This window comes from Struthio camelus, chromosome W (assembly GCF_040807025.1).
Source record: "Struthio camelus isolate bStrCam1 chromosome W, bStrCam1.hap1, whole genome shotgun sequence".
NCBI lineage: Eukaryota > Metazoa > Chordata > Aves > Struthioniformes > Struthionidae > Struthio > Struthio camelus.
The window spans coordinates 2,891,156-3,021,027 of record NC_090981.1 but is presented as its reverse complement, the minus strand read 5'-3'; the positions used below and the strand labels follow the sequence as shown (position 1 = coordinate 3,021,027).

At 42.6% G+C, this 129,872-nt stretch overlaps 1 protein-coding gene across 11 annotated transcripts; it reads left to right on the top strand.

Moving 5' to 3' along the window:
- Positions 1–39,478: 39,478 nt before the first annotated feature.
- LOC104144434 (polycomb group RING finger protein 3) lies at positions 39,479–117,889 on the top strand. 11 transcript variants are annotated; one of them, XM_068924682.1, is made up of 12 exons: positions 39,479–39,562; positions 39,695–39,754; positions 48,753–48,849; positions 56,846–56,888; positions 68,887–69,004; positions 76,480–76,576; positions 79,158–79,213; positions 80,193–80,303; positions 81,246–81,334; positions 83,117–83,254; positions 87,072–87,152; positions 106,083–110,008. In XM_068924682.1, the coding sequence occupies exons 5-12, from the start codon at positions 68,896–68,898 to the stop codon at positions 106,128–106,130; spliced, it is 729 nt and encodes a 242-aa protein (XP_068780783.1). In that variant the 5' UTR covers positions 39,479–39,562; positions 39,695–39,754; positions 48,753–48,849; positions 56,846–56,888; positions 68,887–68,895; the 3' UTR covers positions 106,131–110,008. The 11 variants fall into 11 exon arrangements, with proteins under 11 accessions (XP_068780783.1, XP_068780786.1, XP_068780787.1 ...); XM_068924685.1 differs by adding an exon at positions 59,607–59,661 and having other exon boundaries at positions 39,506–39,754; XM_068924686.1 differs by lacking the exon at positions 106,083–110,008 and adding an exon at positions 114,788–117,889 and having other exon boundaries at positions 39,506–39,754.
- Positions 117,890–129,872: the final 11,983 nt, after the last annotated feature.

Sequence of the window (129,872 nt, the reverse complement as noted above, 5' to 3'; positions counted from 1 at the left end):
GGGAAATAATCTAATTACAAATGCATGAGGAAATATAATTTTACTACTTAAAGTTCAATTTCTACTACACCTTTCAAGCACCCCCGCTTTACAAAGAGACCAACCTACAAAATGAGTTATAGACATTATTATTGCAAATTAACAGTTACTTAAAATGTAATTTCTTACAAAAATATGCATTTGTATAATACAGTTCATGTAATGGAATATTTTTACTGAAAATTGACAGTTAAAAAGTAGAATTTATTTTATCTGCCTATTAACAATAGCTAGTAATAAAGGAAGACACTATTAATTTCTTCATTAACTAGCAGTACTAGCCCCTCCTCCACAAATTAGCAATTCCTGACCAATTTCAACCTCCAACACTGAACAAATTTATAACTAAAGGATCTACAGAGAGGCAGGAGTTTCCATGAATTCAGGGAATAGAAGCAATGCAAATGAAAAACATTGCCAAATGTTAATTCTAACAGTGTAAAAAATATATATAAATATGAAAGGCCAATAAACAACACCAACATACAGTGCTGCCATGCAGACAATTTCTATATTTACATTTGCTCAAGACTGAGCTGTAACTGGAGAATATGTAAGATCATTTAAGTACCCAGATTTAGTGCTCCAAAGTTCTAGTGAAACATATTCCATGTAACCAGAACATCCAAAAAAGCAAGAGGAAAAACTTAAAAATCTGACAATGCAAATGAAATTCCTACTGTGATGTCAGCACATTATCTCTTGGGAGTAAAAGTGATAGTCCTATTGAAAATAATAGGAACACTTATCCCAAAATCACCCAGCTTGCATTTAAATCAAAAATTTGCAACTCCAGGCTTTTAGATAAATTCTCAGACACATCAATGACATCTTTCTTTTACTGATCCTATAAATTTCCAAACGTATGTTAGACTTAATTCTAGTTTTACCTTAAGTTTAGTTGGCATTCTTGTTTGAATGTTACTTATGCAACAGGAGGCATTTTCTTACCTCACTATGGAGGCCTAGATGTCTTCAAAACGTAACACCTAGTCTACTAAGGTTCCAGTAGAATTCAGATGTTTCCATCTTACAATTCAGCCAAGACGACAAGCAGTTAAGTAAGGCCATCCCTTTGGTAAAAGCTCTTGCCCCTGGACCAGGGTTATTCTACAATTCAGACACCTTACATTTTATTTAAAAAAAAAGAAAAAGAAAAAAACAAATCAATGATCTTTTCTCCTTCTGCTGAACTGGGCCTCAATGAAATTCAGATTAAACATCAACATTATAAAAGTTTGTACTCACCTTATCAGCTTGCCCTATAAAAGAAGGTTTTTCAGCCAGTCCCAGGCAGATAGCACAAACAATGCTTGATTTTCCTGTTCCATTAGCATCTATGATCATGTTCAAGTTGGGTCCTGGATGTACTTCACAGCTGTCATATGTTCTGGAAAATGCAATAAATTTACTTATCAAACCTTATAAACACTATGTAACATTTGTAACATTAAAAAAGTTTAAGTTGCTTAAAACCACCTTAAGATTACATTAAATACAACAAATTATATTTTTAATCAAGTCTACATTAAGTTAGACTCATTCCTCAAATATTATTTTATAAGAAATCCTCACAGTGAAAGAAATGATACTACATTAAAACAACATGGAATAAAATCCTACTTGCCACACAAGTCTTCACAAGAAAAGATCATAAAGAATGAAATGGTAGATCCAGCCAAAAAATACCAAAGTTCCTACTGACTTAACTAAGGCTTCGTATTATTTTATACCAAAAAAAAAAAAAAGAGAGAGAGAGAGAGAGAGAGAGAAGGAAACCAGACAGAAGGAATTTAGCTAAGTTTGTTGCATTTGAATCCAGTTGCCTCCTGCACTGCAGTCACAGAAGGAGATTTCAGTCAAGTCCAACCCATATGATGTATATAGGCCTTATGTTCTGCAAGAAGTCTGTGGATTCTGTAGTATTCCAAATTGATGGATTGGATATTGTACAGTAGCTTTCTTTAGTTACAAGAACTTAAAATGTTAGCCTATCTTTTTTTTTTTTAAACTTATATTGGATACTATCTTTCATCATGTGCATGCAGCAGGCCTACTACAATAGCAACATAGCAACTACAGGAAAAGACTGAGCACTAGCATACAAATTCAAGACAAACTAATAATGTTAGTATGATCAGTAACACCCCACATTTATAATGAAGTTCATCATTTGCTGTTCTGTTCCCACACAATACCAGACACTGGACACAGAGAGGAACCGAGGCACTGACACCAAAGAAGAAACAGGAGGCAGTTAATGATAATTCAATGACATAACCTAAGCACTTCTGGAAAATAAGGTGATAGTTAAATGCTTCATGCTGAGGCTTAAAATACAATGTTTTAGGCTTCATTTGTAATCTGTAGTATGATCCATGATTTATGCTACTCAGAACTGTTTTCAAGGCTGGCCTGGAGCTATCAGCATATCAGCCATAAGAAACTGAGCTGAAGGCTTCTGCTCGTAACTGTAATAGCTCCAAATAGAATGGTTTTCCCAATGAGCAGAAACCTGAAAAAGAATGTGCAAAAGATAATGCCACAGATACTTTATCCCAGTGGTTCTCAAGCCCTGTTCCCACTGCCCCAAGAATATGTTCTGCAATCCTCTCTCTTCCACTGCTTGATAATCACCTAACTGGGTGAAAGGAAGGAAGCAGAAACAAAGACAACAAGACACACCACACAAACACACCTTAGGGGAAAAAGGGTTCGCATGAGCACGACTGGAGCTATGTGCCACAGAAGTGATGCTGCACTACGAGCCTATGGGTTCCCATAGCCTGCACAGCAGGTGCTCTCCTCCTACTGAGCACGGCTTTCAGGTAACTGATGGAGGCACTACTCATTACTCAGCACACCACCCTGGAGAACAGCTGCCGCGAGCACTTCGCCAGCTTGCAAACCCACTACTCTAGGTTTGGCCCTTCGGACTTAACAGCCAGCTCATAAACCTCGCATCCACTTTAAAACAAAGTAAGGAGGAAGAAAAGGAAAACTGAGAGCACCCAAGCCGGCCAGCGACTTCCATCCTGACTGTGTCGCGACAAGCAGACCGCGCAACAACGCTCGAAGGCGCCCCGCGGCCAACGCCAGCCACTCAGCTGTCATCACCTGGGGAAAAAAACACCCGTCCTCCACTCAGGAAGTTCTCCATGAAGATCCAGACGATAGAGCCCTCGACGAACCGGGCGCGCGGTTCGGGGGCCCTCACTGCCTGCTGGGTGCGCTCATGCCGAGCTGAGAGGCACCCAGACTCCATTTGCTCGGCGTCGCCATCTTCATCCCCTCCCCTTCACCCCACCCGCCTCCCCTCAGCGCACGCAAACCCGGTCAGACAGGCAGCCCACACCGTTGACGGGCAGAAAATCGAGATGGAGCATCCGCGCTGTGGTAAAAGCTGCATTCATTGGCTGAAGGGGAGCGACCAAGCCGTGGTGAAGCTGCTCATTAGCTCGCAGAGTGCCACTCTGGTGCCTATTGGCTGGAGGCGTGTAGGTGCATGCTGGCAGGCAGGCAGGCAGGCAGGCAGGGTGTTTTTGCATTGCTTTTGGTTTCAGAAAACAAGATGGCAGGCGGTGCAAGGCTTGCCGGTCAGTTGAGGCACGCGAGGCTGCCCGTACACTCCCCTGTTTGTAACGAGGTTCGGGGCAAGGTCCTCTCCGCTCAGGCAGCCGCCTGACCTAACTGACATAAGGCGCGGCTTCGGCTCGCTTCTGCCCGGCGGAAGAAATCCCTTCCCGCCTCACCAGACTACATCTCCCAGCGGGCACTGCGTCGAGGATGACTATGTCTCCCAGCGTACTTTGCGGAGGGGGGAGGGAGAGGGTGGTGCAGTGCACGTCGGGACCGGCGCACTGTGCGGAAAAGGATGCGCCTCCGCCTGGGTTGTTGGGATGTGATATGGTGTTGTTTGGTCTTTTTCTTTATCTTGGTCAGGTCTTGTCGTGCGAGGCTGCTTCCTCCCTTTCTCCAGTGGCTGCCCTTCAGAAGAGGTGCGAATGGTGTCGGGGTCCCCCGTTAGGGTGCCGAAACGCGGGGCTGGCTGTGGAAGCGATAAGGGCCGGGGGGCTCTTAGCGGCCCTGTCTGCAGTGGGCAGGACGAGGTCGGGAGGCTGCGGGGTTTGCGGCGTTGGCCGGTCCCGGCGCCGTGGCTGGTTCCGAGCCCCGCAGTGCCGGGTGCTACTGCCGACGGTCCCCTCCAGGTTCGTGCCGGGCGCGGCTCCCTGCGAGGTGGCAGCGCGGTGCGAGCAGGGTGGCCGGAGGAAGGCGCACAGCCACTGCTCTGCGAGAGTTGGTTCCTCAGGGGCCTGTGGGAACATTCCTACTTGTTAATGGGAAAAGGCTCCTCTTGTTTCTAGGTTCCAGGATCTTTCTGGGCTTGTTTACTTTTTTTTTTTTTTGATAATATCAGGAAACAAAATATTTCATACATGTGTTACTCTGGGGATCTGGAAGTCTATAGGAAGGATGGATGTCCTTTTGAAAGGATCCTAGAGAAATGTGTATTTGTGGGATTTTTTTGGTACCTGGGCTGCAGGATTGCTACCAGTGTTACCAAGAGTCCTGCAGATGCCTTTCCTTTCCTAGGTGTTGTTTTTTGGGTTTTTTTTTTCTTCCTCTTTGAGCAAGAGATTCTGCTGGAGCACAGGGCCTTGTAATTAGCCAAGGCCTCTGCAAGGAACTTGGAGGCTGATTAAAACTATTGAAGGCCAAAGATAAGAGACTGCTTGTGTTTAATTGATTTCTCTACCTCATTTTAATGATTAACTAGACTGATTTGTATTAGAGAGTTTGCAAGGAAAAATAATGTGTCACCAGTATGAACCAGATAATTGTAAGGAAGACTTGGTATTCAGGGCCTTTCAAGGCCACTGGTACCTAGATAGTATTAGTAATACCATAAAAGGCCAAGATTGCCTTGGTAATGATATCAGCAACACCATATTACAGTGTACCTATCCATTAGGGTATGGGTGTAGCAGAATTGTGACCAATGAGGAAAAAGTAATTTAGGGCAGGTTGTTTCCTTGGGAGGAGTTTTTTGTGGAGAAAGGGAGGTACAAGGGCAGTGGAAAAAGGTTGTTCTGGATGTAGGTAAAAGAATGAAGGGATGTGTGTCAGGGGAAATCTCCCAACAGTGGGAATACAGATGTCTACAGAACAGTAATGAAGCTGACAGGCAAGCCCACCAGGATATTTTGGACAACCTACAAGACTCTCCATCAACTCTGTGTCTGAAAAACTTGGTGTGGGAGAGTGGTCTAAAGAGGGATAGATATGCACCCTTGTTCTAGGTGGTGTGGGGAGGGAAGGATTTAAAAAAAAAAAAAAAAACAAACTGTAATTAAATAGTAGCTCTGTGTTGCTCATAAGATTTGTGATAATTAATAGCTTTGTGATTCTGTGTAATAAATTCACAATTATATCATTTTGCACATTAAGTGTTGTGTTTATTAAGCAAAACATTATTGATAAAATAATTGTAGTGTCTCAAATCACTTCAGTCTCAAACTTGCAGTCTAAAAGGGGAGAGTTGGATTCATGAAGTAATAGTGACTTGCAGCCAAAAGAGAAGTTAGATTAACCATTTCTACATTTTACTGCTAGAGACTGCTGAAGAAATCTGCTTTTTTGCAGAATTTGTCAGGGAGGATTCTCTGGGGCCTGGTGAGCATGAATGCTAGTAAGAGCTGGAAAAAAAGACATTGATGCAAGGTGGATGGTGCTTGGATCAAGAGGAGTTCTTGAAAGAAGATGATGAGGATTTGAAAGCTAATACAGAACATAAAAGCAGCTGGATGGAGCACACTGCTTAGCAATGTAAAAATGAACATAACAGAATATGCATGGGGCTAGGAAAGAGACCAAAAATGACAGGTAGAAATGCTGGTCTTCAGAGAAACCATAAACAGGTGGGGAAGAAAAATGGGGTGGGAGGAGGGAGAGAGAGTCAAGAAAACAACAGATGAAGGATAGGGAGAAAACAGCATAGAGATGAATACAGACTAAAATAATATAAAAGAGTATTGAAAGATTATCTATTTACTTCTAAGCAACTAAGAAATTTGAAATGACAAATGGAAATACTTTCACTTCATTTTAACCCTTCCTTCAGGAATGTTACATTTGATGTTTAGTGTTTGTTTGAGGGAACAAGAGGTGGATGTTTGCTCCTTAAAGTGTGAGGGGTATTTGACTTGGTGTGTCAGGGTGGAGGAAAAGTGTACTTTCTTTGGCCCTCTACCTTACATGGTAGTAGTTTTAGAGCAGTGGGTCCCTTGAGTGCTGGAAGTAGCAATTTTAAGCTGGTTTCAAATCCAGATAGATAAATGCCAGGTTTTTCAGTGCTCAGCTTGAGTTGTCTTAGGGAAGTTTCGTGGTTGTAAACTTGGAGCTGTGTTAGGTTTAGTTTGGTCTAATACAATATTGGACCAGAATGTGGTTTCATTACACTTGTGGAAAGCTAGAATAACAATGATGTTTTATATAGTTATTTTGGATTTCCATTGGTGTAACTGAGATCAGAATCTGGCCCTCTTAGGAGGTAATAAAGATATGACAAAATGTCAACCAATTGAAATAAAATGAGCATTAAACAAAATAGCAGTAAAAGGGTTTTTTCCCCTGCTTTCAGGATAAATTCAGTTCTGCTGCAGCACAAGACTATGTTTACAGCAGTCAAATACAAGCCTTCTAGTGTTTGGGATGTTACAGTAGCTTTTGAAGCTTTCTTTTTTATAGCCCTTCTGTGGACTGTGCTATAACCAGGCTCAAAGCAATTACTTGTGGGTTCTTTCATATTTACAGCTTTTGAAGAAATCTGACAGTAAACATACCCAATACAGCACAGTCTCAGAACTGTTCTTTGTCCTGCTGTGGTCCCTGAAATGAAAAAGGATCCAAGGCAGAAATTAGTTGCATAGGGAGTTTCTGAATTGGACAGAGCTGATGGAATGCTGCTTACCTCCTCACAGGATTGAGGTTTGCCAGTGGAGCAACCTTTAATGCATTTGTCTCTTTTTCAGATGTTTTGCAGCCTTTCTTTTTCAGTAGTCTGGGAATTTGCCTATTCTATAGACTGAAATTCAGCAGGTGTTTAACTTAAAAATCCTTTAAAGCCACCTTTCAAAATCTCCCTCTGCTCTTCAATTCATGCAGAGGCCATAACAGACAGAAAGGGGCTGCTGTTTTCTGGTGAAGGGAGGATTTAGGCTTTTTCTTTGCAGTCAGGATAGTGCCTCACACCCTAGGAATAAATACCACCTTCAGTGATACTAACAAAGCCATCATATCAGCAAGGTCCCTATAAATAAGATAACCAATTGCTCTATTCTACTCAGTTATTTTATATCAGCCTAAATCTGAGTAATTTGATGGAATGAAGCAGAGTTGCATAACAGGGTTAGAGACAGAAATTCAATGGTTACACTTTGTGTTTTATTTCATTTACAGAAAAGTCCCCTTAGAAGTATGCAGAAACACCAAGCCTAGTGATTTTTAACTATTTCATTTTTATTTGTTTTCTGCTTATATAATTTGATCTAAATGTTGGTGCTAAAGCAACAGCTCTAAAACAACTGCAAATATCTTATGGAAAAAGTCCATTATTTCTGGCTGTTCTTTTCATTTTCAGAATGTAATAGCAAGAATGATGCATTGGTAACCAGCTGCCAACAGGGACTGTGGATAGTTAGGACAGGCAGTTAAAATGTCAGTTCTTTCGATTTCTCCTCAGTCTCTAGGAAATAATACCCTGTGCTTCAGCCTGTGTGGTCCAATAAACATGTATGTTATTGAATGTATTTAATTGTACAACCTTTTTAATTGTTTGTCTCACCAAAATGGAAAAAAAAAAAAGGATTAGAGATGTTGGAGGCTAGATCTTCAGTTTTTGTCTCAAAAATGCTCTGTACACCTCAATACAACAGATTTTGAATGGGGAGAATCTATTCTGTAATAGAACAATCTGAAATCTGATCTAATGTGTCCTAAGTGCTAGTGTTGCTGAAGGCCAATTAGAAAACCCTATACTTTGTGCTGAAAGGAGCAAAGGCTATTCTCATTTTTCAGGTATTATGGAAACAGTTCGACCCTAGGTTTCTGAGGAGCAGAGTGTCACATCCAGTGAATTTTAATGACGATACTGCAGTTTCTAGCAGTCCTCCCTTTGTTTTTAGGAGCATACCTGCTAGATATACATGTAAGTGATTAAATTGAGGCCAAGTTTTTGCATCTTTTAAGTTATGTGCATAGTTATTTACTACCTAGAGGAGAATGTGAAGCGCTTTTTCTTTTTTAAAGTTTATCTATCTCAGACTAAGCACTAGTTTTTACCTTTGTCGGTGGAGTGAGAGGGACCTTTCAACTTTAAGAGATGCCCCAACTCGAGGGGAGATCCCGGGGTACAGGCTCGCTGTTCCTCAGGAGAGTTCAAATGGCTGTCCCGAGCGAGGTCCGTTTATACTCCGTCGATGATTTGTGCCATTAGCCAAATCAGGGGTGATCTAGCCACGGTGCATGTTTGGGAGTCAGGTACCTTTCGAATGTTAGGAGGAAGTTCCTCGTTTGCTCTCAAGCGAGGCCTTCTCACCCGGGCCTTTTGCTAGCGACTTACTATCAGTCCTTTGTATGTGTCGAGGTCATCGCCGATCACTTGGGAAAGCGGAGGGCGAAGGTCCTGCCACCTTCCCCCTCCGACTATAGTCAAACCATCAACCTCACAAAGTGGCCGTACAGGTGCCTCTTGCCTTCATGGTATAAATAGACCTCAGAGTTTACTACTCAGAATGTTATATACTGAATTAGTGCAGCAGGCCTGGTGTTTTTCACAATAACCACCACGCACGGAGGTATAGGATGATTGTAAGCAGTAAACATAACAATGTCAAAGTGCATAATATTTCTACAGGGTGAAGCGTAAGATTAAAAATTCCCATTGCCGTTGGCGACCCTGAACGGCGGCTAGGGTTTTTTTTGTCCATTGTTTCAGATGCGCTTCAGCAGTTGTCACAGGTCGTCATGTTGTAGCAGGTTTTTTTTTTTTTTCTTTTTTCACCAATGTGAGATTCATGCCGATGGGGATAGGCAATAAATCTAGAATTAGTGTATAACTAGATTGTTGCAATTGATGAGACGTAACAGGAGCTGAATAATTGAAGTCGCACCCCATAATTCCAGTAAAGTTGCAAACACAAATATTTGAGTGATTGCTAGCATCTACAGTTATGTTATCTACAAATACACAATCACAGAGGGGTCTCAAACACAAACACATCCTTTTCCAATATACGCAAGCACAGTTTCAGGGGTTTCATCGGGAGGTATTTCCAGATGACAAACGTTTTGTTCAGTGTCAAGACAAATGTCTTGGGCTTTGATAGTATTACTTTCACAAATAAATCCTTGTTGTTCCCGTACAACACATACATTGACAGTTTGCCATTTGTTTCCGTTTCGTCGGGCCCATGCTCTGTGCTCCAACGGATAGAGTATAGCTCCATTGCGATTTAATCCTAGCGCAATGATAGGGTAGATGGTGTATACCGAAGCATTGCGTATTGTTAAGACAAAAGCTGTCGCCTAGGTTTTGATGTAGCCATTCTCCCAACCAACACCACTCGGGATTTAAAGGTGATTTTCCTAATTTTAGTTAACTCTTCCACCTTCACCTTTTAATTCCACTTCGTGGCGGGTTGACTATCCTTGGTATGAGCTTTCACCCATCCCATCTTGAATGATGTTTTTCAGGCTATATTTAGTAATAATTGCCAATCTTGTTTTCCCCAAACTGGAGATCTATTTATTTCCCAGTTCAAGGTTCCCCACTGACAGAGCCGTTATGTGGCACTGGCCCACACAGCATAAGAGTCTACCCATATGATTTTTGCTCCATTCTGTGCTGCCAAAACAACTCTTCTTAATTCTACTTGTGCACTGCCTTCACCTTCTTCTATTGCTTGTTTGCCAGTGGTAATATCTAACGCAGCGGCCTTGTATTGCCATTTACCATTTATCCTTTTTGCTGAGGCACCAGTGAACCAAATATTTTCTGTTGGTGTATCCTCAGTGAGGGGCAGTGCATTCAGAATTGGTGAAGGTTTAAAAGGTTGTTGTAATGCTAAGGGGTCTGTATCTACGGGCATCTGTAATTTGGAAACCTTAGCATGTCCTTCAGTTAATTGCATGTTTTCTGCACTCCTGTTAGGTAGGCATACCGTTGTCTGATAGTGGGTTTTTGTGCAACTCCTTCTGGGGGAGCAGTCCCCTTTAGGATTGCTTCTAGCAAATTAAATGGTCCCCTAGTTTGCACAGGTTGTCCCTGGTGAATTTCTCAACTTGTTTAACTGCTCGGACTAAAGATAAAAGTCCTTTTCCCCATTCAGAATATCGTTGTTCTGTTTCTTTAAATGCAGTAGAGCTAAATAATAAAGGTCTTTTTGGTCGATCGGGGCCAGTTTGGAACAGGTTACGGTAAGTAGCGTGTTCAGCGAAACCCCATTCGGCTCTAGTAGGGTCGCAGGGGTGTACTGGTCCCAATGACTCATATGTCTTTAATTTCTTCAGTTCGAGTTTTGACCGCCTCTTTGTGTTCTAATTTCCACTCCCAGGGTTTGCCTTTCTGTAAGAGTGAATATAATGGGCGAGCACTAATAGAAAATCCAGGTACATGCTTCCTCCAATATCCTAAAGTTCCCATTAACTGTTGTAACTCCTTCCTTGATTGGGGCATTCGCAGCTCTTGGATTTTTCTTGAACTGTCTGGAGAAGTCACTGCACTGCTTGCTCTCCACCAAGCACCTAAAATTTTTACTTCCCTACTTGGTCCCTGACAATTTTCAGGTAGAACCTCAACTTCTGCTTTCTGTAGTGCTTGCCACACTGCTGCTGCCGCTTCCCCCACTTCCTCCGGGGAAGGTCCTCCGATCAGCATATCATCTATATATTGGTGCAGTTTCACATCTGGAGGGAGTGGGACTGTCTGTGAAAGTTCAGCAAGTGCGGCACGAGCAATCGTGGGTGAATGTTTGTCCCCCTCCTTGTGGGGGTCTGTTAAAGGTATATTGTATTCCCTCCCAAGTGAAAGCGAACTTCTCTTTATCCTCCTCCTGCAAGGGGACCATAAGGAACATACATATCTTTCACGTCTAGCGCCGCCATCCATGGGTGTGCAGCTGCTTGTAATATAGCTGTTAAGTTTGCAATAGTTGGTACAGCAGCTGTTAATGGGGCTGTATTCGCATTCAGGTGCTGATAACTAATTCTCGAACGCCACTTCCCGTCTGGTTTCCGAACTGGCCAGATAGGTGGGTTATATGGGGAGTGGGTTCTGGAGATGATTTGTCGTTTCTCCAAATCAGCTCTGACTTCAGAAGTTCCATTCCGTGCCGCAGCAGAGATCGGCTATTGCCGTCCGTTAGTAACTTTTGAATCAGGGAGCGCAGGGGCTGTGCAAAGGACACGCACTAGAGCCTCCCTATTCCTACCGGGGTTGGGGTCGACGTTTGAGCCGAAGGACCACACGCTGCCATCCAGCAGGCGCCAGGTTCGTCCGTTTAAAACATCGAAACCTAAAATATTTTCATAGTGATCTTTCTTTAACTGCAAAGCGAGCAGTCGACATGCACCTCTCGCCCGGGAGCCATGAATTAACCCCTGGCAGTTTGGCACACAACGCTCACTCCGTTCACACCAGTAATTTTAACTCTCTGCCGTCCGGGTCACACACTCAGCTTCTCGGCATCTTGTTGTGTTAGTATTGAAATTTGTGCTCCCGTATCTATTAAAACTTCACCCATTGTCGGTGAGGACCAACTGGGATCAAGGTATATGGGCCATTATCACTTATCCGCTGATAAGCCTCCCCTTGCCCGACAGGCAGACCCAATTGCCTTCCGGGCATTACTCGTTTTGGTTTTTTTTCCTCCTTCATGCCCTGCAATTCCTCCCTAAGGGGGAGGAAGGGGTTGTCTCTCTCTCTCTGGGAGCTGGCACCGGAGGAGTCAAAGTACGCTCCCTCCTTTCACCGTTATCTCGTTTCTGGGATGCTTCAATCAGACTTGAGATAACGCCAGTAGGCCGACCTCGGATCACGGCTCGGGGAATGCCTAGGGCTAAGGCTTTCCTCCACAATCCATCTCTCAGTTCTCGAGAATCTGTTCACAGGGCTTGAGGCTTATTTCCCTTTGACTTAGTTCCTATTCCCTGGGGGGGGGGGGCGGCTGTATCACTGGTCTCGCCCTATGATCTCTTCCCCAGGGCTTCAGGTTTGGTTTTTCAGCTGTTGGGTCATCCCAGCCCATTTCACGGCTGTGGTTAATGATGCCATGCATGAATTCTGCCCATGCAGGGAGTTGCCCGGGGGGGGGGTTATCACCTAGTCTGTCATTGTATTCTGCAGCTGTTCAGTGTTCAAAGACAATAACAACTCAGTTGCCTTTCTACCTTCTATTTCTGTCTTTAGGTCCTGCTCCTTTCTATTCCTATTCTCCCTTTCTTGATATGCAGCTTCTAAACAGGTACCTGGCACCTTGCAGATAATGCCTTTCCCTTTTCTATCTGCTGTGTGGCCCCTAGTTACCTTTAGGTATTCTTCAACAGCTTCCCAAGTGTGCTAATTGCCACGAGCCCATTCTTCTGAGAAGGGACTGGGGTTCACTCCATGCCTCCGTAAAGAATTGGTGACACCACTACCCGGTGCATATATTAGAAAATAGCTGAGCACACCTTTCCACATCTTCCCTCAACCTGGGCATTTTGCTTCCCCACAATGCTGAATCACTCAGGCTCCAGCCTTGGTTAGCAAATACAGGCAGCACTGGAAGGGGTGGGTGAGCTCCCCCTGCTACGCCCGGCTGCAATGCTGCCGGCTTAGGTAAAACATTAGAAGTCATAGGAGAGAGTCCAGCAGCTGGTAGAGTGGAAGTAGGAGAAAGAGGGAGAGCGAGTGACAGATAAACCTTCAGGAGGTGAGAGCGAAGGGTGGAGCGGTTGCTGCGGGTGCGTTACACGGGGTACTCGCGTCTGCTACGGCGAGAGTCACTCTTTGCAGGGTTCCCCTCTTCTTTTTACTCAGGTGCTGGCGGTCCCATGCCCGATTGTCCCACACATACCAATGCTCCATTTGGTGAGGCTTTTCATCTTCCAACATAATTCGTAGCGTAGTTAATTTCTCAGACTCAAAGGATCCTTCTTCCGGCCAGCCCCCTGAACCAGTCCAACGTGGCCAATCTTCCTGGCATAAGGTAATTGTGCGCTTTCTGGATAATCCTACTGTACCGTCTATCTTTTCCTGATTTTCCAAAACCTTGGCCAAGGGCGTCCCCTTTTTTATGCCGGGTACATTTCCCATAGTCAATTGGTTATGTGCGCCTTACGCTCCTCAGGCTGCACGCTCTGCTGCGCGGTCGCAACAAGAGAGGGACTCAAACCCACCCTGAGGTCGGGACTCGAACCCGTCTTATAGAATCTGCTCAAGGAAGTTTAACACTCACCCGTCGGCGCCTCTCGCTCCAAAGGTTCCCAGGTGAACTCACCCGCTGCCAGCAGCTGGACGTTTGGAGATGAGAGGGTCTGACGGTGGTTGCCTAGGGTCCCACCTGGGGTGCCAAACTGTTATGGAAACAGTCCGACCCTAGGTTTCTGAGGAGCAGAGTCTCACGTACGTCTAGCAGCGAATTTAATTATTTATTTAAATGACGGTACAGCAAAGTAACAGCTTGAGCTGGGTGCCTCCGGGGAGGGACCCCAAACAAAGAAATTTTGGGGCAATTATACTCCTTACAGTGAAATTTCCCCACCTGCCCGTGACAGTCTCTCCCAATCTTCTTTACTGAGTCGGTGGTCTCTTTCCTCTGGATTGGTTCACGTCTACATCCCGGGACGGTTGCTGTGTTCCTGCTTCACGGTGCCTTCTCTTATCCCAAGGTTGACGGTTACCTCTGGCCGTTGTGTGCTGTGTCCTTGAGGGCTGGTTCTAGCTGGGTTTGCAGTCGCATCCTCAGCGATGTCCCTCGAGCTCATTTACAACTCACTCCTGCGGCCTGCAGGCTTCGTCTACTTTAGGCGCTAGTGCTAAGCTGGGCGAGAGCTAAATTAAATCCCTTTTCTAACACCTCCTTCTCTTCATTTTCCTATGCTTGTACTTCCCCCCCCGTCTACCTTGATCCTCCCTTTCTCCACACTTGTCTCCTCTGAAACAACCCACCCCCAATTACTTTTTCCCATTGGTTCCAGTTTTGCTACATTCATACATTCAATGTTCCATAAACTAGCTTCCTCTTCTCCGAGGAGGGCAGATTCCTCATAGCATGTTTCAAGACAAAATGGTGTTGACATGGAATTAAGGCATGGTCTACAACACCAGGGCACGTGGTAAGAAGATTTTAAGTCTCTGATTTTTGGAGGTGGGGACAGTGGAGATGAGTTAGGGAATTAGATCTTGTTTAGAGAAAAACGTGACTTAGAGAGCTCCCCTAGGCTTCAGACAATGGAAAATTCCTGCTACAATCCCATGTATCTTATTCAGCAGTTGACAAGCCCTTGATAAAGCAATGGACTGCAAACCTTTTCCACATCCCTTGGCTGTATGATTGTCTTTAACCATACTGTGCTGATTGTATGTCTGTTCTTTGGTTGTAGTTCCCATGTAAACCTCCAGAGCTCTCTTGTTCTCAAATCTGTTGTCCTTTGAGAAATGAGCTGCTCAGCTGCCTTTTGTCAGTGCCTCAGAACCCATTTTAGGACATGGTTTCTATTCCTTTCCAACCTCATACTTGGCTTAGCAGCTGCTTCTGTCGAACTTCAACCTGCCCCCACATCCTAGCTCTGGTTATCTTTCTATGGTCTTACTGATTAGTGCTATTGCCCTTTATTTCCCCAGAGAAGCTCCTCACAGCTGTCACTGGGAACACTGACACTTATCTGCAAAACCAGTTTTAACAGTTTTCTGTCATCAAAGCAAGAGTTCTTGTGGTTGCGGCAGCTTGTCTGGGTTGTGTATAGTACATTGTGGAAGCTCTTGGCTTCATTTCCTTGATGGGCTGAAGCTTTAGGGAGACGTGCATCAACAGGTACAGCTCTTGCTGATCAGCACTGGAGCTATATCACTTGGGGTAATATTTTGTCTGCTCCTGCATTGCCTGAAATCTCATTCAGTGTTGAGCCATTACATTGTATTAGTTTGTCTCCCTGTCCTGAGGATAATAACCCAACCAGTCTTGAGAGAAGCACACCTGTCAGAGTCCAGTACTCTCTGACCAGGTTCTTTTAGATATTCCACATATGGAGAGTTTAAAGTATAATACAAAATTTACTTATTTGAAGTTACACAGGATTTTGATTTAGCAGAGTGATACAACAAACACACTTAAATCACAATATAAGTACAAATTACACTTAACAGAGTATAGCAATTGCAATATACAGTTGAATCACAATATAAACATGAGTCTCATAACCAGTCTCTAGAATATGCTCATTGTCATGACACCAGATGTTTCTAGTCACCAGGAAGGAAGATGTGAGTTGAAACCAGCTCAAGCCCACTGTTCTCTTGAAAGTTCTTTTGTTTGTTATTTGTTGTTTTATACTTTATGTTGGGCTGAGCCATGTATACATTCCCCATGCTGCTCTGGCTGAGTTATTTATAGCTGTGGGGTCTCCAGGGCTGAGTCTGTGCCCCATCTCTTATCATCTTATGCCTATATTCCTCCACACCACATCCTGTGTCTTCACTTCTCAAGGCCCCTGGTATCATACCAGGCCTCTATTTCATTATGTTATAGTTGTAAATAATCTCATTCTACATAGAATAACTGGTCATTATTGCTATGTACATGAACTATGGTCATATTATGCAAAGATAAACAAAAGTAAAACAAATTAGTCATAGACACTTGGTCAATTAGAGAAATTGCTGTCACAGCTAAACCAAGTAAAACAAAGTTGCAGGCAGGTCCAGAAAAGTTCAGGCAGAGCAAGCCTGACAAGCCTCAGTCCTGAGGCCTTGCAAACTCAGTACAAAGCCGAGTCATTACTTGGTTTGTTAAGTGCTCCACATAATTCATATAAGCACAAAACTGTTATCATTGCAAAATTACTATTATAATGCATAGAGCCAAGTTCAGAATTCTTGTAAGTGAAGAAAACTATCCAACAAGCTCCGTGACAAAGAACATGTTTGTTCCTTCATCATCCTCTGAGTCTGAGAGAGTGAGCCATACACACCTGTAGGTCAAGGCTAGCAACCACTGCTGAGTGAGGTTCTTCTGGCAGGCTGTGTATCTCAAACTCTTCCAGCTTGCCTCAGAGTTTGTTCTTTGCATCACAACTTCTTCAACTGCTAGTTGTCACAGCAGGCAAAATCACTTGCTTAAAGAATGACTGGGCTCTACAGAAAAGTATAGAGCAATAAGCTAAATACCTATTATAGTTACATGAGTAAAATATATTATTGATTAGTCATAGGATCATAGTATGTAAGCAAATCTAATATATACACAAGCTATGTTACTTTAACAATAAGCATACCCCTAAAACTACTTATCTCCTACTCTAGGTCTGCCTTTTTAAAGTCAGGGACAGACAGTTATACAACTGGTTGTTACACTTGACTTGACTTTGGTATTGAGATGAGTTTGGCTTCCTTTGCAACAGCTGTGATCAATTACTCCATCATTCTCCCCTGAGCCTCAAGGGCATGGAGCCTCTGCTTATCTGATTGTCACAACCTGTGGTCTCTAAAGGTAATTCTTTTCCTCTCCAAACCCTTCTCTACTTGCAGAGCTGCAAAGACCTTGGGTCTTGAAGTATATTAACTCAGGAAAACAGACCTGTTCTTTCAGCCTGAAATTCAGTCATTGAAACAGATTTGTCCAAGAGACAATGGAGCTGAAAAACTTATTTAAATCCAGTTTGTATTCTGGCCTGGAATATTTCAAAGGTTTTTTGCCTTGAAGCAGATACCTAATCTAGCATCTGACCTGTGACCTAACGTATTTGCTGGCAAGCAAGAAGGTCAAGAGGGGATACCTGTGCACAACTTCCTTTGAACCTGAAGTATCTTGAGGACCATATATTTGATGTGCTACATTTGGGGCTTTAGTAAATTCTGCTTGCCACTGCATCCAACTTTGATCAAATAAATAAAAAACCTAACTCCTTATGGTCTAGAGAGCTTGTACATCCTGAAGTAAGTGTGTCATGGTGAGTAAAGAGCTGTCTCAAACCTCCTTTCAAAGCAGAGTTTAAGCATGAGGAAAATAAGGACAAGACAAGCAAAAATAAGTTGTTTGACATAGGCTTTCTGAAGAAGAATAAGTGTGATATTGGTTTTAAGGTACACATTACTTAACAAAACATTTAGCCTGGTTTATAAAACTGGCTCTTTGTGTTCATGGAAAGGCCCTCAGAAATACTATTTGTGAGCCAGGTGTGGAAGTCTATTCTTCCAGCAGTGCAGGTAGAAAAAAGGAACACCTTCCCAATAGTTTAAACAAACCTACATTGATTATCTTCCCCCGCAACATCTCTCTCTGTAAGGTTGACATAGGTGAACAGCCAGCTGAGGCAAGATCTTGAAAAGTAGTGTCAAACATGGCTTGTGGGTATAGTCAAATGAAACGGTGACAACCCCCCATTCCTCAGCTGCCTGCTCTGCTTCTCTGCCAGAGGCTACTGCCCCCACAGCAGAGATGGCTAAGCAGGAGGCATATTTATTTGTGAGCCTCAGCAGATTACTAACTGTATTGACTTAAACTATAATAGGAGCAGTCTACAGTAGTGTTTAAACTGTAAACTGCAGCAGTACAGGAGGTGAAGTGGGGACATTTTTATTGTTCCTTCAGGTTAACAGTAGGTACCCAGTGTTGGTATACTCAGAACACTCCTCTAGGAGAGGAGTTTTCTTTTTTTTTTTTTAAAAGAAGGAAAAGAAAGAAAAGAACTTGTGTAAGATGGTAAAAAACCTTGAGTCTTGTCTCCTAGACACAAACAGAACTACTCAAAATTCTTGTTGTGAATTTAAATGTTGGAAAGGAATACCATTAAATTAGAAAAACTGAGTGGGTTTAAACAGGAGCTAAAATGGTACCACCTTAAAAAACCCCAAACTTTCATCTAACATGTATTTACTATTGCTGGAAGTACCTTATTTGTCTTACACTTTTTTCCATTTTTTTTTATTTAGCTTTCTTCATGAATTAATTGATGCATTTCACAGAATCACAGGATAGTTGAATTTGGAAGGGACCTCTGGAGATCATCTAGTCCAACCTCCCTGCTCAAGCAGGGTCACCTAGAGCATATTGCCCAGGATCACATCCAGACGGGTTTTGAATATCTCCAGGGAAGGAGACTCCACTACCTCTCTGGGCAACCTGGTCCAGGGCTCTGTCACCCTCACAGTGAAGAAGTTTTTCCCTCATGTTCAGATGAACCTGCCTGTGCTTCAGTTTATGCCTGTTGCCTCTTGTCCTGTTGCTGGGCACCACGGAGAAGAGTCTGGCCCCAGCCTCTTGACACCCTCCCTTCAGATACTTGTACACATTGATGAGATCCCCCCTCAGTCTTCTCTTCTCCAGGCTGAAGAGCAACTCCCTCAGCCTTTCCTCATAGGAGAGATGCTCCAGTCCCCTAATCATCTTCATAGCCCTCCGCTGGACTCTCTCCAGGAGCTCCATGTCTCTCTTGTACTGGGGAGCCCAGCACTGGACACAGGACTCCAGGGGAGGCCTCCCCAGGGCTGAGTAGAGGGGCAGGATCACCTCCCTCCACCTGCTGGCAACACTCTGCCTAATGCAGCCCAGGATACCATTGGCCTTCTTGGCCCCAAGGGCACACTGCTGGCTCATGGTCAACTTGTTGTCCACCAGCACTCCCAGGCCCTTCTCTGCAGAGCTGCTCTCCAGCAGGTCAGCCCCCAGCCTGTCCTGGGGCATGGGGTTATTCCTCCCCAGGTGCAGGACCCTGCATTTGCCTCTGTTGGGTGGAGAGGAACCTCCTGAAGTTCAACTCTCCAGCCTGTCCAGGTCCCTCTGAATGGCAGCACAGCCCTCTGGTGTGTTAGCCTCTCCCCCCAGTTTAGTATCATCAGCAAACTTGCTGAGGGGGCACTCTGTCCCTTCCTCCAGGTCATTGATGAATATATTGAACAAAACTGGACCCAGCACTGACCCCTGGGGGACACCACTAGCTACAGGCCTCCAACTAGACTCTGCACCACTGACCACAACCCTCTGAGCTCGGCCATCCAGCCAGTTCTCAATCCACCTCACTGTCCACTCCTCCAACCCACACTTCCTGAGCTTACCTAGGAGGATGTGATGGGAGACAGTGTCAAAAGCCTTGCTGAAGTCCAGGGAGACAACGTCCACTGCTCTGCCCTCATCTACCCAGCCAGTCACTCCCATCATAGAAGGCTATCAGAGTGGTCAAGCATGATTTCCCTTTGGTGAATCCATGCTGACTACTCCTGATCACCTTCTTGTCCTCCAGATGCTTAGTGATGACCTCCAGGAGGAGCTGTTCCATCACTTTTCCAGGGATGGAGGGGAGGCTGACTGGCCTGTAGTTCCCTGGCTCCTCCTTCTTGCCCTTTTTGAAGACTGGAGTGACATTGGCTTTCTTCCAGTCCTCAGGCACCTCTCCTGATCTCCAGGACCTTTCCAAGATGATGGAGAGTGGCCTAGCAATAACATCCGCCAGCTCCCTCAGCACTTGTGGGTGCATCCCATCAGGGCCCATGGACTTGTGGATGTCTAGTTTGCTTAAGTGATCCCTAATCTGATCCTCCTCAACCAAGGGGGAGTCTTTCTCCAGACTTTCTCCCTGGTCTCAGCAGTAAAAACTGAAACAAAGGTGGCATTCAGTATCTGAACTTTTTCTGTATCCTTTGTCACCAGGGCCCCCACCCCATTCAACAGCAGGCCCATGTTTTCCCTAGTCTTCCTTTTGCTATTGATGTATTTGAAGAACCCCTTCTTGTTGTCCTTGACATCCCTTGCCAGATTTAACTCCAAATGGGCCTTTGCTTTCCTAGTCTCATCCCTGCATTTGACAGTCAGTATAACATTCCCTTGTAGTAATCAGCTATCTTCCACCCTTCCTTGTGGTGAGAAGCACTTTGAGTTATGAGGAAGTTGGGAAACCACTTTCTGGTATGTGAACATGAAACTGGTGTGGTTCCTGCCTCTACCCTGAGCTCGGGGCCGGGGGGGGGGGGGGGGGGCATTTCAGATGCTGTCAACCTTTCTTCTCAGAAGGGTCAATTACTCATTAAAATGCTTTAAAACCATTGCTGGACAGAGTTGTTGCTTACCTGCTCACCAGCCCTGTAGAATTTTAAAGGAGACCAGAGTGTGTTAAAAGAAAAGTTTTGCTGCATCATAAAATAGTTTATCACCTGCTAAGTATAGTATTTAGACCAAAATGAAAGGGTGGAGAGTGATGCTGATTTGACTAGCAGGATTAACCAGCCCTTTGAAGACTAGGCATCTCAAACCAGAACTCCCCTGGCTCCCTCTGTAGTTCAGAGGCTCTCAAGTTGTGTTACATGTCCTACCAGTGGTAGGCAACCTATTTTGGAGTAGTATATGGCCCAACAGGCAGCAGCCTCCTCCTTCATGCTATTTTACTGGTACCTCATGAACATTTGGGAAGCCTTGACCAAATCAGTGTGGTCTCTTCATGAGGAGAGTGAAAGAGTTCCTTCTCCTCAGTTCAGTCAGAGGAGGAGAAACAGATGAAGTAGCAGACCCAAAGTTACAGAGGACATCTGTGGCAATATTGAGGTTTCAACTTGAGCCTGTCTCAATTTCTGGTCTATTGTTTCCCTCCCTGGGACAGATTACCCTCTCTTCTTGTGCATGTTGCAACAGGGCTCTGACTCTCTGCAGCCAGACATTCCTGAAATACAAGCTCTCAAGCATAGCTACATCACTGCTGAGAGCACTGCAAGCTTCTCCTTGTTTGTGCTGGTGGAACAGATTTCTCTTTACATCCTGACAAACTCCCAAAGCCCATAGGGATTATGGGAAGGATCAAACTCAGCATGATTCTGGGTTGCAAATATGTACTTGTGAGGATTGGAACTGTGTCAATGCACAGCAAAGGCCAGCTGCTCCCTAAGGGACAGGAGCTGGGAACCAAGGGGGATAACAGCTGGCAGGGCAGGGACCTCACTGGCCAGGGCCCAGTCCCACAGTATCCAAGTGAGGCAAGCTGGCTACAACCTCTGGGTCTGCCCTGGTTCAACCAAGAGTTAAGATTGCCAGACAAGTTCATGGTGATGAGAAAAGTCTGAAGTCAAGCCAGGAAGTCAATCCACAGGTCAGGATCAGGTCCAGTGATTGCTGGACAGATCCATGATGACAAGGCAGTGAAGCCAAGCTGCAGATCAGGGTCTGGATCAACAGCATCTACAACCAGATAGGGGCACAGCTGTAGCTGAGCTAGAGATCAACACTCCTACAGCATAACTGAGTCCAACACTGAAGGCCCAGGGCTGAGCTTAGAGCTCTTAGACCCATAGGCTAGTGGGGGGGGGGGGGGGGAAGAAGGGAAAGGTGAGAAGTGGTGAAGCTCCAAGTGAGGCTGGTCAGAGCCAGCAAACACAAGGCTGCTTCCAGTTGTCTGTTGAAGGCCTTATCTACTTCCTGATCAGGGGGCCTGTAGCCAACACCCACAACAGTGTCACCCATGTTAGCCTGCCCCTTAATTCTTACCTATAAGCTCTCAACCAGCCTGTTGTCCACCCCTAGGCAGGGCTCCATGCATTGCAGTTCTCTCTCACATAAAGGGCAACTCCACCACCTTGCCTTCCTGGCCTGTCCTTCCTAGAGAGCCTGTAGCCATCCATGGCAGCATTCCAGTCAAGTGAGCTATCCCACCATGTCTAATTGCAATGAGATCATACCCCTGCATCTGCACATGTCTCCTTCCTCCTGTTTATTCCCCATGCTGCATGCATTTGTGTACAAGCACTTCAAAGAGGCCCCCAAGTGTGCCAATTTCCCAGGAGGGGTGCAAGAGGTTTCCCCATAGTCTTGGGTTGTAGGCACTTCCTTGGCTGCATGCAAATGCAGGAGGTATGCCCACCTAAGCCCTGTTTTGTCAGTTGTATAATCCCTATAACTCTCCCCTTCCCCCATCTTTCCTAGTTGAAAGCCCTCCTTACCAGGTTGGCCAGCCTGTTGGCAAAGACACACCTACCCCACTTAGTGAGGCAGGGCCCATCTCTCCCAAGCAGATGGGAATCTTCAGACAGGGTCCCACAGTCATAGAAACCAAAACCCTGTTGCCAACACCAGCAACACAGCCAATTGTTGACTCACAGTATCCATCTACTCCTCCTCACTAGGAAGATCAAGGAGAAAACCACCTGGCCCCCCATACCCCTGACCACTGCCCCCACAGCTCCAGTCACATTCAATGTCTCAAGTTGCCCTTGGCAGTATCATTGGTGCTCACATGGAAGAGCAGCAGGGGGTAACAGAGAAACAGACAGGCTTTGGCAATCTCTCCACAACATCCCAGATTTGAGCCCCCAGCAAGCAACAAACCTCTCTAGATGACAGGTCAGGTTGGCAGATGAGTGCCTCTGTCCTCCACAGCAGGAAAACCCTCACTACTATCACTCACTACTTCCTCTGTGTGCTCCTACACAGCTCAGAGTCCATCAGCCCAGATGCTTCATTCAGAAAGCACACTCAGTTCCTCCTCAGTTTTGAGGACAGTGAACCTGTTCAGTAGCTGCAAGCTGTCAGGTGGAGCAGGAGCCTTCCTTCTGATACAAGAAATCACCAGCCTTCACCTTCCTCAGTTACCACCTATTGTCCTGCAAGGCACAAACCCCACCTGTTTCCACTACAGTTTGGGGTTGTTGAAGCTGTAGGATCTTTGAGAAGATCCTATCTCTCTCACCCTCTTTGAGGCTGCACAGCCTACTGACTTCTTTCTGTAGTTCCTTTACCTGGTGATACAGCCCTTCAACAACAGCACACCTCTTATAGGAAATAGGACTGCTAGCCCCAGCCTCACAGAGAGGCCCAAAGCACTCCCCAGAACCCAAGACTCACAGAGCTGCATCATCCATCAGCAGATCCAAATGGGTCAAAGCCTCTGACACAGCAGGAACAGCAACCTCAACAGCTACTGGAAAATATGCCCTGTAGCATGTCACAACCATAACTAAGAATGTACATGCTACACTGAACAGAGACAAGGACCCTTTCTTTTTTCACCTTCTTGCACAAGCTGCTATATCTGCTCACTGCACCCCAAGAGCCATGCTCTAGGCCTGGCTCTTATATAGGCCTCGTCCTAGCACTGACTCACAGGGTGCTTGACCCACCCTAATCAAGGGCTGGCTGAAACAAAGGCCCTACCTCCCTCTGATCAGGGGTAATTAACAGAGCTTGTTAGCAACAGCCACACCTAGCTAGAGCTTCCCAGGAGAAGTTAAGGTCTCCTGTGGTTGTCCTTATCTAGTTCTTCCATATCAGCAGCAGGTACCCTCTAGTTTCTCAGATTTCCCAGAAATCCTCTATGGTCTCCAACAAGCTTCTCAGAAGATCTAAGCAGAGCCCAGAAACTGCAGCGCAAGCTGCTGCATCTGTTGGCTGTCTCTGTTAGTTGTGCTTCCAAGTGTTTTCAGGTAATTTTTTCTTAAAGAAAAATTTCAAAATGCTATTCCCATCTTCTAAACAATAGTGGGTGATGGGGAGATGGGGGAATTTGGCAGAGGTTTTACAGTTAGGTTCTGTCATGATGAATAGTGGTACAATCAGAACATCTTCAATGTTTATTTACAAATTATTTGTTTTGATTTGAGATGGCTGAGACTGCACTTGGGCAATTCTTCTGCAGAATCCTTAGCCTTCAGACATCAATATCATGTCACAGAGAAATAGCTCTTTTGACAACTTGTCCCTCACTGCTAAATGTTCTTCCTTCCCTTCAGCTTTCCCCCCCCCGCCCCTCTTGCCTGCAATCATGGTGTTTACCTTAGATGCATCCCATCTAGTCCCATGGACTTGTATGGGTCAAGTTTTCTCAACAGATTCCTGACTCAATCCTCCTCTGCTACTGGCAGTTCCTCTTCTCCTTGAACCCTGTCTCTAGGCACAAAGGCCTGGGAGACCTTGTTGGTGAAAACCAAGACAAAGGCAGCTGTCACTAAATTGTCTGTCCCATGCAGCAATGGGCCCACGTTTTCCTTGTTTATTCTTTTCCTGCTAATGTAGCAGTAGAAGTTCTTCTTGTTGCCCTTGATGTCCCTTGCCAGTTTCAACTCCAGCTGAGCTTTTGGCTTTCCTAACTAAATCCCTGCATACCCAGGCAATGTTTCTATATTCCTCCTTTGTAGCCTGTCCCCGCTTCCATCTCCTGTATACATCCTTTTTGCATTGGAGCTCAGTCACGAGCTCCCTGTTTAGCCAAGCTGGTCTCCTGATGTGTTTGCTCATTTTAATGAGTATTGGGATGGACTGTTCTTGTGCTTGGAGGAGGCTGTCCTTAAAGACCTGTCATCTCTCTTGAGCTTCTTTGCCCTTCAGAGCTGCCTCTCTCAGGATCCCACCCACCAGCTCTCTGAATAAGCAGAAGTCTCCTGAAGTCCAGGGTCTGTACCTTGCTACTTGATTTCCCCACTTCCTTCAGGATCTTCAACTCCGCTATATCATGGTTGCTACAGCCAAGGCTGCCGTTGATTATCATGTCCCCAAAAAGTTTTTCCTTGTTTGTGTAGTAGATCAAGGTGTGTATCGCCTCTGGTTGGCCCATCTAGCATCTGTGTTAAAGTTGTCCCCAACACCTTTCAGAAACCTCCTGGATTGCTTTTTTTTTGATTACAGCTTCACTTTTGTGTTTAAATTAACAATTCCACTGCAGCAGTCTCTGGTTTTACAACCTACTTGGCTCTTATTGAAATGTAAGAATGTTCATTCAGTAGTACTTGTGTTTCAGGAGTCCTGCCTGCACTCCCCTTCCTCCCTCCCCTTCCTTAAAGGGCACATGGCATTTTTGTGGAAACTGTGTTGGTGTTTCCAGTGAATAATATAGTTTTGGGAGGAAGGCCTTAAGGATGCGTACACTTGGTTGAATGCTATAGACAAATCCTGGTTTGAGTTAGCATGCACGTTCTTAGCTTTCTCAGGTTGTGGTAAAGCAATATTAGCATATGTTACTTTCATGGAGACTTACCCTTTCAATGCATGTCACCTTGCAGTTGAAGTAGGCTAAGATCATGTGCATGATCATTTATTGCAATTCAGCTGATGGTTGGTCACATGATCTCTCATTTGCTCATGTGTCCATACCCTTGCTGATTCCAATATCAAGATCTTCCAAAGCTGAGATAGAAAAGTAAAAACAACTATAAAGCGTATGTTTAAAAAAAAACACAAAAACAAACAAAAAAACACCCAAACACTGAGTAAGGTGTGGGGGGGGAATAATATTTTAAAAATGCATCTTCAAAGCAGAATGTCACCTGCTGGGTGCTCTGTAAATAATTTTCATAGCATGTCAAAGGACAAAGCTGTCTTTACATGAGAACTGTGAGTTCTGTTTCTTTGATCTTTTTATTGGGCCTTATCTAAGTGTATTGTTTCAGGGCCATGTTCTGTGTCTCAATGAATTAATTATTTCTTCTTTTTTCTTCAGCTGGATATATTATGCAATGAAGAGATCCTTGGCAAGGACCACACACTCAAGTTTGTAGTTGTTACTAGATGGAGATTTAAGGTATGACACAGCTGCTTTTCAGCAAAATTTTAATGTTCCATGTAAATCATTAGCTGACTAAAGAACAAAGTTCATAAAGCATCCATCATGCAGGCCTATACTGCAATAACGTCAAAATAGTTAAAATATATATTTAAAACATCTGATAAACTCTATTTAAAAATAGATATAGAAAACTCTATTTTTCTTGATCCAAATGAGAAAAAGGAGGCAAAATTTAAAATGTGTACCACTAAGGAAAAGGGGAAGTTTATGGCAGATGTCAAGTTGATAGTAATTAAAAATTTAGAAGGTAAAGGAGGCTGAAGCTATTGAGAGGGACTTTTTGCTTAGCCGTGTCAGTCATGCATCTAATATTACTTGTGTAGGCTGTGAAACTGGTTACGATGCAGAAGAGACAGAAATATCTAATACATTTTATTCTGTAGTTTGGAAGAGAGAGGCTGAATGTACTCATTAAAGGAGGAGGATGAATTAACTTTGCTCTCCAGTTCAAGAGACTTGTAGCAACATTTAGTAGGCATAAACAAGTGGTTGAGTGGGTCTCTGGGTTATTGATGTTAGTTTCTTAAAAAAAATAATAAAAAAAACACACAACAAAACTTAGAGCTGAATAGTAAATGATGGGGCATTCATAGTGAGCATAAATTATCACTGGTGATTTATGGCCACCCAAATAAAAAGGGTTTAAGTATTATGCAATGTCAAATTGAACATCCATTCCATGATGCAAGTCACACCCAGAGAATCAGGGTGTGTGCAGTTTGGGAGTGATAACTTTTGAAGAGGGGTTAGTGTTGATAATGGATATGCAACACAACACAAGCTCCCAGCATAATGCTATGGTAGAAAGATATAATAGCTTTGGATGCATAAATAGAAGGGATGAGTGAGAATAGGGAGTTGTGTCCCCCTTTGGACACAACCCCAATGAGATGCCATGACCAGTCCCATTTACATTTGCTTCATTTCAGGACACAATTCCTCAAACCGTTGGATACAGCTTACTCTTTCCTAAACGTGCTTGTGCACTTGTCACCTACACATCCATACATCCATCCTAGGCAGTATCATAATATAGCTGTTTTTCATACCTAACTATGACAATTTCTTCAGCATGAGGTAGCTATTTGCTTTCTGCACCTGATACTATGAGAATAGGCCTATCTGAGAATTAGGTATGGTAACAAGTTAAGCATGTGAGCATGTTGAGCACTCTTGATGACTTGAAGGTGGTAATTGATTTTCTTTGAGCTTCCTTTTGCGCCTCTCCCTTGGTTTCTAGCTTGACAGAATGCTTCACCTCAAAGGCTGCTGCAATAGCAGCATGAGATACCTACCTTCCTGATGTTGATATTGATTCAACGTGATTTAGGATGGATCTTCAGGGTGTCCTTAGTGCACTTGTATTGGTCTCAGAATTCTTCTGCCACAAGAAAGCTGACTGTAAAAGACCTGTTTATAAATCCTGAAGTCTTCCATCCTGAGCACATGAGCAGCCCAATGTGAATGAAACCTTATCTGGAGGGTTTAAATACTGGAGAGGTTGCTTTGAGATAGAATACTGAATATTGTGTGTAGTTCTGATTCCCCCCCCCCCAATCTTCAAAAAGGATATAGTAGAACTGGAAAAGTTTCAGAAAAGGGCAACACAGGCCATTAAAGGTCTAGAACTGCTCCTGTAAAGTCATGCATGACACAGAAAGGGTGAATAGGGATCATCTATTCACCATTTCTTCCAATACAAGAACAAGGGGGGTTTAGATGAAACTTTCAGGTGGCAGGTTCAGAGCAACAAAGTGAAGTGGTTCTTCACACAACATGCAGTTACCCTGTGGGATTCTTTGCCATATGGTGTGGTGGATGCTAAGTTGACATTGATTCAAGGGGAGATTGGGTGAGTTCATGGAAGAAAAAATAATTATCAAATATATAGAAGCATATTTCTTTTTTTTTTCATAAAGAAGTACATACTAAATATATGGAAACCACATCTACCTCAAGAAGTGCCTGAGCCACAAATGGTCAGAAGCCGAGAGAGTACTCGGGGAAAGTACTTTTGCTCTCATCTTATATGCTTCTATTGGCATCTGCTACTTGCCACTATCAAACAGGAGATAAGGCTAGATGGACCTTTGGTCTGACCAAGTATGTTTGGTTTTATGTTCTTAGAACTTTAACTTATTCTGTTCTCCTGTTATGCCAGGTTATAGCAAGAATCTAGCACAGACATTGTCTAAGCTGTTGGATATGGCAGTTATAGGGTCCAAAGCTCAGATAATTAGAATAGAGCAGAAATTGTAATAAGCTGATATGCAGTGATCTGGACTACAAGGTTATTCACCAACTCTGAGTATAATTTTGCAAATAATAAAAGTATTAGCTTGATTTGGAAAAACAGGAAGATTTCATCAGCTGCTGCTGCTATGAAGAAAGCGCTACTAGGACAGATAAACTTGTCAACCTCTAAGTCTAGCTCCAATAACTGACAATATGGGTTATTGAGCCAATCTGGGAAAGGTTGAAACATGACCTCTATCTCCTGAATTAAATCCTTGGATAATGTTTCAGAGCAGCTGAGGAGAACCTTTGTTGTTTATACAACCTCCCAATGTCTGCAAACAGAAGCTCTCAGGTGATGACTTCACTAAACTTGAATTTAGATTAATTTCTCATAGTTAAGCAGACAACTGTCAGTTCTGTGGTGGGTAGCACAGAACTTGCAGTCTAACTCCACGTTATCAGGCTTGCTATGGTGAGGCCTAATGACTAAACAAGATTGGGTCATCACTGTACAAACACAGAGCAGTCCATGTCCCAGAGAGCTTATGATCCTACTGGGAATACTTGTACAAGTATCTGAAGGGGGAGTGTCAAGAGGATGAGGCCAGCCTCTTCTCCGTGGTGCCCAGGGACAGGACAAGAGGCAACGGGCAGAAACTGAACCACAGGAAGTTCCATCTGGACCTGAGAAAAAACTTCTTCACTGTGAGGGTGACAGAGCATTGGAACAGGTTGCCCAGAGAGGTGGTGGTGGAGTCTCCTTCCCTGGAGATATTCAAAACCCGTCTGGATGTGATCCTGGGCAATATGCTCTAGGTGACCCTGCTTGAACAGGGAGGTTGGACTAGATGATCTCCAGAGGTCCCATCCAACCTAAACGATTCTGTGATTCTGTGATTCTGAATGACAGAGTGAGAAATGGCCTATGACATTCAGGAAACATTACTGATGCTTTGGTAGCCAAAGGCCCCGTTAATTTTTGGAGCTGCATTTTTGTTCACATCTCCTATTAAATCTCCCTGAAAGCTAAATATAACCATTAAAAGGGTCTGTGGGATGATAATTTGTCTTTAAAATGACTCTAAAAGATTAAGTTTCACTACATTAGCTTTGAAAAAGGCCTTTATTTCCACAGGACTAAGGACTTAAGGTCTTGGAAATCTTCAGTAAAGCAACTGAATTGGTTACACTGAGTTCACCTAGTGATGTTGGCCTATGAAGGCCCTTTTGAATTAGGACTAATTCCTGGAGGTTGTGTTGGTTGGCAGATTCCCATAAGTAAAAAATATGGCTGGAAGGAACTGCGAGAAGCCTCTTAGTCTGTCCTCATACCTTAAGGCAAGATCAACTGGATTTATGAGGAAGCTTGTAGTGAACTTTCAGTCACTGACAGATGTTTGTTTAGCCTGCTTTTAACCTTCCAGGATGGATACTACACACCTTCCCCAAACTGTTCCAGTGCTTCGCTATGTTGGACATTTGATGGGAAAATAAAAAACAACCCTCCCCACAGCTTTCTAACCTGAATTTCCCTTGATTCATTTTAACCTCTTTTCTCTGTGCCCACAGTGGGTACAAAGTTCAGTTCAGTCTCTTTTTGCAGCTACCTTAGATGTGTTAGAAAAGGGATTTAATTTAGCTCTCGCCCAGCTTAGCACTAGCACCTAAAGTAGATGAAGCCTGCAGGCCGCAGGAGTGAGTTGTAAATGAGCTCGAGGGACATCGCTGAGGATGCGACTGCAAACCCAGCTCGAACCAGCCCTCAAGGACACAGCACACAACGGCCAGAGGTAACCGTCAACCTTGGGATAAGAGAAGGCACCGTGAAGCAGGAACACAGCAACCGTCCCGGGATGTAGACGTGAACCAATCCAGAGGAAAGAGACCACCGACTCAGTAAAGAAGATTGGGAGAGACTGTCACGGGCAGGCAGGGAAATTTCACTGTAAGGAGTATAATTGCCCCAAAATTTCTTTGTTTGGGGTCCCTCCCCGGAGGCACCCAGCTCGAGCTGTTACTTTGCTGTACCGTCATTTAAATAAATAATTAAATTCGCTGCTAGACGTACGTGAGACTCTGCTCCTCAGAAACCTAGGGTCAGACTGTTTCCATAACAGATGTATTAGAAGATGGTTCTCTTGTCTCCTTCAGTCTTAGACTAAACCCCCACTCCTCCAATCTGTTCTCTTAGACCATGTTTTCTAGATCTGTTTGCTCTCATTCCTTTTATCTGGATTCTCTCCAATTGGTCTATGTCTCTCTTCTAGTATGGCACTAGACAAACAGTACCAAATAAAAATATATAATTGACTTGCAATGTATAAAAGGGATAGTTTGCAGTATGAGGCTTGCTCTTTTTGCAACAGCATGACACAGTATGTCCAGCTCCAAAATAAAATGTTACTTATCAGTAGCTGTAGTTTTGTGGGTGTCCCTTCCTTCTGCTATTGGGCTACCCATAAAACCCTGTCTGTGACCCAACTGCATCAGAGTTTTGCTTTCAGGACTCAGGACTCTTTTTACTGACTGAGGTAACTGATTGGTATTGCTTTGTTAATCTCATGCAGCCCTGACACTCATTGACTTTATAAAAGGTTCCAGAAGCGCAACAGGGCTGCTGAAGGGAGGCCCAATCTGAAAGGCAAGCATGTAGGGACAGCATTCCTGTGCTAATTACCATTGTGGCCCTGTTCTTCTCCCCTCTCCTTTTTTGTCAAAGAGGATTTCCATCATGCACGTGTCTGTTCTTGTAGTTAATGTTGAATAGAATTGAAGGATCTCTGTCAAGACAAGTATTCAAGTCACTCGGGACCTTACCAGGTGACTTTAGGCTTGATGTTCTGTCTGCTCTTTCATTTGTGACTGTTCATTCCAGCAGCTCTATTGCTAAAGAATGAAGTCTGAAATGTCTTCTAGTGTATACAATCATAATAAAATGTATTATACACTGCATGTCTGTTTGCACTCTACGTTTTCTGTAAAGTGGGACCTAATTAGGATCCTTGATATTCCCTTCTGAAAGAGAGAAAAGGTATTTTTAAGGGGATAACTACATGCTAGATATTTGAATATGCCTCTGGTTATTTAACCTGACTCCCTCCTGGATGGTGCAATCCTTTTAAGAGCACACTCCTGAAATTTCAGTCAGGATCCATGGTGATGTTAGTGATCAGTGAACAAGAAGTGATTGCTGTGTTTGACAGATTTTGCCCCAGAATAAAGAAATGCAAATAATAGAAATCAGTGAAGCTCTACCCTAGGTTATTTTTGGCCAACAGGGAGTGTCCAATATTCAGGGCAGAGGGACTAATGTATAGCTGGTTGAAGGAACCAGGATCAGAACTGAATGCTTATACAAAACCATCTGGGGAAGCAAGTGAACTGTGAACTTCACACTGTGCTATATTCAGTATTGTGGCTTGCAAAATATGCTGAGGGCTGAAGCTGTGTATGGGACAATGTAATGACAGATGAAATATGACTACAGTGAAAATGGTACACAAGGCTAGGTACATAGCTGGCATAAATGGGCTGAGTTGCATCCATTTAATTTGATTCCTAAGCTTGCCAGGTTTGAGCACTGGACTCACGGCAACCTCTTTGAAAATGAAGTCAGGAAAACTTGTGGTTAGCTAAAGAGGTGTGAGCCAAGTGTTCCTTTGTGTAAAGTGTGCCTTGGTTCACCAAAATGGATAGGCAGCATTCTGACAAGTTTCATTATGGTATCCTTACATCTGGCATCTCAGTTTCATATCAAATTTGTAATTTATATTAAAAGAAAAATTATAGGAAAAGGACACAAAGTACTGTATTCTACTACCCTGGGATTATCTTTTTAAAACCCCTCGCCCCTACAATTGAGCAGCAGTGCATATAGTTTTGTAGGTAATACAGGAGGAAAATTTTTAGAGCCCTTTTTCCCCGATGGCTTTACATTTCCCCTGTACAATCTTACCTGTGTTATGTATATACATATTCTGATATTTCAGTAGCTGAATGACAATTGATGGTCCTAGAGAACATAGACTCTCTAGCTGAATTGCACCAGTTAGGGAGGTAATTTCCTCCTTGGATTTAATGCAATATTTATAATTGTGGGTTGAAGGGTCAGCAGGTTTATGAGAGTAATGCAGTAAGTTGCAGACAGCTTTCTTCTTACTGGAATGGCTAAAAGTTCTGAGAAACAAATGTCCCAGATGCAGAACACGGGAACAAGTCAACCTAGTGCTGTTTTTTCAGCACAAATCTTATGAGCAGAGGTGCTAGTAAGGATATGGGTTGGGCTTTTCCCAAGGGAAGGGATATGAGCCCTGTCTATATGGGTGAATGTTGTTAGCAGATAAACCAGTTTCTCCATCTATAAAACAACACTCTCCTTTAAAGCACTATGATATTTTCTGATTACAAGGACTACATAAGGACAAGGGATTATTATTACTAGATATCAGTTGCTAACATGCCCTGCCAATAGTCTTTATCTTTCACTTACCAATGGGAATATTTGCAAGCATAGGGTTATTTTAAGTGGCTAGTACTTGCTAAAATAGCACATTTCATTTTTTTAAAATGATTACTAAATCAGCTCATACAGCTGAGTGGATTTGGCTACAGGGCTTGATGAACCTGATTTATTTGAGTTCAATATTAGAGAGAAGTGGGTGTTTTGTTTGTTTGGTTTTTTTTGATGGGGAATGGAGGGATTATAAGAGACAAATAGAAGAGAGAAATGAAGTGCTCAGGTTGGTTGTGATGACTGAGGGTACAGTTAAATACCTGTCTCTTAGAGTTAGTGAATAACCTTGTGGTACAGATCTCTCTGGGTATTGTGCTAGCCTTCTGTCAAGAAAAAGACTGTGAATCAGAATAGAGACTAAAATTGTTCATCTAGAGGCTGAGACAGCATGCCTTGTCAATTCTGTACTAGTAATGAGGAGAAAGATATCAACCTTTAGTAAGTCAAAGATTATCTAGAGAAATAGAAGATATTTTATGCTTTGCTGCAGAACCAACCCTACCTTCCTTCCCAGTTTTTAATATAATATAGCCATTAATTTCAAATTCACACACTAATGAGAGTTTGGATTTCTTTCATCAGAGATGTGATGCCAGCTTGATTATCAGGAAGTATTCAGGAGTGTTGTCTTGACCAGTATCCCCTTTCAAGTGTGTGTTAGCTATTAGGAGGAAATTCTCCCTCTAGATATCTGTGGAAATTCTCTGTATCTGTTGCTTGGAACTATTGTTTCTCTGAAATATTCTATTCTTAAGGAGTTTTTAATAGAAACTACATCAGTTTGTCAGCCTTGTAAAATGGCTTCACTAGTCTATTTAAGTCTCAATATTGGCCTTTCTAAAAGATAAGGTGCTGTGCACTACCTCTTCCACTGTTAACAAGTTTCTTCAGCAGGAAGCTGAAGGCTGATGGGAAAAGCACCACAAAGATAATGAGAAATGCCAACATTGCCTTTCCAAGTTTTTAAAAAAATACAAGCCCACCCCCAGAAAGTCATGATTGCTTTAATATGGAACAGGTCTCATATAGTTCTGTTGCTCTTAAAACACTTAGAGTGCAGTCAAATTTGCTAAGCATTTCTTTGAACATACAGGAGCTACAAGTTTGTAAAATAAACCCTGATAACCTTGCATGCTCAAATGTCTCTAAGAATAGGAACTTTAAGTGAAATGCATGTTAATGTTGCAAAAGTTGGTGAGTGTGTGATAAGAAGCTAGAATAACAAGCAGGATGTCCATGTTGTCAATCTCTCAAAGGACTAATAGATATCTACAGAAGAAACCTGGTAGTGTAGAAGGAAAATCTGTAGAATAGGAAAAGTCTAAATATGGCATTTAACATACATATGTATAATGTGTGCATTCTGAAGTGTGTGCATGGTGCTGCTAATGCCTGGATCTTGTATGTGCTTCCCCTATGAGAAAGTTACCCAAATAACTAGTGCATGACAGATTGTATTGGGCATAAATTGCAGGGTTTCAGTAGCAGGGGACTGCAAGGGTGACCTCTGTGGGAGGAGGTTATGAACTGCCCTGGGCCAGTCATAACCAGTTCCAGCCAGCTCTGAAACAGATGAAAACAACACATTGTGTGCCAAAACTTCAACCAGTCAGAAGAGCACATGATGCCTCTGCTCAAACATATTTAAGAAAGAGCATCAGCTGCTGTCAGGGCCCTGAGAGCACTAATAGGCCTTAATGGCCCTGACCAGTGTTGCCTGCCCCCAGCCCATGGACCCAGGAGCTCTATTTAAACTCAGCTCTGGGCCTTCACCCCCTGCCTGAGCTATATTGGAGGGGTACTGGTCCCTAGCTTAGGCACAGTCATGCCTATTCCTGGCCGTGGGTCCCATTGAGCCAGGCCCCAACCTGTGGACTGATTTCCTGGCTTGACCTTGGCCCTGCTTTGTTACTATGGACCTGCCTGGTGATCACTGGACCTGATCTTAACCCTGACCTGTGGATTGACTTCCTGGCCTGACCTTGGACTTGCCTCATCACCATGAAATTGCCTTATGATCTAGCTTCTTGGTTGGACCTAGCTACCACTTTTGGACCTGCCTTGCTTGCCTTACTTGGGTAGTGTGGGACTAGGTCCTGGACAGTGACTCCTCTTCCCTGCTGGCTGTGTTATTTCCCCCTTTGCTCTTAGCTTCCCTTCCCTTAGGGAGCAGCTGGCCCTTGCTGCTCCCTGACAGTTAGCTCAGGCCTTTTCGAGCCCTGAGCTGAGCATGATGGAGCCTGGTCTGTGGCCATGCAGGGCCTTGCCCCTACAAACCCCCTTGAGGGACTGGCTTTCCCCTGGGCTCTGACCTCCCCACTGCACTGACTTTACTCAACCCCAGGCTCCTAAGTGAATCCCTGTCAAGCCTGCTCGGCCTCTGGAGCTTGTCAGGGGCAGCCTGGATCTCCACCCACTCAGCCCTAAGTCTCTCATGCCATGTTCCTTTCCCATTTCCCTGTCCCTGCCCTGGCTCTGTGTCCCCTGAAATAGCCTGCTGACACTCCACAGCAATTAAAGCAGTCTACAGCAAGGCTCTTCTGACCTCAGATCTCTGTAAGGTGTGAGAATGCACCTTGCTGGGAGGGGAGGCTGCTGTCAGAGCCCTGGGATAGCCTAGATGAGCCTGAGTTGAGACTGCCCACAGCACAGATGCATCTAGAAGATGAAAACTGGTGCATGTTTGAGTTTTTGGATTCAGGCTGCTGGATATTTGGAACCCAGGTCTGTGCTGTTCATTTTTTAGTACAGTATTATGCTTGTTACTCACCATAACCCTAAATAAAGAAACACGAATGAACCCAGTGTTGAGTCCAGATTTGTGGCTGGGGAAAAAGGGTGATTAGAAACACTGAGCAGTCAATTGCAGCCAATAGATGAGCAGCTGCGCTCATAGTGCCAGCAGTTGGTGAGGGTCTGTGGAGCATTGATAGTAGCCAGGGAGAAAGATGAACCCTGGGAAGAACAGTCAACAGTTGTTTGTTAAGGTTTACTTGTCTAGAACAACATATTCACGCATGATCTAAAAAGGCAAAGCTCTTTTGGAATGTGGCAAAATCTATTGAATTTGTTATAATTGCAATATAAGGAAGAAACTCAAGTTTGCCCTATAGTTGCAATTGTGGTGTAGCTGGATATCAGGGCTGTGCTTGTGTGTATACCCAGTGGGCCTAGTCATCAATTCCTGGGTGGTTCAGGAACTCCCTAGCTAGTCTCTGCCTAGATGAGACAACTGGACTGATTTGAGACAAGGTGATTGCAAATCTGCCTAGAAGTTCAAGTCAACAAATCAACTAATGGCTACAGGACCTCTCTGGTTGGGTGGGATTCCAGACAGTCCAGGAGATTCCCCCAGGCAGCCCCTGCTGTGCATAGGCCAATTGATAGATGCTACTTATATGCTTCAATGTGTTGATTAACATCCTGGGTGGAGAATCTGGCTGTTCTAGTGACTCACCCAGGCAGTTCCTGCTGTAGGTAAAGGAATTGACTAAACTGCACATAGATAAGAATTTTAAGTAGTCATTAGAAACTGGTCCTGCACATGCAGGAATAGTCACATAGGTCTTTTGTACATCGTTGAGATAGATAGTTAAGGTGCGTTTTGTATATAGTTTAAGATAATCAAGAGAAACTGCTGGATTGGAAACTGCATATGCTGGAGTGCTCACATAGGACCATGAGTCAGCTGGAATATAAGAATTCACCAGAACAACAGTTCAGTGAGTCTCACCTGATCTAGCTGAAGACACTATTACAGGGATCCTTGTAACAGAGACTCCTGTCACCATCTGGATAGTGACCAGCCATTCTGTTTGAGAGATTTGATTCCCCACATGAGCATTACCCCAATAAAGCAAAGGATCCCAATAAATCAGATTTTTTTTTAAACTAACACTCTGTCTGTGAGTATCTGTGCAACAAGAGTAGAGAAAGCTGTTCTGTCTTCCTAGGATAATGATTTAGCTATTTCAGATATTCTTGCTTCTGCAAAGATGGATTATTTTGGCTTCTGTGCTTGGCAATCCTTTTATATTGCTTTGGATGTGATCTCAGCAGCTGCTGGTTTAAACCAGTTCCTGACTTTGGCTGTTTATAAATGTATCTTCCATAGCCATTTGTGCTCAATCCTATACTAGAATCATTATCTCATGTTTTTGTATGGGTTGTGCTTTAATATCACCCATAAAAATATTCTGCTTGGATATTTTTTGGTCATTTCTTGCCTAAGCCATTATTGCTAATATGTTATTGCTAATAACTTTTCACTGGTAGAGGGGACTCCCAAATGAAACAGTTAACTTCTTTCACCGTGAACTGTTTTTCCTATCATGAACACTGACATGGATTCTCTTATAGGGGTTACTTTTTTAACCAGAAATCACATGCCTCCAGAAGCTGGAGCTTGTACCTATTTCTCAATACTTCTTCAATTTCCCTATGTTCATATTATGCTTTGGTTTGTGTGGAAATTGTGAGGATTAAAGCTTGTAGAGCTTACTAAAGGAATTATTTAGATGCTAATTCTTGATTCATCCATATACTTCTTTAAAATGTTTTTAGTTTGAGTGCAGTGCTAGCAAGAAGTTTCAGTTCTCCTAGTCCCCAAGTCCTGCTGTTCACACAACTGCTTATATCCACTCAGTTATGATGTTAGATGCTCTAGTTACTCACCGACCTTGTCTTTCAGAAACATGTACAGGCTAACACACTCTTATATGGTGGTGTCAAAGGCAGCAGAACTGATGTTAGGGCAGAGTGGTTAAAGTGAGAGCAAACTATGGCCTCAACTCTTAAAGGGTCAGGACAGTCATTTCATAGACTTGTTATCAAGGGTTTTTTAAAGTAAAGTTTGAGGAGACATGGCTATGTCATATTGCTCTGGGCACCATCTTCTAAAAATATCTATAACAAGAGAAGCTATAGATTCTGATCTTAATCTTTTTTCCAGGTCTGCATTGTTTGGCTCTGGAAACATTAGGGCTGAAAAGAAACAGGTGTCCAGTTTCTAATTTCCACATATAGGCAAGTATATCTTGAACCCTAAGTCCAGAAGGTAGGCAGCAGGCCCCTCTTGCAATGTAGCATATGCCTCTGTAAGTAAAGATTTTTGCAGTCATTTGTGGACAAACTGAGAACAGAATTTTGATATTTGACAGACAGGACTCAGCCACTTAGATGCACAGCCCTTGAAGCTAAATACAGCAAATCTATAGTGTTAGCATATGTGTGTGTGTGTGTGTGTGTTTTTTCTTTAACCATACGACAGCCTTAGCCTCTGGATAACTTTGTTCTTAGCGCTGAGCACAGACCCTAAAGTCCCAATATACAATGCATGTAAGACTCAGTGGATGGTGAAACATCTTCTAAGGATGTGCCACACTGAACAGCCTGTTTCTAGTTACTTTCTTAGCCAAAGTAGATGACTATATTGAGGCTTAGTCTTTGTGTGTGTGTATGTGGGGGGGGGAAATGTACAGATATGTAACTAGATTACATAGAAAATATGCATAATAGGAAAGGTAGATTGCCCTGGAAAGGTTAATTTTTGAGTACTTGCCTTTGTAATCTCAGTGTTCAGCTATGTGGTGTGAACTCAACCTCAGTTTCTACTTTGCAAACTTGTCCTCATGCATTGTCTTTCAGCAGAGCTTTCAGTTGAAGCATTTGACTTATGCAACCTGATGAAAAATTGCAAATATCTTGTCACCAGCATTCTCAGCTTCTGTTTAAGTTTCACAGTAACTGGTGGACTTCTTAAAGCTCCAGCTTCTGGAAGCATGTGATTTTTTGGTTAAAACAACATGCTTCTGGAGAAAACCTTGAAATATGATATAGCTTTAAACACTGAAATCCGAAGTATATAAGCTGTCCAGAATGTAAATCTTATTTATAAATCTCATTATTTTGAAAAGTTCAACTCATCTTTACAGTCTGGGGGATATTGGTACTGTTGGGAATTGGACAACTGTTTTCTGAACTCTTAAAGTGTGAGTGTCTTGGAGTGGATGTGAGCCGTTTCTGAAGTCCACACATGTGGATGGAGGAGTATTTGGGTCCTGGAGAAGTTGTACAGAAGTACAGAAATTGGTGGGTTGCATATGCAAGTTTAATGTTGGGAGATTGTTCCAGTGCCTTTTTGTGCTGGGAATAGAGGACTAGAAGTGGTAAGTCCTGTGTATGAAGGTTGTTGGTGAAGGAAAGCTGTTGGTGGGTTGTGCAGAGTTTATTCCTGTGTAAAGAAGGGTGTTGGTAGGCTGTGGCAGGGAGATCTTGTATGTTGCAAGAGTGTCTCTCTGTATATGTGAGGAGGATGTTAGAAGGGTTGTGCAGAGAATGTCTGTCCCTGTTTATGACAATGGATTTGTGACAGTGATGAGTGTACCTGTATATGGAAAGGTGCAGGTTTGGGGAGGATTGTGCTGGGGTGCTTGTCTTTGCATGGGAAGGCACAGGTTTGGAGGAGCAGTGCCAGGGGTGCCTGTCCCTGCGTGTGAAGAAGGCTAAGTGGGGCAGGGGGAAAGCATGTATTGCACAAGGGCTGCAGGTAGTTATTTCTGGGTAAATTCACCCCTCATCCATTCACTCCCATCTTGACAAAAGAAGATAGCGTACAAGGGTGCAACTTGAAGAAAGCATGTGCATGATGGAGCAACACAGGGCTGGGAATCCCACAGGGAACACCCTAGGGAGGAATGTAGAGTGCAGCAGAGAGGCATCCTCCTCCCCGAGCCTAAGGGGCACCCGAGAAGACACTGCCCCCCCTTCACCACGTGCATAACGGAGTGGGATGGGAAGAATAGCTAACGCGAAACCAACCCCATATCTCGAGGGAGGGATGAATATAGAGCTGTGCATGTGAGTACGCGCAGTGCGCATGCGCTGTATGCATGACACTCTCGCTCGGCTTCATTCGGGCCGTGCTCGGCTATTTCCGTCTCTTTGTTTTAAACTCCGAGTCGGAACTTGGATGAGGGGGAGGTATTTTTTCCTCATTTTTTTCCGACAGGAGAAGGGAAAAAAAATAAAAGAGGAACTGTGAGGAAAAGCGGGGGGGGAGGAGGGGAAATCAACCTTCTCCTGAAGATAAAAGATCCCTGCCCTTCCTCCCAGCGGTTGGATATAGCGTTGCTCCTCCTCTCTTTTGCCGCTGTTGCTGTCGTTTGCCGACAGGTCAGTCTGCCGTCCTCCGGTACTGGGGGGGGGGGACGGCACCGGGCGTTTATTCCTCGGGTGTGGGTGTACCGGGGGGAAGGGCTGTGCTTGAACTTTTTGTGATGCAGAAAATGCTTGTTATTGTCTCGGTGGGTTCAGTGGTATTGTAATAGAGAATGGGGTTCCCTCCTTCCCCCTCCCCCCCCCCCCCCCGAACATGCGAGTCTTCTGCTGGCCGTCGGAGTTGGAAGGACTGTGTGCGCGCACCTCTGTGCGTCTTTTCCTTTTCCATCCTTAAGGATAGCTTTCCTTCCCCCCCCCCCCCCCCCCCGGGAAAAGGTCTCTTCCTTTGGGGGGGGGGAAATCCTTCTCCTCCTTCACTTTTTTTTTTTCCTCTCCCCTCTATTTCTACCCCTGCCTTTCCTTTTCAAACTGTTAAGTTTCTTGGCTTGTGGAGGAGTGGGATCGCTTTCTTCCTTCCCGGTGCCTGGTCAGTATCCCCCTGCACCCTGCCAAGAAAGAGGCTCCTGTCCTCAAGTTTGCAGGGAGAAGCTCCCTCCCCACTATTAATGGATTTGCACGGATTAAAACCCCACTGCGCGGGGGGGGAGGGGATCTGGCTCTAGCCAGTTCGAGACTGGAGTGGGCATATTCCTTGCTAAATGACCTCAGTTGTACGGATGTGGGGCTTCGGTACTGTGTATGGCTTATAGGTTTTAATGTCTTATGAGAAACGGGAACTGAAGTAACACTAGTAGATAAAACAAGGGATATTTATGGCTTGTGTTGGGTTCCCCCCCCCCCACCGAATGTTTGTTGAACCAGTGTAGTTTTCTTCTACTGCCAAGTTCTGGTTATTTTCTACAAATTTTGAGTTCACCAGTGAGTTGTGGTGCTATGGAATAATGTGGCAGTTGGTCTCTTGTCCAAGAGTAATTGGTGTCACTTCAGAGTGTTCTGTGAAGAAACTTTAGAAGGCTTAATACTGTAGTCGTGTAATACTTGGATGCTCTCTCCTAGTTCACATGTATCTTTGTTTCAGAAGTGTTGTATGTCCCATTACTCTGTATGTTTAGTCTCAGATCAGTTTAGCCATTTTTGTCCTCTGCATATGAAATATGGGTGACTGAGAAATCTAGATCTAGACATTCTGTTTGATTACCCATATGTGCTCTGGAATGTTCCTTTAGAAGTGTTTTGCTTTGGTATTTTTCAGGAGTCCTACACAGTTGTCTGCCTATGTTTCTTAGAGTTAAGGTTGTGGATGAGAAGGCTTAGCATTTTTTTTTTTTTAATTTATCTAAACACAGTGTTCATTCTAACATCTAAATCTCATGTACATAACTTCAATTGTATATTGGTTTACTCTATAAAGTGTGAACAATTTGGTATATGTTAAACAGCTTTTCTTATTGCCAGACAGCATGTGTGTTTATTGCTTGTTGTTGGTTAGGCTGTGAACTTTAAATTCTTTCTTCCAGTGGTAGGTTAGATAAGTATATGCATTGTGACGCTATCATGTCAGGTACTTGCCTAGAAATAGAAACCTTGTATGCTAACAGTAAAAATCTTTCAATTTAAGTGGTCCACTCATTTTAAAATATGTGTAAGGGAGTACAGTATCTGGGCAGAACTAGTGATATATAGTGTGATCTTGTATGATCAGTTAGAAAAAGGGCAGGTAACCTTTCTAAAGAGAACTATAGAAGAACTGCAGGAGAAAGTGTGGAAGGATTTAAACTTGTAAGGATTTAGATTTTTCTCAAATAATGGCTTAAAAAATACCTTATTTCTTTTATGTGGATTGGTCTAGCCAGTCTAATGACTGGCTTGTCTTATGATTCTATCACTGTTGAAAATCAAAGTTGAACAGTTGTGAAATGTCACTTTCACTTAAAGGCGACTTAGATTTTTGTTGCAATGCTGGCATAGTAGCCTAGGAAAAAAATTATACCATATTTTGAAAAATTTTTGCTACTAGAAAACTCTAAACCAGAACTTCTAGTTGCTGTAATCTCCAAACCTATATTTATATTTTGCTTGCTTACTCTGATTGCCTCTGATTATAGGCTCCCAGCTTTGTATTTCAGACAGGTAATTTCCCTTGCTAACAAGGGCTCTGTGTTCAATATTTTGTTCCCAAATGACTCTTTAATCCAGGTAACCTTTTGAGTTGATGATCTTTTTGGACTAAAGTAATTTTAGATCAAAATATTGGACTCTCCAGGAAGCTACTTCAAGGAATAAATTAAAAAACAAAAATTACATGGAAATGTAAAGCTAGATGTGATCTGTAAAGTGAATGCATGTTTTGAAAAATACTGTGTTTACAGTGTTTTACTCTTTCAGGTACTGTTTTTTTTAACAGGTGATGTGAGCTTATAAGAAAATGTAATGAGATCTTGCAAGAACGCATGTAGAATATTCGTGCTTGTGTATATGAATATATATTTTTTTCTTCATCCTTTTATATTGGGATAGTGGTCCAATTGGTACATAGTTTGAAATGGAAGCTTTTATCAGTAATCCAGCAGTATTTGGTGATACAATGGATTTAAAAATGTCCACATTCTTAAACGTAAAGTAGTTTAAACTGCTTCAGTTTTGACATTGTTGGTAAAAATGGTTGAGTAACAGTTCAAGCTACCCCACTGTGCTGGGGTAGGTATACTATCAGGTTTGAAGGGAGGCCAGAGAAAATTGACTTAGGACAGTCTGATTGGAATAAGTTAACAGCTAGGAAGACGCTGTCCAGGTCCAGAATATGTTACCTGGTATGGGACTTCTATTGGAGTCCTGGCTTAATTTTTTTCTTAAAAAATCTTTTTTTTTTTTTAAACCTTAAGGCGGGTGTTGGGAAGATGGAAGCCAAGGCTCACAGATTCTACATTTACTTGCTGTGCTGAAGTAGTGCAGTCGAAGGGAGGAGAGGATGGGGTTGCTTTGCATTAAAACCAATCCTTGCTATTGTGATATGTACTGTTGTGTTTTATTGTTGATTAAAACAGATACTATATACAATAGTTCTTATTGTAGTCAGCTCTCAAGAGCTGAGGAAAGACTTACTGCTTTTCTTCCAAATCAGGTTTTTGTCAAGTTAATCTTCTGAATAAATACTTCTGTACTTAAATTACCAGCATCTAAAATATTCACTGTGGTGGGAATCTAGGAGATGGAAAACCTTATTTGCTATTGAAGATTTGAATGAAGCTTATCATTGCAAAGATATCATGCATGACTTGATAGGTAATGCTATTTCCCTTTTTCTACCAGAGAGAACACTTCATTTAAGTTGAAAGTGAAATTGGTTCTGAGGGGAAATTCTTAGCCTGAAAGACATATTACTCTAAAAAAACAAGTTTTCTTTTAAAAAACAAAACAACTGATCACCAGCTTGTTGTGTGTGTGGGAGAATGTGTTGTGCAGTACTTGCTTAAGAGAGCTTTCTTTTTTTTTTTTTTTTTTTTTTTTCTCCCCAGGTTGTTTTAGCAACAAACATTATTTAATTGCTGATTTGTGAATGATTGTCTTGTCAACACATTTCTCAGTTTAATTTATTAACCATTTTTCACTCTTATGTGTAATGAGACAATGTAAGATATTCTGTCTTTAGTGGGTCATGTATCTATTGTAATATTACTGGGTATACTACAAATCTTGTGTGAATCATGACTAAGATTTTGATTCAATGTTTAAAAAGAACACTAGCCCTGTAATTATCTTGACATGTCTTCTCATGTCACATGCATGCAAACATCAATCTAAAAGTGTAAATGTAAATAGTACCTGCTTGTAAAAATATGTAAGCATGGTCATTGCAGTGTTTGCAGATTCTACTCCCCCCCCCCCCCCCCCCAGTGTTGTCCTTATACGATTTCTCCAACCCCATCCCCCATTTGGCACCTGAAAGAACAAGGTGAAAAGTACAAGCAATTTGGCTAACTTCAAACATTCTTTATTTAGGATGTAATAGCTTTTGTGCAGATCAGGCTTTGTGGTGACTGAGTGGCATTTACTGGTTTAAATACAGATTGATATAATGGAAGCTGTGAGTCAATTGATTAATTAGCTGAAGTGCATTGTATTGCCAAAATTATTCCAAATTACTAGACTGGAGAACTTTTTTTGCAGCATATAATTTTTATTGCACCAAGTTTATTTGTTGTACTTAACAGCGGTTATCTGCAGGCTTGACTTGGGGAATGGAAATTTTGGAACTTGATGGCATGTTTTGTTCATTTGGAATGACTTTGCCCCCAAAACGTTAAGGCATTCACGTGAACTGTCCTAGATGCAAGGAATCCAGTCTTGATTTGAGGATTTTAAGGATGCAGGATCTACAGGGGTTTTTGCTTGCTTGTTCCAATGGCTAATCATGCAAGCTACTGAAAGCATGTACCTATTTTCTAATGCAAATTAGCTTCTGATTCCAAACCCTAGCTCTTATCATGCCTTTATCTGCTAGCTAGTGCCTCTTAATACTTTGTGTATTTTCACCTTATGAAGGTGTTGACACACAGCAACTGACCTTCTTTTTTTAATAAGCTAAACTGATTATTCTCTTTCAGCCTCTCACTGTGAGGCATTCTGTTGAGTCCTTAACTCCTTTTCCCCTCTGAGTTGTTTATAAATAAAAAAAAAAAATACAAGTACACACTCGAGTTATTCAGTATCTGACTGAGCAATTCTGTCTGCACTGATAAGATTTCCCTCTTGACTTGCCATTTCCTTGATTTATACAGCCAATGATTACATTACTCCTTCTTGCTTCAGAATCACACTGGTTGGTGTGGAGAAAAGCAAATGTAACTGTGCCACTTGTTTTTCATCCTAGAACTCTAGAACTTCTTGTGTCTCCAAATGCAGATGTCTGCTGCTGCTGTGACATGTTTTCCCCCTTCCCCCCCCCCCCCCCGCCCCAACACACACCACAGCGTGTGTGTGTGTGTGTGTGTGTGTGTGTGTGTGTGTGTGTAGGCATGGGGTGGGGTGTGGGTGGAGGGTGTGTTTAGGGGGTGTGTGTGTGGGAGGTGTGTTTTAAGGGATTGCCTTGTTTTAAGGAATTTGGGGGAGTTTTGTAGAATAATTTAGATATAGAATATAGCTTCAGTCCATAAACTAATTGAAGATAAACTATTTAGAGGCTGGAGAGTACAGTTGCCATCATTGGTTGAGGAAGAATGGCTTGACTGCTCTGTTCTGTAAGGTTGTATATTTTGTTCTATTTGGATATTTCTAGAAAGTCAAATTTTTAGCATGTGATGAAATGATTATATGTAGAGCTGAGATGGGAAACTTCAGTTCACAAGGTAATATATTCTCATGATAGGTAGAATAAGCAAAGCTGGTGGTTAGTGCTGCATCTAATGCTGATCAAGGGGAACTGGTAACTGTTTACTTTCTCCAAGGTTGAATTAAGTGGTTGGTCATAGAAACAATGAAAAACATTTAGAAAACACTTTTCACTACTTCTGTCCATGTAAGTGCAAACACTGTTGAGGACTAAGTAGCAAGGGAAAATGCAGATGATAATTTTTGAGACCTTTAAGATCAAATATGTAATTGAAATATCTGGAGTAGGAGAACAGAACTGAGAATTAGGGCTGACAGGCAAGTTAGTGAATATAGTTCTCATTCCACCTGCCCCTTTTCTCAACAGGAGAGCAGAGTACATCTTAAAGCTATCCTAGGGTTTCAAGAGCAAAAGAGGAAAGGAGCTTTTGCAAGGCTCACTTTTTGTGTGACCATTTCAATTAAGGCTTCGAGTTTAGCTGGATTTGATTGACTGTAAAATGCTGTAGTCTTGGCTTTGTTAAATTTTACTGGGATGTTTAAAAACAAAAAATTGCAGATGTGCAATCAGTTCAATTATAGCACCTTCCTACATTTTGGCAGCTGGTGGCTCCTGGCTTCTCATGACGGACTTGCTTCTTGACAGTCACTGCTTTGCTTATCTATCATTGTGCCTGGCCTAATAGGTGGAGTCAGATGGCTGAACATCTGAGCTTTTGAAGGCTTCCTACTAAATATCCAGCAGTTTTGTCTTTGATTGCTATTTAGATATTCTCTTCTTCCTCCCATTATTAGAAATACAGCAATATCTGTATGAGATTGGGAGCCATTTTTCTTTTCTAAGTAATAGAGTTCAGAAACTCTTCCATAAGAAGGTATGAAAATCCCTATACTTGACTATGTAATTAGTCACTAAAGAGACAATATTTCCTAGTCTCTGAGTAAGTGGTTGGCCTCTCTAGATACACACGTGCGTGCACACACACACACTAATATATATATATATATGTAAAAACATCTTATGTAACTGGATTTTTTCATTGTATATAGAAGTGATATATTTTCTCTGTGAGGGAAGCTGGCTGATACATGTATGTGAGGGGAGGGAGGAAGGGGAAGATCTCTTCAAACAACAGCTAAAACTTAAGTTCTGTAGGAGTTGATGACAGCCTCGCTTAGCTTCTGGCTTCTCTGGGGTGGGCTTTTCGAGCCCTGATTGTCCTCTATAAAGTCAGAGAGCCATTAATACAAATGGGTATCCTTATTTAGGTGACAGCTTTTAAAGCTAGAAGTTGGTTGGTATCCAGAGTCCTTCATCTGTACTGCAAAAGGATGTATTGATGAAGATTAAGATCTGTTTCAGCTGTAGTTAGGTCATCATAAGACTTTGAAGGTTTCTCCTATGTCTGTTACTTTCACATAGCTATATACATTTTAGTCAGATTCAACAAACCAATGTGATCTCAGATACTTTGTAGTAGAATCTCACTACAGACTTGATTGTGAAGGGACTTTGTCCTTCATGAGATTGAGGGCTCCCTTTTTAATCAACCTTTAATTAGTGGAAGCCAAGGGTCTTCCTATCTCTTCCTGATAGATGTGAGCTGAATTGAAACAAAGTGCCTTTTTAATGACTGATAATTTCTGACTCTAAATTATCATCAAATAATGCATTGTAACATTCTCCTCCTAGTATATTACAAATGCTTTCTGTAACATTTTGTCAAGATTTAATTTTGGAATAGTGTGTGAAAATGAGTAGCCTTTTCTTCAAAAGCCTGGTGCTTCTAACAATTTTGTTTAAAGAAGAACTAGCTCATTATCAGTAAAGAAAGACAGTACTATTAATGAAAAAAGCTACCCTTGAAGTTATGCTATATTTATATAGTATTTCTAAAGGTTTAGAAAACTTTGACACTTCAGGGCCTCTTTCAGTGTGTGTGGTTTTTTGTTTGCAGGTGTAATACATCTTGATGCAGAAACAGCCTTGTTTTTTCAGCTCAAAATAGCAGAACATAGAGAGTAATTTGGGTTTAGACAAACTAGTGATTCTTAATCAAAAAGGTAAAACTGATTTAGTAGGGCCAGAGGTTTTCTTAATTTTGTAGAACGTTTTGCCCCTTCTCTTGTGTGGTAGGGATTATTCAGCACCCAAAAATGTGTTAGGTTGCTCCTCAGACATGAGCCAAGACCCTACCCTGAGCAATTAATGGTTTGAACAGCCTAATACATCTTAATTGAAAAGAGGTAGCTGGAATGCACCTTGCTTAACTATGTTAGAGACTGGCTCCACAAATAGTGGAGCCAAGCTAATAGCTTGCTGCTGTCAAAGGGAATTTACAATTCTTCTTGCTGTGCATTCAGCCTCTTTCCTTGATTCTTCTTTATTTCTCATCAGACCTTCCTGTGAGCAGGTTTAATTTACTAATTCAGCAGAAGGCTATCCACAAATTTATAAGATGAGTCATTCCTTAAAGTGTCCCTAAGCTTTAAAGCAAACCTACCTGTGTGATAGGTGCTGCTTGAGTAAGACTCCATATGAAATAAGAGCTTCTTTGAACAATACAATGATCAGATTATACAGCTCTGCTAATCAAGGCAACCAGATATCGGGTAAGGCTGAATATTTTCATCTTTAAAATAGTAGCATCTTCTGTCAGATTTTGTTGCAAAAAAATCTAGTGAAGATTGGATTTGGAGTTGAAAGGCTTTTCTAAATGAAGGTTCTAATTAAACTTTACTAATATAATAAAGCATAGCATGGTTACAATATGCATAAAAATACTTTGTGCATGTACAGCTATTGCATAATAAATCTCATAACTACAGTAATATCTGTTTTAAACCTCAAAACAAGTACAATTATTTTTTAGAAAAGCTGGTTTAATGGTCTCATAAGCACTATAATGTGGATGTTATCACAAATAGAAGAGTTTATTTGGGCTACCCCATATTAAGCCAAGCTGCTCCTTTGATTTTTAAAAAAATTATTTCAGAAGAGCATTGTGACTTCATTTTAAATTATTAGATGACCAAATCCCTGTCTTATTTGTCTGCCCTAAACCTTGCAGCTACTGGTTTTTGTATATGCCCTTCAGTATCAGGATTTTCTCAGGTAAGTAACGTGAAGTTGCTTTTGTGGTGTAGTCACCTTTCCTTTTTGGAGAAAGGTGTCTTCCCCCCCCCCCCCCCCCCCCAAAAAAAAAAAATACTTTGAATAGATTTGTAGCTTTTCACCTTCTCAAATTTTTAACATTACTTGGGAAAATCTTGGTAAGAGAACTTTGTGTTCCATATAGATTTTTGTTATGTGTAGAAGTAAAATCTTCTACCAGTGGACACCTAGTACTTTCTCTACTCTGTGCTCTTTCTTGCTGCAATGTTGCAATGAAAACTCATGTTTTCTTTCATCTATGTAATGAGTGGAAAACCAGAAAGGTGCACCTCTGTGCCATGGAGAAAGTATTTTAGAAATGCTGAAGGGCAGGGCAGAGAAGCATCCAGTTTTAAGACTGCTTTTAATTGCTCAACAAAGGAAACTTGCTTAACTGTCATGCAGGCTTCCAATGTAACTCTCAGAAATCACATTTCATAAATGGACACTTTTCTAGTAAGCAGTTTTTCATGAATATGAATAAATCAGTATGATTTTTCAGTGTTTTGTACTGCGTGGGTCTGAGCCAAAGAAATTCTCCTGATTGTTGTGGATTTTTGTGCTTTGCAGGTGAAAATATCTCCTTTGCTTGGTGAAATACTTCAAAAGATTATCTTCATATTGGGGTTGAAACTTTTGCTAAATATCTGCTAACAAGAAGAAAAAGGTACTGATTAGATACTGCTGTTATAAATGCTTGTTTTCTGAGTGATGGCTTAAAAAGGTTGTGTAGCTGGGAAATTCATTATGAAAGGAGAGGAAAAAAAACCCAACCAGCCTTCAATTTGCAGATCCTTAATCATGTGTAAGACTGATTCTCCTCTTGTTCTTTGACCTCTTTTTTTTTTTTTTATTTTTCTTCCCCCTCCCAACTCTTTTTCTGCCAATGCTGCAGCTGCCTAAACATTACCAAAGTAAAATGGAAATGGCTTAGTTTCATTGTAACACAAAAATTTCAGAGTAGTGATAGATATGTTGAACTCCTTGCTACTGCTTCCTTTAGCACCTCAGCAATGAGAACGGTATTCAATTCCACTGAAGCTTTGTGAAAATGATCCTCCATAGAGGATAAGGTGTGCTGAGATGAAAGACAGCATTGTTATAGATGGCACATAGGAGCAAATTCTTTAAGTTATTCTCCTACCACAAATAAATTTTAAAAATTCTGCAGCCACTAATAATAAAGATAAGAGAACAGAAGATGCTTGCATGTCCTATGTTGATAGATCTTGTTTTTGTTCTCCCCTGATATAATACTGAATCTATCTGGGGATGTTTGAGAGGACGACAGGAACTTGCTAGCTAATGAAAACTTCCTCCCAATGGGTTTAATGATACTTTAGTAAGCCATATTCTAGTTTTCAAGTACCACATATCTAGTTTCACTGAATTTGAGTGTGAGCAGGGCAACTAAAACCCATTTAAGACACCAGCTGTTTAAAGAGTTTTGACATTTGTGAAACTTTTCTATCTTAAACACTTCCTTCCCCCTGATGTTCTACTACATTCCTGTCTCAGAGGCCAATGAGAGTGATAGGTTGGGGGAGTTAGGGTTGAAATTTAGGATTTTGCTTCTCTTAACAGCTGGTGCTTTGAGCACAATGAAACCTACAATTCTTATACTACTCCAGTGGGCCACCTAATCTGCAAGTCTCCAGAGCCTTTGACTCTCATTGCCTGTCTCTTGTGAAAGAAAGATTTTTCTCCACAGATTAACTACTTAAGTACAACTTCTCAGCTGTACTTGGTTGGGATTCTGACCTTAATTGTTGGAGTTTGGCCAATAGGGATCAAATAGCACCAAGTTTTACATAAGCTACTAAACAGCTATTACAACCAATGTGGGAAAAGTTGATTACTCCTGTCCTGTCTCAACTGACAGGAATTCACACTATTAAAATGTCACTGTAATTGGTAGTGGTCTCTTCCTTCTCTTAAGTACTCCCCCAAAATCCAACCAAGTCAAACCAAGATGTCCTCTTCCTGAGTTTCACAGTCTGGCTGTATAACTTTAATGCATATGAGAACAGTGTAATTCAGGAACTTGTGTTGAAGAATCATTGAATAATTTAGGCTGGAAGGGACTGCTGGAGGTCATCTGGTTCAACCTCCTGTTCAAAGCAGGGCTGACTTCAAGGTTAGGGCAGCTTACTTGAGGGCCTTGACCAGTTGAGTTCTGAGTACATAAGCTCTCTGTACAACCTGTTCCAATGTTTGACTAGTCTTAGTGGTTCTCCATTGGATTTGCTTCAGTATGTCAACATCATCTTGTAATGGGGAACCCAAAATCGGACATGATACTCCAGATGTGATCTCACAAGTCCCAAATGGACTGCAAGAATCGCTTCCCTGGACCAGCCAGCTACACTGTTGCTAATACAGCCCAGTATGTGGATGGCTGCCTTCACCACAAGGGCATGTTGCTTCCTTTTGGTCAACTTGTTGTCTACCAGGGCCCCCCGATCCTTTTCTGCAGAACTGCTTCCTAGCCAGTCAGTGCCCAACCTGTTCTGTTGTGTGGGGTTATTCTGTCCCAGGTGCAGGACTTTACATTTGCCTTTGATAAGCTTTGTTAGCCTATTTCCCCAGCCTGTTGAGTTCCCTTTGGTAAATCCATGCAGGCTGTTCCCAATCACTTTCTTGTCCTTCATGTGCCTGGACATGGCTTTGAGGGGGATTTGCTACATAACCTTTTCAAGGACTGAGGTTAGGCTGACTGGCCTGTAGTTCCCTGGATCCTCCTTCTTACCCTTCTTGAAGATGGGTGTGACCTTTGCCTTTTTCCAGTCATCAGGAACCACTTCAATTGCCATGACCTTTCAAAGATGATAGTGTGGCTTTGCAACAATATGGCCAGCCCCCTCAGCACCCTTCAATGCATCCTAAGTGTTCCGATGGGCTTGTGTGTGTTCCATTTAAGTGCTCCTGTGACGCGCCACTACGGGGGGGGGGGGGGGGGGGTCCGGGATCCTTTCGGCTCCCGGGGTTAGCTGCACCGAACTCGAGAGCGCAGCATTTGTCAAGCGTGAGACCTCGTTAGAGATAAGAGGTTACAACAAAGCTAAAAGCATAGCAAGGCTAGAAACATGACGGAACTGAAGATACGTGTACGTATCGGCGCTCTACAGTTCGGTCACGGGTGCCCGGTACAGCGACCGCTCTCGCCCCTTACGGGCCGCCCCTCCGGTCTAGTTTCCCCGGCTTGGCCTCACCACGCCGTTGGCACCAGGGGCGTCCCCGCCGACGGATGGGTGCTCGGGTGCGCAGGCCAGCTGACGGTGGGGCCGAGTGCACGCAAGCGTACGCGGCTTACTCCCTTTTATAGCCAGTCAGCACCATGCCAGCCCCCAGCTATACCGAAGCCGTGCGGCTCTAGGCAACAGCAGCGCGCGCGTCAACAGACGACCCAGTGCTCAGCCGCAGCGCTGCTCCGCTGGCAACAATGCGCCCGTTAACGGGTCGTTCTGCGGGGAATGGCTCCGCGGCGCCGAGATGTTTGTGGTGTGGGTCTGCGGTGCCTTCGTCTGGACTTGTCAAGCACGGGGTCGTTGGAGGGTGCGCCCCCAGGCTGCAGCGACCCCGCAGCGTGGTGGCGCCGGCCGTGGTGCACCCGGCGTCCGTTAACTCCTGGGGAGCCCCCCAGAGCGAGCCCCTCTGCGATGGGCTGCGCCATCCGGAGCCCCGCCCTTGCCTGTCAGCATCATCAAAGCAATTTTGGCAAATAATCACACAGAATCGTTTAGGTTGGAAGGGACCTCTGGAGATCATCTAGTCCAACCTCCCTGTTCAAGCAGGGTCACCTAGAGCATATTGCCCAGGATCACATCCAGACGGGTTTTGAATATCTCCAGCGAAGGAGACTCCACCACCTCTCTGGGCAACCTGTTCCAATGCTCTGTCACCCTCACAGTGGAGAAGTTTTTTCTCAGGTTCAGATGGAACTTCCTGTGGTTCAGTTTCTGCCCATTGCCTCTTGTCCTGTTGCTGGGCACCACGGAGAAGAGGCTGGCCTCATCCTCTTGACACTCCCCCTTCAGATACTTGTACACGTTGATGAGATCCCCTCTCAATCTTCTCTTCTCCAGGCTGAACAGGCCCAGCTCTTGCAATCTTTCTTCGTAGGAGAGATGCTCCAGCCCTCTAATCATCTTGGTAGCCCTCCGCTGGACTCTCTCCAGGAGTGCCATGTCTCTCTTGTACTGGGGAGCCCAGCACTGGACACAGGATTCCAGGGGAGGCCTCACCAGGGCTGAGTAGAGGGGCAGGATCACCTCCCTCGACCTGCTGGCAACACTCTGCCTAATGCACCCCAGGAGACCATTGGCCTTCTTGGCCACAAGGGCACACTGCTGGCTCATGTTTAACTTGTGGTCCACCAGCACACCCAGGTCCTTCTCGGCAGAGCTACTTTCCAGCAGGTCAACCCCCAGCCTGTCCTGGTGCATGGGATTATTCCTGCCTAGGTGCAGGACCTTGCACTTGCCTTTGTTGAACTTCATGAGGTTCCTCTCCGCCCACCTCTCCAGCCTGTCCAGGTCCCTCTGAATGGCAGCACAGCCCTCTGGTGTCTCAGCCCCTCCCCCCAGTTTAGTATCATCAGCAAACTTGCTGAGGGGGCACTCTGTCCCTTCCTCCAGGTCATTGATGAATATATTGAACAAGACTGGACCCAGGACTGACCCCTGGGGGACACCACTAGCCACAGGCCTCCAACTTGACTCTGCGCCATTCACCACAACCCTCTGAGCTCGGCCATCCAGCCAGTTCTCAATCCACCTCACTGTCCACTCCTCCAACCCACACTTCCTGAGCTTACCTAGGAGGATGTGATGGGAGACAGTGTCAAAAGCCTTGCTGAAGTCCAGGGAGACAACATCCACTGCTCTGCCCTCATCTACCCAGCCAGTCATTCCGTCATAGAAGGCTATCAGATTGGTCAAGCAGGATTTCCCTTTGGTGAATCCATGCTGACTACTCCTGATCACCTTCTTGTCCTCCAGATGCTTAGTGATGACCTCCAGGAGGAGCTGTTCCATCACCTTCCCAGGGATGGAGGTGAGGCTGACAGGCCTGTAGTTCCCTGGCTCCTCCTTCTCGCCCTTTTTGAAGGCTGGCGTGACATTGGCTTTCTTCCAGTCCTCAGGCACCTCTCCTGATCTCCAGGACCTTTCCAAGAGGATGGAGAGTGGCCTAGCAATAACATCCGCCAGCTCCCTCAGCACTCGTGGGTGCATCCCATTGGGGCCCACGGATTTATGGATGTCAAGTTTGGACAAAAGATCTCTAACCCAATCCTCCTCAACCAAGGGAGAGTCTTCCTTTCTCCAGCCTTCCTCTCTTGTCTCCAAGGTCTGGAATTCCTCAGGACTGGCCTTAGCAGTGAAGACGGAAGCAAAGGCAGCATTCAATAACTCTGCCTTCTCTATATCCTTTGTCACCAGGGCACCCGCCCCATTCAGCAGCGGGCCCACATTTTCCCTAGTCTTCCTTTTGCTACTGATGTATTTGAAGAACCCCTTCTTGCTGTCCTTGACATCCCTTGCCAGATTTAATTCCAAATGGGCCTTAGCCTTCCTTGTCGCGTCCCTGCACGCTCTGACAACGTCCCTGTATTCCTCCCAAGTGGCCTGTCCCCTTTTCCACATTCTGTAGACTTCCTTCTTCTGCTGGAGTTTTGCCAGGAGTTCCTTGCTCATCCATGCAGGTCTCCTGCCCGCTTTGCTGGACTTCTTCCTCAGAGGGATGCACTGATCCTGAGCCTGGAGGAAGTGACGCTTGAATATTAACCAGCTTTCTTGGACCCCTCTTCCTTCTAGGGCCCTACCCCAGGAGATTCCCCTAAGTAGGTCCCTGAAGAGGCCCAAGTCAGCTCTCCTGAAGTCCAGCGTTGCAATCCTACTCATTGCCCTGCTCCCTCCTCGTAGGATCCTGAACTCCACCATCTCATGGTCACTGCAGCCAAGGCTGCCCCCAACCTTCACCTCTCCAACTAGACCTTCTTTGTTCGTTAGTACAAGGTCTAGCATTGCACCTCTCCTCGTTGGCGTCTCCACCACCTGAGTCAAGAAATTATCATCAATGCTTTGCAGGAACCTCTTTGACTGTTTGTGCCTAGCTGTGCTGTCTTCCCAACAGATGTCAGGGTGGTTCAAGTCTCCCATGAGAACCAGGGCCTGTGATTGTGAGGCTTCTTCCAGCTGTCTGTAGAAGGCCTCATCGATGACTTCCTCCTGGTCAGGTGGCCTGTAGTAGACCCCCACAACAGTGTCACCCATGTTACCCTGCCCTTTAATCCTTACCCATAGGCTCTCAACTTGCTCTTCATCCACCCCGAGGCAGAGCTCCATACATTCTAGCTGCTCCCTCACATAAAGAGCAACTCCACCACCTCCCCTTCCTGACCTGTCTTTCCTAAAAGGCACATAGCCATCCATGACAGCATCCCAGTCATGTGAACTATCCCACCATGTCTCTGTCACTGCAATGAGATCATGGCCCTGCGACCGCACACAGATCTCTAACTCTTCCTGCTTATTCCCCATGCTGCGTGCATTGGTGTACAGGCATTTCAGAGAGCCAGTCAAGCACGCAGGCTTCCCAGGAGAGGTGCAAGAGGATCCTCCATAGCCACGTTGCATGCTGTCTCCCCTGGTTGTATGCACCCGCTGGAGGCATCCTGACTTGAGCGGTGTTTTACTGACTCCCCTGCCACTATACCACTCCCCTTCCCCCATCTTGCCTAGTTTAAAGCCCTCCGTACCAGGCTGGCCAATCTGTTGGCAAAGACACGCATGCCCCGCTTGGTGAGGTGGATCCCATCGCTCCCCATCAGCTGTTGATCTTCAAACAGGGTCCCATGGTCATAGAAACCAAAGCCCTGCTGCCAACACCAGCGGCGCAGCCAGCTGTTAACTTGGAAAACTCGTCTACTCCTCCTCCTGTCCTTTCCCCTCACAGGCAAGATTGAGGAGAATACATAGTGTACATAGTGTACAATACATAGTGTATTGTTTTGTATTGTATGGTAGTATACATTTTGGAAAAGATTTATTTGAAACTTGGCACTGCAATTTCTTTTTTAATGGTGCAGTAACTCATCATGTTAGCAGCCTTGATTAATATGTTTTTAGTGTATGATCGTTTTGTGCCACTTCTTCTAAACTTTAAAAACACATGCCTAACTTCTTCCTGCACCCAGAACTAGCTTCTCAGCAGAGCTGAGCCTTTGGTGCCTGCCTCACATTTTGATCCATAAATTAGTTGCTCACCTGCTTTGCCTTGCCTGCAGGACATGAAAGGTAGACTTTCCTGGAGTCGAATCTATATCACCACTGGCTGAGAATGGAGTGGGAAACTCTAATATGTTCAGGCTGCTTGAAAAGGTTGGAAAGCTACGCCTCTAACCTTCCATGTGAATGCCCTAACCAATACACCATGGGACTGCGCAGCTGAGTGAGGAGTCACAGAGAAGGGGGCTGTGAGTCTGTCTTGTTGAAGCTGTTCCTGCAATATTTAAGCATTTGGAAGAGAAGAAATTATGGCTTTAGAGACAGCAGTTTAGCACACCCCTCTCTGAGGGGGGAGGCTCGGGGCTCAGCTTTGTGCTCCAGCACTTGTTTGACTTGAAATATTCCAACATGCCACTAAAACCTCTTGTGTATGTGGCTGTAAGTATATTAGGATCTGCACTTGACTTTTTTTCCCTTTTACTATGGGATTTGTGAGCCTAAAACACTCACTTTTTTGCAGTTCCACCCTAGATCATTATCTTGGACTGCAATGCATTATTTAGTTATCTAAACTAGACCTGTATGTTACAGCCTATGTATCGACATAGTACCTTGAGAGGGAAAGAGCAGAAGATGATGTGGCGCACAGATAATGCACCAGCTCCCAATCTTACAGCCAAGCCTCTCTTGAGAAAATTGGTGGTAATCCACATCTCACTGGGTCCCAGTCCTTGTTTCCCTCTCTCTGTCTGTTCCCCTCCTCCCACTTAATTTAAAAAAACAACAAAAAAAACCCCCAAAAAACCCCACCTTCTCTTGTCAAGCTAAAATGTTCATGTGATTATCCCCTGGCTGTAAAGTGATAGAAAAATATTTTTTATGTTGGAAGATATGCAACTGTTCCGGAGATATGACAGATTTCCTTCTGAAAATTTTTTACAAACTCAATGAAATGGAGAGGCAGATAGTATTATTCTCAAAATATATTTAAAAGTGTTTGCTGTGGATTTTCAATCCCAAATCTTCTTTTTAACAGATCAATTATTTGTTATATAGTTCATAGCTTATGGTTCAAGTGAGCTCTTTCTTCTGTCATTCTCATTTGTACAGATAACTGACCTTTTTTTTGGTCTTTTTGCCACCACGTGGTATCAGGGCTACTTGAATTTTTGAGTGTTTTTCCTTTTCTGGGGTGAGCGTGTCCTTTCATAGAAGGATGTTACATTGGTGTTTCCTGAAGTTCCCTTTTCTAATTCTGGCAGACTTTCCCTTTTTTTTTCTTTATCAAAATGAATGTTTTTTTTCCTTTGAATTGTCTTGAATTAATAAATGTAGGTAGTATTAGGAGAGCTTAGTAGGTTAAGATTTCTATGTGGTGGCTGGATTTGAAGGAGTTTTGGATGTTAACTTTAGATTATTTTTCTGTCTCTTCAGGTCTCTGGATGGCAGACTCTGAAAAGAAATGCAGTTTTAAGAGGTATGCCTCATGTAGCCCAAAATATTCCTGACTAGCATATACACTAATGATAAAGCCCCCCCTTTGAGGGGGGTATCTCTTTGCTTGTCCTCTGTTTCTGTGAGTCTATTTAATAAGTTTTCAGTGCTGAAATCTCTGAAAGCTGCTTCTTCAAACCTGTCTTGTCAGTGACACAACTTTACTGAAGAGCTCTGTAATATACTGCTTACTCCTCTGATTGATAGTTTTAACAGGACATTACCTTAGTAGAGAAAGTATAGCATGAATGGGGATATTTGACTATCTGACACCCACCTACCCCCTTCCACCCTCTCCTGTTGTGGATTTTCTTTCATTTGGGAGTATACTCCAAATACCTTTGTAGTTTCCCCTACTCCCTTCCTCCTCTGACAGAATACTTGGGTTGTCAGACAGTCAGGTGCTGATACTGTTCCAAGCATTGGTGTGATTCAGAGGGACCTGGAGAGGTGGGCGGAGAGGAACCTCATGAAGTTCAACAAAGGCAAGTGCAAGGTCCTGCACCTAGGCAGGAATAATCCCATGCACCAGTACAGGCTGGGGGTTGACCTGTTGGAAAGTAGCTCTGCAGAGAAGGACCTGGGAGTGCTGGTGGACAACAAGTTAAACATGAGGCAGCAGTGTGCCCTTGTGGCCAAGAAGGCCAATGGTCTCCTGGGGTGCATTAGGCAGGAGTGTTGCCAGCAGGTCGAGGGAGGTGATCCTGCCCCTCTACTCAGCCCTGGGGAGGCCCCACCTGGAGTCCTGTGTCCAATTCTGGGCTCCCCAGTACAAGAGAGACATGGCACTCCTGGAGAGAGTCCAGCGGAGGGCTACCAAGATGATTAGAGGGCTGGAGCACCTCTCCTATGAGGAAAGACTGCAAGAGCTGGGCCTGTTCAGCCTGGAGAAGAGAAGATTGAGAGGCGGTCTCATAAATGTGTACAAGTATCTGAAGGGGGAGTGTCAAGAGGATGAGGCCAGCCTCTTCTCCGTGGTGCCCAGCAACAGGACAAGAGGCAATGGGCAGAAACTGAACCACAGGAAGTTCCATCTGAACCTGAGAAAAAACTTCTTCACTGTGAGGGTGACAGAGCATTGGAACAGGTTGCCCAGAGAGGTAGTGGAGTCTCCTTCCCTGGAGATATTCAAAACCCGTCTGGATGTGATCCTGGGCAATATGCTCTAGGTGACCCTGCTTGAGCAGGGAGGTTGGACTAGATGATCTCCAGAGGTCCCTTCGAACCTAAACGATTCTGTGATATAATGTGACTTTATCTGGAACCAAAATGAAGAAACACTAATATCTGTCTAAGCAATCACTCTGGCATATTGGCTAGCTATTTGGATCTGATTGCTTTTTGTTTTGGCTTTCATGTTCCATCTGTTCAGAGGTCTGCCTCTTATTCAGTGTTGATATGTTGTCTCTGAATAATTCACTGCTTTACAGCTGCTAGCAAAAGCAATCTCCTAGAAATTAAGTTTGTTAGTTCTTTCCCTATCAATTTCAGGATTTATTCAAGAAATTGTAGGGAAGCTGTTCCCTTTCTTACAATTTGGAACAGGTTTTAGAAAAATAGACTTTGTTTCTCATTCTTGCAGAAAGCTAGGTCTCACCCAATCTTTTAGTGCTCTCATTCTAATTTTTCAAAAGAAAACTTTTCCTTCTCTTCAGGATTGATTCAGGTCTCTGAAACTTTGGGTCTCCTATTTCTTTAAGGCAGTCACAGTATAGATTTTTTTTGGTTATGACTGAAGAATGGTTCCTAGTGAAAAAAGTACTTCTCTTTTGGGTTAAAAGTGGCTCTTCACTGAACTTCTGGTGTCACTGGCTTCTATGCTCTGTTTGCGAGGGTCCTAAAGAGTGATCTAACCTGCAAAGGGCTGACTTCTCACATTTCATGTTTCCTGCTTTCTTTTTCAGTAACTGAGACTCGGATTAATGTTAAGAGGTATCCTCTATCTGAGAAAAGTTTTGTCATTTAAAAATTGTGAAATTAGAGTAGAGAGTAGCTTCCTCATCTTCCAGTAATGGATTTGAGGGTAGGGGATCATGTTATGACTTTGGTGCTTGCTTACTGGCTGCGTTAACAGTAAGATGTTTCTGATCAAATACCATTACTCAGTAGATAAAGAATTTCAGACAGTTATTTACAGTACTTCTCAGTTTAAGACTTTCTGCTGTAGTAGGTTATTTAAACAAGTAACTGAGTAGCAGAGCTAATAAAGCTTTGTATCCGACAGATTTGTCTTGATTAGCTATGACTGAATTTTTAAACAAGCTATGCTAAGATTTTTCTGTTCCTCTTTGCTAATCGCTACAAAACAACTATTTTGGATTGAGTTTTGGTGGCAGCTGAAGGTTTGTTTTGTTCAGTTGTGGAAAACAGACATTCGAAAGCTGAGGGTGAAGCTGCAACTGTTCAAATCCTGGTCTCTCCTTCTTGGCTGTCTGCTTTTATTTAAGAACATAATTATCTTTGAGATTTCTGCTTTTGAACTTGGCTGCAATTGTGTAAAAGATTCAGAAATTCTTGGGCATGCATCTTGTATGCACTGACTGGTCACATAAGCATTGTTACTAAAGGAAACTAAGCTAAAACCATCTTTGGTTAATATATAGCGTTTCCCATATTAACTCCAGTGCAGTCTAGTGAGTTTATAAATCGGTGTCTAATCCAGAAGCCTGAATTTGGAAGTGTGATTTTTTTTTTTTTTTAGTTAACAATAACAATTTGATGCAAGAAGACTTCAGCCTAGATAATGCTTTGAAAAGGTAAACTTATACTCTCTTCTTGTTGTACTTAAAGCTACAGTGTCTGACTTTCATCTCTAATCTTTTTCTGCCAGTTGTCTTCTTAAAACAATCAGGTTTAAATGTTGTGATCGTGCTATCTTAATTAAGTAGAGTTGACTTCTATGCAATTATGGCCAGATATTGTTTTCCTCAAGTACTCATTGCAGCTTGAGAACAGTCCAAAGGGTAAAAAATTTGGCTTTCATATCACTTGAATAGACTAGTGCATGAGGTATTAATATTTGATTCCCTGCTTAATAGGGTAAACCATGTGATTTCATTTGTTTTGCAATTTTAAATAGACAGAGCTTTACATGGGCACTTCCTATTTATTTGGAACAAAATGCATTTAAACTTGAATGCAGGTAAGAATCTGGGCACTAGGTTAGTGGTTTATAGAGTCAGGAGGAATGGGATAATGTGTTCCAATTCGATCTCTTGTTTATCACAGGCCATGGGACTTTCTTCAGTTATAACTCTTATTTGAACTATTGGATAGTGTAATAAGTTGTGTTTGAATGTTGCAAGCCACCTTACAGTTTATGAATACTATAAATATATATTTACTATTCAGGGTTACTTATTTTTTCTTTTTAATTTCAAAATTAGATTGGATTACTTGCTCTGGAAAAGTTTCCAGATTCATACTTGGCTTCTTTCAGGACAAGGTGCTTGCTGATTAAGAGGCAGGAAGATGGGATTTTTACAGAGCCCGTTGCCTGAATCTTAAAATGGGGGGGGGGGGGGGGGGGGGAATTATCTTTCAAAAAAGGAGATGAGATAGAAGGTTATATGGTAAAAGGAGTTAAGAGGAAAGCTTGAATTTGCCTAGAGAATAGGGTTAGTTAAAGCAAGCTGGCTAATCTCAGTCTTCTAGTCAACTTTGTTTTGGACCTTGTATGAGCTTGCTGTACAGTGCTGTTCCTTATCTGCCACGTATCAAGTTAATTGCCTGTGCAGAAAGTGTCAGTAGTCTGAGCAGAAGAATGTTACTTCAAGTGGAATTATCCAGAGAAATCTAGCTGAAGGAAAACATGCTTTTATTCCACTCTTTGTGATAAATGTTAATGCTGGGTTAATTTAAGCTTTTGAGACTGTTAGCTAGGCACTAAAAGTAGATGCTGAAACGTTTTAAAGACTATTGAAACTGTCTGAACATCTATCTTGATGCTTTTATAGGAATCCATCAGTAGAAGAAGGATTAACTATTTTTTTAGTTGATTGATAATCCCAAAACTAAGTAATATTTCAGCTGGAATTTGTAAACTATTTAGACTCATGTAAAATCTTAGACTTCAATAAATGTTGAATTCAGTACTGATAACATAGAAATAACTTTCAGCAAACATCAACAAAACAAATTTGGGAGTGCATTCATAACAGTATAAGTGAAATTAAGATTATTTAACACTAGGATTTTTGGGGTTTATTGTTGGTATGCCTTTATGATGATGTGCTGTCAAAATAGTTCAACTTTTATAGCTTTGTAATTTTTGTTTGTGCTCTGTTTGCTTATAATCTTTTAATTAGATGCAATTCAAAAGATTTTTCCTTACAACAGCATACTTCTTTGTGTGTGTATAGTTACAGGAAAAATATATTGGTGGTGATTTTATAAAATCTGGTTTATTTTAGATGATGTAAATGACTTGAAATTTGTTGGGCATTAAGTCATAGAACACTGGAATTTTCTCACCAGAACAAGCAGACCTGTGCTTCAACTAACCCAGTACCCTGTCTGAGGTGATAGCTGTTAACAGATGCCAGACAAGAATGTGTAAGAAATCCTGTGTTAGACATTTACTCACATGGGGAATTTCTTCCTAAGTATTGTCAATGGTAGCTTTATATCTTGAAGCATGACAGTTTAAGTTTCATTAATACATTAGTTATGGTGAAAAATTAGTTAATGGGAGATGATCTATTTCAGTTTGCAATATGCACTTATGTGATACAGAACGGATCTGATAAATTCTTAATTACATTTTTCCTAAGAATTTTTTTAATTGTTTGCTATTCTTAATTTTAATTTCTCATATAAGGTGGTAATTTGAGTCCTCTCATTTCTTCTTTATGTATCTCAGTAATTTTTTAAAAATTGGTTTCTCTTTTCTTCTCTAAACAAAACATCTCAACTCAAATGGGAATCACCTCATGGTTGGCTCAGAACTTCCTGTTTCAGATGTTACTTTAAAGGGAAAGAATAATGATAACTGAAGAGGTTTTTTTGAGTGATAAATCAATGTTCCCTCTGCAGACTTCAAAAAAAATGTTGGGAAGCACATCAGTCTGTCTCCAAGATCTAGGTCAGTCAGTATCTCTAGTCTAACCAAACTGACATCTTCATAATGTACATTTTGCTACTTCTTCCTGCCTTTCTAGTTACAAGTATATCTGGCATTGCTTCTAATACAGCATTTTAAGGTGTTTCACTGTTACGGTTTAGCTATTTTGAAAAACATTGATGCATCCCAATTCTTTGACTCTTCTGTGAGCAAAGGATGAGCCGTATACGACTCAAGCTATGGGTTAAGCCCACAAGGTGCAGGCTAAACTGAAATCTGATGTTGCCAACTTACTTATGGACCTTAAAAATTGGATTGCCTGTCAGAGATTCATCTTGTGCTGAAGGTTGTATGTCAGGACCTCTGCATGTGTAGTTAATGTTCGTTCTCCTGTTTTAACAGCTGCATGTTGGCAGTATGGGTCAGGCCTTCTAGAGAAATCTCTTATTGTGGCTTGCATCTTATTTTGAAGGTGAAGTGACTAACGTCCTGGAAGAAGTTGCTTCTGTACTTCTCCTTCCTGCTAATAGCTTCCAGTGTCTGTTCCATAAACATCTACTGAGTTTTCTGTTGGGCTTCTTGAAAGTTCTATAAAACTGTCACCAAATTTGTTTACTGCTTAGGTGTAATTAGGGGATTCTACTGGATGTGTATTTTTCCTTTACCCAAAAACATCTAATTTTTTCCCATTCATTCAATGACTGTTTGTCTAGATGTGTATATTATCTTTGCTATCCTCTATTTCTCTGGCAAAATTGGCTTTAATTAGGCTATTTTGTAGCATTTTTATCTTCTTTATTCTATAGTTATTTTCTATCGTATTATATTTTGTCCTATCTGAACTCTTACAAGTTAGTGCCATTTTTTTTCTAGTGGTACATCATGTGATGCCTCGTTTGGCAGTGCTTATCTCTACTATAGTGGGGGAAAATTGTCCAATGTTCTCTAGAGAAGAAATTATTTCTTTATTTCAGTTTTCACCATATCTTTAGCTTCTCATCCTGGTTAATGCTTGGATTCACTCCTTGATAATCCCTGCACACCCATAATTTTTGTTGAATTCCTGCCTAGTGAAATAAATAGAGTTGCATTTGGTGTGGTTTTTTTTTCTTTTTTTGTGCCTGTGTGTTTGCCATTTTAGGCATCCTTTTAGCCTTCCTAAATTTTTTACTTATTACAAATTATGCTCTCCATTGCCTTCAGAAGATTTGACAGAAGGGTGGTAGTTCAAAGGACTGTTACAGTTTAAGCCATCTCCTGAAGAATTTCTGAAGAATGTCCATGAATAGCTTTTCCCCTGTGCTTTAGAAATGTCTGTAGTACATGCAGCTTTTTTTAACTGGAGACCTCATATGCTATCTTGAAACTGTTAAATATGTGGCTGCTATTCAATTGTTTGGAAACTTAGCTATAAAATAAGGATGAGAAAAGAAGTAATCAAGTTTTCTGGTATAGATGTTGATCTATCTGATATACTGTGCAAACAAGTCATATTTTCATTCTTCTTTGACAGCTAGTTATTAGGTTAATGAAATCTCAAATACCATTAAACAAATTTGGGTTCTGTATCTTTTACTGCTTAGCTCTAAGATCTGGATGAGTCTTCAATTACTCTTCTTATATCACAGAATCGTTTAGGTTGGAAGGGACCTCTGGAGATCATCTAGTCCAACCTCCCTGCTCAAGCAGGGTCACCTAGAGCATATTGCCCAGGATCACATCCAGACGGGTTTTGAATATCTCCAGGGAAGGAGACTCCACTACCTCTCTGGGCAACCTGTTCCAGTGCTCTGTCACCCTCACAGTGGAGAAGTTTTTTCTCAGGTTCAGATGGAACTTCCTGTGGTTCAGTTTCTGCCCATTGCCTCTTGTCCTGTTGCTGGGCACCACGGAGAAGAGGCTGGCCTCATCCTCTTGACACTCCCCCTTCAGATACTTGTACACGTTGATGAGACCGCCTCTCAGTCTTCTCTTCTCCAGGCTGAACAGGCCCAGCTCTTGCAGTCTTTCCTCATAGGAGAGGTGCTCCAGCCCTCTAATCATCTTGGTAGCCCTCCGCTGGACTCTCTCCAGGAGCTCCATGTCTCTCTTGTACTGGGGAGCCCAGCACTGGACACAGGACTCCAGGTGAGGCCTCACCAGGGCTGAGTAGAGGGGCAGGATCACCTCCCTCGACCTGCTGGCAACACTCTGCCTAATGCACCCCAGGAGACCATTGGCCTTCTTGGCCCCAAGGGCACACTGCTGGCTCATGTTTAACTTGTTGTCCACCAGCACTCCCAGGTCCTTCTCTGCAGAGCTACTTTCCAGCAGGTCAGCCCCCAGCCTGTCCTGGGGCATGGGATTATTCCTGCCTAGGTGCAGGACCTTGCACTTGCCTTTGTTGAACTTCATGAGGTTCCTCTCCGCCCACCTCTCCAGCCTGTCCAGGTCCCTCTGAATGGCAGCACAGCCCTCTGGTGTCTCAGCCCCTCCCCCCAGTTTAGTATCATCAGCAAACTTGCTGAGGGGGCACTCTGTCCCTTCCTCAAGGTCATTGATGAATATATTGAACAAGACTGGACCCAGCACTGACCCCTGGGGGACACCACTAGCTACAGGCTTCCAACTAGACTCTGCGCCATTCACCACAACCCTCTGAGCTCGGCCATCCAGCCAGTTCTCAATCCACCTCACTGTCCACTCCTCCAACCCACACTTCCTGAGCTTACCTAGGAGGATGTGATGGGAGACAGTGTCAAAAGCCTTGCTGAAGTCCAGGGAGACAACATCCACTGCTCTCCCCTCATCTACCCAGCCAGTCATTCCGTCATAGAAGGCTATCAGATTGGTGAATCCATGCTGACTACTCCTGATCACCTTCTTGTCCTCCACATGCTTAGTGATGACCTCCAGGAGGAGCTGTTCCATCACCTTTCCAGGGATGGAGGTGAGGCTGACAGGCCTGTAGTTCCCTGGCTCCTCCTTCTCGCCCTTTTTGAAGACTGGCGTGACATTGGCTTTCTTCCAGTCCTCAGGCACCTCTCCTGATCTCCAGGACCTTTCCAAGATGATGGAGAGTGGCCTAGCAATAACATCCGCCAGCTCCCTCAGCACTCGTGGGTGCATCCCATTGGGGCCCATGGATTTATGGATGTCAAGTTTGGACCAAAGATCTCTAACCTGATCCTCCTCAACCAAGGGAGAGTCTTCCTTTCTCCAGACTTCCTCTCTTGTCTCCAAGGTCTGGAATTCCTGAGGACTGGCCTTAGCAGTGAAGACGGAAGCAAAGGCAGCATTCAATAACTCTGCCTTCTCTATATCCTTTGTCACCAGGGCACCCGCCCCATTCAGCAGCAGGCCCACATTTTCCCTAGTCTTCCTTTTGCTACTGATGTATTTGAAGAAGGCCTTCTTGCTGTCCTTGACATCCCTTGCCAGATTGAATTCCAACTGGGCCTTAGCCTTCCTTGTCGCATCCCTGCACGCTCTGACAACGTCCCTATATTCCTCCCAAGGGGCCTGTCCCCTTTTCCACATTCTGTAGACTTCCTTCTTCTGCTGGAGTTTTGCCAGGAGTTCCTTGTTCATCCATGCAGGTCTCCTGCCCGCTTTGCTGGACTTCTTCCTCAGAGGGATGCACTGATCCTGAGCCTGGAAGAAGTGACGCTTGAATATTAACCAGCTTTCTTGGACCCCTCTTCCTTCTAGGGCCCTACCCCAGGAGATTCCCCTAAGTAGGTCCCTGAAGAGGCCCAAGTCAGCTCTCCTGAAGTCCAGCGTTGCAATCCTACTCATTGCCCTGCTCCCTCCTCGGAGGATCCTGAACTCCACCATCTCATGGTCACTGCAGCCAAGGCTGCCCCCAACCTTCACCTCTCCAACTAGACCTTCTTTGTTCGTTAGTACAAGGTCTAGCATTGCACCTCTCCTCGTTGGCGTCTCCACCACCTGAGTCAAGAAATTATCATCAATGCTTTGCAGGAACCTCTTTGACTGTTTGTGCCTAGCTGTGCTGTCTTCCCAACAGATGTCAGGGTGGTTCAAGTCTCCCATGAGAACCAGGGCCTGTGATTGTGAGGCTTCTTCCAGCTGTCTGTAGAAGGCCTCATCGATGACTTCCTCCTGGTCAGGTGGCCTGTAGTAGACCCCCACAACAGTGTCACCCATGTTACCCTGCCCTTTAATCCTTACCCATAAGCTCTACGACCTGCTCATCATCCACCCCTAGGCAGAGCTCCACACATTCCAGTTGCTCCCTCACATAAAGGGCAACTCCACCACCTCACCTTCCTGGCCTGTCTTTCCTAAAAGGCACATAGCCATCCATGACAGCATCCCAGTCATGTGAACTATCCCACCATGTCTCTGTCACTGCAATGAGATCATGGCCCTGCGACCACACACAGATCTCTAACTCTTCCTGCTTATTCCCCATGCTGCGTGCATTGGTATACAGGCATTTCGGAGAGCCAGTCAAGCACGCAGGCTTCCCAGGAGAGGTGCAAGAGGATCCTCCATAGCCATGTCCCATGCTGTCTCCCCTGGCTGTATGCACCCGCTGGAGGCATCCTGACTTGAGTGGTGTTTTACTGACTCTCCTGCCACTATACCACTCCCCTTCCCCCATCTTTCCTAGTTTAAAGCCCTCCTTACCAGGCTGGCCAACCTGTTGGCAAAGACACACGTGCCCCGCTTGATAAGGTGGATCCCATCGCTCCCCATCAGCTGTTGATCTTCAAACAGGGTCCCATGGTCATAGAAACCAAAGCCCTGTTGCCAACACCAGCGGCGCAGCCAGCTGTTAACTTGGAAAACTCGTCTACTCCTCCTCCCATCCTTTCCCCTCACAGGCAAGATTGAGGAGAAAACGACCTGGGCTCCCAGACCCTTCACCACCATCCCCAGAGCTCTGAAGTCCTGTTTGATGGTTTCCAGTTTGCCTTTCGTGTCATTAGCACCCACATGGAAGATCAGCAGAGGGTAATATCACACAGTATAGGTTTTACAGTGCTTGAGAGAAAATGCACTTCAGTAGTTTATAATGGAATGTAATGTACTCTTTTCAATGCTAATATCTTTCAGGTTAGTTTGGAAGTTTAGGTTCTGTGATAGTTTTTTTTGCTTAGTTTACCACTTAGTCCATTTACCTTAATCTTTTTCTAAGTTTATAAAAGTTATGGGTCAGGCTGCCACCTTGTAATATTCTTGTCTGAAACTTTGCATACTGTGAAAAATGTTTCACTATTCAAATTCTGAAATATATTCCAAAACCAACTAAATTAAAATAACTTATTTAGTCACTTTACTGGAAAGCAAGATAATCTGGTAATATCTGTGGCGTGGGAAGCAAATGTGACAGATTGTAAACCAGTTTAGTCTCCTGTTTTATTTAAATTTAATGCTGTCATTTATGCTACCAGTGCAATTTTCTTTTTACTATATATGTATAAGCAAGTGGATTCTTTATCATATTTTAAACTGCCCCCATAAGGATTTTTTTTGTGGATCAGAATGTATCTGCTTCCTGGGTAACTTATCCTCTCTTGTATTTTAAACAGAAGGAATGAAAAATGGTACACAGTATCATCAAGGTGTGTGTGTGTGTGTGTATTATATATACATACATACCTTGAGATACATACACACGCACACACCCCTCATCTATCAAGCTTTTCTTCTTTGACTGTTTGTGCCTTCCAGTATTGTTTATGCAGCTATTTTCTGCTTCCTCCTTTGAAAGAGATAACAAGTTATCTTCATCATAGCAAAATACTCATTTTTGAGAGCTGGGTATCTGGGAGAGAAAAGACTGTGTAACTTAAGTGTTTTTGTATTAAAAGTGGGAGAGGGTTAATTTTCCATATGTTCTGAGGATAGACAGAACATTAAATTTAAGTATTCAATTGTGATTATGGGGGGGGGGTTTAGGAAGCTTGAATCTTATAATTCTCATAAACATACAGCCAATGATTATATTTGAGAGTTAAAAGTTACTTAGTTTCTTAGCGCAGTCTGAATTGACTTACTACTTTTTTTTTTAAATTTCTATTACTCTTCTTTTTGAGATTCCATAGGCAGAAAGATAATATCTATTTAAAAGGTAGGAGTATATTTGTTTGTTAAAGCATGTGTTTTGTAGGCTATTTTCTCTACCAATGATGGGCAATGTTGCGAAAAAAAATGGTTGGGGAAAAAAAAAAGCTATTTCATTTTTAAGTTCTGAATGCTTTCCTTTTAATGGTGGTTGTGGCATCCTTTAATCTGGAAAAGGGGAGCGGGGAAAGCTCTGTACTTCATGTTTCTTAATACAACAGGGTATAGCTCTACTGATGGAACAGCAGTTTTGGTTTGTCATGTTCTCTTTATTTAACTTGATTTTTAACTTTTAAGAAACCCATTTTATTTTTACTTTTGAGCTCCATTTTTCATATACAGATTCAAAATCATGCTCTAACCATAAAGAGATGTGAGGCCAACATTTAACGTGGTTAGCCCAAATTTGTCAAATCAGCCCTATTCCCTCTGATTTTGTACTTTGTCAATTACTGAAGGATCATCTCTCTTCACTTTCGTATGTCTTAATGTCACTCAAGCTAGTAATTCAGATGAGTAAAATGGTAGGATTTGGTCTTAAATCTGCATCCCCTCTTCAGTAAGAGAACAGTATTAGTAATATATTAGGATGACACTTTTTTTACTCTGAAACCTTGACATGCAAAGTAGTATAGATTTCTCATTGTTTCACTGTTCACCTCTATCATCCTTTAAAAGTTTAGTACTCAGTCAAAATATATGCATGAGTATACAAGAGCCTGAAGCTATCTACATAAGCATATCTTTAAAGTGAATTATAGTTACTCAGATATACTGAGCAAGTAAAGGTAGTTTTGAAATATCTGAGTTACTATCTAATGTGTGGGGGTTTTGTTTTTTACAGATACCAAAGATGCTGACTAGAAAGATTAAGCTTTGGGACATTAATGCCCATATAACCTGTCGTCTGTGCAATGGATACCTGATTGATGCCACCACTGTAACAGAATGCTTACATACTTGTAAGTAGAAATATAATTTTGTGACTAAGTTTAAATTGTTTTTTACTTGATGTGCTGGATGTTTTAACAGTTTTTAGTTGAAGTTTAAAAATTTACTGTGTATCAGCCAAAATAATACAAGCTTTGCTATGCAATTATGATTTTTCAACAAAACAATATATTTTCTCATGAGACAAATAAGGAGAATAGTTGTGCTGCACAAACTTGAAAACATATATAATAAATGGTGATATATATGTTCAGAAATGTAGTATTTCTGCTGAATGCTAGAAGGAATGTGGCATGCTTTACAGAGATGATGTGCTTAGGATTTGCCAGAGATCACTTTTTCCACTCTGTTTGACTTCTAGGCCCTGTTCATCAGCCTTAATGTATTTTTCTTGTTTTTCCCATGCCTTTTTTTGCTCATTCTTGAGTACCTTCTCTATGTGCTCCAAATCTAAAGTTCCTTGGTGTTCAGTTTGGAGTAAGGCATTTAGAACCCTAATCTAGACTTTTGTTTTGTTTTGTCCCAAATCCTGTAATGCTGGTGTTTAACAACTATTAAAATTGGAGTTGCATAAAGCTAGAAGGTCACTTTTTCATTATTCTAAAATTTATTTATTTATCTATCTGCTACCTGAAACATGCACTGCATGCAGGTGTGCTCAGTTCACATAGGCCATGCCATTTCTCAGGTTTGTATATAGCAATGCATTTTTCGATCAATCCTATGGGGCTTACTTGAGAAGCTAGGGAGGTCTCTCTGCCAGCTTGTAGTGCTTTTTGTCTTGTGGTGTGTCCCTTATTTAAGTTCATATTTTCAGAAAGTTTTATTGCTTCCAAGTGCATCCTTAGGCTTACGGTAATAATTCTGAGGGGAGACATAGTCTTAAATAAATGTTATGGATGTTGGTATTGTTTGTATTGTATCTGTTAATACTGGCAGTGTTGTGGGCTTTGAAAAAGGAATCCCTTGAAAGTCTTACCTGAAGGAATGAGTGTCCTTGTTGTTTAAGATAATTAATTCTCTGCTGATTAAGATATCTTGTAATTTTGCTTCCTAGAGTCTCATCCATCTGTTTCCATCCCAAACCAGGGGAGGAATTATTTGATTTGTCTCTATTTCCATAATTCCCTGCCCTACAGAGTTTCAGGGACTCTTTGCTTTGTCAGGGTAGGTCTTGAGACTTAATGGAACCTGATCCTGAGGCAGTCGATGTGGGGGGTGGGGGTACAGCTCTTTCAAAAACAGCTACAGGGAAAGTGAGTTTCCCCACTCTGTTTTTTTGTTTGTATCTCTTTAGTTTATTTGTGACAAGCAGGCCTATGAGTCAGCAGAGACAAACTTCACCAGTGTATTATGTTCTAACTCAGTGTTAAGTCTTTCTGTGTTTATACTTGTTTCTTGATGATACTAGGTTAGCATCAGATAGTGAAATGGAGCTTTTATTAAACTTTGACATTTGTAATTATGACCTGAACTAGAGTGTACATGTAAAAGCTATCTTCATGTGCTATAAAAGGGGAAGCTTTAGAGACTTTTATCTTTGGGGCTCCAAGATGAGAGACCAACTTGATTTCTTAGATTGGATATATGAAAAAAGAGGAATGAACTGTAAGAAATAATTAGAATATACTCTAGTATGTGTATCTTAGTGGATGTTCTTTGGCAGTGGCAGCTGCTCCAATACTTTTTAGCTGGTGAGGATACCCTGCCCCCAACTGCTGCTCAAGTGGTGAGCAGCACCACCTCCTCTTCCATGGTTGTGGTGCCAGGCTTGGTGCTGGCATGTTGTCAGAGTCCAGTACTCTCTGACCAGGTTCTTTTAGATATTCCGTGCAAATGGAGAGTGCAGTGTTTCATATAAAAGTTTATTTGAGGGGGAATTTGAAGTTGCACGGGAGTTTTGATTTAGCAGAGTGATACAGCAATATACTGAAATCACAATACAAGTGTATACACTTAACAAAATCTAGCAATTGCAACATACAGTCCAATCACAATACCAATGGGATCCCCATGACTGGCCTCTATAATATGCTCACCGTCACGACGCTGGGCGTCCCCAATCACTGGGAAGGAATACATGGGTTGAAGCCAGCTCAAACCTGTTGCTCTCTTCGAAATTCCTTTGTTAGTTGTTGAGGTTTTATACTTTCTGTTGGGCTGAGCCATGTATACGCTTCCCCCATGCTGGTCTGGCTATCTCAGGGAGACCTTCACATTCTTTTGATCAACTCAGAAGAAGTTGACTGTTCCGGGCCCTCTTTGTGTTGAGATAAAGTCAGTTCTCTGTGCAACAGCAAGGATTAACGAGCTACATCCTACACTGTTCCTGAGCTTCATGGGGCACCTGGCCCTCTGAGCCTTCTCCCGTTGTAGGGGTTATTGGTCAGTCACATTCCACCCCTTGGCTCAGACCAATGTTTAGCGATTACTGGTGTTGCACAGTGAGCTTAATACATTCATTGTATGAATGACCTGTGCACAGTGAGGGTAAGAACATATATACATGTGAGACCAGTAACTTACAATAAGTTAGTATGTGATTTAACTTGAGTTAAGATTTCATTCATGTGTACTATTCGATTGTTAAGATAACAGATCGATATCAGGGTTACAAAAAATAACAATACAGAGATTATTAACAGTACGAGCATAGGATGTAACATTAGTCGCAGCACATTGGTGGCTTTTGGTGACCAGCCTGTAAAGATGTCATACCAATGATGTTCTGTACGACTAGTTTTTACATTTGCTAAACAAATCAGTTCATTATTATCATATGTCATTTTCACTTCTTTCTTCTAAGCCTTTCCCAATTTCAGACAGATGTTGAGTAACCTTGGTGTTTTGTTTGAGGAAGTTGTCTAGTTCATGGAATGTTACTCTCAGTGTTATTGACGTATTAAATGGTGCAAAGTAAGATATCTTTTGTTCAGTCATATGAGAAGTTAACCAGTAAGTCTGCTTAGTAATTTGGTCAAAAACATATGTCACATCACAACGGCAAATGTTGCCAGGTCCAAAATTAACATCATCTTTGAAGTGAATAGCATTGAGGGTGGATACACACACACATCCAAAACCATTGTCATATACTCGTGTCTCATTACCATAGATATGTTGCCAGATGCAAGTACCGGATGAGTGTTTCATACTGCATAATTCTGGAGCTCTAGACATGGTAGGGCAGGTCCATCCTCGACTGGATAGCCAGTAGGTGCAATGTTTACTAATTTCATAAGTGTCATTAGTATTACAATGTAAACGATCTCCTGCTACTGTAGGTACCCACATATTTTCATTAAAGACTTTAGGAATGACAGCAAATCGGCATAAAGGTATTATTTTTGTATGAGTGTCCGTAATTCGTCCAATCTCTAGCAATTGGAATATTGGTTCTGTTGTGTTTGCATTATAATAAGGGCCTTCAATAGTTTTAAGCCACCTGCCTTTGAATTTGCCTTTCACTAGGTCGGGGAACAATTGTTCCAATGTTTGTCCTTGACTATTTTCAATGGCTACCCAAATCTGACCGATTTGGTACATACTTGTTAACTGAAATACAATACATGATAAAGCAGAGCCAACTTCTCGTGATACGTTTTTGGTAGTTAGTAATTGGGACCACAGGGATACATTAGTGTGTCGCCAGAGGTGCCAAGTACCTTGCCAATTTCGCACTGTAGTTTGTAAAGCTGTTGATAGCCAGTTTGCAGTCATTCTGGTTACACCAGCTTCGGTTTCTCCCAATACTGACAACTTATTTGCTAGGGTTTCAATATCAAATGAATTCAGTATTCCTGTTCCAATTCCACCTAACAGAGTTTGAATAATATCTCTTTTAGTTCTATGTCCTATTGGTCAATGATTTTGTAGCCACCAAGCATAGAGAGGGTCACTATAATTAGCACAAGTCTTATTCCATGCACTGGTGTGTAAATTGGTCAGGTCCAAATGTACGTTCATTGTCATTAATCTTGGAGCCATAATCATAGGTTCTCGTCCATCATGCAATTGCATTAGGTGGGGAATATTGGAGGTTGTTTGGGATGTTTTATAAGAAATACAATCAGGTACCATTGGTACTTTAATTTTGTCCATTTACATTGACTTGCCCATTGGTTGTTACTGGTGTTTACAGAAAAGTTGCCATATATTATTATGTTGTTCTCATGTTTTACACTTAGAATGTACTTCTCGTGGGCCACTAATGTATGATTAGTTGCCTTACGTGTCTGTAGTACCCATTTCAATTGATTGTTAAAACCATACGCAGCTTCCCATCCAGTGTTATTACAAACCGTTAAATTTAGACTAACCATAGATCTTAGGGTTTATGTAACATTATTGCCTACTGACAGTCCGTGGCCTTGTGCTATTACAGATAGCATTCCTCCTGTAACTGCAGCTTTAACGATGGATTGTGACTTATTTTCAATGCCCGAGTTGTTCCATGGGCAGCTTGAAAAGGTGAAAGCTCTTAGAAGCTGGCTTTGGGTGTAGGTTCCCATTATCAGTGTTCCCACGGTGACAAGGTAACACCACATTTTCCTGCAAGAGAAGGCACTTAGGTCTTGGACATAATCCAAGCCTCGGTTATGGTTAACTTACTCCCTCTACTGTCTATAGCATTCCATACTCCTTTTCCTTTGTAAGACAACAGAGTCACCCAGATGGATCCTTGAGTGGGGTGCTTAACCACAACCTCATCTCCAGGATTTCAGTAGGATTTTACTTCTGATTTAACAGGAATTTGTGTGGCTACTGACATGAATCCCTTACCTATGGGACCTCCCATGGGAGTTTGTCGCTTATTTAGCTGACTTACAACTTTCCACAAATGGGATCCCCGTTTAGAGGTATTCATAGATTCACTCTTGTGTAGCTGTTGTTTTAGTAATCCATTCCACCTTTCTACTATCCCATTACTTTGAGGTCGGTAAGGGAGGTGGAAAGTCCATTGTACTCCATTTGAAGCACACCAAGTTTGCACCTCTTTATTCTTAAAATGTGATCCATTATCTGATTGTATTTCTCGGGGGAGGGGGGGCAAGGGAAGAGTGGCAAACCACCTGTTTAAGCCAGCTACGGTTGGGTTGCTAGACCAGTTGCAGCTTGGGTGGGATGCACATTCCCTATACCACTCATCATTTCTACTCCTGTGAGAATGCATTTTCCAGCCTTCAGGTGTTCTCTTTAAGGAGCCAATATAATCAACTTGCTAGAGCAGTTTACCTTCCCTGAGGTTGGCAAACTGTTGTCCCTTTGACATACACTGTACCATTGTTTGACAAAAATGGCACGAGTCTACAATTTGCTTTGCCAGAGCTTTTGTCACAGGCCATCCTCTCCTTGCAGCCTGTTGAAATAAATCATAACTCCCAGGGTGTCCTAGCCATTCATGTAACCACTTACCTCGCCATTCGGCCGCAGAATTTCATAATACGTTTATTCTAGCCACATGATCAGCCATCTGATTCCAATTTGCCTCAGGTTTTTTAGGTTTTAGGTGGGCAGATACATGTCCTATGGATATGTTCTTAGATTGAGCTATATCATAAATCTTTTCCAGTGTGTTTTTCCCCATACACCTCTACCACTTACTTGCCAATTGTTTTTCACCCAATTCCCTAGCCATTGGGTGGCACCGGCCCATACAGCATATGAGTCTGTATAGACACAAGTGGCTCCTTGCTCCAGGGCAATTTCCACTGCTCTGAGCTCTGCTAGCTGGGCTGAGCCGTCCGTTTCCTCTGTGAAAGCTTCTCTGGTCTCTACTGACAGAGCTGCGGCTTTGCCTCTCCGTTGTTTCCCTGTGTGCCGGGCGTTCCCGTCTGTGAACCGGACCCCTGCTTTGGTCTCCCATCCCAGGGAGGGGCACCAGTCCTCGGGGAGGAGGGCGCATGGGAGTACTCCACAGGCACCCCAATTCGCTCTATGCTCTCCAATAACTTGTTTTCTTTACTCGTCCCATCACTTGTCACCCGGTGATGTATATACAAGGCCCATCGCTGCACTGTAGTCTTTTGTGCTATCCCTAGGGGTAAAGGTTTACCAGATAAAATTGGTTTTAAAATAGGAATAGGCATGCACAATTTGATTTTTCCCTTTCTTGAGTTACTGGCTCGGTAGCTAGCAGCCCTTCATATGCTGCTAATAGCACTTTCTCCAAGGGAGCGTAGTTCCCTTGAGAGCCAGTTAATGGATTTAGAAGATGGGTTTGGTTCTTCTTTTGTTTACTTGGTGTGAACAAGTATCTGCTAGTATGCTATTCCACTGGAGCAGATTACAATGCAAGATCTGAGTTTAGTAGGCAAAGCTGCTAGGATTGGTCCAATGGATAACCTCTACCAGCAACAGTACTTTCATCTTAAATATGTAAATACAATATAGAATATTATATATATTTTTTATTTGCTGCTGCTTTTTACATATATAAAATGACTTTTTTGGCTTTAACTAGTGTTTATACAAACATACCATCATCTTGCCTGAGAGGTAGATGGCACTATAGCTACGGAAATTCTCTTGCCTTATGCTATAAGGGCTGTTGTAACACTACCTAAGATTAAAGGAATTGCCTTTTAAGGAAAATGTTTTACCTTTTTTAATAGGAAAAAAACCAGTATAATTTAGGTAACTTTAGCTTTTTAATTTCTGAAGTTTGAGTTGGAGTTTGTTTATAACTTCAGGTCAGGAAATCACTTTATATTGTAATTTATTATTTTGTGGAGAAACAGTAGTATTAGTTAAAATGAGGGAATTGATTTTCTTTGAATCAAATACATAGTTGTGTGTAGACTTGGAAACAGTTCCAAAAGCATGCTAATCTATAGTATATAAGTAAAAGCTGTTAAAGCAGACAGATACTAAAGACCTGTCCTCATTTAATTTTTTGATTAAAGTTTAATTGTAGTGTATTTTGTGAAAGCTAAAAGTAAAATTGTGCCTGAATATTCATTTTATTCAAAGTTTTTTTTCATTCTTTTAAAAAGCATCTGACTTGAGGAAAAAGAAATGATTCCTTTAACACAGGTTTATTATCATAGCACGTTTTTCTTCTGCATGCAACCATGATTCACAGCAAATTGGCTAGGTATCTTAATGGCATACAGTGTTTATAACATCCTTTGTGGAAGCTGAACAGTGCAAGTAAGCATGGTGCTGACCTATTTGAAATGCTGTTCTAGTAACTTTGGGAATGGAACTGTGATCTAACAGTTTAAGTATGTTTTGTTAGGAAGACTGACTAGATATAATTTTTTTTATTGTAATTGCAATGCATCACTTTTCTGTATTGAGAATGTTCATGAAAAATAGTGGAAATTGTGTTAAATGATTAGACATACTTAAGTGATATTAAAAATTAACTTAGTTTCAGTGCCATGTGGTTCTTTAACTGTATATAAGCAAGCCTCTTTTTTTGTCAAAATACAGCTGCATACTCATTTTATTTCTTTCTAATTGTTAATGTTCTTGTTATTAGTCTGTAGAAGCTGCTTGGTGAAGTATTTGGAGGAAAACAACACCTGTCCAACATGTAGAATTGTTATACATCAGAGCCATCCATTACAGTATATTGGGTAAGTGTGCAGCATGAAAGGAAAAGCACAAGTAGTAACTCTCTGGACTGTATAAACCTCTCAAATACAGCATAACTTCTCTCTAGTTTTTTTTTTTATTTGCTTATCAATATTTTAAACATATAAAAAGAAGCTTGATTAGAAGATAAGATTTATATAATGGAGGTAAGGTATTGAATTCTGCTGTGAATTTGCAACTCTTTTGAGGCAAATACTTTGCTCTTGAATCAGACAAACACAATAAGATTTAATCACTTCTTGTTTTGTATACCTGGATTGTAGAGGTTACACATATGGATCATCTACATGAATTACACTTGTACTAAATCTTCAGAATGATGACTGGCAGTTAGACAGTGGTTTTCAGTGACTGATACAATGATGTTCAAAGACTTCGGAAATAGACAGCATTATTGCTGATTTAATCTTTCAAAGAACTGTTTCATTTATAGGTGCAGATGAGAAAGTTAGCAGCAAAAAAAGTTAGACTAATGACTTCAACCTCTTGAATGGAACAGTCTCTGAAAGATTTGTGCCTGCTTTCTGTTCCCATGCAGGGCTCCCTTACTGTGTGACCTGACATGAACGTGATGTTGTGTCTCAATTTCCTTCTTTTTCAGTGTATTTTCTGTTTATTTGTACAGTATCTTTCTTCAACAGTTTCCTCTCATTTAAAATATTTCTAAGGCATTGGTCAAATGTTTATACCAACTGACTTGGCCGGATCTGCTCTAGAGATCCGTACCATATCAACTTTCATTGATAGAAAATTATTGAGACAATAGCTGCTGCATGTCAAGTAGACTTTTGTCTACCTCCATACAAAGTTTCTTTTTGTTTGTGGCAGTGCTTCAAATGTGCACCTCAGTTTGAAGCAGTGGCTATAGAAAATGTATTTGACCTCTCTCTCTACTTTCATTGAAAACTGTGGATGTCCTATAAAAACTTTCTGAATTGCTCAAAACGGAGTCCCCTTTAGGAGTCTGAAATAAAGTAGTTTTTTCTTGTACCGTCAGAGAATGACATAGAGATTATACTAGAGTGTATTTTGAAATATGACAAAACAGTAACGACAAATCCATGCCAGTAGGCAAGAAGGAACAAATGGCACTTAAGGCAACGTGGTTGTCCTCTGTAAAGCTACAAGAATACATCCGTGTATTGGTTCAGAAGGTTGTTCTCAATACCAAGAGAGGCCTGGAAGCATAGCCTCAAGTTGAGTACAGCTAGAAGTGGATTTGACAGTTGTTTGTGGCCATTGAATGCACAGCATTCTGTCTGTTTAAAAATTGATCCTCTCCTTCATTCTAGGTTTTCTGATCTACTGCCTCAAAAAATGAGGATGCCCTTCTGGGGAAGTATTTTCCTGAGTTAGTTACAAAATACTGCCTCTTAAAGATCAAAACAGATAGCCTTTGTCCAGCCTGCTTTTGGAAGTCTGTGGTTTTTTTTTCAATAGAGAGTTAATAGGGAGGAATTTTGTATTATGTCTTAATTACATAAATCTGTGATCTAATTCATCCCCATCCATCTGGGGAATAGATAAACCAAGCACATCTCATATTTCATGACTAAGAACGCTGTTAAATTCTCACCTCTGCTCTCATGCTGGTAGCTAAAATCACTTTTTTTTTTTTATTGAAATGTTTTTGGAGATGTTCCTGCAATCTGTAAATGACGCTTAAAAATCCAAACCTGAGAGTCAAAGCTGGAGTTTGGTATTGTAAACTCTTCTGGGCTTAATGCCCTGGTAGCAGCTGAGGCTGACATTTTAAGTTGTGTTGGATTTTATTTATAGTTTGGAAGTTGGGGTAATTTTCTGATCCTTTCAGGCCACTTATTTTAGAGTACTACAGAAAATGGCAGCTTAGTAGTTAAACTTTGGTCGAAAACATCGGAGTGCTACCTAGGTGAGTTGGAGAACAGAAGTTTAGAATCTTAACCAGTCCTACTCCCCTACCAGTTCCTGCCTTATGTTGGATCAGTCTGTCTTTTTTTGTTCCACCCTTTTTAGCTAGATGAGATTCTGAGCTACAGGATGGTATACTTGGATAAAACGTTGGATTAAGAGCAAAGTCAAATTTTCATTCCTTTGTGCACTTCTTTTTTTTTCCATAGGCTTGTTTTCCTCATGTTTTTGAAAAAGGCCAGTATGGATAACTAAACAACCCAGCAACATGAGATGTTAATCAAAAGGGATAAGAAACAGTCTAGCCATGTTTGTTTTGAGCCAAAAATGCCTTTGTCAAAATTCTCAAGGAATTTTGAGAGTACATTACTGATATACATGCCTTGATGCAGGTGGAAACATATCACACAGGATGCCATCCTTTGCATCATAAAGACCATCCTTTCTAGCACTTCTGTTAATTTTTCTGTCAGTTCCTGTCTTAGCCTGAACCTTATCTGCATTCCTTTCTTGTTACTCTCATTTCCCGATTGATATTTTGATTATCCGAGATCAATATTTTTTTCTTACAAGACTTTAGAGGTTTGTAGAGTCAATTTAATTCTGAATCTCTTTGAGAAGTGTTTTGAATCAAGATGGCTAATTTAAACCTTCATTTTTTTTTCCTGCTAGTCATGATAGAACAATGCAAGATATTGTTTACAAACTTGTGCCAGGCCTCCAAGAAGGTAAATTTTGTGGTATGACCTATTTTTAATGAATGTTAGCTTTACATATACTTCCTTTGCATTAAAGAAAAAGGGAGGTGAAGAAAGTGTGTGTGTGGGGGGGTGAAAAATACCATCTTGTTCCAGTTCTAGCACTACTTCTCCTTTACTTCAGTGTTTGTTTTAGTTTTAGACTAGTACTAGCAGCGTTACTGGGGAAAAAAAAATCAGTAATGAAAATATTGGTGTTATTTCAGGGAGAAGTAACATTATGTAAAGCTAAATAGCACTACAACTTTCTCATGTTGGCATTCTATAACATGCATATATTCATTCTTTGAATCGTGTAGTCATGCCTCTTGTGTCAGCTTTGCAGAGTTTTCAGAGGTAGAATACTAATGTAGAATAACTTAGTTTCGGTGAAGTTTTATTTTTCTAAGATGTACTTAAAGCCTTTGCTAGCAGGTACCTTTGCATTTGTGTTCTCATAATCTACTTTGACAATGAATCTGTTGAACTAAAGGAATGCTTTATAGTAACTGTTCAGTGTTATTTTTCAGCGATGTGTCGCTCCTTTTATTTAAGTAGAATATTTCAATCCAATTGAGCTGTCAAGTGAGGACACTATCAGACATTTATAAGCAAGCTTAGGTAAAGAGATTATTTAAAAATTATTTCTAGGATATTGAAAATAGGGATGCAAATTCAAAACCAATGTTTTGACAGAATGATTGAAGGAGGAAAAATACAAAGTATGGTATAGTATTTAAAACATTTCATCTGTAATAACAGAATGGTGTAATAGTAGCTCTGCAAATTACTTGGTAGTATTCTGCCTCTGGAGGATTATGGCAGAAAGGGTAGAGAAGTATGAAAAAGTGATAATACCACTTCCTGCCTGACAAGCTATTTCTACAGGACAGAGGAGGGTTTTGAAATAGCTTGATAAATATTGTGCTAGAACTTTATTACAGTGACAAATATTTACAATTTTAAACAGCGGAAATGAAAAAGCAGAGGGAATTCTACCACAAACTGGGTATGGAAGTACCAGGGGACATCAGAGGGGAGACATGCTCTGCAAAGCAACATCTAGATTCACATCGCAATGGTAAATGGTCTTCTGTTTATTCTGTTGGGGGGGGGGGGGGGGGCTGCCATTAAGCTGCTTAAAGGATCTGTCAGAGGTAGGTATCTAGCTAATATTTATTAGCACTCATAATTGTTGTATTGTACAATGCTTGCTTGTGCTTGTACATTGCACTATCTAGAGCTTTGAACTCGCCACCTGAGTGCAGTATTGCTGTTCTGCATCATACTTGTTTACAGAATGTGTTCTTTTAGCTGGCTGTAATGTGTTCCTGGTGAAGATCTTCAGTAATGTCTGTGTGGGAACTCTATGATGATATCCTGCTTTTGGGCCACTAGCAGAGTTGGTTATGTTGAGGGCTGCTCTCTATACTCGTTCCCACTTTTGACTGTGTGGGCCTGTTTGCAGCTGGTGTTGCTTGAGTGGACAGCAATGGCTTTGGGGCTGGAAAAGGTTACTCTTTATCCCAGTCCTGAACAGTACTGCTTTAATCACGTTAACTTCAGAAACTACTGATGTTAAATGTAATTTTGTGATAGAAATGGTGCAGTGGTTATACTTAAAAGTGTGTGTGTTCATTCTAGGGTAAAAGAATTCTAAAATTTGTGACTGTCATGAGAGCATACTGGCTTTACAGAACAGTGAATGTGTCCTGACAAATTTGTAGCAAGGTGCCTTGAACTGAAGGGAATTGTTATCTTTTTTTTTTTTTTTTGGGGGGGGGGGAAGAAGCTTTGGATTAGTGTCCAGGAAGGGTAGGCACAGCACATGCATCTCTGCTACCAAAGATTAAACTGCTTTCCAACTTTTATCCTGGTTAGAGAAGCTGATCATGCTCTGATGAGCCTAAATACTTTGGGGGGAAAAAAAAAAATTTGCTCTTAGTCCTGAATTTGTTTCAGGATTACCTGTCATCTGATATGTCTAATTTAATTATTGTAATTCTCTGCTATCTTCTTAAAGGTGAAAATAAAACAGATGAAAATTCAAACAAAGAAACTTCTGAGGAAAAACAGGAAGAAGATAATGACTATCATCGAAGTGATGAACAGGTGGGCATACTTCTGGTATAGGGTATTTCTTAGTTTTTTGTCTTTCAGCTTTGATCCTGTTCCACTTTATCTTAAAATGATTATTTTTCTTTGATAAAATTTTCTTCCCTCTGACAGAGACAAGATACAGGGTTCTCCCATGTTTTTGTGTAAACTTGTGTGTGGGGTTTTTTTTTTTGTTTTTTATCTATCTGTGGAGAAATTCTTTTTTCATATTTTCATTAAGGTTTGATAGTTCTAACTATTTACGAGTTTTACAAGTATCAGCTAAATTCTGTGTTAGTTTTCATCTCAACTAGATTTCAAGTCATCTGGGCCCCTTATCTGAAAGGGTCTACCCCCCCATGCCACTCTGATGCATCAGGACTGAATATGTTTCAATAATTAGAATGAAAAGCCTTTTTCTACTCAGTATTTATTTTAAACCTTTAAAACTAAGACAGTGTTAGCCCTCTACCATAAAAATAACATGAAGGCCAGAAAATCCAGCATCAAGTTTTAAACACAAAACCTGTTTAAGTATGAAACCTGCTATTGGAATACACAAGTCACTGCCTTCATGTTTCCCTGCTAGCTGTGTCCAGAGTAAATTAAATTTGGATTGATTTTTCCATTCAATGATAGTGTAATGGTAGCATTCAGAGAGATTGTGCTTTGTACTAGATCATTTAAGTGTACAGAATAAAATTATCCTAAAGAGCTTAGACTAAATAAACAAAAATGGTTGAGGAAAAGAAGAGAATTGAAGCACAGAGATCAAAAGGCCGTTTTTTTAATCTAACTTTTTGAACTTCAAAAATTTTGTGCATTATCTGCATCAATTAACTTTAAAGTTCAGAATATTATTTTAAAACATGCTTTAAATATTTTAATATGTTACTGGATTCAGAAGTTATATTAGAAAGAGTCATTAAAAACTGATAATGGTTTTGTCAGGGAGCAGCAAGGGAAGGCTGCTGGTCCATAGGGGCAGGTGGGCTGGGAGCTGAGGATGACAGCAAGGCAGGCAGGGGCAGTGGCCTCACCAACAAGGGGAACAGTCCCACAGCCCCCCAACAAGGAGAGCAGAGCAGGTCTGGTGACAGTGGCCAGGTTCAGCCACAGTGTAGCGATGGCCAGGCAAGGCCATGGTGATGAGGCAGGCCCAAGGTTAAGCCAGGAAGTCTAATCAGTGGGTCTGGGTCCAGATCAACAGAGTACATGGCCAGGCACAGGCATGGCTGCAACATAGCTCAGGCAGGGGACCAAGGGCGAGAGCTTTATCTTAAATGATGCTGCCAAGTGGAGCAGAGGGAGTCCCCACTGAGTATTCTTCCAGCTTTTTATCAAACAGCTTTCTTCACAACAGTTTCATGGCCAGACAAGTGCTTATCAAAGTTTGCCCTGAGCCCAGGCAGCCAAACCCCTGGGGGGGAGGGGAACGCATTCAGGGCCCTGATAGGTTTTCATATTAGACATCTCACTTTGGCCTTGACCTAGGCTTCTTCTGAAGTAGTTCTAACCTCTGCAGTTAGATTAAAGCTCTGGAACAAGGCAGCCCTAAAGTTTTGCCTTGAACTTTTGTCCAGATCCCTTTTGGGTTGAATAGTGCTCAACAGTAAGCTGACAAAATACAAGACAACCTTTTCTTTAGTGGGACTGCATACATTTCAGTTTAAAGAATACTGGTATTATATGCTTTCACCTTTTTGTTGGACTAATAAAGGCTGCACGTGGAATGCATAATGAGGACTGCAGATAATCCTGTCAGTCAGCCCTGACTGTGTTTGCTTTTCCTTAAAGGTAAGCATCTGCCTGGAATGTAATAGCAGCAAATTACGTGGATTGAAACGAAAATGGATCCGCTGCTCAGCACAAGCAACAGTCTTGCATCTAAAGAAGTTCATTGCTAAAAAACTTAACCTTTCTTCTTTTAATGAGGTAAAGTTTTAATGTTTAAAAATGATTTTGCAAATGAAAATTTTATGGATTATTTTCAAAAGTGTCTTCCCTTCTAACCAGATTTTCAAAAAACTGAAGCACACACTATTTCCTGATGTAAAGGAATAGAAAATGGCTATTTAGGTTAAGGAGCTGAATGCAGACAAAAGTTTTCCCCCCCCCCCCTCCAAATTTAGCTTCTCTTCCCCCCTTTTAATTTAGGGATGCTGGTCATCTTCCCTTTTATTTCCTCCCCCCCCCCCAAAAGAGATGTAGCTTTTACTGGTTCTTGGGTTTATACAGAGTTGGCAGTGCATCTCAGCGTGTTGTTCCATGTCCAGTTTTAAGTAATTAACCAAGCCTTTTGGCTCATGTGCTTCCACCTGTGTTAAAACTGACTTCTGCAAGATGCTTTGTTTGGTGGCCTAAATGAAGGGATACCCTGCCCCAGCAGAGATTTCTCCTTCAATGCAGAAGGATAGGTGGTAACACCTGGACAATACTGAAAGACCAATTTAATGGAAAGCAGCATGCACATAGACTTTCTTCTGCTCCTCTATGCTGAGTGAAACTCAGCCTTGTGTAGTATCAGCTGCTGTCACCTACTCTGAGCAGAAGGGTAACAGGTAACTATTTTACCTTTCCCCTGCAGAGGGTACATAATTGGATTGTTCATGGGAAGAAGTCTTGGTGAAGGGTAAGGGAAGAAAGAGGCATTTCTGTCTTTGCAAGTTCTACCATTTCAGATTTTAAAACTAGAACACATAATGGCAGGCATGTGAAAATGCAGGCTCTGCTCACCCCTTTGTTGATATTAGTCACAGTCCCCCTCCATTCAGTCTGATTCAACCTGCTATCTCTGTCTTGAAAACCCCCAAGGATGGGGATGCCATGACCTTTCTGGGCAACTTGTTCTGGTGCTTAATTATCCTTGTAGTGATTTTTCTTCTTCTATACAGTCAGAACCTCCCCTGTTTTCATTGTCTCTCATTCTCTCCCACCATGTACCTCCCTTAGGTATTGGAAGGCTGTAATTAGGTCCCCCTTAAGCCTTCTCTTCTCCAGGCTAAACAAGCCCAGTTCACTCAGCTTCTTCTCATAGGGCCTGTGCTCAAGCCCCTTGACCATCCTGGCAACCCTCCGCTGAACTTGCTCAAGTTTATCAAAATTTTTCTTGTACTGGAGGAGCCAAAACTGGATGCAGCATTCCAGATGTGTTCTGATGAGTGCTGAGTAAAGGGGAATAATCACTTCCCTTGATATACTGGCTATGCTTCTGTTGATATAGCCCAGGATGCTGTTAGCCTTCATCACTGCCAGAGCACGCTGCTGACACGTTCAGCTTGCTGTCAACCAGGACCCCCAGGTCCTTTTCAGTAGAACTGTTACCTAGCCTGTACTGTCTCATGACTTTGCCATTGTTCTTGTTGAATTTCATGAGGTTCTTGTCAGCCCATCTCTTTAGCCTGACTAGGTCCCTCTGAATGGCAGCCCCATCCTCAAGTGTGTCAGCTGCACCCTCCTAGTTTAGTGCCATCCACAAACTTGATGAAGTGGATTCTGTCCTGTTTAACATCTTTATCAGTGACCCAGAGGGGGGGACAAGTCCCAGGATAGACCCCTGTGATACTCCATTTGTCACTGGCCTCCGTGTAGAGTACGACCCATTAACCACTACCCTCTGAACCTGACAATCCAGCCCATTTTTCACCCATTAGGTATTCCACCCATCCAGATCATAATGTCCCAATTTGGATACAAAGATGCTGTGGGAGATGGTGCTGAAAGCCTTGCTGAAGTCAAGGTGGATGACATCCACTGCTCTCACCTCATCCACAGATCTAGTTATTTCATTAAAAAAGGCAATCAGGTTGGTCAACCATGATTTTCCCCTTGGTGATTGGGAATAGCCAGCATGGACTTACCTTTTCCTTTATGTGCCCAGAAATGGCTTCCAAGAGGACTCACTTCATGACTTTCCTGGGGACCACTAAAGTGAGGCCAACTGGCCTGTAGTTCCCTAGATAGTCCTTCTTGCCCTTTCTGAAGATGGGTGCAACATTTCTCCAGTCATTGGGGATTTTCCCTGATCTCTATGACCTTTCAATGATGATTGATTTCATTGCGAGGCCACACTCTGACAGCTCTCTTGGCACCTTTGGATGCATCCCATCTAGTCCCATGGACTTGTATGGGTCAAGTTTTCTCAACAGATTCCTGACTCAATCCTCCTCTGCTACTGGCAGTTCCTCTTCTCCTTGAACCCTGTCTCTAGGCACAAAGGCCTGGGAGACCTTGTTGGTGAAAACCAAGACAAAGGCAGCTGTCACTAAATTGTCTGTCCCATGCAGCAATGGGCCCACGTTTTCCTTGTTTATTCTTTTCCTGCTAATGTAGCAGTAGAAGTTCTTCTTGTTGCCCTTGATGTCCCTTGCCAGTTTCAACTCCAGCTGAGCTTTTGGCTTTCCTAACTAAATCCCTGCATACCCAGGCAATGTTTCTATATTCCTCCTTTGTAGCCTGTCCCCGCTTCCATCTCCTGTATACATCCTTTTTGCATTGGAGCTCAGTCACGAGCTCCCTGTTTAGCCAAGCTGGTCTCCTGATGTGTTTGCTCATTTTAATGAGTATTGGGATGGACTGTTCTTGTGCTTGGAGGAGGCTGTCCTTAAAGACCTGTCATCTCTCTTGAGCTTCTTTGCCCTTCAGAGCTGCCTCTCTCAGGATCCCACCCACCAGCTCTCTGAATAAGCAGAAGTCTCCTGAAGTCCAGGGTCTGTACCTTGCTACTTGATTTCCCCACTTCCTTCAGGATCTTCAACTCCGCTATATCATGGTTGCTACAGCCAAGGCTGCCGTTGATTATCATGTCCCCAAAAAGTTTTTCCTTGTTTGTGTAGTAGATCAAGGTGTGTATCGCCTCTGGTTGGCCCATCTAGCATCTGTGTTAAAGTTGTCCCCAACACCTTTCAGAAACCTCCTGGATTGCTTTTTTTTTGATTACAGCTTCACTTTTGTGTTTAAATTAACAATTCCACTGCAGCAGTCTCTGGTTTTACAACCTACTTGGCTCTTATTGAAATGTAAGAATGTTCATTCAGTAGTACTTGTGTTTCAGGAGTCCTGCCTGCACTCCCCTTCCTCCCTCCCCTTCCTTAAAGGGCACATGGCATTTTTGTGGAAACTGTGTTGGTGTTTCCAGTGAATAATATAGTTTTGGGAGGAAGGCCTTAAGGATGCGTACACTTGGTTGAATGCTATAGACAAATCCTGGTTTGAGTTAGCATGCACGTTCTTAGCTTTCTCAGGTTGTGGTAAAGCAATATTAGCATATGTTACTTTCATGGAGACTTACCCTTTCAATGCATGTCACCTTGCAGTTGAAGTAGGCTAAGATCATGTGCATGATCATTTATTGCAATTCAGCTGATGGTTGGTCACATGATCTCTCATTTGCTCATGTGTCCATACCCTTGCTGATTCCAATATCAAGATCTTCCAAAGCTGAGATAGAAAAGTAAAAACAACTATAAAGCGTATGTTTAAAAAAAAACACAAAAACAAACAAAAAAACACCCAAACACTGAGTAAGGTGTGGGGGGGGAATAATATTTTAAAAATGCATCTTCAAAGCAGAATGTCACCTGCTGGGTGCTCTGTAAATAATTTTCATAGCATGTCAAAGGACAAAGCTGTCTTTACATGAGAACTGTGAGTTCTGTTTCTTTGATCTTTTTATTGGGCCTTATCTAAGTGTATTGTTTCAGGGCCATGTTCTGTGTCTCAATGAATTAATTATTTCTTCTTTTTTCTTCAGCTGGATATATTATGCAATGAAGAGATCCTTGGCAAGGACCACACACTCAAGTTTGTAGTTGTTACTAGATGGAGATTTAAGGTATGACACAGCTGCTTTTCAGCAAAATTTTAATGTTCCATGTAAATCATTAGCTGACTAAAGAACAAAGTTCATAAAGCATCCATCATGCAGGCCTATACTGCAATAACGTCAAAATAGTTAAAATATATATTTAAAACATCTGATAAACTCTATTTAAAAATAGATATAGAAAACTCTATTTTTCTTGATCCAAATGAGAAAAAGGAGGCAAAATTTAAAATGTGTACCACTAAGGAAAAGGGGAAGTTTATGGCAGATGTCAAGTTGATAGTAATTAAAAATTTAGAAGGTAAAGGAGGCTGAAGCTATTGAGAGGGACTTTTTGCTTAGCCGTGTCAGTCATGCATCTAATATTACTTGTGTAGGCTGTGAAACTGGTTACGATGCAGAAGAGACAGAAATATCTAATACATTTTATTCTGTAGTTTGGAAGAGAGAGGCTGAATGTACTCATTAAAGGAGGAGGATGAATTAACTTTGCTCTCCAGTTCAAGAGACTTGTAGCAACATTTAGTAGGCATAAACAAGTGGTTGAGTGGGTCTCTGGGTTATTGATGTTAGTTTCTTAAAAAAATAATAAAAAAAACACACAACAAAACTTAGAGCTGAATAGTAAATGATGGGGCATTCATAGTGAGCATAAATTATCACTGGTGATTTATGGCCACCCAAATAAAAAGGGTTTAAGTATTATGCAATGTCAAATTGAACATCCATTCCATGATGCAAGTCACACCCAGAGAATCAGGGTGTGTGCAGTTTGGGAGTGATAACTTTTGAAGAGGGGTTAGTGTTGATAATGGATATGCAACACAACACAAGCTCCCAGCATAATGCTATGGTAGAAAGATATAATAGCTTTGGATGCATAAATAGAAGGGATGAGTGAGAATAGGGAGGCAATTTTTATCTGTATGAATAATCGATTTGAGATAAGGAAATAGAGGGTAGGAGACAATGGTCAGTTATGACATATTCGTGAATGACCTGGAAAAGAGTTTATTGGTGCTAGTGTCACCTCACTATTTAAAGTCATCTTCGCTGTCTTGAATAAAAATTGGTGATGAAAGGTTGCAGGAGACCTTTACAGTACCAGATGACCAGGTGATAAAACAGCACCTAAAAATCAATGCAGGTAAATGTAAGGCTGGAAGTAGCCTCACGATCACAGGCCCTGGTTCTCATGGGAGACTTGAACCACCCTGACATCTGCTGGGAAGAGAGCACAGCTAGGCACAAACAGTCAAGGAGGTTCCTGCAAAGCACTGATGATGATTTCTTGACACAGGTGGTGGAGACACCAACGAGGAGAGGTGTGCTGCTGGACCTTGTACTAACAAACAAAGAAGGTCTAGTTGGAGATGTGAAGGTTGGGGGCAGGAGGTCAGGATCCTGCGAGGAGGGAGCAGGGCAATAAGTAGGATCACAACCCTGGACTTCAGGAGAGCAGACTTGGGCCTCTTCAGGGACCTACTTGGAGGAATCTCATGGGGTAGGGCCCTAGAAGGAAGAGGGGTCCAGGAGAGCTGGTTAATATTCAAGCATCACCTCCCCCAGGCTCAGGATCAGTGCATCCCTCTGAGTAAGAAGTCCAGCAAAGCAGGCAGGAGACCTGCATGGATGAGCAAGGAGCTCCTGGCAAAACTCCAACAGAAGAAGGAAGTGTACAGAACGTGGGAAAGGGGACAGGACACTTGGGAGGAGTATGGGGACATTGTCAGAGTATGCAGGGATGTGACAAGGAAGGCTAAGGCCCAGTTGGAATTTAAATCTGGCAAGGGATGTCAAGGACAACAAGAAGGGCTTCTTCAAATACATCAGTAGCAAAAGGAAGACTAGGGAAAACGTGGGCCTGCTGCTGAATGGGGCGGGTGCCCTGGTGATGAAGGATATAGAGAAGGCAGAGTTGCTGAATGCCTTCTTTGATTCAGTCTTCACTGCTAAGGCCAGTCCTGAGGAATTCCAGACCTTGGAGACAAGAGAGGAAGTCTGGAGAAAGGAAGACTCTCCCTTGGTTGAGGAGGATCAGGTTAGAGATCTTTTGTCCAAACTTGACATCCATAAATCCATGGGCCCCAATGGGATGCACCCACGAGTGCTGAGGGAGCTGGCGGATGTTATTGCTAGGCCACTCTCCATCATCTTTGAAAGGTCCTGGAGATCAGGAGAGGTGCCTGAGGACTGGAAGAAAGCCAATGTCCCGCCAGTCTTCAAAAAGGGCAAGAAGGAGGAGCCAGGAAACTACAGGCCTGTCAGCCTCCCCTCCATCCCTGGAAAGGTGATGGAACAGCTCCTCCTGGAGGTCATCACTAAGCATGTGGAGGACAAGAAGGTGATCAGGAGTAGTCAGCATGGAGTCACCAAAGGGAAATCATGCTTGACCACTCTGATAGCCTTCTATGATGGAATGACTGGCTGGGTAGATGAGGGGAGAGCAGTGGACGTTGTCTCCCTGGACTTCAGCAAGGCTTTTGACACTGTCTCCCATCACATCCTCCTAGGTAAGCTCAGGAAGTGTGGGTTGGAGGAGTGGACAGTGAGGTGGATTGAGAACTGGCTGGATGGCCGAGCTCAGAGGGTTGTGGTCAGTGGTGCAGAGTCTAGTTGGAGGCCTGTAGCTAGTGGTGTCCCCCAGGGGTCAGTGCTGGGTCCAGTCTTGTTCAATATATTCATCAATGACCTTGAGGAAGGGACAGAGTGCCCCCTCAGCAAGTTTGCTGATGATACAAAACTGGGGGGAGTGGCTGAGACACCAGAGGGCTGTGCTGCCATTCAGAGGGACCTGGACAGGCTGGAGAGGTGGGCGGAGAGGAACCTCATGAAGTTCCACAAAGGCAAGTGCAGGGTCCTGCACCTAGGCAGGAATAACCCCATGCCCCAGTACAGGCTGGGGGCTGACCTGCTGGAGAGCAGCTCTGCAGAGAAGGGCCTGGGTGTGCTGGTGGACAACAAGTTAAGCATGAGCCAGCAGTGTGCCCTTGTGGCCAAGAAGGCCAAGGGTGTCCTGGGGTGCATTAGGCAGAGTGTTGCCAGCAGGTCGAGGGAGGTGATCCTGCCCCTCTACTCAGCCCTGGGGAGGCCCCACCTGGAGTCCTGTGTCCAGTTCTGGGCTCCCCAGTACAAGAGAGACATGGCACTACTGGGGAAGAGTCCAGCGGAGGGCTACAAAGATGATGAAGGGACTGGAGCATCTCTCCTATGAGGAAAGGCTGAGGGAGCTGGGCCTGTTCAGTCTGGAGAAGAGAAGACTGAGGGGGGATCTCATCAATGTGTACAAGTATCTGGAGGGAGGGTGTCAAGAGGATGGGGCCAGTCTCTTCTCCGTGGTGCCCAGGGACAGGACAAGAGGCAACGGGCACAAACTGAAACACAGGAAAGTCCATCTGAACATGAGGGAAAAACTTCTTTCCTGTGAGGGTGACTGAGCACTGGCACAGGTTGCCCAGAGACGTTGTGGAGTCTCCTTCCCTGGAGATATTCAAAACCCGCCTGGACGCGATCCTGGGCAACGTGCTCTGGAGGACTCTGCTTGAGCAGGGGGTTGGACTAGATGATCTCCAGAGGTCCCTTCCAACCTCAACCGTTCCGTGATTCTGTAGAGATGTATGCTGGGGAAAACACGTATCTGAACTTTACATATAAAATGATGGGCTCTGAGTTGACTGCCATCAAAAGAAATCAGGCTTTGGGGTTAGACAAATATATCAGCTCAGTAATGATGAAAAAAAAAAAAAAACCCACCCCAAACCAAATGCTAGAAATTATTAGAAAAAGAATAGAGAGCTAAACAAGAGCACTGCTGTGCCTCTGTATAAATCCACTATTCACCTGTACCATTAAGATCTGTGCAGTTGTGAATGGCATGGAAAAGGGAGCAAACTAAACTGTTTTCCTCAGTGAAAGAGATGAAGGGTGTCAAGTGAAGCTGGTGGGTGTGAGGCTTAGAATGAACAAAAAAAACCGAAAAACATTGTAAATTCCCTTTACCCTGGTGGGGGATTGAGTTGGGGGAAGATGCAGATAAAACCTGTTATTAATGAATATTGGTTGTTATAAAGCTGTTATTAATATGCTTGATTCTATTAATAGCAGATAACTTCATACAGCACATTCACTTATTCCCTCACACACAGTCATAGTTATGCAGTTGGAAAAACAGCAGGGAAGCCAACCTCAGCTGTGTACTCAGAAGTAGAGGGTCATACTGATATGCCAGTGGCTTTTTAAAGTCCTTTAGAACACTACTCTCCCTGTCGATACCCAAGTTAAACTTATGGTATTGTCAACTTTTATTCATAGTTTACATCATCACAGAATGTTCCATTAGCTGCATAATCATTGTAAGCATAAACATTTTGATTCTATAGTATTTTTGATTATGATAACACTTGAATGCATAGGTTTTTTTTAATTATTAACCATACAACAGGGTGTCTTAAGAGATACAGACTAATTTTTCTGTTAAGCTTTAACCCCTAAAATGTTTTCCCTAATATCTCCCCATAACATGTTGGCAGTGGCGGAATGTTTCTCACTCCTTATATAATTGTTTAGTTAGCCAATGTGTTCTCTTTTAGAATGAGTAAGAATTGAGAAAGATCTACTGTAAATATAATCTATTACACAAGTACATTTTACATCATCATCTTGTTAGGTATCCTAATATCATTGTCAGCTAACATAGCCCTGGTACATGAATAGTGCTATTCCTGGTCATTACTGAAAAAGTTACCACATGATTATGATCAAACCAGTTTCATCTAGCTTTCACTGTTGATATTAGTGGCTTGATCTGATGCAAAGTTCTTAGCTAGCCTCGCCCTGCTTTTGTCCTTATCTTCTTGCAGGCTTTCTCATTACTTAGCAATTTTCTCAGCAACGTGGCCCATGGTTATGCAGGTGTGCCATATCAGAGCTGGGCTTTGGAGCCTTGGGACACAGACAGCTAAACAGCAGGGCGGGGGGAATACAGAGTTGTTCACATCATCAGTTGTTACATGAATGTATAAACTTCTACAATTCTCTTTCTTTTTTGCTCTTAACCACTAAACCCAGCATTTTTTTAAGTTCTGATTATTAGATATAAGTATCCTCCAATACTTGGTATAGATAAGTATCTCCCTTCAGTATTGCTTCTATTCTGGTTGAACCATATTTCATTATTCATTATACATTATCCTCTTTCAGACCTACATATACACATGCTTAACCCACCATTCTCTCAACCTTTAAGTACTGATAGCACTTAGAAAGTCTTGAAACAGAGGGGAAACTTTCTCTTTCCTTTCTTGTTTGATACCTCTCCCAAATTCCTTCTATACTTAAACACTTGTTTAAAAGAACGCTACTGAAATCAACAATTCTATTGCTAGGTCTGGCTGCTTCTATTCAAATTGCTTCTTAGAAGATTATCCTGTAAACAAATAAAACTACAAAGATCATTAGGTTATTATAACTTTAGAGCATTTTTCCAAAGCTTTAACTTCAATTCTCCAACCTGCGTGGATCCAGATCTTGAGTTATAACACTTAGCAGCTTAGGACACTCGAATTAAAAACTGTTACAACTCTAAAGGGAGTCTTATTACATTAAATAGTTAGACTGAGCTAAGCATGATAAAGACAGGTTAGGTCACAGGTTAGCTATCTGGCCATGAAAAATCTTATTGTAGGAATTACTGGCTAGTCCAGTTAAACAGATCAAAATAAAGCTCCAGACAGGCAAAATCTGACAAGTGACGTCTGTATAGTTAACTTAAAACAATTTGTTGCCTTATTAGCAATGGCAATACCATGTTTACTGGGCTACAAGGCACTGTTTCTCCTCTCCTTTGGTGGTCCATGAATCTCAGGTTATTGTTCAATGATTCCAGCAAGGATGCTGCAAACTCTCCTATGGCTCAAGGCTCCTAATCGGGACTGAGCAGAGGTTCTTCTTGGAGATGTTTACTTTCTCTTAGCAGGTCCTGCCTCATGATAACTTATAAAGGTCTGAGGGTGGTAGCCTGTAGTTCTTCATGGCAGTGTATAGTCATTACCTGATTTGCTAGCTGTCTATGATTAACACAGTTTATAAACACAACAAAACTATTACTATAGGGTGTAGAGCCAAGTTAAGAATTCCTGCAATTGTAGGAAACCTCTGAGTCCAATACACACTGGTGTGTACAGCTCACTATAACTCAAGGCTAGTAACTGCTACTGAATGAGGTTCTTCTGACAGGCTGCATATCTCAACTCCTTGGTATTGTCTTAGAGTTTACCTTGTTACATTATAACTTTGTCAGCCCTTGCTTATTGATGGAGTTAGTTAAATCCATTGTCCTGCAAAAATCAAAGCATAAAACAATAATGTTAGTATATAAGTAATACACACAAGGTAAGATAACATGCAAGACATGCCATCCCCCTTGCTTTTTAGAGATATGATTACATTTAATCTTGCTGTGAGTAGGAAAGAGGGGGAGCAAGACTAAATAGCCTGTGGAGGTAGATCTTTCAGGAAACTTCTGTATCGATATTCTTGGCAAATCCATAGAATCATAGAAACGTTGAGGTTGGAAGGGACCTCTGGACATCATCTAGTCCAACCCTCCTGCTGAAAGCAGGGTCAACTAGAGCAGGTTGCCCAGAACCAGTCAGGTTTTGAATGTTTCCAAGGATGGAGACTCCACAACCTCTCTAGGCAACCCGGTTCAGTGTTTGACCACCCATACAGTAAAAGTTTTTTCTCATGTTTAAAAGGAATTTCTTGTATTTCAATTTATACCCATTGCCTCTTGTCCAATCACTGGATATCACTGCAAAGAGTCTGGCTCTATCTTCTTCGCACCCTCCCATCAGCTATTTATACACGTTGATAGGATTCCCCCTGAGCCTTTTCTTCTCCAGGCTGAACAGTCCCAGCTCTCTCAGCCTCCCCTCGTATGCCAGATGCTCCAATCCCTTCATCGGCTTTGTGGCCCTTCACCAGACTCGCTCCAGTACGTCCATGTCTCCCACATACTAGGGAGCCCAGATCTGGACCCAGCACTCCAGATGTGGCCTCACCAGTGCTGAGTAGAGGGGAACAACCACCTCCCTTGACCTGCTGGCTATGCTCTTCCTAATGCAGCCCACGATGCTGTTGGCCGCCTTTGCCACAAAGGTGCATTGCTTGCCCACGTCCACTTGTTGTCCACCAGGACCCCCAGGTCCTTTTCTGCAAAGCTGCTATCCAGTTGGTTGCCCCCCTGCCCCAGCCTGTATTGCTGCATGGGGTTATTCCTCCCCAGATACAGGACTTGGCATTTCCCTTTGTTGAACTTCATGAGATTCCTCTCTGCTCGTTTCTCCAGCCTGTCAAGGTCCCTCTGAACGGCAGCACAACCATCTGGTCTATCAACCACTCTTTCCAGGTTTGTATCATCTGCAAACTTAGGGTATACTCGGTATCGACCTCTGGGGTACACCACAAATCACTGATCTCCATCTGGACGTCTGCCACTGAGTAGAACCCTTTGAGCCTAGCAGTTCAGTCAAGTTTCAGTCCGCTTCAGAGTCAGCTTATCTAGTCTGTACTTTATTAGTTTATCTATGAGGATATTGTTGGAGACAGTGCTGAAAACCTTGCTGAAGTCGAGATAAACAACATCCACTGCTCTCCCCTCATCCACCAAGCTGGGCATCTCATCATAGAAGGCTATCAGGTTGGTCAAGCATTATTTCCTCTTTGTAAATCCATGCTGACTACTCCCAATCACCTTCTTGTCCTTCATATGTTCAGAAATGGCTTCCAGGATTAGTTGCTCCATCACCTTTCCAGGGATGGAGGTGAGGCTGACCAGCCTGTAGTTCCCCAGATCCTCTTTCTTGCCCTTCTTGAAAATAGGACTGACATTTGCTTTCTTCCAGTCCTCAGGTACCTCTCTCCCGACTGCCATGACCTTTCAAAGATAATTGAGAGTGACCTCCCAATGACATTGGCCAGCTTCCTCAGCACTCATGGGTTTATCCTGTCAGGGCCCATGGACTTGTGTGTGACTGGTTTGTTTAGATGTTCCCTAACCTGATACTCCTCCCCCAAGGGTAAGTCTTCCTTGCTCCAGACTTCCCCTCTGGTCTCAGGGGCCTGGGATTCCTGAAAGCAAATCTTATCAATAAAAAACAATGCAAAGAAGGCATTCAGTACCTCTGCCTTTTCCATGTCCTTTGCCACCAGGGCCCCTGCCCCATTCAGCAGCAGGCCCACATTTTCCCTAGTCATCTTTTTGCTGCTGGTATACCTGTAGAAGGCTTTCTTGTTACCCTGCACATCCCTCAACAGATTCAACTTCAGGTGGGCTTTGGCTTTCATAACCTCATCCCTGCACACTTGGCAGTATCTCTATATTCCTCCTAGGTCATCTATCCCTGCTCCCACCTCCTCTATGCTTTCCTTTTTATCTTTGTTTTTATCTTAGTTTTATCAGGAGTCCCTTGTTCATCAATGCAGGCCTCCTGCTGCCTTTCCTTGACTTCCTGCACATGGGGATGGACCACTCTTGAGCTTGGAGGAGGTGATCCTTGAAAAATCAACCAGCTCTCCTGGACTCCTCTTCTCTCCAGGACTGTCTCCCATGGAATTTGTCCAAGTAGGTCCCTGAACAGGCCAAAGCCTGTTCTCCTGAAGTCCAGGGTTGTGATCCTGCTTTTTGCTTTGTTCCCTTCTCTCAACACAGACTCTGCTGCCCCTCCTTCAGTATAGTTGGAGGTTCAGGCTCTTTTATCTGTAGGGTCTCAGAGAAAATCTGGTCAATCTCCTTTTCATCATCTCTGATGCTGTGCAGTCTGTTGACCTCCTCCTGCAGCTCCTTTACTTGACAACACAGATCCTCCACCAGCACACATCTCCTGCAGGCAAGGACACCATCTCCCTTTGCCCCAGCCTCAGCAAGAGGCCCCAGACAATCCCTGCAGCCAGAGACCTGGAGAGATGCATTCTCCTCTGGAGCTCAGTCTGAGTCAAGGCCTCTGATATTCCAGGGATAGTTGCTCCAATTAGTGCTGGGGAACCATGCCCTGTGGTATATCACCACCATTGCTGAGCACTGTGACCAGCAGTGTTACTGGCTTCCTTCTGTGCGCACTTCTGCACTGTTGCATCTGTTAGCTATTCTGGTAGCTCTAGGCCTGACAGTTATAGAGGCCTCTCCCTAACACCTGCTGAAACTGTGTTTGATCCTCTCTAATCAGGAGTCAGCTGGAACAAAAGCTCAAAGCACCCTTTGATCAAGAACAGCTGACAGCTCATTAGAGGCTGCTAGAGCTTTCTAGAAGTCATGGCCTCTTGTAACTATCCTTTCTCAGCAGCATCAGGCACCCTCAAGTTCCTCCAAGGGTTCCCAGGAATCCTCCAATGATCTCAGAACTTGTTACCAGAAGATGTAGAAGATCTCAAAGCAGAGCCCAGAAACTGCTGTGCAAACTGTTACATCTGTTGGCTGCTTCTGTTAGCTCTTAGCACTAAGCCAGGAGAAGATGGAGAACATTTTTATGAACAAATGTGGGAGTTGCTCAAACATTGGCAGGACATGATATCATGTATTAACCACTACCAGCACAGGTAGCTCCAGCTCCCCTGGAAGCAACAAGGATGAATCAGGATCCTTGGAGAGTGGATGAATTATGAGAATTAGCTGCCCAAACGCACCCCCAGTATTCACAACGAATGCAGCAAAATGCAGGGGAACCTACCTGGAATCAATTGGTAGAGATAACACAGAGTGTTACTAAGTATTACGGACTGGGTTCAGGAGAAAAGGGGAAAGTTTCTTACATGAGTCAAGCAGGACCAGGAACTTACAGTAACTGAGGACGTGAACAGCAGAGGAGAAGTTGCAGAAGAATAGGGGGAAGAGAAAGAGGTGCAGGAAACAGTGACAAAATCAGAAGAAATGAACCAAACTTGTGTAAGGCTGTAGATAGTGTTAAAGGATTTAGGAGAAGATGTGGCAAAATGGGACAGGAAGAAAGCACAGGATATGCTAAAAAGAGTGATACAACAGCTGAAAAGAAGAGCAGTAGCAGCAGTATACCTTGATGTTTTTCATCAATTAGGGGTGGAGCTGAAGCAACAATAGGGGGATCTGCTTTGGGCCCAGGATTACCCACACGAACAGGTGCCTGTGTACTGAATACACTGGGATCCTGGGGAGAAACCCTGATGTTTTGTACAAAGCAGAGATAAGAAATATAGTGTTTTCCTAGACACAGGAGCATCAATCAGTGTGTCTACAAGTTTTCTTAAGAAATCTATGCAACAAGGAGATATGAAGGCAGCCTTTTTTAACAGGAAGGAAGAAAAGACCACCAAATATTACATTATGAATCTAATAATAGGGCAGTGAACTGTTGATATGAAATATGTGGTTGTACATAATAGCAAAGATCCACTTATTTTAGAAAAGGACAGAATAATGGAACATGGAAGCTTAATACATTTTTATAGTGAGATTTTGTGGAAATATAAAGGAATATAGGAAGCAGGGAAAAGCTGGTATAAAGAATCAAGAGAACAGGTATAAACTTTAACTGAAACAGATAAAGAATTCTGGAAACAACAGGTCCCAGGAATATGGCAGAAAAAAAAAATCCTACAGAGTATGGAAAAAATAAGTGACCAAGTTGAAACAGTTGGACCCTCAGTTCTGCCCCTTAAACAATATCCATATCCTAAAGAAGCTGTGACTCCTCTGAGAGAAATCACTAAGAAGTATTTAGAACAAGGTATTTTGCGAGAAGTTATAAGCCCATATATGTCAGGGCACAGTGAGAGCCAGATGCTCCCTAAGGGATGGGGAGCTGGGAGTTGAGTGCAATAAGAAGGCTAGCAGGGCGGGGCAGGGGCCTCACCAACCAGGGCCTAGTCCCACAGTACCCAAGCAAAGCAGACCCAGAGATCGTGGCCAGGTTCAACCAAGAGTCCAGATCACCAAGGAAGTTCTTGGTGATGATGCAGGTCTGAGGTGAAGTCAAAAAGTCAATCTGCAGGTCAGGATCAGGTCTGATGAGGGCAACCAGAGTCAGACACAGTCCAATGATCATCAGGTAGGTCCATAGTGACAAGACAGGGCCAAGGTCAGGCTGGGAAGTCAGTTTGAGGGTCAGTGTCCAGATCAACAGGGTCCACAGCCAGGCACAGGCATGGCTTATGGCTGAGCTGGAGACCAGTACTCCTACAACATAGCTCAGGCAGGGACTGAAGGCTCAGGGCTGAGCTGAACTGGGGCTCCTGGGCCCATGGGCAGAGGGGGTGGGTGGAGGCCCCCAGTAAAGCTGGTCAGGGCTATTAAGACCTATTAGTGCCCTCAGGGGCCTGGAAAATATAATTCTCCATTATGGCCTGTTAGGAAGGCTGATGAAAATCCTGGAGAATTATGGTAGACTATTATCAGATAAATAAGTTCACCCTGAGGATGTTCCTATTATAGCAAACGTGCCTGAGACTATTGCTAAGTTACTAGAAAATAGCAAATGGCTTTCAGTTACATATCTGTTTCATTGCTATCCCACTTACTGAAGAATCAATTTAAAGATTTGCTTTCGCATTTAGAGACAAACAATATACCTTTACTTAGGTACTGTGGGCATTTCACAATGCAAAAAAGTTATGTGGATAATATTCTAGTGACTGGAGCTACAGAAGAGGTGCGAGAGAGAAATATCTGAGTTTTAAAATTAACAGACCAAACAGGATTTAAAGTCAATTTGAATAAGGCTCAATTAGTGCAACCCCAGGTTAACTACTTGGGAATTGTAATTGGGGAAACAGAAAGACTGAACCAAGTCTTTGACTAACCAAGAAAGGTTAAAGCTTTGTGTGAAACATATCAGTCCCAACTTAGAACAATGCTAGGAGAATTTAATTTCTTATGGCAGCATATCTATAGCTTTGCTGGTATCAGAAGACCATTATGGAAATTACTGAAAAAGAATCAGGAATGGAACTGGAACACAGAACATGATGCTTTAACTAAACTGAAAAGTTGCTTTAAAAGCTCTGGCCGATTCCATGGGAGCAGTACCATTAAAAAAAAAAAAGTGGATAAAGTAGGTACAAGCAGCATATGAGCCACATCCTCTTCAGGGGCCAAAATAAAAATTCTGTGGCTCTGAGAAAGACTGTTTAGCAACAGTCTGGGCTGTAACAGTCTTTGAGGCTTTCACCCTTGATAGTCCAGTTGTAATCCAATCTACTCATACTCCTCTAAACTACATAATTCCAGGGAAATTTGTAGGCACCAGACTTATCTATCTAGATGGCACAGTGGGCATTAGTATTAATGAATTGGGGGGGTACTGTACAACCTTTACAACAACCAGATCTTCTCACTCATGCCTTAATTGAACAAGGTGCAGATCACAGTTGTGAACAAAGAGCAATTGCTCAGGAAAGAAGAAATGGATATTGATGTGGATGTCCTTTTAAAGGAACCCAGTAATAAACCAAAGGTGTGGTTCATTGACAGGAATGGTAGATATGAATAAGGAAAAAAAATAGTCCAATATGTTGCCATTAATAGAATAGGAGAATAAATAATAGGAAAAATGGAGAAAGGATCATCCCAAACGGCAGAAGTACAGCCTATCATAGAAGTTATTAAAAGACAAACCCTCTAAACAGAACCCATTATCTCTCTTTATGGACAGTGATTATGTTAATAATGGAGTGAAATACTAGATGTATGACTGGGAGAAAGGGGGATGGAAAGCAGACAATAGAAGACCAATAGTGATTGAAGAAAACCAGAGGTTCATTTTACAAGCTTGGAGAGACAGTGGGAATAAAATATATGTTAAGCATGTTAAAACACATGAGAAGACTGAAAACAATACTGAGAAACAGTTTAATGATCAAGTTGACTCAGAGTAATTGCTGCAGTTCAAATCAGGAAACAAGATAAGAAGGAAGGGCTATCTGAAAGAGAACAAATAATCTTAGACTGTCATAATATGTTACACGAAGAAGTATAGGGCACTCTAAAAAGAGTGCAAGGAATTTATATTTGGCCACAAATGAAGCAAGAAATCGAGCACATAATTAAAAACTGCATGAGATGCAATGATACAAAAGCAAACTAGTAAAGCTAAGCTGCTACCTCTATTGCATCAGAAAAGCCATGAATCCTGGCAAATACTGCAAATGGATTATATAAACTTCCATGAACTAAAGGAGGATATCAGTATCTCCTTGTCATCATAGATATCTTTTCAGGATGGGTTGAAGCTTTTCCCACTAAAAGGAATACAGCCACTGTAACTGTAAAAATACCATTTAAGGAAATTACCTGTAGGTATGGAACATCAGCAGAGATAGGATCAGATAAAGGAGAGACTTTTCTAAGTGAAGGAAATCAAGCCTTAATGAGTAACCTGGGAATTAAACAAAGACTGCATACATCCTACCACCCACAATCCTCCAGAATGGTAGAAAGAAGGAATCAGACTATTAAAAATAGTCTAAAGAAAATTGTAGGACAATATCCAAAACAATGGGCTGGAAAACCCCTTCATATTAGCAGCTTTAAGGAATAATGATAGATTAAGCACTGGTTTACAACCATATAACATTTGGACAACCCATGCCTTGGTGACCCCACACCCAAGACCAGAAGGGTCCTGAAGGAGATCAATAAGAATGAGTAAAAACATTACAACAGGGTAAAGGAGAAATCAAGGCTTAGGTGGAAGAAGTAATACAAGAAAAAATAGGGAAAATGAGAAAAGAAGAATCAAATTCATATATATCATGAAAAAGGAGACCAAGTGATGTATTTGAAACTGGATAAAAGGGAACATGCCTTAGAACTTAAATGGAAGGGTTCCTATTATGTTACTGATAGGATGAGTCCTGTAAGATATCAAATAGATAAAGGTAAGTATAATGTCAGGGCCCTGAGTGCACTAATAGGCTTTAATGACCCTGACTAGCCTCCCCTGGGGACTCCACCCACACCCCTTGCCCAGGAACTCCATTTGAGCTCAAGCCTGGGCCTTCAGTCCCTACCTGAGCTATGTTGTAGGAGCATTGGTCTCCAGCTCAGTCATAGCCATACCTGTGCCTGGCCATGGACCCCATTGATCCTGACCTGTGAATTGACTTCCTGGCTTGACCTCAGCCGTGCCTTGCCAATAGGGACCTACCTGATGATCACCTGACTGTGCCTGACTCTTGTTACCCTCACCAGACCTGATCCTGACCTGCAGATTGACTTCCTGGCTTGACCTTGGACCTGATTAAGCACCATAAATTAGCCTGATCATCTGGACTCTGGGTTGAACCTGGCTACCATCTCTGGGTCTGCCCTGCTCACCTTGCTTGGGTACTATGGGGCTGGGCCCTCACCAGCAAGGCCCCTACATCACCAGCTGTGTCATCATGTTTGGCTCTTGGCTCCCTAGCCTGTAGGGAGCATCTGGCCCTCATTGCTTCCTGACAGTTAGCTCAGGCCTTCTTGAGCCCTGAGCCAAGCACCACAGAGCCTAGCCCAAGGCTGCACAGGGCCTTGCCCCTATGACTCCTCCTGAGTGACCAGCTTGGCCTTTGGCTCTGATCCTCCCCATAGTGCTGACCATCTGCCCAGCCCCAGACTCCTGAGTAAACCCCCCCACTCCCCATTGTTGCCCAGCCACTGGGGGCCTACAAGGGGCAGTTTGGACCCTTCTTCTTAAGTCTGTCTGGCCTCCGGGGCCAATCATAGGCAGTCTGAAACCCTCAACCCTGCCCTCAAGTTTCTCATGTGTATGTCCCTTTCCCAGTTCCCTGTCCCTGCCCTGGCTCCATGTCCCTTTATATAGCCCACTGACAACCCACAGCAATTAAATCACTCCACAGCAAGTCCCTTCTGACCTCAGAACTCTGTAAGGTGTGAGGACACCTTACTGGGAGAGGAGGCTACTGTCAGAGCCCTGAGTGCACTAATAGGCCTTAATAGCCCTGACCAGCCTCACCTAGAGCCTTGACCCACAACTCCTGCCCATGGGCCCAGGAGCTCCATTTAAGCTCAGGCTTGGGCCTTCGGTCCCTACCTGAGCTATGTTGTAGGAACATTGGTCTACAGGTCAGTCATACATGGTCAGGCACAGCTATCCCACTGATCTTAGACCTGACTCATCACTATGGATGTGCCCAACAATTACTAAACCGTATTTGACCCTGGTTACCCTCACCAGACCTGATTCTGACCACAACCTGCAGATTGACTTCCCTGTTTGACCTCAGACCTGCCTGATCACTCTCAAGTTGCTTGATGATCTGGACTCTTGGTTGAACCTGCCTACCATCTTCAGGTCTGCCCTGATTGCCTTGCACAGGTGCTGTGGGGCTGGGCCCTAGCTGGTGAGGCCCCTGCCCTACTGGCTGTGTTATTGCACTTGGCTCCCTGTCCTGTAGGGAGCAGCTGGCCCTTGCTGCTCCCTGACATATAAATAGATTCATGTCTCTCAGATCTCTCCCTATAGGGAAAATAATTATGGAATCAATTATAGATTTGTCTCCTGTAACAGCCTCATAGATAAACTGATGAAGTACAGACTAGATAAGTGGACAGTGAGGTGCACTGAAAACTGGCTTAACTGCAGGGCTCAAGGGGCTGGGATCAGTGACACAAAGTCCAGCTGGAGATCAGTCACTAGTGGTAGCCCCCAGGGGTCAATACTGGGGCCAATCCTGTTTAACCTCTTCATTAATGACCTGGATGATGGGACAGAGTACACCTTGAGCAAGTTTGCAGATGATACAAACCTGGAAAGAGTGGTTGATAGACCAGATGGTTGTGCTGCCGTTCAGAGGGACCTTGACAGGCTGGAGAAACGAGCAGAGAGGAATCTCATGAAGTTCAACAAAGGGAAATGCCAAGTCCTGTATCTGGGGAGGAATAACCCCATGCAGCAATACAGGCTGGGGCAGGGGGGCAACCAACTGGATAGCAGCTTTGCAGAAAAGGACCTGGGGGTCCTGGTGGACAACAAGTGGACGTGGGCAAGCAATGCACCTTTGTGGCAAAGGCGGCCAACAGCATCGTGGGCTGCATTAGGAAGAGCATAGCCAGCAGGTCAAGGGAGGTGGTTGTTCCCCTCTACTCAGCACTGGTGAGGCCACATCTGGAGTGCTGGGTCCAGATCTGGGCTCCCTAGTATGTGGGAGACATGGACGTACTGGAGCGAGTCTGGTGAAGGGCCACAAAGCCGATGAAGGGATTGGAGCATCTGGCATACGAGGGGAGGCTGAGAGAGCTGGGACTGTTCAGCCTGGAGAAGAAAAGGCTCAGGGGGAATCCTATCAACGTGTATAAATAGCTGATGGGAGGGTGCGAAGAAGATAGAGCCAGACTCTTTGCAGTGATATCCAGTGATTGGACAAGAGGCAATGGGTATAAATTGAAATACAAGAAATTCCTTTTAAACATGAGAAAAAACTTTTACTGTATGGGTGGTCAAACACTGAACCGGGTTGCCTAGAGAGGTTGTGGAGTCTCCATCCTTGGAAACATTCAAAACCTGACTGGTTCTGGGCAACCTGCTCTAGTTGACCCTGCTTTCAGCAGGAGGGTTGGACTAGATGATGTCCAGAGGTCCCTTCCAACCTCAATCGTTTTGTGAATGTGGATTAACTTTAGTGCTTCTAATTGCATTTTTTTTTTCTTTCTGATCTGTTAGACAATTGGATTTAATGCACTCATCAAAAAGGGTGTATACCGATCCCTTTAGTGAGTGATGTGCATTTTCAGTAAAAGTTGATGTCGTACAAGCTCTGATATGTTTACCTATTTCATTCCTATTTAATTCCACTTTTGAAGCAGTTTCTAGAAGTTCCCCACTTTCTTTCAGTGACCCAAGATCTGCATCTAGCTGTCTCACATCCCCTGGTGTGTGTGTGTATCTATTTATTATTATTATTATAACAGGTACAGTTGGTTTACCTGCTTTACCTCCCTGTTCTTGTAGTTGTAGCTCCTCTTTCATTTGCTATTCATACACATCATCCCCAATATCATCTTCTTCTGGTCCCCCATCTAATTCCGTCACAGATATAGCAGTGCTTTTTTGCATCCTGATCTGCTTTTGCAAGTATCCAGTTTTAGCTTTGTGTTTACTATGATCAGATCCCCTTGGAACTCTCCTTGCCTTATGCTGTACTACACATGTTAATCCCTTTACTTGCTTCTTCAGTTTTTCTTTCTTTTTCTGAATTCACCTGATTGTCTAATTCCAGTTGTATCATTTTATGATGTTTTTGAGCTGCTAGATAGTACTGCTTTTCTAAAGACGAACTTGCTTCAAGTTTATCAATAGTTTATTTTAAAGCACAATTTTCAGAACGAAGCAATTGATTTTCTGCTGTTACATTGGCTCGATTGGTGCAAAATGTTTTAGCTGCTTCCCATATAAGTCCCACTAACACAGGAGGTGTATCCTCAAGTTTCATTTCATATGCTCTACAAAAATTGAACATTTGTTCTATATCATCCCTTGTTCTATGGGCTGAAGTGGTGCATCCCTCCCTCTGTGGAGAGGTGCCTGTAGCCCATACTGTAATCTTCATCATGGTTGGGGCTTCCTGTAGCGCTTTAATATCCTCCTTTTTAGTATTTTCCCAAGCTTTCAATTTTGTTTTAAGGTTCCCCTTAAGCATTGTGCACAACGATATTACAATAGACCAGTCGGATTTATAGAATCATCTTGCAAGTACAATAAGTGTATTCAAAAAGATCACTCAGAAGAAAAAGAATTTGGTTATGACCTGTGTTCTCTGCGTTTTCCATCAAAAGATGTTCTCATTTCTCTTTTCCCTAATAGGAGATCGAGTCAGGGGAGACACAGATCACAACCAATATTTATTAGAACACCTTTTATGAATTAAGCTGTTAATATTATCAGCTTGATTTTATTAATGCTAATAGTAAATAAGTGAATGTGCTGTGTGACTAGATCTTTCCCATTGCACAGTTCACTTGCACACACTCACTTGTTACTGGGTTGGAGCAACAGTAGGGAGGCCAACCCCAGCTGTGTACTCAGAAGCAGAGGGTCGTACTGACATGCCAGTGGCTTCCAGGTAGGTGTTCAGAAAGTCCCTCAGGGGTCCCTTGTTTCATCAGGTCATGTGATCTGAGTTACACAACCCAGTATTGATGCCAGTGTGTGCTGGTGGCCTTGGACAGATTCAGTAGACTCTTGCTGTTCTGCGTTTATCAGTTCTTATGGGTTCAACAGGACCACTAGTTTCTGGAGCTTATCAGTCCTTGAGAGACTTTCATACGGTCTTCTCAGCATGTACTTTTCCTCTCTTTGGCCTGCTCTTTTCTGGTAACTATTTTTCCATCCACATGCATAAGTACCTATAGAGCCCATTCACACAAACTCGCACAATAGAGGCTTTTATGACAAATCTTTATGCAACATATAGTTGAACTGTAGAACTCTGTGCTGCAGGATGTTGTGATGTTAGAAGTTTTCATAGCTTAAACAAAGCAATGGGTAAATTCACAGAAGAATTGAGTGAGGACTATTAATATAAGGCCCCATATCTGGCTTAGGAAATCCCTGAATTGTTTGAGATTGAGGGGCATTCTGGAGACTATCACTATTTACTTGCCCTGTTCTTGTGCTCTTCTCCAAACATCTGCAATCGGCCCCTGCTGGGAATAGGTTCCTATTCTAGATGTCCAGACCTAGCATAGCTACTCTTAGCTCAATCGGTTACTGAAACAAAAGTAGAAGGATTCTTCATCTCTTGTTTTGGGCTCCATAGGTGGGGCATCTTGGTGAAATTTTGGAAGGTCAGAATATAGCTACTCTGATAGTCCCTCTAAGCTTTAACTTATGAAAAAAGATAAGTTTTGTTTGCCAAGTAGATGAATTCATTTTGGTTTTGCTTGTTAACCCATCTGATGATTCTGTCTTGCAGAAAGCACCTCTACTTCTACATTACAGACCCAAAATGGACTTGCTGTAAGAGGACTTTATTGTCCTTCTGGACACAGTTTTTTGCAGAGACTATCATCTGGCACCTTAGTGCAGCACTTAACTCTCACATGACGCAAACCAGCAGAATCACTTTGGAAGACTGTAGTGCTTTCATAGCAGAGTGTCCTTTTGAATATTTCTTCTAGGGACATGCTGCCCAGATTTTTGGACAAAAATATTTATACTTTTTTTTTGTACAAATGGAATAAATTACAACTCAACAAGACTCTACCAGCACCATGTTTACAGATAGTGAAAACACTTCACAGTTCCATGGAGCTCAGCCTGATTCATCTCTTTGTAGTTACACAAAAATAAGTTTAAAATGTGGGAGTGATTTAAAATGTTACTTTTAACACCAAATTACTACATTTAGGGTTTTTTTTTGTCTTGAAACTTTAAAACTTATTTCAGTATGTTTTTCTAAGGTGTTCTTGTTTTATGTAGTATGCCCAGTTATGTCAGCTTTAATCAAGCCGTCCTATAGAGCATTGAACATAGCTAATGATATAGTGACTGATGATATTTATTATGCTGCATTAAAAACTTCCTAAAAGCCTAGAGATCCAATAACTTCATTAGTTTTGCACAGTGTTTGTTCTCCTTTATTTTGTATTTCAGTAATGTTTTGATACTCTCCCTTTGCATGTTGATTTGAGTTTAACAGAAATTATTTCACTTGATTTTGAATATGCCTTAATATTTTGCCATGGCATAAATTGCATCAAATCATAACAAATACTCAGAAGTGCTGAATTTGTGAAATTGTTTTAAAGAAAATGCGTCTCATAATTGGGGCTTGCAAAAATCAAATTTTACTTTACGGAGAATTTGCTATTTCATTAGCTGTTGAAACCATGGCTGTTGGGCAACTTTTGTTGATGCAGCGCAAGTTTCCATTTAACTAGCAAAAAATTCTTCAGTTAATTGCAAACCAATTCTGGATTTCTTTTACTGATTTCTTTATGAAACCACAGCTTTCTTTAGCACAATTACTAATTAGCTTGGAGGTCAGATTACGTTACAGGGGCACCTTCTGGCCTTAACTGATAATTTTGCTTGTGTCAAGCCCTGAGAAATGCAAACTACCATATGTGTATGTGTGTCTGTGTACACACGCACGCACACCTTAGAGAATCCACCTTCAGTAGTGCTTAGCAGGATGTTGACTGTGTTGCTTGAAAGGCTTTTTAAAATAGTCAGCTTTATAAAAATGTGGTAGTAGTCGAAAGTGATTTCTGCAAGCTGTATGCTGTATAGCATTATATATAGTATGGATATGTGTCTGACACAGGATCTCAAGTCACTGAAAAGAAGATATGCAGTATTATTGGCAGCTGGAGGCTATTAATTTTCTAACTCTTAGAAGAGTTTTTCTGTCAGCTGAAAATGGCAGTTGTTACATTTTTTTATTCTTCCATAAAATGTCAATGGCTAAGAAAATCAGTATGCCTGTTAGCACTGTCCTGCTTCCTCCAGCTGTGTTCTCCTCCTCTGCAAGAAAGCATTGCTTAATGTTACTCGATAATAGGAGGTTGATCCCGCAAGAGGCTTATTCAAGTATTGGAAGTCCTGTTGCTTCTTGAGTTCTCCAAGCACCATGTTCCTCTGCATGTCTTCCATGCTTTTCTTAATTGGAATTTTCAGTTCCTCTTTCCTAGTTCTGCTGCCAAAGGGAAGTTCTAAGTTCACTTGTTTGTCTTTGGAAACAGGGTTCCTTGTTTTAAATTATAACCATAGCTGTGAATGGTGAGGAAATCAAAAGAAATACAAAGAAAGAAAAAGAGCCTACTGAACAATGGGGATGGTCAAGAGAGCTGCAGTAAGGTCAGTGAAGTACTGCCATCTCTGTGAATGAGGACGTGAGACCACTATATTTGAACACCTAAGTTAGACAGGACTTCTTCACATCAAGGCCTAGAGTGCGTGTGTGTGTGTGTTTGTGATAGAATTAGAACTTTGCTCTGGTTTTGCTGTACTGTTTCTGGACTCTCTTATCTACAATTTAGCTTTTATCTATTTTTAGCATTAATAGAAGTGGCGGAAGAAGACAGATGAGATCTATTTAGTCTTTTTTTTTTTTTGGCAATTTTTCACAGAACAGTGAATGCAGATGATATGGATGTGTACACAAATTGTCATAATATGCCTTTCTGGAGCTGTTAATGTGACTATCGTTGCACATTTCCCAGTGTGAATCAGGGGCTAGTTCTAGTTGGTGAGCCCCCCAGAGAGTGCAAATATGGTTATAAGCATCCATCCTCCATGCACTCCAAATGTACAGATACTGGGCTATACCTGACGTAGACGTGGAAATCAAGCCCATAGACTATGTAAATGCCTAATTAATTCTTCAGCTGCAGTCTAAGGGTTTAATAAGTATATATATATATATATATATATATATTTGTGATTAGTCTACCTCAGAATATGTACACTGTGAAAACTTATTGTAACATCAGATGTTGATGCAGTGCTGTTGAAGTATATTGGGATTTTAATATTTTCCTGTGTAGTTGTGCAACTGAAAAGAGGTTAGCAGTTGCAAACATGTACATTCAGAAAACTCTCTGCCATTCAGTTCTAAGTCTTGCTGTTACAATCTACAGTACAGAATATATATTTGCAAGTTTGTAACTACCTTTGGAATCACTTGAATTTGTTATGGTGCTATAGCAATATATATAAATCTGTTGATATCTATATAGGTACACATCTGTAGCCAGTGTTGACATCTATAGCTGGTTATTGCTCATAATTGTGTGCAACAGCTTTTGTAATGTGTTTAAACCTGATAAAACCTCAGCAGTGTTTAAAAAAACAAACAAAAAACAAAAAACCTGAACTCCAAAACCCAATTTTTCTAAATCATATGTCACAATATCTTCATTACAAAACCTATTTCCCATGGGGAGGGATGGGATGATGTCTGCACCATTTGTTTATTTTCTAGCTTTATAGAAAGACTAGACTACAACTGAATTCAAGTCAGAGGCAGGCCTTGGGATCAAAGTCCTGTTTCACTTCTTTGAAGCTTAAGAAACAGTTGATTTAATGTCAAGATTATATTGGGTAAAACAATACTGATTGTTTTTCTTTTTTATATTTAAATCTGAAAGTTGGGCTCAGTATAGATATTTCTTGAGTCCTGTTAAAGTCATGATCAATTTATTTTGTTTTTAATGAAGATAACATTACTGTGAAGTAATTTTCACGGCTGCTTATGCTGGTAAATAATTGCAGTAAAAGGTATCTTGTTGCATTGTCCTCAGCACCAATGAGACTGAATTACCTCAGGCTCAGAGTCTCACTAGATATAGTTTTCATTACAAATAGATAATTCAGATAAAATATATAATATTGAATTTAAATAAGATTTGGGAGCTTTAAAAAGTTACATTTATAAAAATTATTTATTATATTAAGCATTCTGTCTTATTTTATCATCCAAATATTTTTGGTTTCAGTGGTCCAGCTTTATTTACAGGCATATAAAATTGTAAAATGTTTCTACAGCTTCTTCCTTTTATATTGAGTTTGAATGGCTTTTATTTGTATGTCTTTGCTATGTATGGATAAAGAGCATTACTTATACTTTTGTGCAGTGGATCCAAAACATGCATTTATAAGGCATATGTTTAAATTGTAAATGTAGCATCTACTTCTAAATTGAAAAGGAACGTAGATGGGGTTTTTCATATGTACATTCAATGGATTTTTGTTTGAGGTTTTCATTTGTTGGGGGGGTTGCATTTTTTTAAAAGAATGACGTTTGGAATTTTATGAGATTTTAAAATGTGTAACTGCAAGAACTACCCATCAGCAATATTTTAAAATAAATGATCAGGCAAGAAACTTTAATGTGAATTGTGGAAGTAGTCTGCAAGAAATGGCAGCCTATCTGAAATTTGTTTGTGCCATTGTTATGTCTGGTATCTTTCTGTATCATCTAACCTGGGAATATTTTTTATTGGTTGTGCAATAGTGTACACAACACTATCATCTCTGGGAATATGGGACCGCAAAAATATCAGACTCCAACTATGATGGTGCTATTTTTTTTCAATAGACTATGAGCCTTTGAAAGGTTATCTGGCTCTTGTTGTTATAACAGCATAATTAGTCTTAGGAGATTCACTGTTTTACTTTTTTTTTTTTCCTGTTGGATGGTAAATGTAACTATACAACTAGCTTATTTTACAATGATATTAATCTTACTATTGAGTTAAATATAATAGGAAAGAGCCAACTAGCCTGTACATCAACACATGAATCTTAAATGTGTTTTCTCAGCAGTACTTAAGAAATGTATTTAGTACATAAGGCTGAATTGTACAGAAAAATCTAGTTTCTGTGTTTCCTCAGGTAATCAATTCAGTTTGGATGTTTCACCGGAGATGTCCCTCTGCCTGAAGTTAATGACAATAAAAATTGTCATACACACTAGAATCTGCATAAGATGCACTTAACTATAACTGAGAGGTATTGACTTTGGTCTCTTTTAAAGGTGCAGAGAGAGCATTAATGTGTGTAACACTAGCATGGAAAAATAACTTTAATGTCTCCTTTCATCAAAATCTGTAATCGAGTACAGACACTCTCTAGGTACCTGCCTTCTGTGGCAAGCCAACAGTCACATTTTTACAATGGAATTGTGATATACCTATATACAAATTAAAACTCCACTCCTGCTGTTTGATCCACTTGAGTGAATCCTTAAGGCTTCTTGGAAACCTTTTGAAGCCATAATGACCTGCTGAGATCAGATTGCAGGACAGGGACTAAAAGCCCAATTCTGCAAACTCTTATAGTGGTAACTTTATTGCTAACTTGGATGGTTCCACTGAAACCAGTGGAATCATTCGTGTGGACAAAGTTGTGGACAAAGTTGCTTAAATGTGTGTCTGCAAGATGGAGTCCTAATTTTTGAAGGATGGACTGATGTTTCTGTATCTTTTTTAACTTAAAACATTGGTTTAATAGCGTCCTTTTAGCCAAGTAATTTAACTGGGCAAAAGGAGAGTTTGTTCTTTCTTTCTGCAGCAACATTAAATTAAGGTTAAGGGACAATAAGTCAGTGCAATCACTAAGCCTTTATCCTATGTGGCATAATAAAGATACTAAAACTATCACAGTGTAGGACCATATTTTTTACTTGGCTTCACTTCAGAGTTTACATTTTTATGCTTTGTTTCCTGTGTGATTTTTGTACTATTGGTGGCTAGTTTTTGTCCGAATAAGCCTTTTGGGATTATTGCTTAACGTTTTGATTTTATGATAGTGAAGCTTGTATCCAGTGTTTTGCCAAATAATATTATATGCTTGTTAATAAAAGTAAAAAAGCTAACTGAAATCCTGCCAGGCTGGTGGTAGTTGTTCCATTTTTTTTCCCTCCCCAAGAGCATAAAGAACTTTCTGGCATAATACAGTACTAAACAAACACAGCATGACTGGAACAAGGACATATATGGTTTCATAATCAATCTTTATACCCATCTTACTCAGTTGAAATGCTGGCAAAGCCCTGAATAGTATTTGCTACATAGAATGCTGAAATGTTTGTGCCAAAAGTGTGGCGATAATTGCCCCTTAGTAAATAAAATGTCTTCTACTGTATGGAGAAAAAAATGTAAGTAAGTGCTTTACCATCTTCATGTGTTTGTGAGTACATACTTGCCCTACCTATGCATGTTACTTTAAGTCTTGCTCTTATCTGTTGATGCTGATGCACAGGGATAGACTGTAATGTGACACTCTTGGATACACATCAAATTGAAAACCATACCAACTCAAATTCTGATTTTATCTTTCTTGGATTGGGGGATGGGGAGGTGGGAGAAGCTAGTTGTGGGGGAGTTGGGGGCAGTGTATGTGTTGAGGGATTTTTTTTTAGCTGAAATGACTTTAGCTAATCTAGATAGCATTATCTGTTTTGCAGTTTTCTATAATAGGTGAATTTTCTTGCAGCATCTTTGTGCAGTACTGTAAATTTACAGAATATTATACTGCTCTCTTCGTATTGAGGGATGCAAAAGGGTTCTTTTCCTGCTATTAAGTTAGGAATAACCAAGAGTTCTGGATTGATTCCAAGTCACAAGTTTGTTCTTGCACACAATTCTCACACCAATGATGTCTATGTATAATCATCCCAAGGAGATCAGATGCTTTGCCACTGATTGTTTCATTTAAATACTGGCATGGGAGATCTATCTCAGAAAGGTCACTTTATCCACTTTTAAGTGACTATAAATAAGCGTTAGCACTAATTCTGCTGCCTGAGCAAGCACTACAACTTCCATGTTCACGTTATTAGTGCTTCTGACACGTTCCCCTGTGCTTTGCACTACTATTCTTCATCTGTGAACTAGTCATTGATAGGCCTGGTTCAGCCTGCTTTTTCCCACTGTGCTATTTTTAGTGAATTTCAGGAATCCAGGAAAAAAATAGTGCTAGAACAGAACAGTTCTATTTCATGATAGTATGATAATAGATTTTTTTTCCCCCAAATCCTGTAACATACTGGAATAGTGAGACTAAAACATCTGCCATCTGCCACCCAACAGCTTTGGACAGAAGTACATAATGCTATACAGTGTATAAGCTATGGATTCTTAATTGGCATATATGTCACAGAATGGTTGAAGTTGGAAGGAACCTCTGGAGATCATCTACTCCAGCCCCTCTGTACAAAGCAGGGTCAACTAGAGCAGGTTGTTCAGGGCCATGTCCAGTCAGGTTTTGAATATCTCCAAGGATGCTGACTGCACAGCCTCTCTGGGAAACCTGTTCCAGCGTATGACCACCCTCACAGTAAAAAAAGTTTTTTCTTATGTTTAAGTGGAATTTCCTGTATTTCAATTTGTGCCCATTACTGCTCGTCCTTTCACTAGACACCGCTGTACACATTGATAAGATTCCCCCCTGAGCCTTCTCTTCTCCAGGCAGAACAGTCTCAGCTCTCTCAGCCTCCCCTCGTATGAGATGCTCCAGTCCCTTCATCATCTTTGTAACCCTTTGCTGGACTCATTCCAGTATGTCCATGTCTTCCTTGTACTGGGGAGCCCAGCACTGGACACAGTACTCCAGATGTGGCCTCACCAGTGCTGAGTGGAGGAGAATAATCACCTCCCTCTACCTGCTGGCAACACTGTGCTTAATGCAGACAAGGATGCTGTTGGCCGCCTTTGCTAAAAAAGCACGTTGCTGCCTCATGTTCAACTTGGTGAGTAGTATAAGGCCAAATTTTATCCAAGATAAGAAGAGACAGGTGCTCTGCCCCCAACTCCCACTAGAAGGGCCAGGCCCTACTGGTGGTCACATGTCCCACTTGCCCCTGAAGTCCCTCCCCTCTTCTGGTCACATAGTCTATGTATTCCACCTCTTTTTGCCCCAGAGGACACCATTTTGTAAAACGTCATACCCTAGGTGTTTTCAGGCAGCCCTGTGAGTGGTTGGCAACATCAGCCAACCCATCCTGTTTACCCTGGAAGGATGCCAGAGCAGGAAGTCCTCTCCCACTAAATGCACAGGTGCCACCATTTTACTGGAAGTATGTCAGAACAGGAAGCCCCTGCCTACTACATGCATGGAGGCCACCATTTTTGACAATATCTTACCCCATGTGTTTTCATAGTGCTCTGTGATTGGCTAGTTGCCTTTTTATGAAAACATTATACCTACATGGTCTCAGAGATCCCTCTGATTGGTTGCCTGCTTCCTTTGGGCCAGGAAGTTCTCAGATTGAAAAATGTATGCATTTATGTACAATATATACATATGTAGAAATATATATTTAAAGGAGCATATGATTATGCATAAACATATATTTTATTTAAACATTGATACATTAGATATATATATATATATGTATGTATATATAACATTTATATAAATTTACATACATAAAGTTACATAACTTTACATAAATTAAATATATATCCATAAAACTGAAGGCGTAAAATGTAGAAAACATTATTTAAGAAGAGCTAATGTAAAGAGAAATTAAACACAAGTAAAAGGCAGGTTCCCGCACCCCCCCCACACACACTTTGCAAGGCTGTAGAACAAGCCTTAACATGTTTAAGGTGGGAGGAACTTCAAGAGGGTGGGAGGTGTCAAATGGGTGACTGGGCACTAATAAGTTGGCACATGCCTGAGGGCTACAGATCCCTCCTAGGTGGCCACCAAGGGGCCCCCTGCCCAAACCCTGTCACATGTAAAGAAGAGACCAATCCTGTGGGCCGGAGAAGGGGCCCCTGCAGCCACTCCCAGCCCAACTGGATGACCATGCAGTATTCCTGGGGAGACTTTGGTCTTTGCACAGTGCTGCAAGACACCGGCAGCACTGTCTGTGAAAATGGAAAGCCCAAACAAAATGTCACCTTCAGAAGAACATGTGCGTGGGGACAATAAGGAAAAGCCCCAAAGCATTTCCTGAAAAAGACCTCACGAACCAGAAGACGCAGCCAATGGGCCTGTGAATCATAAACTATATTTTGAGGTAAGTGTCACAAAGAGAGTGCGGGTGATGGGGGTGTGTGTGTGTGTGGGGGGGCTCCCTTTGCCCACAGCCATGGGAGAGCTTACAGCTACTTGTGAGGCCATTATAGGTGCAGGCTGGTGCTATATGTGTTTCCTTATCCTTAGGTTAATGACCTTATAGAAAGTTTCAAAAAGAGCCATCCGACTGACTGAGGAGGGAGAAGATAAGTGTGCCATGATGTGTTTGTGCTCCTATCTGGGCCTGCAACAGTCAAAGAAAGGCAAATGGGCATAGAGGGGACAGCAATGTTTGAGGAAAAAAGGAAAAAGGCTGGAGAAGCCTGACCAGCGACCAGCTCCCCTCATACCCTGTTAATAAAGTTTCTCTGTACATGAGTTAAATTGATTGTCCGGTGTTTCATTTCTTACATGTGTGTAGTAGCAGCATGTAGGTAGACGTGTCTATGCTACTGCTTCTGTTAAAAAACTTTTACTATGCTCCTGGGGAGGTGGGAAGCTTTGGGGGTATAAATCCCCTTTTTGAAGGGGCTAAAAGGCAAACTGCCGATCTGAACAGAAGCCAAGTGGCAGCCTGGCTTGCAAACCAGGATGATCACAGCTTACACAAGGCGGCAAGAAAGCGCTTTAAAAGAAACAAGGTGATTGTGGCAGAGGTGGATGCTCAATGGCAGGCAGACTTGGTGGATATGCAACAGTTTTCCAAACACAATGATGGTGTTAAGTACATCTTAACAGTGATAGACATGTTATCCAAGCATGCCTGGGCAAGTCTCCATCTTGGAACATTTTTAACAGGATGCTCAAAATCAAGAGTTGGAGATATTTTACAGCACACAACACTTTTCGCTACACTGATGTGTTATCAGAGTTGATAAAGAGCCATACCCATAGCCTCCACAGAACTATCAGAGCCAGGCCTGTGGATGTGAACCCTTTAAACTCCACAAGGGTTTGGAAAACCATATATGAGAATGTGTTTAAAATTAAAGACTCTGCACCTCTGCTCAAAAAACTATATCAGGGTGTCTAGAACAAAAGAGATTTGGGAAAGGTTATGAGCAGATGTTCACAGGCGAAATGTTCATAGTAGCTGAAATTCTGAGAAGGGGAGAGTTACCTGTGTACTGCTTAATAGACTATGGTCACAAAGCAATCAAGGGAACATTTTACCCTGAAGAACGTCAAAAAGTGAAAATCTTTATTTTTTCTACACTTGAGGATCTAGCACATTTTGTGGGCTTCTCCGAAGATTGCTAGTAAGAAATTTCCTGTTCTGGTGGACATCACTGGAGGGTTTAAATCGTTCTACCTCTAGCCCCAGCTGGTTAGGGACTTTTCAGTTCCATTATTGTGCTGTGTTCCAACGGGTAGTAATAACAATGAGATTGTTATGGTGACATATGATAAGCCACGCTACGTGCCAGTAAACCACCAGCACATCGACACAATCAGCATTGAAATAAAGATGACCTGGAACAAGTATTTCTCACTTTGCTTTGGGAAGGTGATTGTGAAGCTGTATCTGCAGCCTAAGAAGTCTCTGGCATTTTAAGAAGCCACACCAAAATGGTAGTGGTAAAGAATTATGGGGAGCCGTCCTTGTACATGAATTATTAGAGAGCCCAGGCTGGCAATGATCTCCCTTGTTTTCAAGGCGTTCCTGTGATGTATGGGGCAGGCGTTGGAAGTATATTGTGCACTCTGTTTGGAAAGGCTGTCCCCGTTTTGAAAAGGGCTTTGGAAAATGTTAATCCACATGTTAAAAGTGCAGCTCAGGATATTGCAAAAAAACATGTTTGGATGTGTTTGCAAGGTTGTCCTGGACAAGTTGGAAATGCTAGCCAATCAGCAGGGTTCAGGGCTTGTTTACATTCAAAAGAAAAGCCTTAAAAGAAATAGAGCTGAGTCAGGCCTCCAGAGGGAAGGCCTGCCCCAGCCCCTTAAAAGACAGGCTGCCCCAGTGGTGTAGAAATTGGAAGTTTCTGTCTGACTAGCTGACAGCATTATGTACTGATTCTATGGAGCTGAGATATTTTGCTCTTATCCTCAGCAAGACAAAATTTGACACGCAACTATGGAGCCTTGACCTGGTTCTAGTCTGGACAGTGATTTTGGATGTGGCCTCACCAGTGCTGAGTAGAGGGGAAAGATCACCTCCCTTGACCTGCTGGTGATGCTCTTCCTAATGCAGCCCATGATGCTGTTGGCCTTCTTTGCTGCAAGGGCACATTACTGGCTCATGGTTAACTTGTCCACCAGGACTCCCAGGTCCTTTTCTGCAAAGCTGCTCTCCAGCTGGTCAACCCCCAGCCTGTACTGGTGCATGGGGCTATTCCTCCCCATGTGTAGGACTTGACATTTCCCTTTGTTGAACTTCATGAGATTCCTGTCTGCCCATTTCTCCAGCTTGTTGAGGTCCCTCTGGATGGCAGCACAACCACCTGGTGTATCAACCCCTCCTCCCAATTTTGTATCATCTGCAAAAATGCTTAAGATTAGGGCCCACACAGATATGTTCTTGTGATTGAGGTCAGGTGGTTTAAGAAGTTACATCTGAGCTGTGGGGAGGTAATATCTGGTTGGGTACATAGTCCTCATCCTTTTCCCTGCAGAGGTCACTTCAGTCACTTTCAGTGGCTGCTTAAACCACTCTACTTGTGAGGTCTCCCAAGCATCCTCTACAGCCAAGTTACTGCTTCTTAGCTGACTGTAAACTTCTTATATCAGCTAACCTCCACACAAGCATGTATGACTGTCTGTAGAGATATGAGGGAATGAATGGGTGCCTGTTCTTAACCCACTGGGATCAAGGGAATGACTCTTAGCTTCTGGATCAGGACCGGGATGCCTACCATGTCATTTTGTCCTAAACACACCTTGTCTGAGATGTCTTTCCCCAAGGCTGTTTTTTTTTATCTTTTTGCAGGGCTGTTCTTTAGAGTCAGGATGGTGCCTATCTGATATCTACATCCTGCAAGAAGTCAGAGTCGAGCATGTAGCTGTCCTGGATCTTTGACCATTTTTAGGATATGCCAATTCTTCCTATAGTCTTATATAGAGATATTAGGAACAACACTGCTGGTCTCAAGCAGCTCATTGATTAATGATTGCTTTGGGGGGGTCATGACTGCTATTGAAACATAATGTTTTAAGCAAGTGGGTATAGTTACATCAGTCTATGGAAATACTTAGAAGATCTCAGTGGATTAGGAGATAACTGGACAAGAAAAAATACAACTGATGTTGTTTCTGTACTTATTCTCTTTTTGACTCTCCTGCAGGAAAAAGGAAGGGCACAGAACAATTTTAAGCTGGAAGAAAGCTTTTTGAAAACTTTTTTATTTCAGATTTGTAAGTGTCACCTGATATAAGATTTCACAACACTTAAAGGAAAAATAAGGAAAGTAAGTAAGTTTTAATGGCTCACTATTCACCTTCTTCACATGGATTTACATGGGAAAAGCCTATTACCTTAGCAAAGCAGAAATTCAGTCCTGCATACCTCAACACATGTGATTGGCCCCTTTGACTTGCTGTCCAGAGTATCACAAATGGTGCTTGGGGTTGCTCAAAGCAGTTGTACCTCACAGACACATAATTTTTCCTTTTAGAGCGGCTGTCTAGTATAACAGCTCTGCTCAGCTTGCTCTTCAGAGACACTGTACCTCTTGCTGTCCTGCAGGAGAGCTGCAAGGAAGAGGGTCCAAAGCAGCACCCCACAAGTGTTTCTATAACAGCTACAGACCCTGTAACTGGGCAACAGGAAAGATATGAGTTAAAAGCCATTTCCATCAGGGATAGTCAAGAAGAAGTAGATGAGACCTTCTTCATACAACTGGAAGAAGTGTTACATTTGAAGTCACTAGTCCTCATGAGGGACTTTAACCACCCTGATATCTGCTGGAAGGGAAAGACAACAGCGTTGATGATGATACCTTCCTGACACAGGTGATCAAGGAGCTGATGAGGGGAGGTGCTCTGCTGGACCTCATATTCACAAACAAGGAAGGACTGGTCAGGGATGTAGTGATCCTAACTGGAAGACCACTGTACATTGAGGAGTTAGCAATCCACATAACAGTTAACCTGAGAAGACAAAAGCCTGTGCTGTGCTGTGCTATGTTGCACGTATAGCTTGGCCTTCAGCCTGTTCTGTGCTGCACATATGCCTTGGCTGCAGGATAAATTTAGCTGGCTAATCATAACAAAGGAATCTGTAGGCAGCTCCCACTTGGCACTGGTGGTTGTACCACCTGTGTATTCTTGTCTTTATGTTAAAGTGAAGCAGCAAGTTCTCATCCTTTCTTTTTTTTTTTGACAGTAGAAATGAGGAATAGAATTGTTTTCTTCTAAGAAAATCATGTAAGAGCTCTAAAGATCAAAATGTTGACAAACTTCTCTGTGGACGGGATCTGCACCATGTGCCATGCCCTGATTGGAGGTTAGTCTGATGCTGCACAGCTCAGGGTTCCCAGCATCTGAAGGGATGTAAGATTATCTATGCTATCCTCATTTTCCTCCTAGTGTTAGCTCCAATAAATGGTATTTTCATCAATACCTCACAGAGTCTGAGTGCCTGTCCTACTGGGATAATAACGAACACTTGCCCCGGTGCATTACAGGGGATGTAAAGGTCGAGGACAGCCTTGGCTGCAGTGACCATGAGATGGTGGAGTTCAGGATCATGAGAGGAGAGAAAAGAGCAAAAAGCAGGATCACAACCCTGGACTTCAGGAGAGCAGACTTTGGCCTGGTCAGGGACCTGCTTGGAAACATCCCATGGGAGACAGTTCTGGAGAGGAGTCCAGGCAAGCTGGTTGATTTTCAAGGATCACCTCCTCCAAGCTCAAGAATGGTCCATCTCCACATGCAGGAAGTCAAGCAAAGGCAGCAGGAGGCCTACATGGATGAACAAGGAGTTCTTGACTAAACTCAAACATAAAAAGGAAGCATACAAGAGGTGGAAGCAGGGACAGGTGTCCTGGGAGGACTATGGAGACAGTCTGAGCTGCAGGGATGGGATTAGGAAAGCCAAAGCCCATCTGGAGTTGAATCTGGCAAGGGACGTGAAGGGCAACAAGAAAGCCTTCTACAGATATACCAGCAGCAAAAGAAGACTAGGGAAAATGTGGGCCTGCTGCTGAATGGGACAGGGGACTTGGTGACAAAAGAACATGGAAAAAGCTGAGATACTCAATGCCTTCTTCAACTTAGTCTTTACTGCTAACATTTGCCTTCAGGAATCCCAGGCCCCTGAGACCAGTGGGAAAGCCTGGAGAAAGGAAGACTTACCCTTGGTAGAAGAGGATCAACTTAGGGAACATTTAAACAAACTGGTCACATACAAGTCCATGGGACCTGATGGGATGTACCCACGAGTGCTGAGGGAGGTGGCAGATGTCATTGCAAGGCCACTCTTGATTTCCTTTGATAGGTCATGGCAATTGGGGGAGGTTCCTGAGGACTGGAAGAAAGCAAATGTCAGTCCTATTTTCAAGGGAAAGGAGGAGGATCTAGGAAACTACAAACCAGTCAGCCTCACCTCGATCACTGGGAAGGTGATGGAGCAAATCCTCCTGGAAGCCATTTCCAAACATATTAAGGACAAGGTGGTGATTGGGAGTAGTCAGCATGGATTTATAAAAGGGAAATCATATTTGACCAACCTGATAGCCTTCTATGATGAGATGACTGGCTCAGGGGACAAGGGGAGAGCAGTGGATGTTGTTTATCTTGACTTTAGCAAGACTTCCGACACTGTCTCCCATAACATCCTCATAGATAAACTGATGAAGTACGGGGTAGATAAGTGGTCAGTGAGGTGCACTGAACAATGGCTGAACTGCTGGGCTCCAAGGGTTGTGATCAGCGGCACAAAGTCTAGCTGGAGGCCAGTCACTAGTGGTGTCCCCCAGTGGTTGATACTGGGGCCAATTTTGTTTAATATTTTATTAATGACATGGATGATGGGACAGAGTGCACCCCCAGCAAGTTTGCAGATGATACATAATTGGGAGGAGTGGTTGATAGACCAGATGATTGTGCATCCGTTCAGAGGGACCTCGACAGGCTGGAGAAATGGGCAGACAGGGGTCTCATGGAGTTCAACAAAGGGAAATGCCAAGTCCTGTACCTGGGGACTTCCAGCGAAGGGCCACAAAAATGATGAAGGCATTGGAGCACCTGGCATACAAGGAGAGGCTGAGAGAGCTGGGACTGTTCAGACTGGAGAGGAGGCTCAGGGGGTTTTTAATCAATGATGTGTATACATACCTGATGGGAGGGTGTAAAGTAGATAGAGACAGACTCTTCTCAGTGGCATCCAGTGAAAGGACAAGAGCCAAAGGGCACACATTGAAATACAGGAAATTTCATTTAAATACGAAGAAAAAATTTTTTACAGTGAGGGTGGTCAAACTCTGGAACAGGTTGCCCAGAAGGGTTTTGAAGTCTCCATCCTTGGAGATATTCAAGCCCCAACTGGACATGGTCCTGAGCAACCTGCTCTAGTTGACCCTACTTTGAACATGGAGGTTGGACTAGATGAGCTCCAGAGGTCCCTTCCAACTTCAACAATTCTATGATATTCTAAATGGACAGTCAGCCTGAAAAACATGACTATTAAACTACAGTGCACATCCAGTGTGGGCAAGAAGCTCAACATTTGGCTCTATCTGCCCCAGGGATAAAAATATTACATTTCTTGCAATAAATCTAGCCCAGTCACTTGGGGTTGCATCCTACCCTGAGGAATGACTCATATCAATGAAAAAAAGGACCATCATATTCATTGAGTGTCCTGAGGTATAAAATGGCCATTTCATAAACTGGGATTCCAGAAGAATCCCATTAAATAACCTTTTTCCTTTACAGAAAATAGATATTCTATGTGGGTAAAGTCTTTTCTTTGGACCTTTGTGTTTATGTCTCAGCATTTGAATAATTACTGAACTAATTGATTTGTATTATATGTGTCCAATATTCAGTGGCTTGCTCATGCAGACTAACACTTTCATAGAAACACCACACTGAGACCTCTTACTTTGAGCAAAGATGACCAAGTTCTCCCATTATTTTTTTCCCTCAATCCATTGCCTGGGGACTATGCTGAATGCAAACACAGCTAATTATGTCATTATTGCCAAATTGGAGCCAGAAATGGTCTGATACAGGCTTGGGATGGAGTATTATCTAACAAGAGTTTCTTTTTTTTTTTTTGTAGCAGTAGACTTCAAAAGGAAAGTTCTGCAGCTCTGAGTTTGATCCTGGTACCTCCCTTTCTTGCCCACTAGACCCAAGGAGACCCCCCTAGTATAACTAATGGGCAGCATGACTTCTCCAATGAGCAGATGGCTCGAACATTGCAATATCTGCAGCAAGTGGGAGGAGAGGAAGCTGTTTTCAAGTTTCAGGACTATATTTTCAGCAACAGCAGCAGAACCTCCTAGCCCTGCCTAAATGGGGTTGCAGTGGCCACAAAGCAGCTGGACAAGCCCAGCTAGGAAGAGCCCAAGGATAGTTCCACTGCTTTCCTTCTCAGGCTCTTTGTGCACTTCAACAGTGCTACTGCACCCTGGCTGTTCTCAGTCAACTAGGAGCCTTCTGGTCACCCAAGTCAGCTGGCAGAGATCAGAGGAACTCATATTCAGCTTCTCAAGCCACCAGTGGCTAGTTAGAAGGTCTTCAAGAGATAATCCCAGAACCCTTAATGTAAGTTAAGACTGTGTGGTCTCTCTCTGTGCCAGCTTTAAAGCTCAAGAAAGAAAAATCACTGCCTCTTTTACAGTAAAAAGTAGAATTAGCATCTCATAAAACCCTTGGGCGGGGGGGACCACTACAGTACCAACATGCCGCTCCTCTTAATCAAAAGCCTTGTGACAGTAGGGAGCTTAGGGACAAAGCATGAGGCTTGCAGTGTTGGTTCGAGAACTCTGATACAAATAGACTTCAAGTCAGCAATCTCATATGCGGTCAGGGACTGCTTTCAACTGCTGTCACTGAGGTAGAAAAGTCATGCTGTGCAGTGTAACCCAGTACTGGCAATCACATACATCATTCACTGTGGGGAAACTAGCTCTCCTTGATCAGGCAAAGTCATCTGCACCCAGAACACCTGTTCTGAGCTCAAGAGTCACTAGAGTGGGGCAGACACGATGGCACAAACATCATCCTTTCAAGGTTGCAGCTCCCTTGTGTGTAGATACAATCCAATATACTGCTTGTTGTGCTTGCCCCTATTTTTCCTGTCCCATTGTACTGTGGTCCTATGCAGAAACTGTAAGGGGGTATGCACACAGGTGACCAACAATGACCTGTGGCTACACAAACAGGTTAGTAAAAGGGAGAACCAAAACTGTACAAATAGCAACATGAGGACCCTCAAAGCATTACATATATAACAAATGAGAATTGCCAAAGGAGGATCACTCTGATGGAAATTGCCAGGGCAACCATATCACAAATGCCAAATAAGGGCTTAACCCCAGTAAACAAGGCCAATAGAAAAAGAGTAAACAGGGGTGGGCTATTTGAGAGGGAAACAATGGTAAAGGGAAGGATCAAGAAAGGGAAGAAGGGAATGAGGAAAGTAGCACATGTAATTGGGACTGTTTGAGGGTACTTGTCAGCAGCCCTGCTCTTGATCAGGACAGATTGGAACAGGACAATAAACTTGTTCCCTGATTGCAGAGATGTCACTTGTGGTTGAAGCAACACCTAGAGTGTTCACCCCAACACAAACCATAATAGGGGAAGGGAAAAACAGTTGAGGGATTTACCACGGGGAGCAAATCCTGTTAACTTCACTACAAAATTAAGCCAAAAGAGCTGTGGGCACAGAACATAAAAAGAACAGTTTTAAGTGACATATCACAAACACATGCCACAAGAATTAGAAAGAGAGCTTGCTTGGCCCCTTATGAAAGGGCCTGATCCATCTGTAACTTCAACTGTAACTTGTCTGTCTCACTTATGCTGCCAGATGGGCTGCAAGAATGAGGGATTGCCCTTCTGCCCTGTGAAAAGCCAAGAACCTAAGCTCACCATTAACTCTATGCATGGAAAAGAGGAAGAAAAAGATTTAGACAGGCTATATTCTCAACTAGAGTAGATGAGCATCTTTCAACTGTGATTAGTAGGTGTCTTCGACCTAAGATCAGCAAGGATCATCTTTTAGCAATGAAACAAAGTTTATCAAAGTTCATCAACAGAAACACTCTTAGCTGGTATCCTGAGTGGAGCACAATGCATTTTGTGGTGTGTGTATATGCAGCCAGGGCCAGGTACAGATGTGGGTGCATGTGTATGTACCTTAGATTCCACCTGCATTGTAGAAATGGATAATAAGCCCCAGGAAAGGTCTGTGCACCATCCTATCAAGGTCAAGGAGCTAACACTCAAGAAGGTCAACAAGATATCAGAGGTATGGAACATCTTCCATTCAAGAAAGAACTAATAGGATGGGATTCTTCAGTCTAGGAAAAAGATGCCCTTCCTAATGCAGCCATATGCCTGCACATGTATTATACAGAGTTGGGGTTCTGGCTTGGCTTTTTGTCGTCTTCTGTTATTAGATAGAACATTCCACCAGTAAATTCTGGAATCTATTGTATTCAGCAAAATCTATAGCTATTCTCCAACTCATTAAAATAAGTTACATTGTTTTCAAACTGGGTCCACTCCAAGACGAACCCTTCTATTGAGGACTGCTTGCCAAGATCTAGCAATATACCCTATCAGGCCAACCAAGGAGAAAACACAGAACCTGCTCCAACATTGAAATATCAGCAAGACAATGTTTAGACCTGTCTATACTGTAGTAGGGTTTGTATAAAAAGTCTCCCAGAGAAGGGGTCCTTATTTAAGCAAACTTGGGGAACAGATGGTCAGGACAAGGATTCTTGCACCATGCTGGGACAATCTTCCAGGGGACAAACACTACAGCTTGCAAATCAATAGAAGCCAGCACAGAAATCCAGACTAGCCAGTCCGAATGCCAGTGCTCATGGTAACTCAGCTAGATGGAAAGCTGTGGACAAACAAATGAAGTAGCTGCTGCCCAGGTAGCAATACAGTTCCAAGTGCTACTTGCTAATGCCTGTGCTCCATTTGGAACGCTGCCTTCACTTTTAATCTCCTGCCATCATCTTTGATTTTGACCACACCACTTTTCCAGTTCTAAATGGGGGCCTGCTACTGAACTTTTCCACCTCATCCCTTCAGGCTAAATCAACATCTCTAATCTTGGGAACACTGCTCCTTGACAGGCCCCCATATTTCAGCACCAGACTGCGAGACAACCTTCACAGAGATCATAGGATAATTCAGATTGGAAGGGACCTCAGGAGGTCTCTAGTCCAACCTCTTGCTCAAAGCAGTATCAGCTGTGAGGTCAGACCAGGTTGCTGAGGGCTTTCTCCAGTTGGGTCTTGAAAGCCTCCAAGGATGGAGACTGCACAACCTCTCTGGGCCTCGTTCCACTGCTTGACTGTCCTCATGGTGGAAAAGTTTCTCCTTATATCTGGTCTAAACCTCTCTTGTTTCAACTTATGCCTATTAAACACTGCATTAGAGAACAAGGCTTCTGTTTCTCCAAACTGACTTCAAAGTTACTATGGCATACCTGACTCGCATTGTTTTGGCCTTAATGTTTTTCAACTGTTCCATTTCTTTTGCTGCTACCAAAATACATAAAGCACTGAACCTCTTCTGGGCCTGGCATATAGGTTTTTGTTTTTCTTTTTAATCGTTCCCTGACCCATCGCAGTTTATACCTGCAGTATGTAAATTCCACAAAAACTACAACCTTCTTTTTTGCCCAGGCTGTGTAATAAAGGCATTAGCAATGTGCCCCAGTTTAAAAAAAAAAAAGACCTTCCCTGGATCATTTTGTTTATTCCAACCAGGTTGGATCACTCATTCAAAAGACTAGCCACAAAGTCACTAGGCATCACACATGTAGGAAAGGATACTGCCTATAACACACACAGGATCTTGGCAAGGCAATGCCATGAGCAAACTTAAATCTCTCAAAGGGTTTATTAGGTACCTAACATAGGTATCTTACCAGAAGAATGCAGGTTTCATGCTTTACAGCATATAAAGCTTTTGCCTTCTCCAAAATGCTTTTTTAGAAGCCTGTTACACTTAGGTTCACAAAGCAGGAGATAACACTCAAGCATTAGAAGTGATGATTCAATGCAATTTGAGCCTCTGTGACAATCCTGCTTTATAACAAGTAAATTGTTGCAGTGCTTAACAATTTAGTCTTCTGCATTGGCCTTTTAATCACTTCTGAACATGGACATTGGCTACCCCATATCATGGGAGCACACACCATCAAAGGTGAAGCTTCTGTTTACACAGTCTGCAGTCTGGAATCCACCCTCCCTACCCCCAAGTATTTCAGCTCATTTGTGCTGTGAGTGCAACTGCCCCGCATTATTCTCTTATTGTACTTTAATATCCTTGCATCCTGCTCCTCTGCAATACTAAGGGTTGTGAGTTTTCCTCCCTTTTAAAAAATTGAGAATGATGTTTCTGTGAAAGCCAGGGTATTCCAGGTGTGGGGGCTAAGTGAAAGATTTAGGAAAAAGCTTAGAATTCTTTCCCATTGCTATAACCAACACTTCTCAACTAACAGAATCTTAAAAGGATTTAAGTTGAAAGGGATCTCTGGTCCCATGGCTGTATTATCCTCAGCCCAACTCTTCAGATGATTTGGGAGTAAAACCCCTCTCACACCAGTGGAGGAATGTCCTCTGAAGTGCCATTTTTGTGTCCATTAAGTGGACCAAGAAGGCAGGAACACAGCCCACTGTCCCTGGACTCATCGTAAAAGCTTGAATGATCTCAGATACTCCCCTCCTTCGAATGGGGGAAAGAGTTGGAATAAGAACAGTGAGAATATTAAAGAACTTCTTAATGCAAGCATAAAAATGTATCTATATGTCCAGATGTTTAAGGAACCAAAATACAGCAAACCCCTGAAAGACAACTCATATATTTATTAAGAAACACTGAAATATTCACAAACCAGAAGGTTATTCATCTAAAGGCCTTTGCCTACATTTTCAAATGACTGCTTTTCCAGAGGAATCCTGATGAGCAGCAGAAAGCCAGCATACATTCATTGAAACACTTTGGACTAGCCAAAAACCTTGTCAAACTTCATGAAAAAAATCTCTCCTTGCAAGATTAGGATAGGACATCTTTGACACCTCAAAAATACATACTAGTTTTATCTGCTGCAATTTGGCCTTCTTTAAGTATACTTTCTTAAGAAGTGACACATGTAATCACACTGTGCATGCCCCCCCCCCCGCTCTCCCCTGACAGTTTTGGCCCTGTTCACCAGTTTCAACCAAATTAGATGGAGCTGGGGCAGCTTTAAAGCTCTCAAGGTCCTACATGTTATGTGAAAAGCAGTAGACAGGCCAGTAGAGAAATTGAAATTAGTGCCTGCACAGGGGGAGAGGAAAGTAGAACTCGGTCATTTCCTGTTTTAAGAGGCAGTGGTCAGCAGGCCAATCAGCATATCTTTAAAACCATCCCCAGCTAAACAGGTGAGGAATAGAGGAAAGAGTTGTAACAACTGTAGGATGGGCTCAGAGAGGATGTGGAAGGATCTAGTGTATTAAGAGCATTGCAGGGAAGGGAGACTTGTTGGAGAGACAAGGTTGAGAGGTTCAAGCAGCAAAAATATAACAAGTATTTCTTGTCATGTCTTCCACACATAACAACTGCACAATAATGTCAGGGCCCTGAGTACATCAATAGGCCTTAATGGCCCTGACCAGCCTTACCTGGGGCCTCCACCCACACCCTCTGCCCATGGGCCCAGGAGCTCCATTTAAGCTCAGATCTGGGCCTTCAGTTCCTGAGCTATGTTGTTGGTGTACCTATTCTCAGTCCTGTTCCTGAATTGTTGTTTGGATTTTTCTGGCTTGACCTTGGAATTAGCTTGTTACCTTGATTTTGCTTCATGATCACTAGACTGTCAGTGCAATAGGATCCATTGCTGTCACCACCCTGCTCTGCTTATCTGACAGGTGCTATGGGACTTCACCCTGTTGGTGCGGTCATTGCCTGGACTGTGTTGTGGTCACTTTTGGCTCACCTTTCCTTAGGGAGCAGCCCTGCTCTTGTGGCTCCCTGACGGTTAAGTGATCTTGAGCCCTGAGCTGAGCACCATAGAGCCTGGCCCTCAGGCTGTGCTGCCTCCCCCCCCCCCCCCCCCCGGCCCCTGTTTGACCTCCAAACCCTGCAGGAGACTGTGGTCAGTATGAAGAGGCAGATCACAGCCCTGCAGGGCTGCTTTAGCATCCTCTGCACCCAGAGCAACCCCTGCCCAGCTCCCTGAACACTTCAATGGGAATTGAACAAGGGTACAGGGGTTTATTATTCAGATATGCTTACCCAGGGGCCTACCTAACATATATTAGCTGTTCAGCAGTAATCATCTCTTGACCCATGAGACTGTTCCCCTGAGGGTAACTGTGGCACCTGGACACTCTGAGATGTTGTCCTTCCCCATCCATCTAGTCCTTCCTCTTTCCTGTCATCCTCAGGCTGCCGGGGTTACGAAAGCACAACCCTATCATTGACTGACAATGGGGATCCTTGTGCTTCCCTGTGGGAAGGGGGTATTCAGAGTCTGAGGGCAAGAGCTGGCCCTGGGATCCTCTTGGGACTGTCCCCCCCCCCCCCCGCCCAGCACCCTGTATGGGTTGATCGAGTAATTCCTTTATTCCTGGTGCTACAGCACGTGAGCAGTTGTCCAGCTGCATGACTGCCATGAACGTGTCCATTGTGGAGAGCCTTACAGCAACCCCCTGGAGGATGGTGACCAAGAAACATAATTGCACAATAGTTGCACCAAGTATGGCACTCCTGGATCATGGTTGCATCCTCAGCACAGCCTCAGCCCCAAGATTTCTGCATCACCACAGCTTTTCCTGGTAGCACAGCCTGCAGCTCTGACTCTCTCAGGCCCCAGGAGCATACCTCTGCCTCAGTCACTTCCCCCCCCCCCCCAACCCCAGCAATGCTCCCAGATGAGTCCAGAAATTTTGCAGATGTCTTTGAGAAGAAGGAGGCAGAAACTCTACCACCCCATTGCCCATATGACTGGCTCATTGACCTGATCCCAGGAAAGGAGGTACCCTTTGGGCACATCTATGCCTTGTTGTGCCCTGAATTAGCAATCCTCAAGGAGTGCCTCAAGGACAACTTGGTGCACGGGTTTATCCACCCCTCCACCTCCCCTGCTGGGACCCCTATACTTTTTGTCAAAAAGAAGGATGGGGGTCTCCAGCCTTGTGTAGATTACAGGGGGCTGAAAGGACATCACCAGGACTCCCTGCCTCTCATCTCAGAGCTCTTGATACATCTGCAAGGGGCTTGCTGGTTCACAAAGCTGGACCTGCAAGGGGCACAAAATTTGCTCTGAATTCAGAAGGGAGATGAATGGAAAACTGCCTTCTGTACCAGATATAACCACTATGAATATCTGGTGATGCCATTCAGTCTCTGCAATGCACCAGCCACCTTCCAGCATTTTGTAAGTGACATCCTGTGGGGCTTGCCTGATAACTATATAGTGGCATAGCTGAATGACATTTTTATGTTCTTCACCACTTGAGAGGTGCACATAGACCATGTCTGGGAGGTCTTGAGTTGCTTGCAGCAGCACTGACTTCATGTCAAACTAGAGAAATGCTCTTTCCACCAGCAAATGGTGGAGTTCCTGGGGTATCTAATGGGCCTCAACACTTTTTGTGTATGGACCCCAAGAAGGTTGAAGCTGTCACAAGTTGGCAGCCCCCTTATACTGTGCAAGGGGTGCAACAGTTCTTAGAATTTGCCAACTTCTATTGATGGGTCATAAAGGGTTTGTTTTGCATTGTGGCTCACCTAGAAGGAGACTCACTTTTGGTAGACACCTGAAACTCAAGTGGCTTTTGAGGAATTGAAATGGGCATTCACCACAGCTCCCATCCTAGTCTACCCAGACCACAGCTGGCCTTTCATTGAGGAAGCAAGTGCCTCAGACCAAGCCATAGGGGCCATCCTCTCCCAGATGGTCAGCCCTAAGCAGGAGCTTCACCCCTGTGCCTTTTTCTCTCAGCAGCTCACCCCTGCTAAGAGGAATTATGACATCTGGGACAAGGAGCTCCTGGCAATCAGAGCTGCCTTTGAGGAATGGCAGCACCTCCTCGAGGGAGCAGAA

Excerpts from the sequence above, each read along its gene's own strand:
- LOC104144434 (XM_068924681.1), top strand. Across the intron at positions 81,335-83,116 it reads ATCATCGAAGTGATGAACAG|GTAAGCATCTGCCTGGAATG; the intron begins GTGGGCATACTT and ends TTTTCCTTAAAG. Across the intron at positions 87,153-114,787 it reads TTACTAGATGGAGATTTAAG|GTTAATGACCTTATAGAAAG; the intron begins GTATGACACAGC and ends CCTTATCCTTAG.